This window comes from Aquila chrysaetos, chromosome 21 (assembly GCF_900496995.4).
Source record: "Aquila chrysaetos chrysaetos chromosome 21, bAquChr1.4, whole genome shotgun sequence".
NCBI classification, from domain to species: Eukaryota; Metazoa; Chordata; class Aves; order Accipitriformes; family Accipitridae; genus Aquila; species Aquila chrysaetos.
The window spans coordinates 23,715,459-23,830,319 of NC_044024.1; the positions used below are offsets into that span (position 1 = coordinate 23,715,459).

The 114,861-nt window shown below is 53.7% G+C and overlaps 6 protein-coding genes across 40 annotated transcripts; 5 read left to right on the forward strand and 1 right to left on the reverse strand.

Moving 5' to 3' along the window:
- The first annotated feature begins 4,353 nt into the window (after positions 1-4,353).
- Positions 4,354-23,592, forward strand: TMLHE (trimethyllysine hydroxylase, epsilon). 10 transcript variants are annotated; one of them, XM_029996835.2, is made up of 9 exons: positions 4,354-4,425; positions 4,772-5,010; positions 10,870-11,059; positions 12,554-12,730; positions 13,497-13,776; positions 14,917-15,036; positions 18,223-18,459; positions 19,181-19,319; positions 20,517-23,592. In XM_029996835.2, exons 3-9 carry the CDS (start codon positions 10,879-10,881, stop codon positions 20,646-20,648), a joined length of 1,266 nt encoding a protein of 421 aa, XP_029852695.1. In that variant the 5' UTR covers positions 4,354-4,425; positions 4,772-5,010; positions 10,870-10,878; the 3' UTR covers positions 20,649-23,592. The 10 variants fall into 10 exon arrangements, with proteins under 10 accessions (XP_029852695.1, XP_029852694.1, XP_040974984.1 ...); XM_029996834.2 differs by having other exon boundaries at positions 4,356-4,396; XM_041119050.1 differs by lacking the exon at positions 4,354-4,425 and adding an exon at positions 4,444-4,460.
- Positions 23,593-23,817: 225 nt separating this feature from the next.
- Positions 23,818-42,722, forward strand: LOC115333486. The gene is made up of 7 exons (XM_029996456.2): positions 23,818-29,182; positions 33,181-33,243; positions 34,088-34,489; positions 38,494-38,892; positions 40,223-40,318; positions 41,042-41,085; positions 42,093-42,722. Exons 1-7 carry the CDS (start codon positions 29,095-29,097, stop codon positions 42,276-42,278), a joined length of 1,278 nt encoding a protein of 425 aa, XP_029852316.2. The 5' UTR covers positions 23,818-29,094; the 3' UTR covers positions 42,279-42,722.
- An 8,500-nt stretch (positions 42,723-51,222) lies between these two features.
- LOC115333484 (roundabout homolog 3-like) lies at positions 51,223-58,583 on the forward strand. Of its 9 annotated transcripts, none has more exons than XR_005931045.1 (10): positions 51,223-51,523; positions 52,308-52,640; positions 53,621-53,890; positions 54,427-54,543; positions 55,105-55,206; positions 55,734-55,856; positions 56,081-56,208; positions 56,489-56,581; positions 56,857-56,914; positions 57,534-57,715. XR_005931045.1 is itself a non-coding variant. In XM_041119045.1 (10 exons), the coding sequence occupies exons 1-10, from the start codon at positions 51,247-51,249 to the stop codon at positions 58,535-58,537; spliced, it is 1,503 nt and encodes a 500-aa protein (XP_040974979.1). In that variant the 5' UTR covers positions 51,223-51,246; the 3' UTR covers positions 58,538-58,583. The 9 variants fall into 9 exon arrangements, 6 of the variants coding, with proteins under 6 accessions (XP_040974979.1, XP_040974980.1, XP_040974978.1 ...); XM_041119045.1 differs by lacking the exon at positions 57,534-57,715 and adding an exon at positions 58,501-58,583 and having other exon boundaries at positions 56,081-56,173; XM_041119046.1 differs by having other exon boundaries at positions 56,081-56,216; positions 56,841-56,914.
- A 1,883-nt stretch (positions 58,584-60,466) lies between these two features.
- On the forward strand, positions 60,467-82,815 carry LOC115333485. Of its 18 annotated transcripts, none has more exons than XR_005931042.1 (14): positions 61,442-63,149; positions 65,381-65,435; positions 66,667-66,810; positions 68,140-68,481; positions 71,487-71,756; positions 71,969-72,088; positions 73,182-73,283; positions 74,102-74,218; positions 74,459-74,554; positions 74,933-75,025; positions 76,211-76,287; positions 79,322-79,406; positions 81,484-82,115; positions 82,217-82,739. XR_005931042.1 is itself a non-coding variant. In XM_041119040.1 (14 exons), exons 3-14 carry the CDS (start codon positions 66,777-66,779, stop codon positions 82,675-82,677), a joined length of 1,512 nt encoding a protein of 503 aa, XP_040974974.1. In that variant the 5' UTR covers positions 61,443-63,149; positions 65,381-65,435; positions 66,667-66,776; the 3' UTR covers positions 82,678-82,815. The 18 variants fall into 18 exon arrangements, 15 of the variants coding, with proteins under 15 accessions (XP_040974964.1, XP_040974968.1, XP_040974969.1 ...); XM_041119040.1 differs by having other exon boundaries at positions 61,443-63,149; positions 81,484-81,641; positions 82,660-82,815; XM_041119038.1 differs by having other exon boundaries at positions 61,443-63,149; positions 81,484-81,641; positions 81,960-82,739.
- A 20-nt stretch (positions 82,816-82,835) lies between these two features.
- On the reverse strand, positions 82,836-89,148 carry LOC115333487 (contactin-4-like). The gene is made up of 6 exons (XM_029996458.2): positions 88,786-89,148; positions 87,675-88,004; positions 87,277-87,546; positions 87,022-87,081; positions 85,891-85,939; positions 82,836-84,753 (listed from the first exon to the last, which is right to left on the reverse strand). Exons 1-6 carry the CDS (start codon positions 88,865-88,867, stop codon positions 84,741-84,743), a joined length of 804 nt encoding a protein of 267 aa, XP_029852318.1. The 5' UTR covers positions 88,868-89,148; the 3' UTR covers positions 82,836-84,740.
- A 14,054-nt stretch (positions 89,149-103,202) lies between these two features.
- Positions 103,203-110,286, forward strand: LOC115333533 (tumor necrosis factor ligand superfamily member 10-like). The gene is given in 6 exon segments (XM_029996583.2): positions 103,203-103,390; positions 103,392-103,514; positions 107,177-107,323; positions 107,645-107,681; positions 108,203-108,310; positions 108,578-110,286. Coding segments are annotated over 6 exon segments (963 nt in total). The 5' UTR covers positions 103,203-103,285; the 3' UTR covers positions 109,021-110,286.
- Positions 110,287-114,861: the final 4,575 nt, after the last annotated feature.

Here is a 114,861-nt window from a genome sequence, read left to right on the forward strand (position 1 = left end):
TCAGGGGCTTTGCTTCAGTTTTTAGCTCACTTTCTTAACACAGTAGCATGCTCGAGGTTTTCCTGCTGGGCTGTTCCCTCAATCCTCTTGAAATAGCTGACCAATATCACTGCAAGAGACAGATGTTTAGAGGTGACTTTAGTCCTAATAAGCGTCATGAAAGGAGAGAGTTAAGAGGAGCAGAGACGCTCAATCCTTTATTACACACCAGAAAATCCCCCTGGACTCTCAGGTCCCTAACACACAACCACGTTTCACCGGTTCACAGCCTATTTAGAGGGGAAGTCCTGGCAGGTAGAGGTTGTTTTGCTCTTTCAATTTCATTACAACAGCCTTGCAGCAGGGGTAGGATAGGACTAGCCAGCAACTGGAGTTCCAGTCCATGGACCCTCCTCTCCTTCACCTTCCTAAAGGGTCCTCTGGATTTTCCTCCGATCTTGCTGTGTCGTGTCATTCATGATGGGTTTTGTTGGGTTGTGCTGAGTTGGGCCACGTCGCGTCATTCGCGTTGGGTTGGGATGTGTTATTCTCATTGGGTTGCGTTACATTGGATCATTCCTGTTGGGTTGGGTTGGGTCATTCGTGTTGGGTTGAGGTGGGCTGGGCTGCATCACTCGGGTCGGGCTGTGATACGTTGTGCTGTTTGGGTTGTATTGGGTTGAGTTGGGCTGGACGGTGACATTCAGGTTGGGGTGGATGTGCATCAAAATGAAACAGTTCCTACACCCACTTTGACATTTTTCAGAATTTTTGTCCTGCGAACCAGGATATTTCCAGGAATACCCCCTATCTGCTCAGCTGCCCTTTGTTCTTGCTGCTCTTGTGGAAATTACCACATTTCCTGTAAAATGTTAATTCCCTGTCCTGACCTGCGGAAATATCCCCCAATTTTTGCCAGCGCAGAAGCCACGCGTAGAGAGAAACCTGCAGGTGCCCCGCACGTCACAGAATGCACCGCTTGACACCAGCGCTGGCAAGGCAACCTCCAAGAAATCCCGCGAGCAGGGAAGAGAGACCTATTTCTTGCACGACCCGTCAGAGGGTAACGAGCGAGCCCAACGGAGGACGCATCTGTAGGATGCGGAGTCACTTTCCTCCGCGCGTGGCGATGCGCTGCTGACCTCAGAGCCCCACGGCGCTGGAGCTGCCGGCAGGGACTGGCAGGGCCTTTCCCAGGCAGAGGGCTAATTCTGTATCCTCCGGGCCGGATGCGGTATCTCGTCACCAGCACCCATTACAGAAGGGAAGAGCATTGTGTGGGCTGTTGCTTTTTTTAAAACCGTTTGTGACCCTGGGACTAGCACGCGAGTGAGAGCCACTGCTGGAAGAAGGAGGGGAAAAGGGGGGGGGGGGACGGACACGGACGATGACAGAAAATTCCCAGATCCCAGCTCTCCCTGGGAAATCCCCAGAAAGATCCCAGGCACTTTCCTTCCCAGCACACGAGATCCTACATGCCGGGGCCAAGCAGCAGGTGCATGTCCGAAGCGCCGGGCACCTGGGGCAGCCAGAAGCTGGCCAGCACACCTCCGAGGGGGGCCGGCACTGCCTGCCCCTGCCCCACAAGACCCAGCAGGTACGTGCCAGCAGCAGAGGCTCAGCTCTGCAGGGCACAAGAAGGACTGAAATCCCACTGAGCTCCATAGACCACGCTCCACACCCCAAAGGGTGGCTCATCTAAGAAACAACCCCACGAGCCACAAACTGTGGGAAGTCCTGACGCTGCCGCATTGCCCGTCCCAAATGCAGCCGGCGGAGACACCACAGGGGGGGGATCATCCCTCCCCAGAGCCCCCCAGTCTCCCCCAGACCGCGGACAGCAGCCCTTCAGTTGATTCACTATTTATTCGTATTTGCTCGTGTCCGTCGCTTACTTCAGGAACATGCCTGGATCCCGCAGACAGCCGGCCGAGTCCCTGCTCGGCTCAGGGGCTACGTCAGAGGTGCCGCGAGTGCCAGGGCACGGTGGGAGAGGGGCCGGGGCTTCCTGCCAGGACCACGGTGCGGGGAGAAGGACCAAGGGACAGGCGACAGGCACTGTCCGAGCACGAGGAGCACGGGGCCAGCCATCACCCGCAGCTGTTGCCTCCTCCAGGGAGCCGGCACAGGGGCACGCTCGCACCCCGGCAGCCCAGGAAAGGCCCGCGACAAATTCTCATGGAGGCCGAGATGCCTCTGCTGTGAGCTCACTGAGTGACTAACTTGTTTATCTCCCCTGGGAGCTGCACCGAGTTTTTGGGAAGCAGCAGATCCCCGCCAGCTCCTCTGCCTGTTCCAGGCGCCACCCCCACCCCTTTCCTGAAAAACACTCTCAGAAAACAGAAAGCTGTGGTGACACACCACCACGTCCCCTCGCTGCGAAGGCAATCACAGCAAGCGGCCATCCTGCCTCTTGCCAGACCAGTACACCCAGGAGTGCAATGGCAGGGAAACTGGCAGACAGGACTTCTCAGTTTCTACTCTACAGAACTCAAAAAGCCTGAATTTTGGAAAACCGGGCGTGGAAATTGGGGCACAGCAGAGATAGGGGAAAAGCGCTGGTTGCTTCGCTGGGGTGGTTTGTCCACACAGGTACCGGGGAGGCACAACTGAGACCTCATCCCGCCCCATCTCCAGCACATAGGATGGGGCAGCTGCCGGCCAGGGATGCGGCTCCCATCCCAGGCACCTCTGAGGACACCGGGGCTCAGGACGTGTCCGATGTGCCGGGTGGAAGCAGGGCTAGCCCGCTCTGGGAGGTTCTGCCATCCCCACTGCCTGCCAGCACAGTTTGTCCCCAGTTGACAGGGACAGCATCCCCAGACACCCTCCAGGCCAGAGAGCGACCTTAGAGCACCCGCGAGGAGGAGCAGGGTCTGGGGGGGCTTCTCCTCAGCACCACAGATGGGGCACAGACAACTGCTGATGGGACGAGCAGGGGGCTATCCAGTCCTCTACAAAAACATCACCTTTAAGCATGCGGCTGATGTGTTAAAGCCACCCACACCTAACCAAACCTCAGAGCTCCAGTGCCACCCTGTGTCACGCTGCCAGCCCCGCGTCCCCAGTGCCACCTGCCGCTGTCGGAGCCGGCTCTCTGGATCTGTACCCAAAGGCAACTCAGCACCACCATCCTGCCTTGAAAACGCTTGCTGCTAGAGAAAAACCCTGAAACACCCGAGATCAGAACTGCTGCCCTAAGGAACCCCGCGGTGTGTCCCCCACCCCGCTCAGGGCAAGGTGACCGGCAGGTCTAGCTGGGAGATGTCCCAGGGCACCATTTCAGGGCCGGGAACGCGGTCGCAGCGAGGCGCTGGGAGGGCGAAAGGGCCGGGGGGGGGGGGGGGTATGTGGGGGGGTGGCAGCCGCCATCGCCGGGACGAGGCGGCCCTCCAGCGGGCGGACCCGCTGCCCGCCTGGCTCCGCGCCTCCCCTCAGCCTCCCTCACACACGAGTCGGTGTGCCGGTGCATTTTATACCCCTAAAGGCCGTGTCTGCCCGTCCTCTCCCTCCCCTCCCCGCCCACGGCCGGTGCCGGCGGTTCCCGAAGGCTCGGCCCGGTCCCGCTCCTCGTTCCGCCTCATCCCTCCCTCAGCAGACAAGCCGAGGAGAAGCGGCGAGCCGGGACCGGGACAGGGGCTGCTTCCCCCGGCCGGCCCCGGTCCCAGCGGCCATCACCAACGTGGCGGCTCCCCGCCGCCGGCGCCTGTCCCAGCGCAGTGCGCATGCGTCACCCCTGCCCCACGCACACGCGACGTTCTAGGCTGCAGCGTGCCTCTCTATGGTCTCTCCCCCGCCAGGGCCGCTCTACGGTTAAAGAAATAAAGCGCCCCTTCGCGACGCTCATCGCACGCCCCGCCTGCTCCATGGCGGGAGCCTCTCCGGAGATAGTCTCCGTCCCCAGAGACTTTTCGCCCCTCCCGCCGTCTCCACGTTCTCAGGACCGCCAGGTGTCTATGGTGTGCGTGCGGCGCTCTATCTCTCTCCCCCCCCCCCCGTCAGATCTCGACGGTGCGTGCGGCGCTCTATCCACCCTTTCAGGTCTCTACGGTGCGGGTGGCGCTCTATACGACGGCCTCCCAGCTCTTTATAGCCGCCGAGGCCGCCTATCTGCCGCGTCTTCTGCCGCCGCCCGGTGCGGGCCGGGCCAGCTCTGCGGGGAGAGGGGCAGAGCACGGCCTACGCCGTCACGTCCCCCTCTCCCGCTCTCATCACCCTTTTTTGTACCCTCTCTATGGGTGCAGGCGCTCTACCCCCCCCCGCCGGTTGCTCTCTATGGCGGGCGGCGCTCTAGCCGAACGCACCCGCTTCTCGGTGGTGCGGCTCCGCCCCGGGGCGGCCCGCGGCGCCGCCGCCGCCGCTTGACGCCGCCTGAGGCGGCCCCGGCCCCGCCGCCGCTGCCCGGGCTTGGGGACCGGTAAAACCGCTCAGGAGGAGCCGCGGAGGGTCCGAGCTCGGGTGGGAGGGTGGGAGCTGCCGAGGTGGGTCGGGGCCTAAGGGGTGGAGGTGGAGGTCGCGGGGGGGGGGTGGTCCTCGCCTCAGCTCAACGGAGCGGTTGGAGCGGCCGGTTCCCGAACCGGGGCTGGCTGCTGGGGTCGGGTCTGGTACTCTCACAGGGTCTCGTCCTCTTCCCATCCCTCAGCCCGCCGTGCCGCTTAGCCGGGGAAGGGAGGTGGAGGTGCGGGGGCTGCTTTTGGGCTCGCCTCAGCTGGAGGGGAGCCAGGAGCTCAAAATGCAGTGTGTAACGTGGCTCTTTTTCTTTTTTTTTTTTTTTTTTTTTGGTCTTTAAAAGGTCAGCCTGACTGAAGAGCCTTTGGTTCCTCGGCTTCCTGAACTCCATGTAGCAGTAGATGCGTAAAACCTTTCCAGCAGCGTTTTTGGCCTGGTAGGTGCAGGGACCAGGAGAAGGAAGCAGGGAAGAGCTGTGACCGGCCAGCGGAGACCCTTTGTAATTCATTCAACGTCCCAAGCCCGGCTGAAGCCTCGCTCCATCTTTTCCTCCACCTCGGCCCCGTGCTCGCACCGTCCCAGGTAACGTTAGCTGACCCGGAGTTCAGGCAGGGATTAAGATGTCGGATCCCACTAGTCTGTGAATGAAAGCTTGCAGCCAAGGGCAGCTTGCGGGCAGAGCTGTTTTCTCTCCTTCCCTGATAAAAGGCAACCCCTCCCTGCCTGGGAGAGCTGCCTGGCCCCTCTCTGCCAAGGCAGGACCCAGAGTGGGTGAATGAAGTGATTTAATAACAGGAGTTTACTGCAATAAGTGTCCCTGTGGGGGATATACCACAAGGGCTGGCTGCTTTGCTGGAAAAAAGAATTAGAGCTTGTTTCTCTTAAGCTGTGCAGCCTGAAAAGGCTTTGCTTGAGAGAGATGAAGAAACTGGAAACAGGAGACTGCAATAAGGTTGTGGGAAGGGGGGTCTGGAGTCAGGTGGTTGGTGTTAAACATGGGGTGAGCAGATAATTACCTTTACTTCTAGGAAAATGAAGTAGCTGTGAAGCTGGCAGTGTCTGGGATGTCTTTATTAGCTCCTTAATTTAATTGAAATCCCTTGCGGGGAAGGGCTGGAAGGGGAATCTGATTCCTGACAGCGGAGATCTAATATAGTTGTCTGCTGCAGTCGGTGGGAGGAGGGCAGGAGCCTTTCTCAGCAGGGGACAGCTGATCTGCCTTTTGTTTCTTTTGTAATTAATAGGTAAGCTAGCTCAGCTTGGGCTGTTAAAGGTTTAACTCTGCTGGCAATTGAGTGTCTGTGTTAAAGAGATGCCTGCCATCCCAGGGGACCTGGCCTGCCACAGGGGTTTGTCACCTGGGTTAGTGTACTTCGATCACCTGCCTCTGGCACAGCCCTCTCAAGGCAGCAGCTCTGTCTCAGCCTTTGCGGCGCTCCTCTTTTTATCTGTGTTCCCTTCATAAGGGTTACTTTTGCTCAAGCAGTGTCACTGTGTGGTGTTTGGGTACGTCTTCCAAAGCTGATAGAAATGTCAGATTAAATACGTGTAGCCAAGAGGCCAGCGGGATGTGAACCCTGTCTGAGACTTGCAGACAATTTCTCGGGCTGCCTTCAAAAACGATTTATTTTCTCTTTCTTTCTCTTTTTGAAGTGTAAGGCCTGCTGTCCTTCTGAAGCTTTCCTGTTTCTTATGGATCAGATACCTTTGCTTTAGCCAGGTGCTTCTAGCAATGAAAAAGGATGCGTGAGTGTAAGCAACTGAATGTTTGGAAGTGCTTAATGAAAAACACAAATTTTTTTCAGATGCCAAATGAGCTTGAAAAACAGGCTGGACATGCTGTCACAGAGTGAGGAAACAGGTCTGTTCTCAGCACCAGCAGTTAGGGCATCAGAGCAGCTTCCCTAATGCCACTGTGTTCTTGGAAGGTTTTGGCTAAAAGCTGGCTAAAGACCACAGATTTGTGTGGTTTCTCCTTCCATCTATGTTTTCATTGCTGAAACTATTTGGTTACTTGTTTTTCCAGCTCAGTATTTTTCTTTGCTCAAAATGGGAACTGTGGCGCTTTATCAAAGAGCTTAAAAACCAGTATTAGTTACTTCAGATGCTGCTTGTGTCAGCAGTGAGACAAACTGCTGAAGGGCTGGGCGGGAAGTCTCCTGGACAGACAAGCCCCTCATGAGGCCCAGTCTTCCTTCCTCCTCCTTTCACAGCATCTCTCTTGTCTTTTCTCTCAAGAGACTTATGGTAATTCCTCAAATCACAATATATTTGAGTTTTCTGCATTTCCCTCCAGTACCTGCAGCTCTGTTCCTCCTGTTCACCCTGTTGCTTCTAGCGTGGGCTCTGTGCATGCTCCTGTTTTTCATCCACCACGTGGTGGACTTTTGGATAGGAAGATATTCACATGTAATGTCTGCATGGGACTTTGTCTCGCTTCAGCAGAGGGGCAGACTTGGTAATTGAACATCTCTCCCTTCTCAAAGTCCACTTGCATTTATGAGCAGGGTAGTTTACTGTCTTTTTCCTCCTGCCCTTTCTTTTTGAATTTCAAGGGAAATTTTGTCTTGAAATATCTCAGCTGCTGCATTTCACTGCTGCCCAGGTGAGCTGCGTGTGGTCTGGACTATGTAAAGGTGAGAAGCATAAAGGTGAGGTAAACAGGAGGACTGGGGGAAAGAGCTAGCTGTTCACATAACTAATTCCAGCCAGGAGAGAGCTGTTAGCTCTGATTAAACAAACACAAAGGCAAAATGTAAATCCTCTGTAATCATATAGGTTTTTCTGTTTTCAAGTCCTCTTACTTTTAGTATCTCTTGGAAAGATTTAATTTAAGGCTTCTCTGTGAGCTGTTTGTGGTGTCTGCTTCCAGCAAGAACAACAGAGAAGCAAGAGGTCTCATTGATTAGATTAAATATCTGGGTCACTTACCATTACCTGTGTTTATTCTCTGGTAAGTTTTGATATTGGAAGAGGATGAGATAAAAGGAACGTGTGCAGAAAGAGATAACTATGGCTGGAGCTGCTCCAGGCAGAGGCCACTTTTTCTAAATGGATTTGTAGATGAGCTTTTCCTATCAGTCTTGGGTCCTGTGTGAGGAGATACCAGCATGTGCAAACAGGCTTGCTTCTTTCCCCCCGCCCCTGTTAGGTTAGTGGATATCCTTGATACCCAAAAGCCAAACTGGACAGAGTTTTCCCTCCTGGGTGTCTTTCTCAAAGAGTAGTCTTAAGCTATGTGAGTCATAATGCTTGGTTCAAGGAGTTAAGTCATTTCTTTAAGCTTTGTAAAGCCAATAAACATCATAGTCAACTCCTGGTTTTCTATAGCTGCAGATTTTCGTCACTTAGTTATTAAGTTTGCGTATGAAATTTGACTAATTCTTTTGCCTTATACTAAATTTTCAAAGCTGGTGGGGGAGGGAAAGCATTCTCCCAGAACTTAGCATTGGCATTTCTACAAAACCTGATATTCTCTCTGGCTGGCTGGAGACTACCAAAGGGAAAAGTAAGTATTGTTGTGCGTCTTCAGATGCCTGGTAACTCTGGCTCAGGCTATGTAAGTTCTCTGGTGCCCCAGTTTCTGTCTGTAGTGAGAATGCTGGAGTCTTCCAGCATGTTGCAGCTCTGTCAGCATCTGTAAAGAGTTTCACGGGCTTTGCAGCAGTGTTTGAAGTGCAAGGTCAGTTGTATTAGCAGAGTTCTTGGTTACTGCAGGTGTCAGGCAGCAAGCAAGGAGCTCCCAGTGCCTCCCCCCAGCTATGTGGAATGAAACATCAGCTTCTGATCTGTTTCTGTTTAATATCTTTATCAACGATCTGGAGGAGGGGATCGAGTGCACCCTCAGTGAGTTTGCAGAGGACACCAGGTTGGGCAGGAGTGTTGATCTGCTTGATCCCTCTGCAGGGGGATCGATGGGCCCAGGCCAGTTTTACGGGGTTCAACAAGGCTCAGTGCCGGGTCCTGTGCTTGGGACACAACAACCCCATGCAACGCTACAGGCTTGGGGAAGAGAGAGCGGCTGGAAAGCTGCCCGGTGGAAAAGGACCTGGGGGTGTTGGTCGACAGGCGGCTGAAGATGAGCCAGCAGTGTGCCCAGGTGGCCAAGAAGGCCAACGGCATCCTGGCCTGTATCAGAAATCGTGTGGCCAGCAGGACTAGGGCAGGGATTGTCCCCCTGTACTCAGCACTGGTGAGGCCGCACCTCGAGTCCTGTGTTCAGTTTTGGGCCCCTCGCTACAAGACAGACATTGAGGTGCTGGAGCATGTCCAGAGAAGGGCAATGAAGCCGGTGGAGGGTCTAGAGCACAAGTCTTATGAGGAGCGGCTGAGGGAACCGGGGTTGTTCAGCCTGGAGAAAAGGAGGCTGAGGGGAGACCTTATCGCTCTCTACAACCACCTGAAAGGAGGTTGTACCGAGGTGGGGGTCGGTCTCTTCTCCCAAGCAACAAGTGACAGGACAAGGGGAAATGGCCTCAAGTTGCGCCAGGGGAGGTTTAGATTGGATATTAGGAAAAATTTCTTCACTGAAAGGGTTGTCAAGCATTGGAACAGGCTGCCCAGGGAAGTGGTGGAGTCACCATCCCTGGAGATAATTAAAAGACGAGTAGATGTGGCACTTAGGGACATGGTTTAGTGGTGGACTTGGCAGTGTTAGGTTAATGGTTGGACTGGATCTTAAAGGTCTTCTCCAACCTAAAGGATTCTATGATTCTATGACTTGCAGGACAGCCCAATTCCCTGCAGCCTGCTGAGGAGCGAGTACTGCATTTTAGCAGCTGCAGAAATGAGAAACTTCTGAGTTGAAATCTTTCTGTAGTGCTAAAGCTGTCAGTGACTTGGGCACAGACTGTGGTTAAGAACCTTGCAAAACTCGATGGCTGAAAAGTGTGCATCTTAATTTCAAACCATGTTCTCTTTATAAAAATGTTTCCACTTTTTTTTTTTTTTCCCCCCTAGAGCTGGCTGTCTGTATTTTATTTTTTTCTTGCTTAGCAAGTTGTCTGGGAACATGGCACCTCTGTTGATTTTACTGTTATTACCAATTTTTGAGATCTCTGTACTGAGTCAACTATGAAGTGGAGAAGCTGGTTGGACAGCCAGAGCACCAGTGCCTGTACTCTTCAGATAAGAAAATGAAGGAAAATTAGAAGTCTAGGATAAGAAATGCTTTCCAAGTCTGTGTCTTATCCAGTGATACCACATTTCTATGCACTTTGGACAAAAGTGCTGTTAAAATCTTGCTGGGTTTAGACCTGACTTCCAGAAATTAATAAACGTGACAGGGCGTTTAGACCGTGGCCTGATATCTTAGAACTTAAGGGTTTTGCCCTTGTTCTTTGTATTGAAGAGAGAAATCGCCTTCTAATCTCTAGCCTAAAATTAACCACAGTTGGTTTCTCTTCCATGCTAGCTGTATCCTTCAGCAGACATAGAGATCTTCCTCCTCCTCACTGTTTTGCATACTTTTTCTAGAACTGACCTAATTAGTGGATTCCTCTAGTTCTTGGTTCTCTAACCAAGGTCACTTTTCTCTACTTCCCTGATCACTGTTGTTCTGTCCAGGAATGGTGAATTCAAACCAGGAAGGCTGGAGGGGGGACAAGACCTGCAGCAGATGAGGCTTTGCCAGTATTTTGCACAAGAGCATTGAACACACAGCTGTCACTTCTGGAATTACTTGGCCTGATAAATCCTAGGATCTCATTTGTTTCTTCTCAGGACTATTTTCTGCTGTGGTTTATGGTGGTCACAAAATAAGACAAACACCCTTGTCTCTCCTCCTTCTGTTTCCAGCTCATGAGCGCAGTTTGGATTAGCTTGTTTGTTTAAAAAATTCATTGACTCCCTAACAGTTAATTCCCTGTTGCTTCCATTACATGCAGCTTTTGAGGGCAGCCAGTTTTCACATGTGACTTCATGGTCTTTCTCTAGGGTGTTGGTGCTATCTGCAAAAGTATCTACTGCAGCTGGTCTAAACAAGGGTAAAGCACCCAATTTTGTGGAGATTGCTGCATATGTGTGTTGTTAACAATAAGCACGGATTGTAGGTGCTGGAAAAAGCTTGGCAGTGTGCCTGATTGTGTTGTCACTGGGAGAGTGCAAAAGTGACACTGGTACTTGGACTTGGCAGTGAAGGCGTTTAATACGAGACTCTCCAAATTCTGTGTTTAGTTATTTTTCATGTCCAAATGGTGCCTGGGAGGTAGGTGACACTCCTCTCTGGCCAGGCTGCCAGTCATCGTGCCCACTTTTTTTCTTCCTCCTCAATGGACTAGTTCTCACTTGCCTCTTTTGTCAGTAAATTACAGTTGTGGAGGATGATACCAGCTTTCTCAGAAGTGCTCAGGGTGCCTGGCATAAAAGCGTAGAGATCGAGACTGGGATGTGATGCAGTAGCACAGCCGAGTCACCTTGTTCTTTCTCCTCCCTCTCTCCTAGCTGCTCAGGATGTGGTGCAGAAGGCTGGCGTGTCTGTTCAAGGTGCCATGCCGGCTGAGTGGAAGCACTAGACATCGCTCAGCGTGGCTGCCCCGTGACAGAAGGACCATCCTCGCTGCTGCGGCTCGCTGGCATCACACGGCCCCAGAGTCCCTCAAGTGCGCCTGGCAGTTACACGGTGACCATCTAGGTAGGTGTGTTGGGTGTGTGTGTGTACCTGCTTTTGAGTCTGTTTGGGGAGAGGAGTGAGATTTTCCTGACCTCGTTCCCCAGGAGTGATTTTTTTTTTTTTTTTTTTTTTTTTTTTTTCTTCTGAAATGGCCTGCATTAGAGGGATGCACGCTGGAGTCTGTTTCATGTTCCCTTTCGGAATTCCCAAAGGCAGGATGGAGCAGGTTTGTCTGCTGGCAATAAGTCTTTTATGATAAACGAGGCAATGCTAAATCAGAAATCAAATCGAGGGATTCCTGAACGATAACTGCATCTAAGCCTTGCTCCGTCAGTCACTTGTTTTCTTTGTAATGCTTGGGGCTCTGACTTCCAAGTGGGATGGCTGGTTTGGTGTGTGCCCTGCTCTCCTGCCCCCACTTGTGCAGGTTTTCCTTAAACCACTGATGCATGAAATGCAGTTGTTGGAGCAGGTTTGCAAGCAGTCTGTCTGTCTGTGTGGCTGGATGGCATGAGCAGCAGGAGGCAGGGGAGGCATAAAAGCCTTTTTGATGCAAAACGTACCTCGCTGTGAGACTGCTGAAAGAAGCCGCAAGGAGAGTGTGTCTTAATGTGAAGTAACAGCAGCAAGCCAGTTATAAATGCTGTCTAATGCTGACTTTTGTCCTTTTGTTTTTGGAGGTGACTTGGTAACTGAGGCACATGTTTCCCCATGGCCTGTTTGGTTTGGTCCAGTGTTTTTCTGCCTGGGTGATGTCCCCTGAGGCTAGTTAGATGTTGGTGCTCTGAGTTACTTGCAAGCAAAGGGAATTGCTCGGTGCTTTATCCAACACAGTGGCCCCAAGGAAGGATATTACTGTTTTCCCACTGCAAAGTGACCTCAGGTGCTTGGATTTCAATACTGAGTAGGGCTAGAGCACGAAGGGCTCTCCTGTTGCCTCTCCTGGCTCTGACCCCCTTCTGAAGGGCTTTGAGTATTCCTAAGCTGTCCCAGGATGGAACAAGGACGAGAGGCATTATTGTAATGCTAAATGGGTATCAAAGCTTTGCATCAAGGTCTTGGTGTTGTCTGTAATGTTTGTATAGTTCGGATGTTGTGATTATTTGGTTGACTCTGACCTGTATTCCTGTGGTGGGGTTTACAACCTTGTTATGTACAGCAATTGCTGTACAGCTCTGAATTTCCTACTTGTTGAAGAGAGATGATAGATGTAAGTATGTGACCAGCGTTTTTGTTAGCCATGCTCCTTCCTGTTGCAGGATGAGATTGCCTGTAGACTTGGAGAGAAGGGAGACCATGGTGAGATCACTGATGGCCAGGCCTCCTGTGAAGATATTCTTCCTGGTCTTCATCATGTGACAAGCTAGCTTAATTTACCTAGAGATGCTAAGTCTAATAGCCTCTGCATCCCCTATAAGTGGGATCATAGCTTATGGGCTCTCAGCTTTGGTTCTTGGCTTTGTTTTTTCTCGCTGTTCACACCAGTGCATCATTTGAGCCTGTCCTTCTTTGCAGAGCTCAGGTATGCGAACACGTTGATGCGCTTCGATTTCGTCTGGCTGCGGGACCACTGCCGCTCAGCTTCCTGCTACAATGCCAAGACGAACCAGCGCAGCTTGGACACAGCTAGCGTGGACCTGGGAATCAAACCCAAGGCTGTCCGAGTGGATGAGACCACGCTCTTCCTCACGTGTAAGTAGCAAAGTGACTGGACCCTGTGTGTTTTACGGGCCACCAGCCCTGCTTGGAGGGAGCCTTGTTGATGGATCCCACTCTTAGGTTTGCTGGGAGAGGGCAGCCTTATCTCTAAATCAGTAGCTGTTTTGGGAAGAGATTTAGCTGTAAGCCAATTTTAAACACTGCTCTTCTGAGCAGCACTTACTGTAAACATGCCTCAGTCTTAAATTTGTGTCTGTTTTTCTTCCCCCTCCCCCCCCCAGCCCTTTTTGGGTAGAGATGTGTGTATCTTCAGTGTCTGTGTATTTTATTGGTTTGTTTGAACACAGCAGCAATGCAGATAGTGAACAGATCAGTCGAGAAATGGTTGGTTTTCTTTTCCTTACCCTGTCCTGTTTGAGCTCGTATCCCTGATGAGAATTCACATTTTCTGTCTTTTCTCCTCAGCTTCCCAGCTGCTTTCTTCCTTTTGTTGTAGCTTACCTTTATTTATGGGCTTGTCTTCAGTGCTTTACTTCTCCTTGGAGTCCTGTCAATAGAGAACAAAACCACTGAAGTTGAAACACTTTGCTCTGAATTTGGAGTTGTTGCAGTAACAATAATGCTTTTAGGTCCTGTGGCCTTAGCCAGATAATATTTTGGATGGCTTCAGGGTGCAAAGAGTCTGTCACCAGACAAAATTAAAAGGGTGAGGACTGTCCTAGACTGGTAGTTGCACTGACCGCTATCTCGGGCTGTTCAGTGCGCTTGTGGTGACTGTGACTCTTCTCCCTTGTCAAAGGGCCGGATGGGCACGTGACGCGGTATGGGCTGGAGTGGCTGGTGAAGAACAGCTACGAGGGGCAGAAGCAGCAGGTCATGCACCCGCGGATTCTCTGGAATGCAGAAATCTACCGCCAAGCCCAGGTCCCATCCGTTGACTGCCGGAGTTTCCTGGAGACAGATGAGGGACTGAAAGAGTTCCTGCAAAACTTCTTGTTATACGGAATTGCTTTTGTAGAGAATGTCACTCCCACCAAAGAGGACACAGAAATCTTAGCGGAAAGGGTCAGCTTAATCAGGTAACTAGGACTGCCCTGGGAAGGCCACTGACAGCTTTGTAGAGGAGCCGTGAAGTGTAGACTGTTATTTTTGTTTGGAAAGGTGCTGCCGCCTTATCCTGTATATTGTGCAGTGTGGCCTGGTTTGCAGACAAAAGGTCTGGGTCTTCTACAGCCTCTGGCCGCTCCACTTGAACTGATGGAGATGGAGTATTGCAGTGTGGGATCTGACCTCTTTTTAAGGCAGAGCCTGGAGTTGCTAGGTTATGGAGCTGCCTCGGGAGCATACGGTGACTTTTGTGATAGTGGGACTGTGCACAGAGAGGAGTGACTGAAGGAAGTAGCCTGTCTGGGAAGACTAGAGCTTTGCAAGGAGAGACATTTCCTGTTATGACTTGAAAGGTTAGGAGTGCAGCCCTGGCCCTGGGAGCCAGGGAGATCAAAAACAATTTGTAGCTCTCGCTAAAGAAAAATATTGAGAAATGTTTCTTCTGTGTTTGTTTAAAACACACCAACAGCATGGCAAGCCAGGGTTTGAGTTTCAAGTTTTATCCAAGCTACAGAAACAGTTTAACTTGCCTTGGGCCATTGGAAGAGGAGAGATTTCTTTTAATGAATAACCACACCAAATAGAAATGAGGGGCTCCAAGGAATATCCACCCAACTTTTTTCTTCAGGTACCCTCGCCCTGTAGCCCCTGAGTACTGTTTGTCCTTGCCTCCTGTCTGTTCCCTTCCGTGTACGTTGTAGAGGGGAGGTGGGTGATAATGCAGCATCTTAAGAAGAAGAAATGGGATTATTAGGTAACCCTGCAGTGGGTACAAGCAAGGGCTAGCTGCACTCTGGCAACTCCTCCTGTCAGTCAGTGGCTTCCTTGATTTGACTGGAGCTGATGTTTGGTATGGCAGGAAGATCTGTTTGTGGAGGGGAAGCAAGACTCAATGTTGTCAGTCTTCTCAGAAAGGAAAGAGAGAAATTGAATACTAGAGGAGGCATAAGAAGCACCATCTCTTGACAATGTGAATTTTGTTAAGTTGTTCTGCTTTTAATTTACTCTGTACATAGGATGGAGGGAAGTAACCTCAAATGCAAGAGAGGATCTGCTTTACCACGACACTGATCCCCACAGCACTTTGTGGTAACTGCCCACCTCTTTTGCAGGGAGACCATTTACGGTAGAATGTGGTACTTTACCTCTGACTTTTCTCGGGGAGACACCGCCTACACCAAGCTGGCTCTGGATCGTCACACTGACACAACCTACTTCCAGGAGCCCTGCGGGTAAGTGCTTTTGCTGGTTCACAGACACACAGTGCAGAAGGCAGGAGTGATTTGCAGTCATGACGTTTCTAGCAGCACGGGCTTCATTGTCTCTCCACTGCTGCTGATGGGATGTACTTCTAGTCACACAGCAGTTCTGGGTCCTGTCTGATACCTGTGGGGTGGGGTAGTCAGTAGACCAGTTTTTCCTATGCTTGAAACTTCTGGGCCTTCCAGAGTGCAGGCAGTGAAGGACTTAGCTGTTAGATAGCTGGCTGCTGCTTGGTATTGCTGTGGTTCAAGTAGTCTTTGCAGTGACAAAGAAGGCTCAGCGCTGCAGTCGTTTCTGTGCTACCCTGAAGCTTATCTGACAGTCTCTTCTGAAATCACCCTTCTCTGTCTCTGAAGTGACACATATCATTCAGCCTCTCAGAAATGAGCAGTTGATTTGTCTTTTGAGTACATCTGGCAAGGCTCAGCTCCTCCTGCAGCAAGTGACCCTTATCAGCTGTTGTACAGAGTTGCTGCAAAAGTTTGCTTTGACTTAATCCTGCTGACCTGGGGCAAGCCCTCCTCGCCCACATCAGCCCTGTCTCTTTTGCTGGCTGAGCTCTGTTAGCGGTAGCCTCGGGGGAAGGAGGGAGAACAGCTTGCCTTGGCACAGCCTGCAGTAGCTGTCTCTGCCCTCCCAAGCTGTGTGAGTGGTAACTGACGTACGTGCTGTGCTCACGTATGCTCTGTGCAGTCGCTCTGCTTCAGTTCAAACAGGTTAGGGTTTGCATTTTGGCAGTGATGCAGCCCTGTAGGCAGTCAGAAGCCAGGCTTCCCCAGCCCTTCGAAGTTCACACCTGTCTGTGCTTTTAAAAGGAGTTTGCAGCTACAGCATTGTTTCCCAAATGCTAGTTTGTAAACTGCTTTTCTGATATAGCCTCTGGGCTGTGAGTTTTATACACAGCTGGAGAAGCAAAGGCAGCAGCAAAGGCAGCAGCCCTGATCATGGTTCACAGTGAAGTGCAAGAGACTTAGGCTTAATTTCTAGCTTAATTTTTTTTTTGGTCTGCTTTCATCTCAATCAAGAGGGGAATCATCGGGAAATGGCCTGAGGGAGAATGGATGGAAGTACTGTGATCTCTTATGGAACTAGGGCTGCAAAGAGAAGTCATCCAGTCCACACCTCCTGCCCTAGGGCAGGATTAGCTCTTCCCAAGTGAGGCTGTTAACTTGCTAAACATCTTAATGGGAAAGGTCCGTGGTGCAGAGCTGTAAAAGCAGAGGAGGACTAAGGGGTGAGATCTGTTGGCTGCATGTGGATTTTTCAGAGCAGCTCTTCAGACCCGGAGAGGTAGAGTTACCCAAGTGGCACCCTGAGCACTGTTGTCTGGGCCCAGTCAGGCAGGAGGCTTTTGGGTGGTAGCGTTTGTTTTGAAGCAGCTCGGTGTCAGGAGCAAAATAAATGGATTTTGTGCTCTGTGGAGCTAGAATTATATGTGTAAAGCATAGGTCCTACCACACACTTCAAGCCACATCTGGTTGATTTCCCTGTTTTCAGTGAACAGCTGATTGCAGAACCCATGTGCTTTCATGACCTGCACAGTGTTACCTGCTTGGCTGACTTGTTTTAGGAGCTTACAAAATCTTCCCCAAAATAAAATAAAAAAAGTAATTAGTAATCAGAACTTCAGCCTACAAAAGAGATTTGATTAAACTGCTGGGTGCCAGAATTATAGAGCTCATTAGCTATTTTTATACCTTTCTTTTCTACTTGAAAGGTTTCCCTTCAGGTAGGTGTATTCTCATCTGCAGCCAGCTGGAGTATCTCAAGCAATGACAGCATGGGCTAAATTAGTAGGGCTAACCATTAATGCTTGCAATTCTGCAAAACCATAGTTGTGCAGGAAGAACATGAATTTCTGGCTTTCCTGGCCCCCATCTCTGCCAGAAATCCCTTCTTCCCAGGCTGTTTCAGACTTGCTTCCAAAACACTTGAAACAGTCTTTGACCTGCTTCTAAATGAAATGAGGTGTTTTTCAAGAAAGATGTGTTCATTTGAATGTCTGCTTTCCCTCACTGCTTTGGCTGAAATCAGCCAAATCTGACAGTTCTCAAGTTAAATTATTGCAAAGGGTAGAGGATAGAAACTCCCCAAGCTATGGGAAAGACTGCAGCGTTATCTCACTCATCAGGTAGCAAAGAGCCTGCCCTCGGAAGAGGCGTCGTCAGTGCCCTGAGCTGCAGGGGGGGTTGTTGCCTTTGAGGCACAGAGTGTCCTTTGCTCCAGCGCTTGTGGGCTGACTTTGTAAAACTACCCTGAAACTGTTGTGGGTAGAAAGGTGGTTGGAGCACCCAGGTGAAAAGGTGCTGGTGAGAGAGGAGCTGGGAGGTCCTCCCACATCACTTGCTGTGGCTTAAGAGGCCCTGAAGGGAGAAGGTAAAGGCTTTCCCCAAAGGTCACAGTTAATTTTCTAATGAGTGAAGTTGATGCACTGAAAATTGGGAGTAGGTGGCTCGAGGCAGCTCCTGGGTATTTGTTCCTAACCGTACAATGACTACCTTGCTTGGATGAAGGAAAAGAGAAGCTTCAGAGGAGTAATAGAAGGACAAAAGCTGAGCTAGATGGCTTCCTACTAGGGAGGGGTTGTCCCTGTAGGCGAGCTGCTCACTGGGGACTCCTGCTCCAGGCTTTCCAAAGGGTCTTTAGTGTGTTGCCTTGAGGGACTTCTGACTCCTTGTGGGAGACCATGATGTACATGCCTTTGAGTGACAGTCACCCTGGACTCCCCTTGCAGTTCCTAGAGACCTCAGCAGTACAACCAGCATTTCTTTAACTGTCCTCATGTTCCGAGATGTTCTGGGGAAGTTAGTTTTATGCTTTTGAACCTCTGCATCCTGCTGCCTGGATGGCCTTTGGGTGACACAGGCCTGATCCTACACCACTTGAAGTCCCCCAGACTCATGTAATTTGATTTGGGAGGCAGCGCAGCCAGTTAGCCTTCTCAGAAAGCAAAATGTGTGAGATTAGGCCTGAAGAAATGGTGGGTACAGCCATTTCTTGCTGGTCTGTCTCCATTCCCTGGCAGGTCTTAGTGAAATGAGAAGGGTGGTGCATACATGTACATCTGACTGGGTCTGTGGGGAACGCTTTCTGACCACGGGACAGGCAGCCAAAAGGTCTTTTCTCTTGTGCTCTGGATTCTCTCACTCATGCAGCATCCAAGTGTTTCACTGCCTGAAGCATGAGGGCACGGGCGGGCGGACGCTGCTGGTGGATGGTTTCTACGCGGCAGAGCAGGTTCTCCGGCAAGCCCCTGATCAATTCGAGCTGCTCAGCAAGGTGCCATTGAAGCATGAGTATGTTGAGAACGTGGGAGACTGTCACAACCACATGATCGGAGTTGGGCCGGTTCTCAATGTCTATCCCTGGAACAATGAGCTTTATCTTATCAGGTAACACCAACGTGAGGCCTCTTGCTTATGGGGAGGAGAGGGAATTGTGGCAGATGGTAGTGGTTTTCCAGAAGACATTATAACCTGAAAACCAACGTATGTTTGAGGGGCAGGGGTGAAACCACAGAAACACCCTGCGTTTCCTCCTGGGCTGTGCATTGTTGCTTTAGAGGAAGTGTCAGAACCACCAATACAAAGATGGGTGTCAATGCTGAGCTTTGGTTTTTCACTCCTGTCATCCTCCCTTCAGCTCCGTTCCCTCATCTCACTTCATTTGAGAAGCAGTAGAATTCAGCCCTTGTCTGAAAAAGCCTCTAGAAACTAGCCTGGCATACAGGGAACAGGGAGAGCACAGGCTGGTCCCCTTCCAGAGGAAATTTGGGCTGCTTTCTGAAACTCCAGCTTGGCTTAGTGCAGGAGGCTGTCCAGCACTGCTTTGCACTTTTATTCTGAACAACCCTCAGTCTTGCCCATTGCTGTGGCGCATCCTTCCATGGAAAGCCGGCAAGAACAGTTTTACACTTGACAGTAAACTCCTCCTTACTCCCAGTGTTGTGTATTCCCCTGAAAGTCCTGCACTTGCAGCATATCCTCCCTAGTCATTTCTGTAGCCTCCCTTAAATACTGACTAATCCTACAAGCTCGTGAGGTTCCCTTTAGAAATACCTGGCTGTGCTTGTGGAGCCATGCGGGCAGTCTCTTATCTCTTCTTCACTTCTAGATACAATAACTATGATCGTGCTGTCATCAACACTGTGCCTTACGATGTTGTGCATCGCTGGTACGCTGCTCACCGCACACTCACCGCAGAGCTCAGGAGACCAGAAAATGAACTGTGGGTCAAACTGAAGCCGGGCAAGGTAGGACTTCGTGTTGGGAGGCTCGTGTCTGTTTGGTACAGGGAGGGTGCAAGGAGCAGGGTGCTCCTTTGGATGTGCAGTCTTGTTGTCGCTAAGGTAAATGCTTCAGGCAAGCTCCATATGCTGCAGTTTTCCTCTTTACAGCTGTTTTAAGGTGCCCTGTATTACAGTACTGGCATCTGTTGTGTGTGTGTTCCTACTGTCCGGAAAGAATACAAGCTTCCAGATACGGCAGAAATGTTTAATTCAAACTCTGCCTCAGAGGAAAGTTAGTCCTGATCCTGACTGAGGGAGAGGAGGAAGATCTTTCTAGTCACTGAAATGAGGACCCTCAGAAGCAGAGAGGCTGGGAAACACTTAATGTTCAGCCTCTAACTTCTTCCAGAAGAAAATTTCATTTTGATGGAAATGTAAAGGTGTGAGAAGCTGAATTTAGTTCTCTTCTGAGGTTATTTTTAAATCTTTACATTGCCAGAGAATCACAGGAGACCTAGGCTTTCCTCACTGTCCCAGAAAGGGCTAAGGTGCCTTAGCACACCTTGGTACTGAACGGAAAAAGCTCTGCCCTGTGTTTGAAAGGCTGATGCTGGGTGCAGCTTTGGAGGAGCTTGAAGAGCTAGAGCCACAGTTGTAGACTTGAAGGTATTACAGTGCATGGCTTCTTCCTTCGACTGTGCCTGCTTGAAGTGCTTTTGTTCCTACAGGGTCTAGGTTCAGCCTGAGCCCAAGGGCCCAAAAATGAAAGGGTCCAGCAGGGAAGATGAGCATATCAGAGCCCCTACACCTCTCTGTTCCCAAGGATGCCTGGGGGGGAAGTGACACCATAGAGGCAGGAGATGGCCAGTTTCTGTTGCTGTTGAACTATTGCCCAACCTCTCCAGTAGACAAGCAAAGAAACAGCCCAGAACGTATTTCTGTGCTTTGCTAGCTGTCACGTTTTAACTTGTAGTTAGCAGCAGAGCAGGACTGCTGGCTTCAGGTAAAACAGCTGTGCTAGATCACATGAAGCATCTGGCTATAGTCTCATGTGCTGTCTCTGACAGTGTTGAACAGGAACGGTCGTGCCTACCGTGGCATACCCTTACTTGCTATTCCAGTCTCTAGGGATCTCTGGCTCCAGGACCTGTCCTGTCAGAGGATCCTGACCTGGCTGTGGTGGTTGCCCTTCTTTTGATGGCCTTTTCTCTTTGCCTGCAGGCACTGTTTGTAGATAACTGGCGTGTCCTGCACGGACGGGAAGCATTCACGGGGTACCGCCAGCTCTGTGGCTGCTACCTGACGAGAGATGATGTGCTGAACACCGCACGCTTGCTGGGACTCCAAGCTTAGCCCAGACCATCCTCTGCGGAGAGGCAGTCAGACCTCCAGCACCACCGTGCTGCTGTGTCACCACGCCGAAGATGTTGCACATACCTCAGACACCTCCACCCTCTTGAAGCAGTTCTTGGTGCCTGCTCAGGAGAGAGAGCAGGTGGAAGCCAAAGGTTATGGGAGCTTTATGGGACCGTATTCTGTCTTTGAGCATGGTCAGCTCTTGCTGTCTGTGCACCCAGCCTGGTCTTTCCAGCCAGCCAGTCTGTCTCAGCTCTGATGAGTGAGGGTTAATCACACCACGGGAAGTGCTCCCAGCACCTATTGACGTGATGTGCTCCTCCAGTCAAGTGCCTTCAGGATCTGAAATCTTTGCATTTTTCCCTGTTGTTCAGCCTTTTTGTCAGCTGGCAGTTCTAGGGTGTTTTTAGCAGAGCAGAATGGAAATATCTGGGGTCTTGTCTCACCCCAGGCTGGACTTTATGCCTTCTAGAGAAAATGAAAGTCTGTGGTCCCTATTTGATGAAAATGCCACTACTCAAACTGAGGGCTGTTGGCATATTTCAGTGACTTCTTCCTTCTTAAACATACTACATATCCCTGTAACAGTCACTGATACAAGCCATGCTGCTCGAGAGATGGCCTGGAAAGAGAACCTGGTACAGTTAGGGTATTTCTGAAAAGGCTTGGGTTAGAAAGAAAGGAGGAAGTAGCAAGATCTGCATGTTGAGAAGGAGAGATGACTGTGTTAGACGAGGGATGTACTTCTCACGTTTCCTTGACTTACAGTAATGTAATGCTTGTGTTCTTTCTGCCTGTTGCACTGTGCTTGTATCAAGGGCAAAGGCTCAGCAGCTACAGTATTTGCTGACTAATTTCCCACTGTGCCTGCTCTTTCATCTTTTCTGAAGAAGGAATTTTTGTTAGGTCATCATTACACTGGCTGATGGATGAGGCTGACCATTGGTTTGGTTTTTTGGTTTTGGTTGGTTTTTTTTCATCACATTCTTCTGCATATGAAGGTAATGAAAACCGAGGTGCCTTTCAGCTCCTGGTAGCTGGGAGGGTAAATTGGAGTCTGGCACATTGAAGGGCCACAGTATAAGGAACAAAAGCAAATCCCATCTTTATTAGAAACATTGGAATTTTAGAACCAAGAGAAGATTTTAGGATTTGTTTTATTTTTCATTCTTCCTTATATTTGGAGGTGTTCACTCTGCTCTGGCTAGACCTTAAAACAGGGCTGGTCCCTTTCACTCCTGGCTTTCCTGTGCAAGCAAGATGCTCTTGTGTCCAAGGTACAAGTGGAGCACAGATGCATCTGTGCTAAACTTGCTACCCTCATTTATTCTAAATACTGAATATATAGATCCTGGTCTTAAGAGACACTCTTGAAAGCTTCTCTTCATGTGGACGGAGCTACCTGATGCAGTCTTTTTGCAGTATTTCCCGTCTGCGGTGAGCCACTACTGCAGTCATCAGGAGTTGAAAGGGGTTTCTGAGTGAAGGCTTGGCAGGAAGCTGTTGATCAGAGGATATGTGAGGAAGTGAAACGTCAGCAATGGTGGCAGGTAATACAAGCTTGAAGTGAGCTGACTTCTGTCAGGTATGTCTCCCAGGGCCTGTGAACAGCAGCCTCGGACACAGGCAGGAACTTGAATTTTCCTCTAGGCTGAGCCAGTGAATTCCTTGAGCAGCCTGCAGCATACATTCTGTTACCTTCTTTATCAGGCATTTTGTTCATAGGTTTTCCTTAGATGCCAGTTACACCAGCATGACTTAGATCTGAAATTTTACAAATCTTCGTTAATCGTGTTGAAATAGCAAACCACAGCAGTTACGTACACTGTCCCTCACGCAGCCCAGCTCCAATGCTCCGGGGTTGGCTTCTGGGTGAAACCGTGGCCTGGAGCATGGGGGAAGAGGTGACAAAAGCCAATCTCTGTGTTAGTTGACAAAGGAGGGGACAAAGGACCCTGATCAGTATTTGAAACCCTTGAGCAGTGGAGCCCTCTTTCAAATTATTTGAGGGTATCAAGGGTTCCTGAGTTCTTTTTGCCTCCCTGTGCCCCCAGGATATGAGGGAAAGAGCTTGGGTGGAAACCTTCCCTTAGTCAATGAGATCAGCTTTACCTTCCGTTGCTCAGGTGACCTCTGTCTTTTATCAGCTGCAAGCTGAAAATCTGCCACTACCCTGAGCTGCAGCATGCAGGACTATGGCTAGCACAAGGGAGAACTGACCAAAGTGTTTTGATGACAGATTGTTGTGACATAGGTGCCTTTCTGACAAGGAATGTGGTGACTGTACCTCTGCATCCTGCTGTGGCTGCTGCTGCCAAGGGCTGTGGTCTTCAGACACCAACCTCCTCTTATGAGCCAACTCCAAGCCAACAGGCTCCTCAAGATGATTGTGTAATCTGTTGTGGGGAAAATTGTTCATGATGAATGTAGAAGAAACACATTTCCTCATAGGTACTACTCAAATTAATTAGCCACCCTAACAATAAAATGTGGAGTGGAGAGAGCTTTGTTTAAATCTGGTGCTTTGCCTCTCCCTACTTCCCAAGAGGGCTAAATTCTTCCTAAGTAGCTTGTGAGCATCAAAACTTTATTTGAAGGGACAGGACTTCTTGGCAGTTGCCATCTGTCTCATGTGGGCGTTTGTTGTGCCATGTTACAGAACAGGTTCTGTTTGCTGTAATGATACTGGATCAGGTTTTGTAATCAAGCTTTTTCAATTCTTTCAGCCAATAAATGAACTGCTTCCTTCTCCTTCCCCCTATGCTGGTGAGCCAATGTATGTGTTTAAGACGTTTTCCAAAACTAAGAAATCAAGTCTTCAAATAAATGATTTATAAAGTGGTCAGCTTAACAAAATATATATTTCAAGCAATCACAAACTTGAAAATAAGTCTGTATTACCCATCGAATGTGGAATAAACATGAGGAGCAGTAAAACCAATGCAGCGCCGTTGAGTTGTTCATTCGTTCACTGGCCACACGATGGCAGAAGATGCAAGAAATTAATCTTAAAAAGTCAATGTCAAGTCCCATCCCTATGTGGCTTTAGGGCTAGCAGCGGTGCTAGTTCTGTTTGTTCTGCTGTGCTATATCCATTTCTTTTGAGGAAGCCCAGGAACTGCTGTTCAAAAGCCTGTATGACTATGAACATTTTTAAAGAGCTGCAGGATGTGATGTCCGTCATGATAAAAAAGGGTGGAGAGGAGAATGGAGATGATGTGAGGGGACATGGAAGGAATCTGAGAGTGCAGTGGAGGTGATCTGAGGGTGCATGGGGAAAAACGGAGGTGATTTGAAGGCAAGTGGGGCAGGAAAGAAGCTGAGCTAAGTGCAATCTGAGGGCAAACAGAGCTAATCTGATGGCACCCAGAGAGGAATGGAGCTACATGAGAGCTGTTGGAGGGCAGCGTGTACCCTGGGGTCCTTGGTTCCCATCTATGTATGTCCCAGGTCCCACAGTTTGGTCCCTTTTGCTGCTGGGGGCCATCTCTCCCTAATTTCCACTTGCCCTCTGGTCTGCTCCAGACTGCCCCATTTGCCATCCAGTGCCCCACAGCATCCCTCTATTTGGTGTCTTGTCTCCCCAGGATTCCCTTTTGTCCCCTTGGGACCGCTCTCCTTCCTCTTGGGTGTGCTGTACAGCCTATCGTTCAGCTTTTGGTGCTCCCCAGAGTCCTCACTCCTTCAGTGAAACCAGACCCCCCCCCGCTTACCTGTTGCTCCCATCAGGAACCCCCATTTTTCATCCAGTATGACCTAGAGCTTTCTGTTTTCCTCCCAGCGTGCTCCAGAGCCCCCTGCTCAACCACAGGTCTCAGGATTGCTCTGTTTCATCTTTTGGTGCATCCCTCCTTTGGTCCCCTCAGTGCAGCCAGAAGCCTTTCACTCCTCACAGGACTTGCATAAAAAAGAAGTAAGCTGCTTTCGACCCAGCAAAGAATAGTTTGATAGAAAGAGAGGCTACCAAAAAAGGAAAAAGAGCGTATGTATTGTTCTTGCAACTGTTTGATCCGTGCTTCCCTCAACTACAATCTACGTGTAGTGAATAAAAGCCTTTTCTTAAATAAAAAAAAGTTTTAATTCTGCACTGGCTCTACTGAAATTATTCTTAGCTAGGCTGAAAAGTATTTACATTTTTTAGCTTTACTCCTCATTTCTTTCCTTTTTGGCTACTGGGAAACATAGAAGGTATTTTAATAGGGTCCTTCAGCTAAGTTAACTAAAAACGTATTACCTAAAGTTAATTACTAACTTAATTAAAAACCTCAGTTCAAACATGAAATGTCAGGATCAGAGAGACATGAACAGTTTTGCTATGGAAATGGGGCAATATGAATTTACAGAAAAACAAGGCAGAAGCAAATTAATATGTGGCAAGTATCACAATTTGAAGGAAAGACAGATGGTGCGAGCGAATATCCTTGTGATTAACCTCAGAGACGTGCAGGAAGAGTGGACTGCTGTCGATAGCACGTGAAATATTAAAGGTAATGTGCAGATCACACACCAAACCTCACAGTAACAAACTCTCCTGGAAACTCCTCCTTACACCTCCTGCTCTTAAATAATTTGCAGCAACACAGACATCTCTGATTTGAGTTGACAGTTTTGAGCAAGGACATGTGAGTACTGCCTCTCCCATGTGCCAAACAACTGACATCTGCTAATTTTACCCAGTGTCCCTTTTCTCCTCACCTTTTTCTGTTTGAATTTCAAAGACTTCCTTAGTCATTAGCCAGAGAAATGATGTATTCATTGACAGATGTTGCTACACTGCTAATGGGAAGTACCCATTTCCAGTTCGTTACTGTTCATTAACTGTATCATCGTAGCACTTCGAGCCTCAGGAATGTAACGGGGATAAATATATTGGATGAGGGAGAGAAGCAAATTGTCACCTAGTCCCCCTTTAATAACTTCAATAGATTTAATGAAATAAAGGGAAAACCTCAACAAACTCATAGGAGTGGTGATTATAGCACCAGACCGAGATTTTCCAAGTGATTAATTACTCTGCTGTTATTTCACACCAACCCATCTACCAGACATGTACAATTGACTTGTGGTTATTTAATCCCTTAGAGCATCTCTAAAGGGTTTAGGGCTGGGCACAGCAGTGGTGGGGCTGAAGGGGCTTGGGGAAACAGGGCTGGCAGAGCACCCCCTGCTCCCCACGGCACATGGCTCCAGCAACTCTGCCCTCCAGCACAAAGAGGCAAAAAAGGGACAAAAAAGGGGGAGTTATGTGAAAACAGCCACTAGGGATCACCACAAAACCTGTTGCTCCAAAACAGTTTGATTTCTCAGAACAGCCAAACCTCAAAATGTTTCACAGGCAGGGAATTTTATTATTTTACTGAAAAAAAATGAAGGCAAAACCAGCTCAGAAACTCCTGTTTGGAGCCCCCTGGGGCAGATCACTCCCATCTCTGCAGAGCTTGTAGCATTGCACCCCGGGGAAATACCAGCAGGGAATTCTAACTAAGATTTTGATGAAGAATTTGGGCTTGAAAACACTGGAAAGGCAGAAAGCAGAAGCTGTAAGGCAGTAAGAGCTGAAAGACTGCTAAAGCAGAAGAGAAGATGTGAAATAAAGAGAGAATAAAGATTCCCCAAAGTCAGAATTACATTCCGAGAAAATATTGTGTGTTTAAAGAAACAATCCCCATCTAGCACCAGTTAAAGACACTTTTAAATGCACATACATAAGCCCTGGTGAAAGGTAAGGAGAAGTTTCACTATTGGCATTTGCTGAGTCAGACTTCAGTGTCTAAAAAGAGTCAAAAAAAGACACTTGTGAAAGGCACAGAGCACAAGTAATCTGGCTGAACACAGGAAAAGGGGTGTTAGCCCTTTCTCCTGCATCAAAATCCTTCTGTTAAAACATTGGTTATGCAGAAAACTGATTTTTCAGGGGAAAGCATCTATCAACCAGCATGTTTGTTCTGGTACCTCCAGAGAGCAGATAGAGGGGGGTGTTAACACGCATTGCTGATTACTGCCTGCTCTCCATCTGCAAGCATTTATTCCATTTAGAGGTTTGTATTTTGCTGATGTGCATATTAATGTAAAACACAGGAGTCACAGATGGTGACACTTTATGCTCAGCGACATGCAAGAAGGGGCAAAACTATTCCCTGCATAAGTTTAGGGAAGGAAGAAATGAGTATATTTTGAATGACAAGATTATATATATCCAAGCCCTTGAGGACTTGTAACTTAACTCATCTGGAAAAGCTGATGCGCTCCCCTTGGATGAGCTCTCTAAACACAGCCTGAAGCCACTCCGGGCATAGGGACAGCCCCTGACAAGGCTTTGCATCAGCAAGTTTGCAGCAGATCAGCTGGATAAAGGATGCACATAAGCTTTTTCCTCCAGTTTTCACGTTTAATCTTGATTTCCACAAGATTTTAATTTTATTTCTATGTCCTTTCCACATATTTGCAGTCATTGTGTGTATCTTTCTGGATATTGTAAACAAACACTTTTCCTTTAATGCAGCTCCAGGTGAAGAGGATTTGAAGGCAATTAGGTAATAAAATGGCAGTCTTTTCCCATGAGTGTGTTGATGAATTGTGGTCCATAAAATCAGCCTCAAAGCTTTCCCTAGGGAAGAGAAGCAAAGGGGGTTGTGGTGCTTTTCTGTGTGCAAAAGGAATGGAAAGTTAAGTACTGGGGGAGGTGTGTCTTTTTTATGAGTAGCAATAACTAGCTGGGCTCTCTGATATGTAGTAGGGTGGGGGATTTTCCACTATTCCCAGAGCATTTTTGAGGGGGAAGCCAGAAGGAAACTGCTGGGTCCCAAGATTAGGTGATCCTCACTAGGAGAATGTACAATTATATCTCAAATACGCTGGCTCTATCCAGACTAAAAGTGAAGGGAAGGAACTTTGCTCTTTCCAGCTTGTCCTCCCTAAAAACCGGAAAAACTGGGTATTTTTAGTGATGTTCAAATGTGTTGCACAGCATGTTGTCTGGCAGAGATGCTTGCTTGAGTTGGAGATGCCCCAGCACGTACTCAGGGGATCAGAGCTAAAGAAATCACGTAAGTGTTGCTAATCAGAAAAGGGGATGCATTTGTCATGCAGACTAATGTGGCTGTCAAATGTTAATGAATACAAATAAATTCTTTGTGGGTGTAACTTTTCAGAAGATGTATATCAAGAGATGAGACCGCACTGTGGCCTGGGGTGATGTGGATGGTTGTTACCTGGCAGCTGCTGCCACAATCAGTGATTCTAAGTTGATTTCTTCATATTGAAATATAAAGTGATCATGGCGGAATAGTGATTTTTTCCTTTAGCTTGAGTATTTCTCAGCTATACTTAGATTAGACTTGAATTTCTTTAGGCTTGTAACTCTTTAAGGGTTTTGATTTAGGTGCTTTAACCCTCTCAAAGAGGAAACTGTGGCAATAGGAGCGTGGGCGCAGAGCCCCGCGCACACACTGCCTGGGGCTGGGCGAAGGCAAGTCCTGCTTTGCTCTGCCCTTTTTGAGACCTAACCACAGAAGATGAGTTCATCCATGAAATGCTGCTGTCACCAAACCATCAACCTGAGTAAAGCAGTGCTCCCCCCCTCATTTGCCCCTAAAGCACAAGCCTGGAGACGCTGGCTGGTGCATGCGCAGGGCTGGAGGCTCATCCTGACCAGAGGAGGAGGAGGGAGTCTTATGGCAATCCCAAAACTGACCTGGGAAAGACACATCTATGGGATTTCTTAACAAGAGGCATTACCTGAAAGCATGTGATGCCAAATGCATGGCACTTTGGCTGTGAAAACGGACTCTATTATTTTCCTGGTGTCTCTTGACTGATGATGTGCCATTGCCCGTGGCAATGGGCTGGTGATGACATCTGTGGTTTGTAAAGCCCTTTCAGTGGGTCCTTGCTTCCCCACCACCATCAGAACAAATATCGTTAGAGCAATTTCAGGATGCTTCAAAGAGAGAATACAACTCCCATGCGCTTTTCCTGTTACGTGCTGGCAGACACAAACTGGATGTATTTCATATCTGTAGCTGCAAAATGGCCAGAAAAAGAAGAAGTACTGAAAAAGGAAGAAGTTCTTCCCCAGCCAGTGTAATACTGCAGTTCTTATTTATGGAGAAAATGTGCTTATCTACTCAAACTCTGGTTTTGGGGAGCAAAAATAGATCTTGAGTCCTGCCTGGTTTTGGACTGCTCCTCTCTGACCTGCAGGGACCAGGGCACTGGGTTGGTAACTCATCCCTGGGCTGCAGTTGCCTTTTGGAGACCTTCAGCTTCCCCATGTAGGGAAAATCCAACAGACCCATGGAGGTATCAAGGGGTTGTTCTGCCCACCTCGCCCTGCTGTCCCCTGAGCTGCGAGTCTCCATCCTGAGAGAGGAAAATAGCCAGTGATGGCTCCCAGCTCCTTCCCGTGACCTGCGGAGATCCATGACCAGCAGCTTCCATCCTCATGGTCATGGCTTGGCCATGTCCTTGGGCCAGGAGACACGGGCACTTCCCCACGGTCCCGGTTTCTTGTCCCATCCTGCTCTTGCCCGGTAAGTCCAGGAGGGCCTGAGCTACAGGGCTGTGGGACCAAAGGGTGCCCGAGCTGGGTCAGGAGAAGGGGACGGTATCCAGGCTGGCTCAGTTTGGAGATTACTCTCTGCAGCACTTGTGACTTGTGGTTTGGGGTTTATTTCTGGGTGCTGGGGGTGTGAAAGGAGGTGCCTCCAGTGGGGTTGTGGTAGGAAGGGACCTTTTCTGCTGTGCTTTATGAAACTGAGGACCTCACTGGCATTTGTCTTTAGATACTAGAGAAATGGTAGTTTACCTCAGCTGGAGAAAAGGTGTATTGAATTTGGCCGTGCTCAGCTCTTTCCTGAGAATGGGTCCCTGCTGCCGCTCACCGACAGCGTGGGGGGGTTCCGTGTCACCCTCGGACGGCAAACCCAAACCAGGCACGTCACCTAGCCACACGTAGGCGTCTTTCCCCCAGCGATGCGGGTGGAGGCAGCGGTAATTGGGGTGACGATGGCTCCGGCCACCCCACGGGCAGGAAGGAGGGGGTGGGAGCTGGGATGTGTCTCGCTCACCCATGCACAAAGGGCGCTGCCGTGAAGCCTGGCAGTTCAAGCGTGTCATGGAGGCTGCTGTAAATAGTCATATTTTTACCATTTATGCACTTTTAATCCCCATTTATTACTCTTGGTGCTTTCCAGAGCCTTATTACAGTGTGGCTTCTCAAGCTCTGCTGTAGATGGAGGAATTCTTAAATTCCTAACTTTTCGCTTGCTAATGAGCCTTGTCCTGTCTTTGCCACCAGTGCTCTGCACGGTCCCTGTCTTAGTGTGAGGTGGAGGTTTCCCACGCTTCAGACGGGTAATGCTGCTTTTGCAACACTGAGCCTATTTTGCAGCTCTGGTACTCTCGCCTCCTGCCCTGGCATCGCTCATGGCTCTAAAATAGCCTTTGCATGACAGTGTGCACATGGTATAGGAGCCTCCAGACCAAAGGAAAGGTCCCACAGCTGCCAGGACGGGCAGGTGGGTCATGTGGAAATGGATGCTCAGGTATTTCTGCAGTGGGTGCTTAGTGGTGTTGGGCTACATCAATTCCTGAGCATGCACAACAGCCCATTAAAAAAAAAAAAAAAAAAAAAAAACACATATAACTTTATTTTTAGAAATGACTACAAAGCTGTGAAAGGTAGGCAGGATGTTTGTGTCAACACTGGAAAAGTACCAGGGAAGGGACCTCCTGCCTCTTGGGAGACTCCTGTAGGTGAGGGAGGTGAGGATGAGCTCATCTGCTGCAGTTGCAAACTGCATTTCTGAAAGACTTTCTAGGTGAATGTCGGTGGCTGTGGGCAGCTGCAGAAGGCTGAGATCTGCCCCTAAATTCCAGCTGTTATCCCCAAAGCTGACCCAAAGAGGTGCCATTCCATGGCAAAGCAGAGCCACTCAAGCAGAGAAAGGCTTTTTGAAGTGATCGAGGACTTCTGCAACACGACTGTTACGTCTGTCGGTCCAAACCAGGCTAGAGGTAATAGACACTGTTGAGCGCTGTGCTCAGGATTAGGATGTCACACAGCTTTTGCAAAGCAAACCTGAATTTTGTGATGCACCTCATGAGGTTGGGGGGGGGCTTTGGAAAGTAAGGGGACACTTTTCAGGGAGAGAGGGAGGGAGAGACCCCTGCAAAGCTTCCACCTGTCCCTCGCTTCATCCTTCAGAGCTCCTTGGGCTGGGTTTGTTGGCAAACTGAAGCCTTCATAGTCACACCACTTCATGCTTCTGCAGCTAAGGAGATCTCCAAGAAAACTTTGAGACAAAATCAACCTCAATTAAAGGCAAGTTCTGAAGCTTTTGCAGGCTTCAGAAGTCCTGCTAACACTTCTGCCCCTGTGCTGAGAGAGGGGGAGTACCTGCTTCAAGTATTTTCTGTAACCATCAAATACTAATAGGGTTTTTTATATAAAAAACCAAAATGCCACAACTTCCAGAGCTACAGCTTATGAAAGAAGGTCAGGACCATGAATGTGCTGTGATAGCAAGAAATGACTCTGACACAGAGATGGCTGTGTAATACCTTACTGACCACTGGAATAAGGCTGAGCTGGCTGCTGAGAATACATTTTTGAGTGTTTACATGTAAAGCAAGAGTTCTAGCTCAAACCTTGATCTAATTGGGGGTATACAAACACCGGGTGCTTTGTGCCTGCCTCACTCCTGGCATTATTCTCTGCGAACTTTCAAGCTAATAAATCTTCTGTTTAGTAGTGATCCTAGCTGGGTGCAAATCTGTGACAGTGATCTTAGAGGACAAATCGTCTTTAAAATCATGGCAGTAAAAGTTCTGAACTATGTAATCACTTGCCTCCAAGATATTATGTTACTGTAATGTAAGAAACTTCTCCTATAACTGAAGAGGGATGTTAACAAAACTTGCAGAGTCTTGCAAGGCTTGGTGCCTTATTGGGAGTAGCAGATTGCCTGTGTAATGGTATTGGAAACATTGAATTTGGGTGTGGATGTAGCAAAACTGGGAGCAATGGGGTGAAAAGCAATTAAGGGTGGGTTTATTTAGGAGTCAAGGGAGAAGAACAAGCATGGCAAAGTAAAGAGGAGGGGGGATAAAAGGTACAGTTCCCACCTATTTTCTCTACAAGTGTGCTCTCTAGTCTGTGCTTGTACCGGATCCCATAGCAGACCTGAAGCCAGACTGGCTGGTGAATAGGACAAGGGGTCTGGAACCATGTACGAGAGGAACAGCAGGTCTGGAGCTGAGTGCGGGAGAGGACATGGGTCTGGGCCAGCTGCTGGAGGGACGTTTGTGTAATGTGAACAAGCGTGAGACCTGCGAGTGAGCTGTGAGCCCCATCAGCTGGAGAATAAGAGCAGGATCAGGCCCTTCGCATCCCTCATATCCCTGTAAGTGCTGTGTGTGGGTATGGGGGTGCCGGTGAAAGTGCTGCTTGTTGGCTGTATGGAGAGCGCCTGCCTGTGCTGGGGTACATGCTCTGTCCCGTTGCTGCCTGTGCTTGGGAATGGGACCCACTTTGGCTTTAGTAGACCAGGACCATTGCCTGCGCTCAGGAAACCCACCTGGTCCAGCTCCCCTTAATGTAAAGCTTGATTATTGAACACCAATATGATTTACATTCACTTAAAAAGCAATGCCCTATACAAACATATATATTCAGATGGTGTGTCCCAGCTCTAAGCTCGCTAGGAAAATGAGCAATAACATCTGAAAGCTTCAGTCAAGTTGCTTTTCCTTTTATACATCTCAGCTGTGCATTGATGGAGCAGGCTTTGGTTTAGATTTTGGGGTGAGAGAGAAGACAGCTGGAGATGCTGCAGCACCAGCCCAGAGCCCAAGCTAACCCTGGTCTCAGGCAGAGCTGGCAGAGAAGGGGAAGGCAAGAGAACAGTTGGAGAGGACTAGTTGCATGTGGAGGGGACTGGGATGGGTGCCCTGTACCTGGGGCCATGGGGGGCAGACTGGAGGGTGTCTTGGGAAGGAGAGCAACCTCAGGGAAAGAGGCAAAATCATTGAGTAAAATGCCATCCTCTCAAATTTTCCCTTGTTCCCAAATCCTTATAGGTTTTTTTTTCCTGCCCTCCAGAAACCGCTGCTTTTTCCCTGACCATCACTATCCTCTCCAGCTCCTTCATTGACCTCCTGAAATGTCACTGCCTCCCCTCCTGTTCACCTACCTGCTTTGACACCAACTCTCCAGCCCCCCCGCTGGAGACTTCTGATGTACCCTCATCCCTCCAGCACCTCCCTGAGCGCTCCCCGGGGCTGGCTGCACCCCATCATCCTAGTCCTTGGGTGTCCTGACAGCAGGTATGATCCTTTTGAGCTGAAGAGATACCGCAAAGGCACCAATGTGCAGCCAGATTTCACCAGGGCTGTCTCAAGTGGTTAAAAGTCAATGGCCCAGAGCTGCTGGCCACTGACGTCCTACCCAAGACACGTGTTCATGCAAATTTTTAGGTCAGCACAAATGCTCAGATTCTCACGGTTTTGCCTTTGCTGCACTCCCCAGGCAAGCAAGACATGAGCCCTCTGCAGGGATGCTGCACCCTCTGCTCCATCCTGATGCTCGTCGGTAAGTCTGGGATGGGACAGGCAGAAAGCGACTTGGGGGATGTAAAAGCTGGGACTGAGATAATGCTGAGCTGATACAATAAGGGGAAGCAGCTGGTGGTGACCATGAAGTGCCCTCCTGAACCACAGAAGGCTACAAATTTGGAGTTGGGGGGTGGAATTGTCACAACATGGTTCATATAATCACTGCCAAGCATCTCCCAAAGCCACCGCCAAGAAGGCAGTGGTCCAGCTGGACCCAGCACAGCCGTTCACTGTGCTCCTGTTGACTGCTTCTACTGCTGTATCAGTGCCGTGTTTTTACCACTGGTAATCTCTGGACAACCCATGAAGGGTGGTAACAGCAGGATGGATGTAACTTCAGAAGATCTATTTTACTTTCATCTATGTGATGATAATACGCATGTGAAAAGGCTTTTGCTGGTTTTAGATGTGGGTTGGAAATCGTGGATTTAACCCTGAATGTGCAATGGCAACAGACAGTCCAACCCCTGGGTGTGCCCATTCCTGGAAGGGAAGAAAAATTCTTTCTCGGGTTGATTGACGGGTGTTTCTCAGCCCATGCACTTCCCTGCAAGCCCCGGCGAGGCAGAGCCCGCCGCTGCCAGAGCTCGGCTCCCCCATCAAATCCGCCGCCCCCCAAAAACTCCGGGTGCAGCAGCTGCACGCTGCTGAGCGCCGGCTTCTGTGCGCGGAGCTGCCGCAAAGGGGTGGCGGGGCGAGGTGTGCTGCAAACGCCCGCTCGGGGCTCTGCTTGCAGAGGGGACGGGGCAGCGGGTCCAGCCCGCGCTCTCGCGCCGCGGGGCGAAGAGTGTCCCTGATCTGCCCCGTCCCCTCCTCTGCAGGGGGAAACCTGGGCGTCCTCGTCAAAATCCATCAGGATTCGATCAACGGCACCGAGGGACAGTCCGTGCTCCTGCCCGTCTCTTACAGATTTGATGGTGCCCCTGGTTTCCCAATGAAGATTGTCTGGTATTCCAGTAACATGTGGGACGAGCTCGTCACCTGCACGGTGCTGAACTGCTCCCTGGGTGCCGGGGGAGCTCCCAGCAGCTGCTCTGCACGATCTTTCTACCTCACCAAGTACCGTGGCCGCACTAAGTTCTTCCCCGAGAACGGGTCCCTGCTGCTGTCAGACCTGCAGCTCAGCGACAGCGGAGTTTACAGTGTCGCCTTCAATCTATCACACCAAACCTTTCACATCACCCTGACCGTGCACGAGCGGCGTTCCACCGCTGAGCATCCAGGTGAGTGTGAGTGTAAGTGTAAGGTCGCAACCCTGCGCCTGAGTCCGACGAGTCCCGCAAACGGGCTTGGGAGATAGGAGAGGAGCCCGGGCTTACGGACCAGCCTTGCCAGCCTGTCCTCCCTTTCTGTCCACCAACCCTATCTCAGCACGCTCGTCACCATCAAGAGGAGACCTTTCGGGGAGGGGGGGCCTGATCAGGGGTGGCGCGTTTGGGGCATCGGGGGGTTCATATTCCCGTACCTCGTCTCGTGAGAAGTAACCTTTGATGCCGAAGGGCTGCGATCAGCGCAGCTCCCGGGGTAGAACCGGGAGCTTTGTTTTAAGGGATGCACCAGGTCAGGGTCCTCTCTGCTGTTTCCTTGAAAATCAGAGGTGATGGGAAGCACCTTACAGCATCGGCATTCCCAGATGTGCAGGACAAGCAGCAGAGCTCGGTCCTCCCAGCAGCAGCAGCAGCAGCAGCAGCAGGAGGATGAGGAGGACCCTGCAATGGCAGGCAGAGGGATGGTGAGCTGCAGGACACCTCCTGGGAAGGTGCCTGTGGTCCATGCTGTGCTCGGGAAGGGACGCGGGGCTGCACGCTGGCTCTGGGAGCCACTGCGGGCCCTCAGCTCCTCTGCACGGGACAGGAGGAAGCTGGGGACAGCATTGTACCCCCCCAGAGGTGTCCTGCGGGCACCCGGGCGAGGTAAGAACCCCGGGAGATGCGCAGCAGAAAGGAACACGGGGCGTGCACTGGGGTCTCGGAGCAGGGCTCGTCTCCTCACCCGGCAGCAGCGCAGGCAGCTGCCGACGTCGGGCGTCAGACGCGAAGCAAGCGCAGCGGCGAAGCGTGCCCAGCAGCTCGCCGTCTCTCCTACCGCAGGCACCGAGCTGGGCGGAGGAGGAGGGACTGCCACTCGCATCCCTTGCTATGTCCTCGGAGGCTGCTACTGCTTCATCCTGCTCTTCCTGCTGCTCTTCTTCCACCTCCGATGGCACAGGGTGAGCGCACGGCTCTGCGGGTGAGGCGCCTTGGGCTCTGGGCTCCCAGGGGAAGGCCAGAAATGCCGGGGATGGAGCTGGCTCCTCCGCAGGGGCTGGGGGCAGCCGGGCTCCGTGCCACGGAGGTGATTTCCCCTTGGTGACGCTGCTCCCGGGAGCAGACCCATCGCACGGCCGTGACTCACCGGCGAGCGGTGCCGGGGAGGTGCAGCGGATCCGTAGGACAAGGGATGTGGTCGGCCCCGGTCTTTTCTGTCACGGCTGCAGCCCGACAGTTTTGGGTAACTTCTGCTTTGTGCCCGCAGCCAAACTCCTGGGAGGCCTCAAACACGGCGTCCCGCTCGCTCGCAGGGACCGAGAGCTGGCAGAGTCGGCTGCAGCACGGAGCAGCTCCGCAGCCGCAGTGATGCCGCTTCTCGAAGCTTTTGGGCGCTGCTCGGGAGAAGAGGGCGAATGTGCGACAGCAGCCGGAGGTGGTACCCGAAGGAAGTGCTGCGGCTCGGGGCAGCACCCTTACGGCAATGCCTGCGCAGGATAAATGTGCCAAACCCTTTCCTGAGCCTTGTTCTCCTTGTGTCACCCACGCCGCCTTTTCCCTTGCTGGTGGAGTGGCCCCGGGGGCCAGGGAACGCGGCCACCGTCCTCCTGCAAAGCAAACGTGCTTTGTGTCTGCGGCACATCCCGCTCCCTGTGCACGAGCAAACGTGCCCGGGACGTGCCCGCTGATGAGGCAGAGGCCCGTGGTTCCCCCAGTCTAAAATGGTTTCCCAGTGGCCCGACGTCACTGGCACGTCTTTCCTCGGTGAGAGGTGGCACGTGCTTCGCCCCGGGGCTGCCCCGCTCGATGCGGGGTCCCGCACAGCCCCAAGCAGCAGCAGCAGCCGCCCCGACCTGCCCGTGGGCACGCGGTGGAGGGAGCCCGGCCCCCCCCCCCACCACTCAGACACCCCTCTCCCCATTCAACACCCCCTCTCCGGTCAAAGCAGCACCCCTTCCTCCAACAGCCTCTTCCCCACTGCAGCCGAGGCTGCATCTGCAGCATCGCTCTGGGCTCTTCCAGCAGCCAGGCAAGAGGGGAGAGAATCTTCCAAAGCTTCTGGCAAGACCAAGGCGGGCAAGGCACCTCAGCGTGGGGCTGCCGGGAACCAGAGGCTGCTTTTGCTGGGTGTTTGCCGATCCTTCCCTCAGGGCGAAGGAGCGGGCGTGTGGGCCCCCCTCGGCGTTGTCGGTGCGCCGTAAACCGTGCTGGGGTTTCCACCGAGCGCGTCCAGGTCGGAGCAGGTGACCCCATGCGTGTCTTGCGGTGGTGTTGCAGATGAGGGGGCTGCCGAGGTTCGTAGCCCCGTCCCCGCCGCGGCCGTGCTCCCCCGGCACCGAGCCACGTCCCGCTGTTGCGGCCACGAAGCCGTGGTCGCCTCTGAACAGCAACCACTGCGACAAAGTTAAAATAGATGGACGGGGCTCCGGCTGCCTCTTGGAGGGGGTGGCTGGGTGCGAGAGGACCCAGACCCGTGGCCTTGCTCCCTCCCTTGCTCATGGGATGCTGGCAGGCGTTAATTTGGGGAGCGGAACCGGCAGCAGGCGTTGAGGGGAAGCGCGGCCCCGAGGAGCTGGCACGGGGGGGCTGGTGCTGGCTCCCTGGGTCGGAGCTGTCCCCTCGCTCCCAGGTTTGCAGCTCCCACTCCTCCTCCTCCTCCTCCTCCCCAGGCTCGGGTCCCCACATCCACACCAGCAGCTCCCCGGCACAAGCGCTGCCCCGTCGGGGCTTCCCTCTCTGCAGCCCTGGAGCCCCCTCTCGCCTCTGCCTGCTGGGACCTGCCTGCAGCCCTGCCTGCAACCAACCGTGCCTGCAGCCCTGCCTGCAGCCCTGCCTGCAACCAACCCTGCCTGCAGCCCTGCCTGCCCGCCCAGGGAGGAACTGGGCAGCTCCGCCGTCCCGCGTGGAACCTGCCCGCCTGTGCATTTGCACCGCTGGCTGGGAGCTCGGCAAAGGCTTTCGCCTGGCTGAGGACCAGCAGCGAGCAGGGCGCGGGAGCGGAGCCGGCTCTTTCTGGGACCCCCGCGGGCCAAGCTGGCCTGCTGCCCGGCCGGGACCCCCCCTCTTCCCCGGGTCCCTCCGCCAGCAGCCGCAGCAGCCCGCCAGCTGCGACTGCAGAGCCACAGGAAGAAAGCCCGGGCTCGCACCCTCGCAAGCAAACCCTGCAGCCCGCAGGGACCGAGGAAGAGTCACCGACTTCCTCCCCTGCCGAGGCGACAGCTCGGAGATGCTCGCTAGCAGCCTCGGCGCAGAGCCCGCTGCGTCCGACCCCGTGCCGGAGGCGTGGTGACCGGCCGGCCAGAGCTCCCAGTTCAGTTCCTCTGCTGGGCTCGGAGGAGATGTCCCGCGGCCGGAGCTGCCGGAGCCTCGGCTCCCTCCTGCTGCTCCTCGGTGAGTCCGGCCTGAGCTGGGGGTCCCGGGGGACGGAGCAGCCCGGCAGAGGGGTGCCGGGGAGGGGGACGCCGAGGAGCGTGGCTCCTTGGCCGGGCGGCGGGGACGGCTCGCCGGTGGCCCCCGGGACCCTCGTCCCCACGACGCGCGCCGTCGGGGACCCGCGCCGGCATCGCTCCCGGGAGGGGTGACGGTGGCGGGGGCTGCTCCGTCCGCCGCGGGGACGGAGCGAGGCAAACCCGGCCGCGAAACGGGGCGGTGTGCTGAGGGGCCAAGGGGCAAAGAACGCTGAGGGCGTCGGGTGTTTGGAGCCCTCCTGCAAGCCCCGGCGAGGCAGAGCCCGCCGCTGCCAGGGCTCGGCTCCCCCATCAAATCCGCCGCCCCCCAAAAACTCCGGGTGCAGCAGCTGCACGCTGCTGAGCGCCGGCTTCTGTGCGCGGAGCTGCCGCAAAGGGGTGGCGGGGCGAGGTGTGCTGCAAACGCCCGCTCGGGGCTCTGCTTGCAGAGGGGACGGGGCAGCGGGTCCAGCCCGCGCTCTCGCGCCGCGGGGCGAAGAGTGTCCCTGATCTGCCCCGTCCCCTCCTCTGCAGGGGGAAACCTGGGCGTCCTCGTCAAAATCCATCAGGATTCGATCAACGGCACCGAGGGACAGTCCGTGCTCCTGCCCGTCTCTTACAGATTTGATGGTGCCCCTGGTTTCCCAATGAAGATTGTCTGGTATTCCAGTAACATGTGGGACGAGCTCGTCACCTGCACGGTGCTGAACTGCTCCCTGGGTGCCGGGGGAGCTCCCAGCAGCTGCTCTGCACGATCTTTCTACCTCACCAAGTACCGTGGCCGCACTAAGTTCTTCCCCGAGAACGGGTCCCTGCTGCTGTCAGACCTGCAGCTCAGCGACAGCGGAGTTTACAGTGTCGCCTTCAAACCATCACACCAAACCTGGTACATCACCCTGACCGTGCACGAGCAGCCTCCCACTCCCACACCAGGTGAGTGTAAGCGTGAGTGTGCTCAGCAGAATTCTCCTGCCCTGCCCCGGCCACATGTGCAGGAAGGTGCGGCGCTGGCAGAGTATCTGTGCCTCTTCTCAAAGGGATGAGCTTTTGCGGTAAAGAGTGGATTCCCAGGGATATCTCATGCGGTGCTACAGGTCTTTTCTTCTTACGACAGGAAACCCGTCCTGGCCTGCTCTGCTAGCTTAATCACACTATAAGGGCTTCCTGTGCAGATGGTTGTCTCTACATGAAAAATTTTCTTTTGCCAGCCTTGCATTTGGCAGCCCAATGTGAATGGCTACAGACAAGAGAGATGGGCTGAGAATCCTAAGCACTGGCTTTGGGTCCTGTACTGGAATAAATCCAGCATTCACTGGGGAGAACAGGGCAGTTGGGGATAAATCTGTGGCCACGTAGACTAAGAAAAGTATACCAAATGTTTGTTATTTGTGCCTGTGCGAGATGTGTGTATCACAGGGCAGTCGGTTAAGCTGGCAGCCTCGGTCCCTTTGGCAGGATGGGCTCCTCTTTAGACCTGCCTGAATCTGGCATGTTTATTCACACTGCCACGCGGTCCTGATGATGTGCCTCACACCCATCTCTCTTTCTGCATTTATCTCTTGCTGTTCCCTGGCCTAGTTTATCACTCTCCACCGCGAACACAGCGGTTCTGAAGACCTAACTTTGCAGTCAGTAAATTCCCAATTGCCTCCCTGGGTTTTGCCTCCTCTGCTGGATCTCTGCTATCTCTCAAGGCACAAAACAGAGCACGCTTCCTTCGTACCAATGACTCTTCCACACCTCTGCTGCCACCCTACGTACAAAGTACATGAAATAATTTCAGCAGCAGTATCTGGCGTAGTTCAGTACAAATCATTGTGCGTAGCACCTGAACATCTGTGCCTTCTGTGCTATGACTGGCAAGCTCCTTCCCTATCCCCTCTGGCAGTGCCGTGAGACATGCACATGCCTTATACTCTTAAACAGGCTGAGTATTTTTTTTCTGGGCTGACATCCCAACGCAAGCCTCTCCTCAGCACGCAGTGAAGCCGCCAGCTCTCTTCACGGCAGTGCAAACAGGGAAGCCTCCTGCACAGGAAAGGAAACTCATTAATACTTGAGCTGTGGATGTGGGTGGGCTTTTTGTGATGCAGTATTTCCTTTGACCTCTGTGTCCATAGAGCTGCTCTCCAGCTCCTCGTGCTGCTCTCTGATCCCAAGGAGAGTGCTGGCATCAGCAGGAATGCTGTAGAAAATGTGGTGAAACCACTGCAATTACTGGTTTAGAAAGCACTTACATGACCTGTTTTCTTTCAAACCGTAGACCCCAAGAAGCAGGAGCCCACCCTGCTTATCGGAATTTGTTCTTCAGTCTCCCTCCTTCTGCTGTTCCTGCTCTTCTGCTGCATACGGCACTGGGGTGAGTGGGTCTGATCCTGCTTTTTACCCTTCCACGTGCATCCTCCAGCTCACCCAGGCATATTCTTGGGTGTGGAAGGTAGTGGAGGGCTCAGGAGTTGCCTGGGTTCTGCTCTTCACACCAAAATTACTCTTTCTGTAAGAGCACGTCTCAAATATGCCACCTCCTTCCAGTCGTAAGAGTTGCTGAATGCATTTCAAGTTCATAATGCAGCTTAAAGTGGAAGGACAGCACAGGTCTGTTGCAGTGGTTTTCTGGAGAACCCACACCTTTTGGTGCTGAAACCAGAATCAAGATACTGCAACATATCTAGTCTGTAAAAGAGGTACAATTTCATGGACTCTGAAATGCATTCTCTAGGCGTGGCCATGACTGTTCTGTTGTAGTTGCTTTAAAACTCCAGCTGGGGAGAATACCTTGGGGTGTTTCCACTTTAAAATAAGCCAACAAGGTGCATACCTCCACAGCTTCCATCAGTGACGTCTTCAAAACCTTCATCCCTGACAATGCCTTGGTCAGGAAACAAAGTCATTTTTTTCCAAGGGGGAGATTTCACTTGCACTTAGAGAAAGCAGTTACAGAAATCTCCGTCTTAAAGACAAAATCCACATCACCCCCCTGAGTGAAAGTGCCAACAGAGGAATCCTGGTTCTCCAGCGGTGGGAGAGAGGAAGGTGCAGACCATCAGCATGCCTACCAGATAATAAACTCTCTTTTTCCTAGGTGCAGCTCGGCAGCAGAAGAGGAGAATCATTAAACAACAGCAGGTACAGGGGAAAATCTGAAAGCTCTTGGGCACAGGCAGCTGGGTAACCGCTAACCACTGGCTGAATAAGATGTACTGAGCTGCAAGAATTGGGTGCTGGATATAAAATTAGGAAGTTAGTTCATTATTGTAAGGCAAGGCTGCAAAGTGCCTGCCCTTTCCGCAGCTGCACACTTCCCCTCCACCTCCCTCCCAGTCAGACCCCAAACCAACATGAACCTTACCTGCATGGCTGAGGAGCCTCGGCACAGCTTTGGCCAGCAGCAGCAAGGAAAATGCAGAACGGTTAAATGCAGATAAATGTGCAGGCAATCACCCCTCCCTGCTTCCTAGTCTCATGAATTTATGTTAAAGTATTTCTTCAGGGAGCGGTGTGGATGATCTGGGGACTCATCTCACACAGAGTTTGACCTGTGAAAAATAAATAAAGCAGAGAGGAAGAGGCAAAGAAACCTAAGAAGGAGACATGAGAGCAAGATGGCTCAAGTAATTTCTCTGGAAGGTGACTCCATGGGGGTAGCAGGTGTCCCAGAAGTACTGGAGTACTCCAGAGAGCATGTCCTGCAGATCCTACCAGCCTACAGTTGTTTCCACACAAAGAGGGGGTTGTGATTATTTTTTTTCTGGTGAAAATAGCCAAGGTCAAGGATAGGTTCCCCATCCTGTGCTCTCTGGTCTGGAAACCACGACAAAACTTCAGCAAAGGTTTGCATCCCTGTTTCCCGTGCCCATCAACTCTCCCATCTGCTCTGCAGGCTGTGTCTGTTTTGTCTGAGGTGTCCTTGGGCAAAGTACATGTCACCCTCTATTGTACCTGATGGGCTGAGCCAGTTCTGCCTCCATGGGTTGAGGGAGCTGGGACCAATGTTCCCCCACTGCTATTGTGGGTAAAGCCATCTGTAGCTCCTGCTGCTGCCAGCTCCTCGTTGTAGCTCTGGACCCCTCTTGATCCCAACACAGCCTCTGGAGAAGGCTCTTGTCTCTGGTGTTTTCTTTGTCCTTCTCTAGGTCTCAAGTGTGGAGGAGTCCCACATGGAAAGCACTGTGTTGACGGACATGGCAACCATTTACGCCAGAATTGGAGACAGTTTTGAACAGTCACGGCAGAGACCGACACCAGAGGTCATGTACACATCCTTAACTCCTCCTGCTCCACCACGACAGGACACTGGACTCTACCATCTCCTGGTTTGACTGTGGGAGCTGCCTCAAGCGGGAGCTTTGCAGAAAGCAGTTGTGCCTCAAAGCAAAGAGGATGTTTGTGTCGCTGATGCTGCACCCTCGGTACTCCCCCTCCAGCAGCTCTGCACACTGACCCTAGCCTGTAAAGGATTTGGAGTGAGAGGGTACAGAAATGCATTAGTTTGCCTTGAACTGCAGTCTCTCTTGAATTTGAGGGATGAGCTGGTTTTTGTACTCTCAGGAAGTCTCAAGGAGAAACTAAGACACCCAGTGTAAGAGAAAGATGCTTAAGGCAATGGCAAATCAACAGCTTGTCTGTGGGAAGCTTGCTTCCATAGACTCACCTTAATTTGAGAGGTAGTGGAGAGCATTAAACATTTTAATCGTGTGTCCCAGGTTCACTACCAATGATCTTGTCATATTAAAAGAATATATGAAGATCCTTTGACCTGAAAAGTTGTCCTTATTTTAATAAGTATGCCAAGTAATTATTGAACAGACTCTTCCTGCAATGAAATTTGCTTGACCTCGGGATCCCAGGGCAACAGGTTCCTCTGTTGTTTTGAAATGCCCCTCTGAAGTGCAAGGAGATGAGGCTTTCTGTACAAGCGATTTCACTTGTTAATGTGAAGGCCTTAAGTAGCAGGATAGGTGAAAGTACTAAAAGGTAAAGAAGAGGCAAATAAGTACACAGGAAATATGGCTTTCACTCTTCAGGCTAAAAGACATATGGTCACTGCCTTACTGACAGTCCTCTTGGCAGAGCTGGGGGTCTGTCTCTGCCCCACTACTGGAGGTCTTTGGGAACGCCATCCCTGGGGAGCGTGGAAGGGCAAGGGAGGACTGCTCAGGACCCAGATCTGGTCCTCAACACCTGCCAGCAGCCACAGAGCCTGTTGAAAGGGTCAGCAGAATAACCTCTTGGTCTCCCCCTGTGCCTGGTAAGCCACAACTTAATCTCAGGACTGGAGCAAAATGAAGACCTAGAACTGAATTAATGTATTCACTAATCACCCAGAAACACAACTGCCCCGTTACCAGCACCCATGTCTCCCAGAGCAACCTCTCCCTCCTGGAGAAAACACCTCTGGGGAGCCTAGCCCATGGGCTGTGCTTATGGAAACACCCCAGGCTGAGCTGCTGCTTCCCAGAAGATAATACCAAGAGGCAGGAGCAAGCCCTGACCCTCTGCAGATCTGTGAGCCAGCAGTAAAGCTTTTTACCTATTGCAGGGCACGCACAGACCATCCTGTATCTCCTCTACCCCTGCGTTGTCCTCTTTGCACAGTGGTACCCAGGTGGTATCTCCGGTTGCCTCGTACCATGTGGTGCCGAATGCCTGCGGAGGGAGAAGAAAACTCATTGCCTTGAAGCTGCACACACCATGAGCTGCTGGTTTGGTTTGGATGTCTGTAGTGTGGACCTGCACTTCACGGGGGGGATTAAACCCTCCCTGTGAGACTCGGGTCTTGGTGTTACTCCAGGAGCTGTGGTACCCCTACGAGGTGGGCTGATCTCAGTTCGAGTGTTTTCTTGAGCTATAGAAACAAGGTAAGCTTTGACTGACTTTCTTCTCTAACAGTCTGAGTTTGGCTAAAGGAAACTTTTGACGCTTCATGTGCTGCTGGGAGTATAAAAATGGAATTTGGGTTAAGCAACCAGCTAGGTGAGCTTCCCTCTTGGAATGAAATTATACTTGGGCAATCAGATTATGCTTAAGATAGGCTGAAAACAGCAGAAAGTGAGGTTTTGCAAGTTTCCAGAGTTTTGCTTTATCCTTCTGCTTTTTGGTAAAGTTGTGAGGTAGAGGGCAAGAGGAACCGAGTATGTTTGACACAGACCAGCTGCTGTGGTTCTGTGTGAAAATATACAGGCATGTGATGGGCCAGAGAGATAAAGGAGCACAACCTGGGAGATTAACCCGCTGCCGAGCTGTTGTGCCAAGTTGGCAGGTCAATTTAGTATGGATTTTATATTGGACTTGAAAAACAGAGCTATCTAGCAAAATTTGCCTGCTGGGCTGGTGTGTTTCCATATATGAAATGCTTGCTGTACAAGGCTTAGCGCTGAGCAGGCTGCTGATGTGGGGCTTGATTAGTCGTAGCATGAAGGCATAATGTGATTCTTGTGGTTTTACTGACCCCGCTCAGCCTCGTTAGAGCCACTTCTGTGAACGACCCTTTTCCCAAGGGGTGAAATCTGCTGTCTCTTTAGGCTTATTCCCCGTCGATAACTAGCATCAGGTGTTGAAAGACACCTCTCTGGGGCTGGAGTCACTGGTGTAGAGGGTGAGGAGCGCTGCCCTGGCAGGAAGGAGCCGTGCGATGGGGCTGGCCCCTCTCTGGCCGGGTGAGCTGGTGCTGGCGTGGAGAGGAGGGGAGCGGAGAGGTCTGAGCGAGCTCATCTAGAGTCAAAGGGCAATTGCAGCAGCTTCCTGGACATTTCAGAGAAGAGCTGCAATTTTCACTTTTGCCTTAACATGCTTAACAGGAAGACTGAGCTTAGTTTCTTTCTGGAAACTCGCTTGCTCTTTTTCCCCTTTTTTTCAAGCTAAAATTCAATTTCTGCCATGCTCAGCCTGTCTCAGGCATGGTTAGGGGGAAGGCTGTCTTTTGGCTGGACTGGAGGCCCAGGATTTGGAGTGAAGGGTTTAACAGGAACTTGAGCGCCTGATTCTGGAAGTGAGGTGCCGCTTGCACTCAGTTTTTGTCAGTTGTGGAATGTGCATGTCATTTGCCAAATGTATCAACCAGGAAAAACAGGCTCTGCTATTACATGCCTGCTCTGGAGCTCCCAGGCTTTGGTATATTTGCTTTAGCCCATGCATCCCTGTTACCAGCGGCTGCTCTTCCCATCAGACAGCTGAGCTGGGTAGCAAGAGATCCATGCACCTCCAGAGAGAGGCAAGCGTCTGCTGGTGGCTGGCAAGATGCTGCATTAGCACTAATTACATGCAGGTTTGCACTCATGAGGCTTGCCTAGACCTGCCCTCGATGCTGGCCGATATGCTAACGGGATAACTGCATTTGTGGCATCATGCTGTCGAAACTCTGCAGTTCTTTGGTAGACCGCAAGTCTAGCCTGGGTGAGGAGAAGGCAGACCCTACGCTCGCCTCATGCAGCTGAGCAGCTGTAAAGTCCTCGCAGCAAGCCCACAGCTCCTCTTGAAGCCCCAGAGACCGAGTGCCTGCGAGGTTGCAGCCAGGGTCTCGCCTCTGCAGAAGGGAGAGCACGCTGCATGCAAAACAGAGAGGAAACTGCAGAAATTAATGGGGAAGAAAAAATAAAAGTGAGAGGACACAAGGCTGGCCACATTTGCTCCGTGATGCCCCTCATGCTTCTTTGTTTCTACCTTCTCCTTGCCACCTCTTTGCTCACCCTGAGCTCCCACCACAGGAGACGTTTGGTCTTCGCCTACGCTGTGTCTCCCATCCCTGTCTCTAACCCATGTCGCAGCTTTATCAGCTGTCTTCACCTTTTCATTTCCTTCTCTGAGCAGTTTCTTCGCATGGCTTTGTCCCCCAGGCCCTTCTTTGCTTGCTCTTTGAAGCTCTCAAAGGCCAGTGTGGCTTTCCTTGTGGCTGCAAATGGCTCGGTGCTTGCAGAGCTCAGGTGCTCGCAGAGCTCAGGTGCTCGCTGGCTGCATCTCAGAGAAAGCTTCCTCCCGGTGGATACGAGTAGCCTTGTATTTTAAAGACTTCAGGTGGCTCGCTGCTCCTCTCAACAGCTTTGCTGCTCATCGTAATTCATTCCTCCACGTTTCAATCCACCCCAGCTCCATGTGGCTGAATATCATCCTTTGAGACTGCTGCTGAATGGGTGGGGAACCTGGTGACAAAGGACATGGCCAAGGCACCCAATGCCTTCTTCACCTTGGTTTTTACCAGTAAGACTGGCCTTCAGCAATCCAAGGGCCTGGAGGAAGTCCACAGCAAGGAGGACTCCCTCAGCGGGAGAGGATCAGCTTAGGCAGCACTTAAGCAAACTTGGACGTGCCAGTGGGCCCTGAGAGGATGCACCCACGAGTCCTGAGAGCTGGCTGACAGCATTGTGAGACCACTCTTGATAATCTTTGAAGGGTTGTGGCAACTGGAAGAGGTTTCTGAAGACTCGAGGAGAGCTCTTATCCTCAGAAAGGGGCAAGAAGGAAGACCCAGGGAACTACAGGACAGTCAGCTGCATCTCAGTCCCTGGGCAGGTGATGGAGCACCTAATCCTGGGAACCATTTCCCAGCACACGAAGGACAAGAAGGTGATCAGGAGTCAGCATGGATTTATGAGAAACCCTGCTTAACCAACCTGAGAGCCTTCTGCACTGAGGTGACTGGCCTGGTGGACAAGGGGAGAGCAGTGGGTGTTGTCTACCTTGACTTTAGTAAGGTTTTTGATACCATCTCCCATAGCATCCTCATAGAGAAGCTGGCAAAGTATGAGTGAGATAAGTGGATTTATCAGTTCCATGGGTTGAAAACTGGCTGAACAACTGGACCCAGACACGGTCCTGGGCAATCTGCTCTAGGTGATCCAGCGTGAACAGGCTTGACCTAGTTCATCTCCAGAGGTACCTGCCAACCTCAGCTCCTCTGTCATTCTGGGATCTGGCTACACTACTTGTTTAGAGGGAAAAAGTGTCACAGTTGTCCTTTGTACAGGGGTTGCTCAGAGCCTACGGGATGCATATCATGGCTACCTGAGCTGATTTAAAGTGATGAACGTGGCACAGTTGAGATTACAGTTGTCTGCCAAGGCTTCAAGCTACGCCTCTTTGCATGTGAGCAGGCTGGAAGAGCTCACTGTCCCCTGGTTTCCCAGAGCTGGGTGTCCAGATGACACCTTCTTCACTGGGACTGATCAGGTGAATCAGACTCCTTTTTGCTGATTGCTTTTTTTCTCTCATTTAATCCTAAGTGGGGAATTTCAGGACCCCCCCATACACAAAGCTCTGCACAGATATCTCTGCTGACCACCCACATGAATATAGGTGACGGCCAGGAGCACACTGGCCACAGCAAAGCCGTCTCCTTGCCCAGACTGCCTCAGCACACTACTGTCCAGATCAGTAGTTTTGTGGGCAGGACTCATGAATCTTTCCCCCTTGCCCTTTACTGTAGGGGGGTGGCAGTTTGTCTCCTCCAGCCTGGGGACTGCAGAAGGGGGTGAGCAGCCATCAGCTGCTTCGTGCATGTGCTTGCTGCATCCCGGGCTTGGTCCTGCTGGGCGTAGAGGGGTCACTGACTGCTGTCTGCAACAGGGATGCCAAGGTTAATCACAAAATGCAATTTACTTGTTCATCCACGTACTTCTGATTTTTAGCAGAGACTGACGATTGTCCCTTCATGACTTTGGGGTTGCAGCAGCGTGGGAGTGAGAAGAGAGAAGGACATGGGGTTGTGCTTTCAGACAGCCTGTGGCATGAGTTTCATGTCTGCTGATGGTTGCCTGCTCTTCTTTTCTCTCTCCAACCACAATAAGCTGCACTGGCCTGAAGCGGCAGGTGTGCAAACTCTTCCTCACAGCCAATATTTACAGGTTTGTGCTGCTGTATTTGCTGTTTGGTCTCTTCCAGCCCCTCAAAAGATGCAGGGTGCAATGCAAGTGCCAGAAAAGCTTTTAAAATACTTGTGAAAGGAGTAAAGTGCTAGCAGAAACCTGCCTCAGTTTTTCATTTAGTTTATCTAAGACTAAGCGGAGAATATGTTTTTAAAGTTTCCTTCCAGCAACCTGGAAGGATTAATGTGGCCAGAGTGGCCCAACTGACAAAAATTACTCTGTGGAGCAGTTAAATGAAGAGGTGGATATGGATGATGGGGACGTGGTGGAAGCAGTGAGTGGGCAACACTCATCTACGGCAGCTCATCCTTCCTGCAAGCAAATGAAATTTCTGCCTGGCGCACAAAAGCGTCATGCTTCAGTGTCTTTCTGAAGACGCCTTCAGGTGAATGATCACCCCAAATGTTGCTGTTGCACGTTGGTGCATCCATTGTAGCTGCCAAGGGCTACCCAAGAAACATGCTGCTCCAGGGAGGGAATGTCCCTGGGGAAAGGACAGAGCTGTTACTCCTTTTCACAAATTGCATTTTCCTGCTTGTGTCTCACACCCATGCCTTTGCACAGCTTTCAGTTGCTTTTAGCTTCTCAGACATTCCAAGCTTGCGTAAACTGTGAGCAGGATGCAGCAGCCCTTTGCTGCAATGACAAAGTGCCAATGGACATGTGATACGACCCTGCAAATACCCGGCCCTGTGTTGAGGAACCAAGTGGATGGGAACAGAGAACCTGCACTCTGCTGGGCATGGGGAGAAAAGGAAGTTAAATTAAAAATGAAAATGCACAGTTGGCCACAAAACAATGTGGAAGGCAGAATCTGAGTGAGAGCAGCCTCTCCCTTAACACACACACACACACAGAGAAAACAACGCAAAAAGTCTTGCTTGGCACACAGTTTGTACTGAGCTAGTTGTGAGCTCCACTTGTCTTAAAGGTCATTGTCCTTCCTGTCCAAAAATGTCTGTCCGGCCCGCTGGGGCTAAGCAACCTGGCCAGGGTATAGGAAACTACTGAAATCGGCAGATGTGACAGATTACAGCGTGAGGAGCATCAAAACTCAGAGCTGGTGTGCAAGGTGCAGCTGGGTTTCACAGTGGCCAAGGTGAAGGAAATGAGAAACAATTGAACTTTTCGGATAACCATGGGGAGCACTGGGAACCTCTTGGGGAGCAGACTTGCAAGGCCAATATTGCCTAGGTAAAACCAAATTGACAATACCAGCTAAAGCTCAGATTGTCTAGGTAATGGTGTCAGGAATACTAGATTTGCGGATGGATGTAGCAAAATGAGGACCAATGAGGAAAAGTAATTACAGGCAGATTTATTTAGAAGGAGACAGGCAGAGAAAGAAAGGGTCAAGAAATAGGGAAAGGGATGGCAAGGTCAGCATCGAGCTAACCATGGCATACGGGTCGGACGTGCTTTGGCAGGCAGGAGGTGCAGGCTGGGTGCTTTCCCTGGCTGGCAGGGAACACGCAGATGGGCCTGATGGAGCTGATGGGTATAACTGTGCTGGGGCTCTGGATCCAATGACGCCTGCATCCATCCACCTTTTCCTAATGCTTTACACACAGCTGTCCTGTCCCAGCATCCATCTCGCTCAGGGTTTGGTGGTCCATGGGAGTCAGATGGGGCCAGCCGTGCTCGGCAGGGCAGGAAAGCTTTCCCCAATACTCTGGGGTAGAGCTCAAACCTTCCCAAGTCTCTCATCCCTCTCTTCTTCAGGCTAGAGCATGAAACTTGGTCTCCAGGTGGTCCTCTGATCCCAGGAGTGTCTCTTCCTTAAACTGAAATTCCCTTTCCAGAAAGCTTGTGGGACATGGATGATCCCAGTCCACATCTGCCTTGGTGGAGGAAAAAGCTACTCGCAGTGGGACAAGTGTTTCAGAGCCTGCCTGAGCCTCTGGCCACCACTAGAAACAGGCTGGAGGATGAGTTCAACCTCAGCTCTACTCAGAACTGGGACATCACCTGTAATTGATACTGCTGCAAGAATTGAAATAGGAAACCTCTCCTAGCAGCAGAGTTTGGCACAGCTTATTCTCTCTGCTCTGCATTTCTTGCAAGGCGGCCAGCTTTGTGCACATTCCAGACCATCTGCCCCTTCAGCATTTCCCCCGCCAGCTCCGGCAGAAAGATCCCCTGCCAGATGCGAGGAGCGATCAGGTAGCTCTGCCTTCCCCGCGCTGCCCGCTCGCAGTGCTGGGGAGCAGCCGGCATCAGAGAGCACGGGGACGAGACCCGGGAGCTGCCGCCTGCCACCGGGAAGGGTGCCCCGGCAGAGAGGCAGGAGAGGAGGCAGCAAGGAAGGAGAGGAGCAATCGGCAGGAAAACAGCGAGGCTGGAGCCAGTCTGGGCTGGGAGTATCTGCGGCAGTGCCCTCGCGAGCACTGAGTCGGGAATCCAGTCCTGAAGACGGCAAAAACTCCTCGCACGGTACAGCCTGACCTGTTATTCTGGTTACAGTGTGGACTTTGAAGGGGCTATTTTAAAAGCATGGCAATTTTTGATCCATTTTTCCTTGACAGATGCTGATGTGCCGTCCTGTGGAGCTGCTGGGGACCAGCTGGGTGCTGCTTGCAGGTAAATCGTCCCCAGGCTGGGCCAGGTACCAATGCCACCCGGTGGGCTCCGGGCCAGATCCTCGCCTGTTGCAAACCCGCGGAGAGCCTGAGGCTTCAGCGGAGTATTTGTGCATGGGGATCTCTGGTCCGTATAGGTTAGACTTTTTAGATGGGGCAAAATGCTTAACCTGAAAGGGAAGGGTGTCTCTGCTTTGCTGTCCAAAGACAGAGGAGGTAGAAACAGCTCAAGAGCTAGGCACGGTGCCAAGACTAGAAGTCTACTGTAGATAGATTTATACTGGGACTGATATATGTAATAACACAATTTGTTGCAGCTATAGTCATGTGAGCAATCTCACTGTCTTCCTTATATATGCACTGGCTGCCTTGAAGCACAAACATACAAAGATTTTCAGGGTGAGCATCTAAAATGGAACAGAAACCCATTACAATACACACAGATTTTCAGATGCCGTGGTGTTTGAGTGTCTATAGGATGAGCTTTGGATATTGCAGTTGTAAAAGATGCCTGTGATGAAGTATTTTCTTTTATCTACTGCTAGTGATACCGCATGTTCTGTATAAATACTGCTTTCCTAGAGCAGGGGGATTTTCAGTCATAAGATTGCTTTTTCTCCCTGCACATCTTACAGTTTCAGGGGCATGAAGGCACAAAAATAAAAAACGATAGCTGTTTCTCAAAGTTATGAGAGTGAGAAATGAAAACCATCAGATGAGCTTGATTTACTTGGATGGTTACACCTATTTTCTTTCCCACCTGTGCTCCAAAACTACTAAGAGAGATCACCGGTCAGAGCACAAAGGACGGGTTTCAGGATTGTTTGCAGAGACGGCAGGCGGCAGTGTAAATGCACACGAACATCTGCTTATCGGGGCAGGAACCAAGTCACGGTGGAGAGAGAGAGAAGAGCAAACACAGCCTGTGCAGCTGGTGGGTCCCCGAGGCACGCTCATCCCGCCTGCCCAGCATCCCTCCGCCTCGCCGCAGGCAGCCGGGTGCTTGGGGCCACCGACGCTGGAAACGTGTTTTCACGACATCTCTTTTTGTCGGGAAGCGCGGCTGCGGTTGCTCGCTGGTGGGTGCCTGGGGACAGGCTGGGATTGCTGCCACCGGTCCCCATCTCAGTGAGTCTCAGACCTGACGCTCCCATGCAAGGGCTAGACTGACAGCTTTGGCAAAGGGAAGAGGCCCTTCAGCAGAAATCCGGGTGCCTCCTTCAGACCAGCCTCTTAGGAGTACTAGGATCGCCACCGGCAACTAACGGGCCCTCTGCCTGGGTAGATAAATACCCTTTCTTTCATTTCCTCTGCCTAGGGCTGGCACCTTCCTTTAAAACCTTTAACCTCACCCCTTTTTTTTTTTTTTTTTTTTTTAAAGAATCCACTTTACAAGATAGGACTGTAGTAGTGATTTCCGCCTGGCTTCCTAGAAAGCTCTTTTTTTGAGAGGCGGGGGGGGAGCTGGGAGCTGTGACCTACCCACAGCAGCTCCTCTTGATGTCCTCAAGCGCCTGTTAGAGCCCAAGTCATGACAAGCCCAGAAATTGCCATGGGTTTTGGGGACACAACTGCGTCCCACTCTGGTGGGAGTATGTGGACACTTTCAGCCCCAAACAAGACCAGGAATTGGGAATGGGTCATGGAAATTAGGTCAGAATTGGGAACTCTTTTCTGGGAGTAAGGGCCACTTGGGTGGAAAATGTTCTCAGCCCTGCAGCCAAGTATCTCAAAACACCCTGTGCTATATTTAGGCACCTACATCCTCTCCTGGAATAATGTCTCCCTGGCACAGGCCTAGCAGCACACATGTGTCCTTGGCACAGGAGGTATTTTGGTACCTGTAGCTTGGTACAAGCTATGCCGACTTGCTCCGTCTCCCCGGCTCATCTTCCCTTCCCCTGCCATCCAGGGCTGCTGGTGCCTTTGCAACAGGCTGCAGAAGCGAGAGAAAAAGCCGCCGCTGTGGGATCCTCGGTGCTGCTTCCTGCGCCGGATAACATCACGCACATCTACTCCACGCGGTGGGAATACCTCGATGGCACCAGCTCCCGCACCATCCTGCAGTACTACAGGGGGTCTCACGACCCAGCCATCTGCACGCCCTACGCAGGACGAGCCATTTTCCATCCATCCAATGGATCTCTCTTGCTGGAGGACGTCCAGGAAAGCGACAGTGGCATCTACAAAGTGACTGTCAACGCGGGAGACAGGGAGAGCCTGAAAATCCTGCTGGAAGTCCTCAGTAAGTGGTGGGCATGGGAGGGAGGAGCGGGTGGTGGACGCAAGCAGAGCAGTGGCATTGTTTGACTGTATATGGCCCACCAGCCAGCCAAAGGGATTTGGAGAAGGGGTTTGAGCTAAATCTAATGGGCCAATCATGAGTTTGTTTGAACCTGCCATGCATGGAGGCATCACCAGGGAGACTTTGGGAAGAGGTTCCCAACCTGTCCCAGTGGAGAAGATCTGGCGGTGCTGCCCAAGGAGACTTTCTAGGGTGCCTGGCTGTGACAGAGGGCTGGGCTCCATCCTGGAAAGGCAATTTCCTCCCTTGTTTTCTACTCTCAGTGCAGGGATGGAGGGACGCTGTGTATCCGCTGCCACCCGCGGAGAGTACCTCCGGCACTTTTACGAGGGAGGCCAGGCAGAGCCAAAGGAGCTCAGCCCAGCAGGGTGGGCTTTATGGAAAAGCCACAAAAAAAATATCTCCCCCTCAGACCCTGCTGACTGGTAGCCTGCCTGCAATTTGCCAGCACCAGCCACTGCTGCACAGATAAGAGCACACTTTAAATAGAAGTTCCTCCTCGATATCACTCTTAGCAATTCCCTTTAATTATTTGCTCTGGTGTTACCCTTTCTCTGCTGTAATAACGTCACTGCCATAATGCTACCACAGCCCTTCACCACCCATTTCTCCTTTCCACACATATAAACCCAAATGGGATCTGCATCCTTTTCCTCTTTTTTCTCATTTCCTGACATATTTTAAAATGCTCTGTACTTACCCAAATGCAAGAAAAACAATGACTTGGCTAGAAAAAAAAAAGCCCAAACGCAGAAACCACAGCAGCTCTATGCAGAGCAGGATTTTCCAAGGGAAAGGCACATGCGATTGCACTGTTGCAGACTCAAGGATGCTGCGGTGAAAACTGCAGCCCAGATCCCCATCATGGATGCTCCAGGTCATGTCTGAGAGAAGTGCTGGTGTTTCTGTCCCCTTTCCAGAGCCCGTGTCTCGCCCTCAGCTCCGGAGCAGTTCTCTCGTGGCACAGGCCACCGGCAAGGTGCTCTGTGATGTGGCGGAGGGCAGGGTGGACACCATCACCTGGAAGAAGGATGGGCAGCCCTTTCCCCCGGACAGAGGTTTCTACCTCTCCGACAGCTTCAGCGTTTTGTACCTGAGGTCGGCAAAGAAGTCAGACTGCGGCTCCTACTCCTGCAATGCCAGCAATAGGATAAGCTGGCAGGAAACCTCCCTAAACATCACTGTTGCAGGTGATCACTGCTGGGGTTTTCACCTCCCACCGCTCTTCCTTCTCTCCACCCTTCCCTGGGGTTCCCTGGGTGGTTTCATCCCGTCCCATCCCATCCCTCTGCCTCCATCCCCCAAAAGTCTGGCCACCCTCCCGTGAGGTTGTGGCCCACGTGCTGTTGACAGGAGCTCCCCATCATAGGATGATCAGCAGCAATTCCCAGTCTCTGATCCCACCAAGGCACAGTCCTTGGCAGGGTGGGTGGCGGGAGATTGGCTGTTCCCACTTGGAGAAGGTCCCAAGCGATGGCCCTTGGCCAAGGTGATGGTGAGCAGTGTTTGGGCAGGGGGGTAGTGGATGGGAAGCCCACAGGCAGCATGCATCCCAGGTTGGACATCTCGTGGACCATAGCCTGCAGCAGAAAGCGCTGATTTGGCCACCAGCTGGCAAATAAATTGAATCTGTCCTGGTGATGGAGGAGCCCCATGACCCACCAGAGCCATCCATGCTGGTCCTGCTGGTGGCCTGACTCCTGGCTCCTCGGGGGTTTTTTTCCAGGTCTCTCACCTCCCTTGCAGGACACGCTGAGGATTGCGGTGGTTGCTGTGGTCTTTGCTGCCGTCTCTGGATGGGGATTAATTTTTCCTGTCTGCCAGTCCGAAAAGCTAAGAATAAGTGAGTTTGCAGTTGGAGGGCTGCCAAATGTTCATTTCCTTCATCTGGTGGGGGACAGTGAGGAGCGTTGCTGTGGGAAGAGCTGGTAACCAGCTACTTCCCTTTCCAGCTGCCTAAACATCTTGTCTTCGCATCATCTGGAAGGTCTTTATAAGAGTAGAGAAAGTTCCCTTGGCAAATTTTTTAATGGTGACAACTGATTTTACTCTGTTTTCAAGCTAGGTTAGATCCTGGTACTTCCCAGACATTTTTGTTCTAGAGAGTTGAGGTGATTGATTGACACCTTTATAGAAAAAAAATGTTTCTCAGGAGCATTTTTTTTATTACAAGGCTCCATTTGTAAGAGAGTATGTTTAATAATACACTGTATCAGGGGGGCACAGACCCCTTTCCAGCTGCCCACACTAGAGAGTGGGTCAAACCCACTGGGCCCTGGCCAGGGATACCTCACAGCTTCCCAGGTGGGAATGGGCTGCATCCCACCCCGAGGAAGGGTTGGGGGCTGGCGCGGGACATTACGGGGGTTCACAGCAGTCACCCCACGCTGCTCTGGGTGTCTAGGAGGGGAGCTGTGGAGGTGGCTCAGTGCCTACACCTGCGGGCTGGTGTGTATCGCCTCCATCCTGGCTGGCACCGCCGGGATCCTCTGGATGCGAGAGGAAGGTAGGAGGTGGCTGCGGGGTGGTTTGGGGTGGGGGTGGTGCTGTGCAGACCCCACTCCTTTCCCCTGTGCAGGGTGCAGCACGGAAAACCAATCCTTGCTGTGCAAACCATCCGGGGTGAAGACCTCATGGGAGATGTAGAGTCTCATGGGGGTCAGAGAGGAAAGCAGTGCCCCGGAGAGGAAGGGTCACGCAGCCAAACACGTGGGGATAGACCCAGCCGGAGTGACACGTGTCTTCCCCATGTGTGATCTCAGCTAGTCGTGGGGGCGTGGACCAGCGTATGGATTCCACACCCATCTATACAATTACTATAGTTATTCCCCTTTATCCAGAGCACCTTCCCAGAGTTAATTGTAGAAGGGCAGTTAAAATGATCAAGGGATGGAGAGGCTGCTTGCAAGGACAGGTTGAAAAGGTTGGGAGTCAGGAGAGGGTGGAAAAGGGATATGATGGAGGGTTACAAAATTATGAAAGTGGTAGACAAATGCAAGAACTGGTACTCTACCTTGTCCCGTTTTCTTTCAGGCCCTTCTATTGCGATCATACTGCCAGAGATCGCCCTTACATATGTGATGGTGGTAACCTTCCTGGTCTCTGCCACCGTGACCTTCCAGCCTACAAAGCTCACCCAGCTGAAAAGCAAAACAGGTGAGCTGTTTTACCAAGGATGGCAGGGAGGGAGATAAAACTGGTCCACGGGGTTTTTATTTTGCCCAAAATCTCATCCTTAACTTTTTTAAATGAAAACTTTATTTCTACTTCTGTGCTAACTCAGGCTGGTGGATTCCCCACTGGGGCACGGGTGAGGGCAGACCCCCGTCCACGTCTCCTAACACATATTAACGTAATTTTGTCATCTTTCCCTCTGCCAGCACAGCGGATGATGGGCTACGCTGCTCCCGGAGGAGTGGTTTCAGTGGTGCTGACGACCAGCTTCCTCATAAAGAACATCCACCATCGCCATGGTGAGAAGGGATGCTCCAGGGACCACCCCAAGGATGTGTTACAGTGAGGCTAAAACTTGTCCACGATATTTAATCCAGATATCCCTTCAACTCAGCCATTCAGATTTAGTCCTGCTCAAAAAAGGTCCAACAAATTGGGGTTTTCAGGGCAGTGAAATCTTTGCAAAAGCAGAACTAGTTTTTATCCCCCCCTCCCCCCCCCCCCGCCTTTTTTCCTTCTTGTGTGTGTGCACGTTTTCACGGTGGCAATTTGCCTTTCTCCTTTCTCTGCTACGGATGGCGTTTTATGCTGGCGCCTGGTTGGTCTGACCACAGAAGAAGGATGCACGGATTTCGTGGACGTGACCGCCCTCACAGTCAGCACGGCGGCCGTGTCGGCCCTCCCGCTCCTCACCATCTTCCTCTGCTGTAAGTATCCCTGCTCCTTCATTTCCCTGCCCCTCTGAGTGCCTTATATTTAGTGAGCTGCTTTCCCTCTGCCCCCACACGATCAAGCAGCTATGTGAATTATTTAAAAACTATTTGTTTGGCTCTTCTGAAGACCCCAAGCCCTCTCCATTGACTGTTTCCCTTCCCTGGTGAGCCCCAGGCACCATCCCCCGAGTACAACATCCCGTACTGTGCATTCGGTGCCTCTCATACGCTTTCTCCTGATGCCTGGGAACAGATTTGTCCTTTCGCAGATCACACGACTCAGGGGTGGCTGAAGGACCGAGACTCCAGTTGGGCGGACAAGGAGAGGTACATTCCCTATTGCCTTTTTCCATGTAAATTCATACCATCTTCAAGGGAAAGGAGTGGGATATGGAAACTACTGTGTGCCTTGTTTTAAGTCCTAGACCCCAGGAAAGATGCAGTCCAGCACTGCCCTCCCAGCCCCTGGTTTCACCCTGGGTTCAGTGGGTAGCTCTGGGGGAGGTCCCCATCCAGCAAAAAGCGTTTGAGTGCCTGCTCAAATCTCCCCACAAATCTCTCCCTCGTGGCCTCAGCCTGAAGCCCTTAAGCCCGAATTCCTCCTGGTTTCATCCCAGCACTTTGGCTCTCAGCCATGCTGTGGATGCATTTGGGCTTAGCCAACCTGCGAGCCCTGCGGGAAAGCCCTCAGGGCAATGCAGCCTCATGAGCCTCAGCCAGCTTCTCTTTGCCCTGGCCAAAACCATCCCGAGATACAGAGGAACGAGTATCGCAACCACAGCCATTTGTAGGGTCTTGATGGGTCTTTGGGCCATGCAAGGGTGGGCACGGAGAGAGGCCACCGCAGCCCTCGCCTCTGCCTGGCGCTCGGGGCAGGGCTGGATGGGCACACCAGAGCCCCGGCTCCGGCGATGCTTAGCACGTCCCACCTCCTCTTTCTTTCCAGGTCCTTTGAAATGTCTCAGCCCAGCAGCAAGGATGCTGTTTCCACCTGTTAGAAGTCGGTTGGGGTGTTTCTCACTTGGCTGAGTCAATGTCATCTTTCTCCCAGGTTTAATGGGTTCATGGTTCTCGGTTTTAGTGAGTTTGAGCCTCTGCGATACCTCTAATAAATGGCAATGAAATGAACTCATTTCTGCCGTTTTGGTTTTTTAACACAGAATCGGGGGAGGCCAAATGCACATTTTTCCCTTTCTTTCTCTTGAAAACCAGGCCCTAAAGCAGAGAATCGCCTTTAGAAGCAGTTGCAGGAGTCTCTCTCACTAGTTTATCACGAGAATGAAGCTGCATCTTTAGTTAAATGGATGTGGGTAACCAAATGCACCCACCCCACCCTTTCCCGCTGACATGCTTGACTTCTCGCTCCCAGGTGCAGATGATTTCAGGACATGTTTGGGGGCAAGAGGGGCTGTGGGTGTCAGGCTCTCTCCCCCTGAATCCACAGGTCTATGTGCTGCCTGGACCCTTTAGTATGGGACAGCATCTCCAGGGGACCACTGTCCCCCACTACGGTGAGGCTTGGGGGGGGGCCAGTAGCTGACCTGAGCCTGCTCTTTAATCTGTTTGCTTAAATGTAAATCATTCTATCCAAGCCCTGACCCTGTGTCAGGGTGTGTCGATATCTCCTCTGCTCCCAGCTGCGTTTTCTGCCTACAAGGAGGGGCTGGGCTGTGGGGCCGTTTCGGGGTGGTGATGGGGAGGCCAGAATTTGGATGCTGCGTGCACGGAGGCAGTCCTGCCTGCACTTTAGGGCAGGGGCTGTCTCGCTGCTTGTTTTTTCCTGCCTGAACAGGCAGCGTCACATCCGCGGCCGCCCCCCCCCCCCCCGCCACTTCCCCCTTTCAGCATAGAGAAACAACAGCTCCTGGGCCTCTTGTATCAAGAAAATGGGGAAAAAATCCTGTTACCTTCAGCAGGAACCATACTTTCTATGGACCCCTCTCCAAATGACCGGACTTAGGAGGAGCGTGCAACTGAAGATCAGGAGTTAAGCAAGATGGATACAGAAGAAAAGTATACATTAAAATCAAAAGTGAGGGGTTAGACTCCGGGCGCCCTGTGGTTTTTACTCCCATTTGAGCAACTATCTGTGGCTGGTTTTAGCCGTTGGAACAGAGGGAAGCCACGACTTGTAGCTTTATCTGGGGTTGTCTTCAGAGTCCGGCAAGTTTCAGGAACATCATACTGCAAGAGGCCACAGAGGTCGTTATGGCCTTTGGCATCAGCTAATTGCACAATGCAAATCAAGTGGTGGAGACGAAGTAACTCACAAACCTAGCAAGTATCTCAGGGAAAATGCCCTCATCCCATCAGAATGCCAATATGATACTCAGCTTCTTGCTGGTACCTGAGAGCAGCCTGCTCTGCTGTACCAGAGATCGCAGCTGTATTAGAGGTAGGAGTTAAGAATTCACCCAGTTCTATGGCTTTTTAAAGTCTCTTCTTCAGTCGTGTGTCATCATCCCCCCCGCTATTCCTGCGAACGTAACTGAGCCCTGCAGTTCTGCGTGCTGGAAAACTCACAGCCAGCCCAAAGGGAAGCAAACACAGACAGACTGATGGTTACCGCCATTTGTAAAGGGAATTTTCTTCCTATTACAAGCACAATGTCTAGCTAATGGATGGAAAGGAGCTTCACTGAGGGCCCATGGACCATGTTTATATATCTCTGAGCCTTATGTCCTGCTTTCCTGTTGCCCTAGTAGCAGCTAATATGAATTATTTATTGCTTTTGTGTCTGCTTAGCCCTTGTTAGCAGGGTCTCTGGCTTTTCTGTAATACCATTAAGGTTAAAAAAAAAAGTGGCTGATTTAATCTAGCAGGCTAAACTAGACGTGCTGAGGATGCATGGTTGCTCAGGACCATGGCCAGATGGCTTGTGAATGCTGACAGGGACAGAGACTCCACAACCTCTCTGGGCAGCCTGTGCCAGCACTTGGTCACCCTCACGGTAAGACAGTGTTTCCTTCTATTTGGACTGAATTTCCTTTTTAACGTGTGCCCATCGCCTCTTGGCCCATCAGTGGGCACCACTGAAAAGTCTAGCTCCCTCTTCATTACAACCCGCTTTAGATATTTATCTCCCTTGATGAGACCCTCCTGAGCCTCCTCTCCTCCAGGCTGGACAGTCCCAGCTCTCCCAGCCTCTCCTCAGGTGAGAGATGCTTCAGTAACTGAAGCATCTCTGTGGCCCTTTGCTGGACTCTCTCCGTATTCTTCCTGGGCTGAGGAGCCCAGAACTGGTCCCAGCAGTCTGGATGGGGACTCACTGGTGCTGAACAGAGAAGGGTCACCTCCCCCGACCTGCGGTGATGCTCCTCCTAATGCAGCCCAGGACACCGCTGGCCACCTTTGCTGCATGAGCACGTTGCTGGCTCGTGGTCGGCGTGGTGTCCACCAGGACCCCCAGGGTCTGCAGAGCTGCTTCCCAGCTGGCCAGCCCCTACGTGTCCTGGTGCCTGGGGCTGTTCCCCGCCAGGGGCAGGACTTGCCACGTCCCCTTGTTGAACTGCACAAAGTGCCTCTCAGCCCATTCCTCAGCCTGTCGAGGTCCCTCTGGATGGCAGCATGACCCTTGGGTGTACCAGCCGCTTCTCGCAGCTTTGCATCATCACCAAACCTCCAGGCCATTAATGAAGATGTTAAACGGGACCGGGATGCAGCATTAGCACCACCCCTTCGGGACCGGCTCTTCAGCCAGTTTTCAACCCATCCCACTGCCCACTTCTCTGACCCAGACTTGGTCAGCTCGGTTTTGAGGATGCTGTGAGAGACGGTGTCAACAGACCAGCTTGCCCAGCCCGATGGTGGTGGGTAGAAGGTGGCACATGGTGAGGAGCCAGAGGTCCCAGGGGATTAGGGACGGGCTGGAGATGCTTCCCAGAGCCGCAAGCTCTCCGGCGGAGTGGGAAGATGAAGCTCCGGGTCCCCGCGGAGGTGGGTGCGCGGGGGCAGAGGGAGCATCTCGCTGCCCGGTGGTCCCATCGCTTGGGCCGTGGGGGAGCCGCGGGCGTGGGGCAGCCCGGGGCTGGGCAGAAACCGGGTCTCGGCCGCTTCCAGGGTCCTCCCGTCCCGCGGCAAGCGGGGGGGGGGGGGAGAGCCGGTGGGGGCGGCAGCGATGGAGGCGGCTTGGGCTGACGCTGGTCCCAGAGGCACCCCGACAGCTTCCCCCCGGGGAGCAGCGGGGGACCCCACAGCCCGCCCCAGCCCGGGGTGCGCCCCTTCAAACGCCCTGAGGCGCCCGGAGCCGCTGGCTGCGTGGGGAGGCGGCCGAGGGGTCCGCGGCACGGCCCGGCACGGCCCGGCACGGCGCGGGCACGGCCCGCCCCTTCCCCTCCCTTCCCTTCCCGCCCGTCCTTCCCCGCGGCGGGGCCGGGGAGCAGCGGGCGGCGGTGAGTGGGGCGGGGGGGACACGGGACCCACTGGTCCCATCGAGGGGGCTGCGGTCGTCGGGGTCGCGCTGTGGGGCCGGGGCGGTGGGAGCGGGGACTGGGGCCGTGGGAACGGCGACTGGGGGCGAGGGAACGGCGACTGGGGCGGTGGGCGCGGGGACTGGGGCCGTGGGAACCGGGACTGGGGCGGTGGGAACGGCGACTGGGGCGGTGGGAACCGGGACTGGGGCGGTGGGAACGGCGACTGGGGCGGTGGGAACCGGGACTGGGGCGGTGGGAGCGGGGACTGGGGTGGTGAGCATAGGGAGTGGGGCAGGGGGCGCGGGGACTGGGGCGGTGGGAACGACGACTGGGGGCGAGGGAATGGCGACTGGGGCGGTGGGTGCAGGGACTGGGACGGTGGGAACAGGGACTGGGGTGGTGAGCATAGGGAATGGGGCAGGGGGCGCGGGGACTGGGGCGGTGGGCGCGGCGACTGGGGCCGTGGGAACGGCGACTGGACCCATGGGGCCAGGGACCTGGAGCAATGGGGATAGTCACTGGGACAAGGGACTGGTGCAGTGGGAACGGCAACTGGAGCAGTGGGGCTGGATACTGGACCCATGGGGCCAGGGGACTGGAGCGGTTTTGCTGGGGACTGGAGCGATGGGGCCAGGGACTGCAGTGGTGGAAGCTAGATAGTGGACCCATGGGGCCAGGGACTGCAGTGGTGGGAGCTAGATAGTGGACCCATGGTGGGGAGTGGAGATTGGGGCATGTGTACTGGAGAGATAAGGATGGTTTCTAGAGCAACGGGGACAGATGGATGAGGCAGGGGCCCCGGGGGGATTCCCCCGCACTTCCCTGCAGGGCTGCAGGCACTCTCCTCTGCTGGGAGCTGGGCTCTTCTCCCCAGGCTCAGCTCTCCCCTCCTACACAGCTCCAGAAATACTTACAGGCAGGCAGATTCATCATAAATCTTCACGGTGCTGTTTATACAGCTTCCAAACAACTGGCTTCTCCCCCTCATTCCTTCCCTGGTTATTTGCGTGCATCCGGGGAGCTCTGCTCGAGCATCTGCAGCCTCGCCACTGCGATAGTGTGTCTGCTGGTTTTGGCCAGCAACCTGCTGAGCCCAGGTCACCTGCACCACTGGCACTGTTGGAGCTGGCCCGCTCTGCTGGTAGCGGGCCGGTGGCTGGCTGAAGCCCCTCCATATGCGGAGGAACTACTCGTGGCACTTGCAGTTGGGTTTGGCGGCCTTTTACACGTGTGCTTTGGGCTCCTTGGTCCCAGGACTCTTTGCCGAGCTTAATTTGTCCTGACCGCAGGATGTAAAGAGCATTGGACAAGGACAGAGTAAAGTTACAGAAGTCTCTGAAGTAACTCATAATTTGGTTATGAGGAAGTGGGTTTCTTGGCTTATTTAGAGCTGTACTTATGCATAAAGCTGCCCTTTTCTAGAGGAGCGTTACACCTGCTTCTTTTTTGGTTACTCTCACTTTTGGTTTGAGCAAAATGAATCTGTGGACTTTCTGGGCTGTCACAGTTTGTATCAGCCTTGAAGAACCTTCACGATAGTCCTGCTGTTTACAGGGGACTTGGGGCTTTAGCTGAGCGCTGCGTAGCATTTCAGTTTCTCTACTTGTTCTCGGTTATAGCAGTTCCCCTGTTGCCACTTTTTGCTGTGCCTCAGGAGATATGAGACTCAGAGAGCAGAGCTAGACGTTGCTCGGTAGGGTTTCATATTTGCTAATGCGATATTTAATCTTTCAAAGCTGTGGGATGATTTATAACAGGATTATTTGCATCTCTTTTTTTTATTGTCAGGGAAGACCAAAGATCATCCCTTATATTTTTGCGGTAAGGGCTTTATATAAGAGCAGAAAGAACACATGGTGGTTTTAACGTTTACTATACAACCCTATCAAAGGGCCTCATGGTCCCAGCCAGCACCACAGGTGCCTGTGGTGCCAGGTGTGGGATCTGGCCTTTGTCCTTGCAAATCACACATCCCTTTTGTTTCTTCCTATCTCAAGGTCTGTCATTACAACATCTGTTATTATTAGCCTAGGTCAGGGGAAGTACATGCTTTTAACAGCTGCTAATACAAACTCCTGTTACCCAGGAGGACACAGCACTCTTCTGCAGGAACGGGCGTTCCCTCGCTCGTTCCGGATCTGTGCCTCCAGGTAAACATGGGGTTCGAGCAGCCCCATCCCGCATGGGGCCAGCCAGCCCCAGCAGCCCCACGCACGGATAACGCCCAGCCCGAGACCTCCCCCACCTTCCTTTTGCCAGGAGCTAGAGAGGTCTTCTCTTTACCCAGCATCTTTACTTTCCTACCACGGCTGCATGGGAGCTGGCAAACGATAATGCCAGAGCTGACAGCGAAGCGCAGTGCCTGCGCCCACGCTGGTTGCGTTTGGCTTCACCCCGTGGGCAGCTGCAGCTTGCTTTTCGAGACAACAGCAGGCCCCTTTGACCTCAAACGTTGGCAGCTGCCAACGTCTGTGATGATACATGCATCCGCTGGAGGAGGAGGAGGCAGTCACAACCCCAGCGGAGCATTACTTTGTCCCCCCCCCCATCCCTATGGGAGCCTCTCACCCCTCTCCAGCAGCAGGGAGGACTCGCTGCCTTGCTTGTGGAAGGTTTCCCCAGCAGCCTGGAAGAGGTTTGTAGTGCTAGGGACCTTCCCTTCCACCAACACCAGACATTTTTTGTTTGGGTACGTGGCGTGCCTTGGCAGTATCATAGCCCAGCTCACATAATGAGCTATTTCTTCTGCAGTTGAAAAACAGCTGACGCACATCCAATTCCTATAAAAGGCTGGATGAGAGGCTGCAGTGCCTTGGGGTGTGGTTCTCGAATGCTGCGTGCCTTGCCTTGTAATGACAATCCTAAGATATTCCTTAAAAAGACCTATTGGTAAAAATCCAGCAGGCCGCAGCGTGATTCTGTTTCAGCTTTTCCATGTGGATTTTGTAAAAATGAAAGATAATACAGCATAGCAACAATGCTAGAGGCCAAGGGGAAAACATGATAGCCTTAAGTACGTGTGTCTTCACAAGTCCAATTCCTCTCCCTGTTCATGTAAGATTCTGTGAAAACTTCTGAAAATATCTGCCCCTTACCAAGAGTGTTGCTTTGCATTTAAAACCACCTGCAACAGACTGCAGATGTTCGACTGTGCTAATGCCTTCTGTGAGACGAGAGGCTCTCTTCAAGAGATAAAACAGTCCGCGTGATAGCAGGCAGATCTAACCCACCCTCTGCCTTCCGTGGGCATCTCTTTACTCAAAGGCTCTTACCCATTTCCCCAGCCATGTATCTGAGGCACCCTGGTCTGCTGGTGGAGGGGAGAAGGGAGGAGGAGGAGGGGTTAATTTTTCAAAAGAGCAGCAGCACTTTGAGCAGGAGGTGCGGTAGGTGCCCTCCTTCCAAATACACCTTATTCTCTGTCTCCTGGGATAAGCCTTATCCCCTCTCTGTAGGCACAGGGAGAGACTGTCGTACCCAGCTGCACTGGGTGGGAAGAAGGTCACTTCCGCACCTATTTGGATCTGCTTGGATAAAGGAAATCCTCCGTCTCTAAAGAATATAAATGCTTTTCCCGCAGCGATTGTTCATATATCCTTAAACCAGCCCTGTAAGCTATAAAACAAAACATGGTTCTCATTTCGCTGGAAAAAGCCACAACCAGTTCTTGCCTACATCTCGGAGAGCAAGAGGATACCGGAGAAAACGGCCAAAAAAGAGGCTGATTTAGCACCACAACCCTCACATCTCAAACCCTCCTCCAGAATCTCAGGGATTTTGCAGAGGGAAAGAAACATGAGTCTCCTGCTTCTTCTCCACTTATAATTAGACCTGTTGGTTAATGAGCAAATAAAATACCAATTGTGAGGAAATCCTACAACAGAAATGACAGGATTTTTCATGGTCTCCATGTACCCGGTAACCTAGGAAGAGCACAACAAGGAGTTCATGTAAGACATGAAGGCATTCAAATAACCAGCTTTCTACAGGGTAACATGGCTTTGCAGCCTGCAGCAGCCACTCTGTCCCAGATAATGCAGGTTTTTAGCTGCACAGAAGCGAAATCATCCTTAAGTCGGGCGGTTTTCCCCAGAACCTTATTTCCTGAATTCCTTTTAGCAAGGCAGAAACCAGGGACATGCAGTTGGCTTCTCTGGTGGTGGGGACATCCTGGGCTGGAGATCTCCATTGCAGGGCTGACAACAACATGCCCTGGCTGTTTTCTCTTCCCTTGGGTTTGGGTGTTGGGTTTTTTTTTTTCCTCTTCCCCTTCTTGGGGTCGGGGGTCTGGGCTGGGGGGCTGCTTGACCGGGTCCAGGAGAGCATGTTGGGCATGCTGCGCCTCTAGGCAGCTCCATGGTGGAAATGGCTTCCCTTTCAGATGCTGCTCTGCTGTTTGCTGGATTCCACAGAGGAAAGCTGGATGCTGCCAGGAGGTAATGTCTCTCCTAAGAGGGCTTAGCCTTAAACGCACCTCCTCACCTCTGTATCAGAAGTCAGTTCCTTAGCCACCGCTGACCTCAGGCTGTTTCTAAAACAAAGCACGTCTGTAAAACAGACCATCTTGGCCTCTTCTGGTCCTGGCTGAAACTCTGATCACAGGGCAGTGAAAACCCTTTGCCAAAAAATTGTCCCACTGTCCACTTTCCCGCTGTCCTCCACCCTCACCCTTACTCCAGAGCCTTGCAAAACCCGACAGTGAATACAGTCCCTGTTGTCTAAAGGCCAAAGCTTTCAGTCTGGCTCTGCAAACCAGCTCTGAGCGCTGGTCCCGTTCAAATAACGCCCCGTCGCAAAGTGTGTTGGAGGCAGGCAGGTTGTTCTCGAGCTCTCTCATGCCCCCGATCAGTGCGGTGCGTGTTGCAGTCTCAGTAGTGAAGAAACTAAGGCAAAAGGTCTGTAAAAAGAGTTGAAGAAGACCCAGAGAACAGCAGCCAAAATGATCAAGAGCTTGCAAGGAGAGACTGAAAAGTCTGGGAGCCTTCAGGTTGGAGAGGAGGGTGTGGGAAAGGGGATGGGATGGAGGTTTTCAAAGTCGTGAAGGTGATGCATAAGGCAGGTGCAGAGCCCATATTCACTCCATGCCACAAGAGTCGGGGCTGTTTGAGAAAGCAATGAAATGTGTTAAACATGAGAAGGGAAAGTACTTGTGTAGGCGTTGTGGTGTTGAACATGTGGCTCCTGCTACCCTGGGAAGATGTGAAGGTGGTTGCTAAATACAAATGGGCAATTTCATGGCCAGCAGATGCAGAAATAAGTACTAAAGGGACGAGGCAGGGCTGTACCCGCTAGCATCATAAAGCTGCAGCAGACAGGAAGGGCTGCAGAAAGTGGCCAGGCACTCTTGTCCTTCCCAATAATTGCTGTGCCTATGCTGGTCTTGATGCTGTTGGATATCAGTGGTCTTTGTGTCTTTTTTTAATCACTGTGGTAAATTGGTGCTGAACACAGATGTGGCCGTGATGGTTTCCCCGAGCTGCGCCGTTACAAGCAGCATGGGCTCAGGCTGCTGTACAGCAACCCCTTGCTTCAGCCTGTGCTGAAGATGCGGAGATGCCGGTGCTGTGGGGACACGTGGAGAAGGTTGGGGGCTCCCCCTTCACTGTGCTGAGCACCCTTCACCTTTCCCAACCCCTGTGTGGCAGATGCCAATGGTGCTTTTCACAGTGTCCTTCACAGGCCCATCCACCATGCCGAGAGCGGCCGTCGCAAGAGCATGTCACTGCAGAGTCGGCTCATCCCTCGTGCTGGTTTGAAAGAGCTTGCAGGTCTTTACCATGTTAACGTGGCCACAGGCAGCCATCGCAGTCTGTGAGTATGAAAAGGGACTTGTGTGGGGCTTACATCAGCCGTGGACATCCTTGAAGAGCATACGCTTGCAGCATTTCTGTGCTCTCCTTGCATCCCTGCTCCGGGCTGCGGCAGTGTCGGTGAAGGCGCGCGCTCTGGGGAGCCGTCCTGGCAGGTGCCTTCTTCCTCCCAGTGCTGCAGCATCACCATACCCGGGTACCACCATCACCTCTTATAAGCAGCTCTCCTCTTCTGCTTGCCTAAGGATTGCTTCCCCGTGAGCCTCTTCTCTGCTCTCAGACCATGGGGTACCTTCTGGTACCCTTCCCTGAGCTTCTGAGCCTCTCCTCCATCATCTTTCCTCTTTTCTTAGAAAGGCTTTGCTTTTGGCATCTGTTCCTGTAGCTTGTTCCCTCTTCAGCAACCAGCATAACCTTTTAAACGTGCTAAAAGCAGCTCCAGGATGACAGTTCTGGAGGATTTGGGGGCTGGAGATACTAGACATGACTTTCCACTTGCAAAGTTCTTTTATGCCAGCACTGCTACGACGGGATTCTCACGCCTGGGTTTTGTACAGCCAAGGGTTTGTTTCAGAGTCACACTTGCAGGCTGACCCGCACATTAGCTTTAATTTCCCCTGGGGAAACATAAAACATTTTCAAGACAACAGCTCTTATGTAAAGGCCTGCTACACGGCAGTTGCAGCAGAGAGCCGTTGCATTACTCAGAGGTGCCAGGAAACATGACTAAATGATGAATTAGCACCTTCCAGATGCGTAAGGTCACTGGGTGCCTAGCTAAGTGGGAGCATCAGTTTTGCAGGGCTTAAGCCTCTCTTGAGAGGATGGTGAGGCTGAGGCTGAATATGCCTGTAGGTTTTAACAGCTTTTAGAAAGGTGAGCTCTCAGACACCAGTTATTTAGCAGCCAGGACTACATAGTCCCAACAAAGTGCCTTTCAGAGCTTGTTCTCTGAGCAATGCTCTTACTTTCAGGTGCCAAGGGAGCAGAACAAGATCCAGGGGTGAAGCTGCACTGATTATGATGCCCACTAGCAACTCCTGATGTGCAGAAAACCCCAAAAAGTCCAGTTTCCCATCATTTTCATTCCAAAGGGCAAGGAATTGTCTTAACCAGCTAAGAAGCATTTATGTAACACACCAACAGAAATGTAACCGTTTTTATCTTCACAGAAAGGAAATCAGATATGTGGCATGACATGCTTCGGGAAGTCATGTCCCAAATCTTTGTAACTTGTGCCAAAAAAAAGGATGTGGAAGCAGATTAAATTGTTCTTTGGCTTTTGCTTTAAAACTAACCCATCCTACTCTGGCATCTCTCCTGTTCCCAGACCTGTTGCTGATTTTGCAGGGGTCCTCTGCAGTGGTGGAAATCGCAGAAAGAAGAGTTGCAGCTGAAGGGTCCTCCATAATGATGCATGCACCAGATATCAAGAACGTAAACTTCACCGAGTGGGAATACATAAGAAACACCACAATTGAAGTCATCCTGCAGTACTATGCAGATTACCCATCTCCAACCATTTATGCAGCTTACCAAGGCAGAGTGGTCTTCTTTCCAAAGAATGGCTCGATTCTCCTGCAGAGGTTACGAGAGACAGACAGCGGCATCTATAAAGCAACAGTAGATCTGATGCAGGATAAAGCTTGGACAACCCTCCTTGAAGTTATCAGTAAGTCAAATGCGTTGAGGGGATCATTTTCTCAGACCAAGATTTCCCAGTCAGTGCAGCAAACAGGTCCACAAGGTGGTAACCAGAACAGAGTCAGAGAATCACAGAATATCTCGAGTTGGAAGGGACCCCTAAGGATCATCGAGTCCAACTCCCTGCTCCTCGCAGGACTGCCTAACACTAAACCATATGACCAAGAGCGTCGTCCAGATGCATATTGAACTCTGGCAGGCTTGGTGCCCTGACCACTTCCCTGGGGAGCCTGTTCCAGTGACCAGCCCCCCTCTCAGGGAAGAACCTTTTCCTAATGTCCAATTTGAACTTCCCCTGATGCAGCTTCATTCCGTTCCCTCGTGTCTTATCGCTGGTCACCAGGGAGAGGAGATCAGCACCTCCCTTTCCGCTGCCCGCCTTGAGGAAGGTGTAGACTGCGGTGAGGTCACCCCTCAGCGATGAGGTCAACCTTCAGCCTTCTCTTCTCCAGGCTGAACAAGCCAAGTAACTTCAGCCGCTCCTTGTAAGCCTTGCCCTCACGGCCTTTCACCATCTTGGTCGCCATCCTCTGGACACACTCTTGTAGTTTGATGTCCTTCTTGTACTGAGGTGCCCAAAACTGCACACAGTACTCGAGGTAGAGTGGGACAGTCACCTCCCTTGACCAGCTAGCTATCCTGTGCTTGATGCACCCCAGAACACGGTTGGCCCTTTTGGCTGCCAGGGCACACTGTTCACTCATATTCAACTTGCCATCAACCCAAACCCCCAGATCTCTTTCTGTGGGGCTGCTCTCCAGCCTCTCGTCCCCCAATTTGTACATGTAATCAAGATTGCCCCATCCCACGTGGAGAATCTGGCACTTGCTCATGTTGAATTTCATACAGTTGGTGATTGCCCAGGTCTCTAGTCTATCCAGATCTCTCTGTAAGGCCTCTCTACCCTCGAGGGAGTCCACAGCTCCTTCTAGTTTAGTATCATCAGCAAACTTACTCCATGTACATTTGACTTCTGCATCCAGATCATTTATAAAAACATTAAAAATCACTGGCCCCAAAATTGAGCCCTGGGGACCCCCACTGGTGACTGGCCGCCAGCCTGATGTCACCCCACTTACTCTTAACTCTTTGAGCCCGACCCATCAGCCAATTGCTCACCTGATGTATTATGGACTTGTCTAGCTGTGTGCTGTGACATGCATCACAGAAGAATGCTGTGAGAGATAGTATCAAAAGCTTTGCTAAAATCCAAAAAAACCACATTTACTGGCTTCCCTTGGTCAACTAGATGGGTGACCTTGTCATAAAAGGAAACTAAGTTAGCTAAGCAGGACTTTCCCCTTGTGAACCCGTGTTGTCTATGACCAATGACTGACTGCATTGTCTCTCAAGTGTTTTTCAATAACTCCCAGAATAACCTTCTCCGTAATTTTACCAGGCACCGAAGTGAGACTGACAGGCCTGTAATTACCAGAGTCTTCCTTCTTACCCTTCTTGAAAATTTGGACAACATTTGCCAGCTTCCAGTTGACTGGGACCTCTCCAGATTCCCAAGACCATTGAAAGATAATGGAGAGAGGTCCCACGATAACATCCGCCAGGTCTTTCAGTACCCTGGGATGAATCCCATTGGGTTTACGTGCATCCAGCTGGAGCAGCAAGTCTTGATCTAGAGGAGGATTTCTGGTTTCATCACTGCCTTGAAAGACACAGACTGGTGATCCTAAAAGAGTTGCTGGGAAATGCCAGAGGGTTTTTTGCAACTGAGTGTGCCTGTGGGTTGAGTTCCTGGTTGGGACATCAGGCTGCATGGTCCCTTCATCCTGGAGTGATAGAAAGGGGGGGACACCTTCTGCCTTAACTTTTATCTAATTGTTTTGTCATGAACAGCCTCTCACAGGAAGTGTATGGCATAAAATTCCCTCAAGAGAAGGGATTTCTGCTCACATCTGATGAGCAAAACAAATGCCATGGTAATGATTTGAGGAACTTGGGAGCTGCAGGTTGTGGCCAGTCCCTTGGAGCTGGGGCCAGAAGCAACTTGGTAGCAATCCCAGGGGAAGCTGCTGTCTCACCAGTTGCCTACTAACCCCTTCAGGATCAGATCCTGAGATCAGCTGGGTTTATGGATGCTTTTCACTTGAGGGTGGGTCTGCCAGGCAGATGTGGCTGATCCCATGTGGCTCCCTGCAGGAGCTTCTCCTGTGTAGCTCCAGGCCTTGCAGACTCTCTTCCTTCACACCAGCATTGCCTTTCTCTGTCTCTCAATTTCCCTGAAAAAATAAACAGAAATGAGAGCTCACCCTGTTTTCAACTGCCCTTTCGTAGAGCTCAGCATCACTATGTGAGCATACTGCATGTAGGACATCCAGAGATGAAGGACCTCAGGAGCATGTGGTAGCTATCAAGTGGAAGTCCAAATGTAGTTAGGAGCAGCCCTGACCACTGCAGGTACCTAGGCATTAGCTGAGGGACGGAGTCAGCCCTCCTTTTGCACATGGCAGGGGCCTCCGGCATGCAAGGCTTGCTTCTCTGTGCTTTGGTCCATGTGGAGTTGGACCAGTTTAAACGCAGGCAGCAGCGGAGTCCCATGTTGCTGCTCTTTGGCTGAACTTCATGACTTCTTTGATGCCTCCCATACTTCCCCATGCCACTGCTGTGTGGGAAATGCCCGCTTGGGACACCCCATGGCAGACAGTGTCCGGAAAGTCCCTGTCATCATTTCCCAGCATAATCCCAACTCTGTCTCCAAGGGTTGGTAGTATCCATCGTAGGGGTGACGTGGTGGCAGGGATGGGGACATCTGCTTTCTGCTTTGAACTTGGTGGATGTTGCCCTGCTCCTGCAGTATCTTCTCTCCCTCCAAACTGACCCGGGGTGTAAATTAGAAGGGAAGGACCTGCTCACTCCCCACGGGGCTCAGTATTCTTGCATGTTGGCCAGTTTTCAGGTCCAAAGCAAGGCAGTACTCATGCTCCTGGGAGTTCTACCACGCTGCTCTCTGCTTTTCAGAGCCTGTGCCCCAGCCTGAGCTCCGGTACAGTTCAAACCTGGCAGGTTCGCCCATCGAACTGGTCTGCATGGTGCCAGAGGGAACAGTGGCTTCCATCTCCTGGAAGAAGGAGGGACATCCCCTTCCCCCTGAACAGTGCCATCTGCTCTCTGGAAACATCAACGTGCTGCAGATAAGGAAGGGAGAGAAGTCGGACTGTGGCTCCTACTCCTGCAATGTCAGCAACGTGATAAGCTGGAAGGAGACAGCCCTGAACCTGACTGTGACAGGTTAGCCTTCCCCTGCCGTGGTGGATCCGATGGTTTGTCGTGTTGTCGCAGGTCCACCCCGCAGGATGCAACTGTCTCTCGTGGGCTTTCCTGAGCAAGGAAGACCCAGGACTCATCCCTCACGTTTTCCAGCATTTTGCAGTTTCCTGGGATCACCGCTCTGTTTCAGGGTTGTCCCCAGCATGGGGTTTCCCTCCTGCCCTGCCTTGCAGGTCTCACACCTCCTCTACACCACGTGGAGAGGCTGGCCATCGTCGTGCTGATGTTCGTCACCGTCTCCGCCACCAGCTTCATCATTATGCTGCTCTGTCAGCTGAGGAAGCACAGGTTCGGTGAGTGCCAGGACTGCACCCCAGGCCCCCAGACTAAACCCTTCTCTCCCCACCGTGGAGGGGGCAGGCGGCAGAAAGCCTCAGCCAAATTCCTTCTCCCCTGTTGTCCTAATTCACTTAGGTAGTGGGAGGAAACATGCTCAGCTTCTGCATTTCTTCTTATGCCTCTGTAGCTTGCACAGAAAATAAAATTCCCTAGAAGCAGCTAATCCCAAATGGCTTTGTGAGAGACGGAGCCAAAAATATCACAGTACCAAGCGTACCAGTCATTCCTTTCCCATTCCTTGGGCATCGCTGGGAAGAAATAAAAAGTGCGGGGCTTGCAGGCTGCATGGCAAGAGCCTTCCTGCTTGGAGTTGGCCAACGATCATGTCTCATGGGTTTTGGTGACCAAGCACACTGGTGTTTGGGTCATGTTAATGGATCCGTACCCAAGGAGCGTACAGGTTAACGTGGGTGCTTCAGTAGCCACATATATATTGATTAACAGAAAACAAACCTAAAGACATAGCCAACAGCAAGTCCTCTCACACAGTCTTTGTAATCTGCTAGTGCATTCTACCCACCAGAATATTATCCCCAGAATAACAGACCATCTGGACAGGAGAGGTGAAGCCCTACAGCTGGCAGGAAAGTTCTCCCACTTGTATTTGTCTTTCAGCATTAACAGGTTGTGGCGCTAGGTCTTGCCTTTGGGGGGTAATCTCCCCTGAGGAGCTCTCCATGCCTGGTGCTTGTGGCAAGAGCTCGTGCTATGTCGGCTTTCCACCATGAAAAGGGTCTCCAGAAGAAATCCAGCATTTGTCAGGTCATTGTAGGAGGCAAAAAACTCAGGCAGAAGTGTTGTAAAGTGTCTCACTAGGTGGAATTGGTGTCTGGTTCAGTGTGGAACAAGCCCAAATCTGGTTTCTCCTGCTTCCTCCTGAAGTCCAAAGCAAGCCCTTGAAAGTTCACCAGGTTTTCTTTTCAGGGTTTCTAAACCTCAGGGATTCAATTCTTTACAAAGAAAACCTGTGCTGGTTGCTTGTCTTCCCTTTGCAGGCTGCACCCATCCTGTTTGTGTGGTACTGAGTACATTTTTCTTTTTTCCCAGGAAAGGAAGCATGGAAACATAGCCTTCTGTCCACCTATGCACTGCTGTGTATCTCCTCTCTCCTCCTGTTTGCAGCCTCCATCATCTGGATGCTGGAAGAAGGTAGGATTCATTTAAACCTGATTTGTTCTTGATTGCTTCAGTGTCTCATCTTTCGTCTTCCCCTAAGTCTTTACAGTAGCATCTTTGATGTAGCAGTATTTGATTAGGAGAAATTGAATTTAGACTTCACTGCTCTGTAGCCTGCAGGCTCCTCTTTCTCTGCTCTTTTGAAACCGAAGGGCTACATTAGTCCCTTTGCACTCTTCAGGTACCACTACCCCTTCTCCAGGACTTCTCAAAAATTAAAAAGCGGTTCAGAAACCACTTCCACGAGACCTTAAGGGACCACGGGCAATGAACACAAAGCTTGGCTGTTCTAAAACTGCTCCATTGCCAGTTCTTCCCTGCCCCAGGCTGAGGCTACCTATTTGTCATGCCATGGGTGCTCATTTGCTACGTGCTGAGCTGCAAGCAGACATTAAGCCCAAAGAAATACCCCCCCCCCGAAACATGTGGGCCTTCTCCCCATTCTCTGTGGAAAGAAGGGTGCTGCCTATGTGTACCTTTATAATAAATACTGCCTGCTGCCAACTTCTAGGATAAAAACTGTCCTCAGCTGTAGGATATGGTCCCCTGGCCAGCAGCGCTGAGCCAGTCCCACTTCCAGACCCACCCCCCAGGCCATGGGGACCCTTCTTGGCCGCAGTCTGTAGTCCTGCTCCTGCTGCACAGCCCCGTCACACAGGGGACCGATCCTGCACTCCCAGATGCAGCAGTCGGGTGCAGGGTCGCCACAAGCCAACTTGCCTTGCCTTGTTCTCAGACCACTGCCTCCACCAGTTTCCATCTCACCTTCTGGTTTACTTCTGCTCCCACAGGTCCTTCCGCTGCCTTCATCTTGCTTGGGCTGTTCTTCCTTACTGCGGCAATAGGAGCTGCCCAGGCAGCAGCAGCAGCGGTGTGGAGACCAGCGGCTCCCGGTCACATCAAAATGTGTAAGTTGCTCTTTATGATCTAAACCTCTGGTGGAAAAGGCCTGGTAAGAGCCCGGGAGTAAACTCCTTAGGTTTGCACTCCCAGGAGGGAGCGGAGGCTCGGCACGCTGCTGTGGCGCGCGTCCAGAGACATTGCCTACGCCTTGCTCGCCCTCCCACCGAAGCCCAGCTCCTCCACATGCCAGCCTGAATTCCTTATGCATTTTCCTCTCATCTGTCAGCAATTTTTCCCTCTCCCAGGGCACTGTGTCATCCGGAACTCTACAGCCCCCACAATACTGATCGTCAACTTGTTGTTCACCATCCTTTTGCTCCACAATATCCAGCAGCTCCATGGTAAAGGGTGGCCTGGGTTTGTGCCGTTCGTGCCCTTGCTCGCCTTTCTTCTGGGGACCGATAGGGTATCTGGGGGGGTTTGGCTTCACACAGGGCAGGGAGAGTCCTTAGGTGGTTTTGCATGGCTGGTCCTGCAAGAAACCTTGTTGTAGTCAACGTAGTCGTGGCAGCTTCGTGCTGAGCGGGAAGGTTGTAGCTCTTACATAGCACAGCAAGGTTTGCCCCGGTGGCTCCGTGATTTGAAACACAGGGATTCCCCCCTCTTTCTGTCACATAGGAAGTCCCTGGATTAAACTAAATTCGTGGCGCCTAAATGCTCAAAGGGGGGTGTCGGCCAGAGAAGCAACTGCTGACAAGTTCTCCTTTTCTCTTCCGCAGAGCGAGGCTGCTCAGAGGCCACTGATCTGACGACCAGCTGTGTCTTTGCTGGCGTAACAATCCTCATAATGCTGCTGGTCCTCCTCCTATTGTGTAAGTAGCCCCGCGGTTTCCTTCCAGGAACTGTAATGAGCTGCTCAGCCACTGAGACCCCCCCAGGCTCAGCCCTCACACCCTCCCCTGGCAGCAGGTATGAGGAAAGGTGCTTTCAGTTAGATAAAAGCCAGACTTTTCTTCTAAAGAGCGGGACTGTCCAAATCAGCCGAGGACCCAACTCTGGTGTCCATCCTTTTAGGAAAGCTACAGTAGGTACTGGTCCCTGCCTGCGGTCCTTGCCAGCACCTCTGCTTTGTCCATGGATGCTCAAGGAAAGTGAGTTTCTGCTCCAGAATGTCCTACCGTGGTCTTCCCTAGCGATAGCCATACCCTGATCAAAATAACCTCAGGTATGGCAAGCTTTGGGAGGAGAAAACTATCTGATAAACAGGCAGAAATAGGTCTGGGAACATCTTATGACCACGGAGAGCAGCTGACCAGTCATCCCAGTGAAGTGGGGCTTGCAGAGTGAGGTCAGGTAGTTCATTTTCCATCCCTCCAGCTCTGGGATGGGAAGGAAGAGATCAGGGAGGTGATTTCCACAAGTCTGCTGTGGTTTTTCCAGCTTCTCCTTTTAAAGTTCCTGGTTTCTGCAGTCTGATCATGTGAATCCCCTCATTGCTGTGAGTAGCAGCTATATCTGGCCTCTCCCTGCACAGGCTCTGCGGTGGCCCGGTCTCGAGGGCCAGCTGGGCGTCCCAGTGAGCTTCCTGAAAACACTGGCTCAGCCTTCGGGATCACATGTAGCATCTCGGGGAACTGGTAAGAAGAAGAGTCAATAGCATGTTGAGGAGAGGATGCCCTCGAGGACAGGATTGAAAGGGGATGCTCATGCTTTCCTAGAGTGCACAGAGCATTTCCAAGCCTGAAATACAGGAAATATTGCAGCGAGTCCATACAGCCAAAGGGAGGCAGGTTAGAGCCGTGGGGGCTTGCAGGCAAGGTGGGTGTCATAGGCAGAAGTCCACTCTCCATGCTGCCTTCTTGCTTCCCCTCACCCCCTCAAAACAGGGCTCTCCTGGTTTTGGAAACAGAGGAGCTCTGCTTGGTGAAAGGCTCCCATCTTCATTGCTCTCTGCAGCCAGCTTTTCTTCACCCATTCCATGAAATGCTGGGTGCGGCCCGAATTGCCGGGATGTTGTTGGAAACCCAAGAGTTACTTGGCCTTTCCTTTATTTCCAGATCACAGGAATAAGCAGAAGGAGAAGATGATGAAAAAACAGCGTGCCATCCGGACCGCACAAGTCATGGCCACCTTGGTAACTCCCTGCCATTAGCTGGTCCCCTGCTATTGCAAATCCTTATTATTTAATGATGAATATTTAATTCATAATGAATATTTATGAATATTTAATTCATAATAACAAGGAAGCACCTGCCTGCCTTCCTGCAGAATGCTGTAGGCTTTGTCCTCACCCCGGGGGGTACGCAGCGAGCCTGCTGTAGTTCAGCTTGGTCCCATGGGACCCGTGGGGTCACTGCCACGTCCTGGGGAGCTTTCCTGGGTTTGGGGGTGCCATGGACGATGCCCCGAGCGCTGCAGTTTCACCTCCACTGCAGGGACATGCTTGGCTGCATCTCGGTGTCCCGAGTGTGCCAGTTCTCAGGGCTGCTGCAGTTTGATTTGGGTAAAAACATACTCTTCTACTACACCTAACCCAGAAGAGCTGCAAATAAGACGCAGAGGAAAACCACAGGTCCTTTACCCACAACATCAACACTAAATACACACACCTTCTATATTCGCTTCACTCTCTCCCTCTTCCGCCCCACTTTGGCTTAGAGAAACCTCCCTCCCTCCCTCCCACGCCAGCACCGCCAGCGCAGACTTGCCCCACTCCCACCTTCCTCCCCGGCCTCCTTATTTCAGAGATGCCAGAAGGATTTGAGGGCCAGGGGACCCCCCCCTTTTACTTCTCCCGCAGCTGAGCCTTAGGATTGATGTCGGCACAGGGCGGGGTGATGCTGCACCCCTGCATTTCGGGGTTGCTGGTGCATGTGCAGCTGCAGCCTTCCCCCCCACCTCTGGAGGGGGTCATGGAGTGGGGGGGGAAAGATTTACTGCCTCCCCCCAGGGCAGTTTCTGGGGGTGATTTGAGGGATTGGGATATTTAAGAAGAGTGCAACAGCACCGGGGGGGTGGGAGGGTGCAGTGTGGCTGAAGAGCTCCTGGTCCCTTTCGTGCCACCAAAGGACACGGTCCCGGTGTTTTCAGCAGGTGACGGAAGAAACCCAAGTACAGAGGCAAGAAGGGTAGTAAATGGTCGTCCCTCCGCCACCCGGGGAGCCGTGCTCACACACCGCGGGCGGCTGGGGAAGAGCCCCAAGAAGCTGGGAAGATGCCGTCGGCCGAAGCAAGGCATCTGTAAGCTCTGCCTCTACCCTAGTGCTAGCAGGGCAATGCTTTTGGCAAAAATCTTGCCAAAAATGTTGCCACCCAGCTGTCCGAGCTGTAGCTCCAGGTGGCAAATGATACATTCCCCACCCACTTTCCCTGCCCTCTGTTTGTAAAACCCAGGCTAAGAGAAAGTACAAGCCATTGCTCTTACTAATGCTGGTTATCACCCAAGCAGGGGCAGCTTTTCCATAAGCCAGAAATTGTCTCAGACTCCAAACCGAAGGTTAACCATCCTAACGCTGTCACACCACGCCTCCTTTTTTTAATATGTTAATGAGACAACAGAAAAAAAAAAAAGCCAAAAAGACATGTAAATGTCAGTCAAGGGAAGAAGCTGATGCTCTGGAGTGTTTCAGGGAATCTGATCAAGTTGTCTTAACCGGAATGTACTGCTGCTATTAATTAGACAACTGCAGAAGAGCAGATTAACTCCCAGCTTTCGCCGCTGGCCTGGTCAATAGTTGTTCTGGTATAAAAGAGATGGGGACCACGCTGCTGAAGCGGTCCCAAGATGGACTGCTCCCAGAGAGCTGCCCTGCCTGTGCTTTTGCTTCTGAAGCTTTAAGCTGACCCCGGTTTGTTTTCAGCAGAGCTCTGCCAGACTCTGCCCGCTGAGGATTTTGGTGTCACCACCCATCCGTGGTGCTGCTTTCTGCACCGCTTCCTCCTCCTGCCTTTCTAAGTCCCTTTTTGGTTCTCGGGGGCGGCAGCTCTGCGATCACACCTTCCCCTCTAGCTTGCAAGGCAAATGTCCCTGTGTCCCACCACCTTTCTCAGAAAACTCGGCCCAAGCCCTTGTCCGTCTGTCCTACGCCTGCTCCTGTCCTTCCCTGTCTGCTGCCAGCAGCTCCAGGCACACCTTTGACCCCCCACTCCCACACCTGGAAAAGATGCCTTGCCTTTGGGAAGGATGACCAGGAAAGGCAGGTCCATCTGTGCCTTTGGGGTGGGATTTTTTTATGTAGTTTATGTATTTTTTTAATGTATTTTAAAGCATTCCTGAACTAGATTGGCCTGAGCTGATTTCCCTTCCATGGTGTCCTAGGTTCGGCTAGGATAGGGTTAATTGTCTTCCTAGTAGCTGGTATAGTGCTGTGGTTTTGAGTTGGTATGAGAAGAATGTTGATAACACACTGATGTTTTCAGTTGTTGCTAAATAGCGTTTACACTAAAAGTCAAGGATTTGTCAGCTTCTCACACCCAGCCAGCAGGGAGGCTGGAGGGGCACAAGAGGTTGGGAGAGGACACAGCCAGGGCAGCTGGCCCAAATTGACCAAAGGGACATTCCATACCATGTGATGTCATGGCCAGTATATAAACTGGGGGGAGTGGGGCTGGGGGGATCGCTGCTCGGGAACCAACTGGGCGTTGGTTGGCAGGTGGTGAGCAATTGCATTGTGCATCCCTTGTACATTTCAATCCTTTTATTATTACTATTGTCATTTTGTTAGTGTTATCATTATTAGTTTCTTCTTTTCTGTTCTAGTAAGCCATTCTTATCTCGACCCACGAGTTTTACTTCCCCCCCCCCCCAGCCCCGATTCTCTCCCCCATCCCACTGTGGGGGGCGGGAAGTGAACGAGCGTCTGCCTGGTGCTTAGTTGCTGCCTGAGGTTAAACCATGACACATGGTTGACTGACCTTGCATTCATGCTATGGCTTCAGCAGTTTCCTTTGCAGGTTGTAGCATTTTACATGAAGTTGGAGTAAATTCTGCCAAAGTCCTTTTTGTTGTCCCCCTTGGACAGGATGTCAGCTCTAGAATGTGTTCATCCGTAAAAAACAGAGGAAAAAAAAACCCCTTATGTTGCTTTTTTCTTCGCTTTGTTATAGCTGTTCTAATAAATGTTTTTCACATGGATACTTCCCTGTGTATCCCATCCTGCTTCCTCAAGCAGAAGACGACTCCATCCTACTCCCGACCCCCCTCACGGGCTGGTTCCCACCCCAGCGAGCGCTGGACCAGGTCTCACTGCCCAGGTGAGAGCTTTGTTGTTTCCACAGCTGCCTCTGCCCTCAGCTCCCCAGATGGGCGCTGGTTTACATCGATGAAAGGGGAATGCTATTTTCGGAAGAAGCCGGCTTCTCACTCTGTGCTGGACCTGCTTTTTCCCGGCTGGGATGGGGCTCCAGGTCTCCCCTGGTGCAGCCAGGACTTGTCCAGGCTGTTAAGCCGCAGGAGGGTGCTGGGTGCTGCACCCTCTCTGGGGGGGGGCTTCTCCCCCAACCATCACCACCTCCCTCGACCTCCTTACTTCAAGCCCTGCTTCCCCGCCTGAGCTCCGGCCGGCTGAGCGCCCGTGGCCCTCCCGAATCCCCACCAAGCCGTGCCGGCAGGGATGCTGTGGGTAGCAGCAGGCTCTCTTCCCACATTCACTTATCCTGTTGCCTACGTTGAGACATCCCTCATCCCCACCAGGCTGGATTCAGGGTGTCCCTCCTCGCTGGGGGAGGAACAGCCCTCTCCCCGGCTGGATTTATGGTCGCGAGACGGGTGCTCCACCGCTGTGGCTCGGACAGGGACGGAAAGCCCAGGGCAGGGACACGTACCCAGTAACACTTGCCTGTTAGAGTGCAGCTGCAGGCAGCAAACAAGGAGCAGTTTGGGATGCTGTGGATCAAACCTGGGGTGCAGACCTGAGAATTCTACCATTTTTTGCCCCCGCTGAGCTTAGACCACACAGAGGAGGAGGAGGATGGGGAGGAGGATGGGGAGGGAGTGATGGCAGAGCCAGGAGCCAGGCAGTGATGGCTGGGCAGGCAGATGGCACCTTTGGGGGATCCACTGGGGTCTTGGCTTGCTCGGGGGGAGCCAGGGAAGGGTTGTGCCCCAGAGAAACACTGGCAGCAGGGACTGCCACACCATAGCAAGGAGAAAAACAACCTTCCAGCCAGACAGTGCTGGGCCAGGAGCCTGCATGTCGCTGCAACCCCGTGGCCGGACCAGGACAAGGGACATGGCAAACCCAGGGAGCTCCAGCCATTAGCCAGAATACAATTAATTAACTACACCGAGCTACAAACCCTGTGAAATGGCTCTCAGAGAGCTCAAGGCCCCCGGGGTATCAGGCCAGAGCTGCATCCATCCTGTCCCAGCGCATTTCAGGTTATCCGATCAAGGACCTTTCCTGTGCAAAGGGGGAAGGGATAAACAAAAGCACAAGGAGACACAGCCCAGGTAGACAGGGGTGAAGGGAGATGATGCCAAAGACCAAAAATCTCCAGTCACTGATTGATGGGCCACCAAGAACCAACAGGCAGAGCTTTGGAGAGGACAAACCTGGAGTTTGCAACTGATAAGAGGGGGGAAGCAGGAGGAACAAGAGGATTCGGGGTGTTTGAGGGGGGGATGTGGCACTGCGCAGAACTTAGTAAGGAATGGTTGGGGGAAGAGGTAGAGAGGAGGAGGGTAAAAGGGACTGGTTGAATATAAGCAGTGCTTGTCTGACTGAGCCCTGATCACCACAGTCTGCCCCAGCTTCTTATTAAATCCTTTCTTACCTATCTCTGTCATCTCACTCTCCATCCCATGCGGGATGTGCTGTAAGGACTCGGTGCCAGTGATAGGTGGGGACTGGTGTGAGCATCTCATGAGAGCAGCCTTAAAGATTATAATGGAAAAAATACTGACGGAAAATGTCTGCTAAAATGCTGACAGCAGAAATGTCTGCAAGCCTGGGCGCTGCCAGCCTGGGGACCAGGAGCATCCTTGAGGAGCGCAGCTGGCATCCGTGAAGTGCAGCTGGGTACCCGAGAGCCTGAAACAGCCCGAGATACCCTCCATAACCACAAAAACAACAACAACAAACTTCTCACCTGGAAAGGGGAAACTTAGTCAAAAAAGGTGAAAAACTGTCTGGGAAAGTAGGAATCAGTGACAGGTATTGGCTGCTTCAGCTGGAGGAATAGAGAAACAGCCCGGGAAAGCAAAAATTGGCCTGAGAAAAATAGGAAACAAGATTATCTGTGGGCTGTTCCAAGTGAAACAGAAACATCAGCTCCAATAGTGGTGTCCTACGCCCCCTCATGTCTCTGTGGTATAATCTACCCAAAACGGAGCCTCTCCCTGCAAGAATTTCTCTACATGAGACAGGACCCCAGCCACGAGATGCCTGCCTGACTCCAGACTTCCTGACATGGATCATCCATGCAGGGAGACTTTGTCCATCATCGACTGGCCTCACTCCTGGGAGCGGTTTGATGAGCACTATACTGGTAACATTTCAAATAATACATATATACAGGTATTCATATAAGAAATTAATCATAGATATACATACTTCTAATAATGATATGTAGATACACAGATACTTGCTGCTTTAGTAGTGGTAATTTTGGTAGTAGCTTGAAATATATACATATACTTGCTTTTCTGGGAGTAATTGTGTAGTAACTTGAAACACATACTTGCTTTACCAGTAGTAATTTGTTTGCTTGGCAGACTTGAGCACACCAAAACACTTCTGCTGCTTGGGACAGGTGCTTGGTCAGATTTTGTCTACCCTGCCACAGCAAAATGATTGAATTTCACAGTCTTTTGCCAACAGCTTTGCTAATTAAGTGTAAGGCACATTAAGATGCCAAGGCTTTCCAGGGAGGGGGAAGAGACACACGAGGGAGGAAGGACACAAAGGTACAAGCACAAGGATGAGGACGCAGAGATGGATGCTGGCAACATCTCTTCCACAGGTACATCCCAGCACATCTGACATGCTCCAGTATACAAACACAGGGACCTATTTACTCCGGGCACATTTAAACTCTGCATATACTTTTTGTCTTTCCCAAAGGCTATTTAGCTGTTACAATGCACAAAGGTATTTCCTACAGCCTAGAGGAGGCTTTTCTGACTACAAACACAGCTACTATGCATAAACCTGCATACAAAGGCCAGCAGATAAACCTTGAAGCTAAAACCTCCCTTGAAAAGCGTCTCTGACCCTGTCTCACTTGGGTGGCATCTTCTTACAAGTCCAGCAACCCCTGGGACTACGGGCTGTGCCAGGGCGGCTGCTTGCCAGGTCCCAGTGACTCAGGGAACTGATACAGGTTAAAAATATCCTCACCCAGCTTCGGAGCAAGGTTGTTGGGTTGGTTTTAACCCCAGCTCAGTCCCCCAAGCTGCGACTGCTGCAGGAGGAGCCGGGCTGCCCGGGCGAGGGAGGGGATGGGGATGCAGGACCCCCACAGCAGTAGCAAACGACCTCCCCAAGCACATCAGCTCTTCCCATAGGACTGGAGACCGGGGTAAATCCAGCATCTTCAAGGTCTGCCACCAGTTGCAACCCACCACTGAAGCCTGAAGCCTGCACAGGGTCTGGCAGTGGGGAGCACATCCCTCCGCTACCGCAGGCTTTAGATACCCCCGAGTTGTTATTTCCCACCCCTGAAGATGACAACAATATCAACTGGGATAACGCACGCACTTTTATTAGTAGCAACAGACATTAAAAAACCACAACGTCTCCAAAATGATTTACAGACAACTCTCCAGCAAGTTTAGAAAAGTAATTTTTGTAAAACATCTGGCTGCATTCGTTTTACACCTTCGCAACAGCGAACTTGACAACCTGCATTGCAGCTTAAAACTGAGGTTGAAATCTAGTTTACTCCTCCCAAACTTCTCCGCTTCCTTTAATGCTTTAACTGCAACACGAAATCCCAGGCTGAGAGATGGCCCTTTGCTGCTGGCCCTTTATATCCCGGTTATCTCCCTGGGACACAGCCTTGCTGCACCGTCTGCCAGAGCAGTGGCAGAGCAGGCAGAGCAGGCAGCATCCAAGACAGTCAAGCCACGAGCCAGTTCACTCTCCCACGATTTTCCCATTTGCCCCGGAAAGAGGCATGGGACAGCTTAGCGACTGCTCACGCCATGGGATATGATTTGAGCATCTCCTGGGTGCACTTCTATTCTCCAAAGAGAAGGGATAACTCCGAGGAGAGGGAAACCCACCGCTCCCCTGGCCAGGAAAGCCCTTCGCTGCAGAAGCAGGTCTACAGGCAAGACCCAAGCAACAAAAACAACCACCTGTACCACTCGCCATTTGCTGACTGTGGCTCGGAGCAAGGAGAGGTCCCCAAGCCACCAGCTGCTCTGGGAGAGAGGTGACCATCCAGTAGCTAGACCAGGGCACCCAAAACGCCTGTCCCCGCAGAGGTGCTGGGGACCGGCTCAGACAGGGTGCTGGACCTGGGTTTGTCCCCATCAGAATGAAAGATGGGTGCAAACGCCCCGGCCTGATGATCAGCAACGCACTTTGTGAGGTCCAGCACTCCTGGGAGAGCATCCAGTTTTCTCCAGGGTGAAGATGCCAGTTGTGTTTCCAGGCTAAGTACTTTCAACTATAAGAACAAATAATGACCCCTTCACAAGCAAAGCCAGAAGAGCTTTGCAGAAGAAGCATGGGGAAGGGAGGCAACAGGAGCAGGGGCTAGAAGCAGCGCTGCCCTGGCCATATCAAACCAGACCAAGTCCACCATCACGCGCAGGAGCAGCAAAAGGGAAGGACAAGCTTGCATCGGCACACATACGACCCAGGTGGCTACTGCTCGGAAGAGGAGGGGACGTCCCCAGATCCCGCCAGAGCCCAAGGCTGGAGGACAGAGGAGATGCGCTCGGGAGCATCCCTACGTCTCCCACGCCAGGCTGCGTCGCTGCTCTAACGCAGCCGGCCACAGGGATTTCTTTGGCGTTTCCTTTCTGAAACAAAACTACTTTGCGGCTCCTCCATCCCCTGCCGCCTTCCACTGGCTCCACTCACCTCCTAGACTCCCCAGTGCACACCACAGCAAAACCCTGCCCTTTTTCCTCCCTCCGAGGGCCAAACCGAGTAGAATGCCCACGGTCTCAGCCCCTGAGCCACCCTGGCCGAGTCTCAGGCACAGCAGCACACCGCGAGGCCACGGTGAGGGGCTCCAGCCCTGGGGAGGCAGGGGCTGGCACCACGGCACTCCCCAGACCGTGTGTTTGTCCGGCAGGGATGGTGGCTCCTTCCAGAGCCATCAGCCCATCCGCAAGCACTTACCCCACACGGCCTCTGGAGAAAGCCAGGAGAGGTGAGGAGGTCTGGAGCACAGCGGCAGCCGGGTCAGCAGGCACGACCATGCCCACCTCTCCCCCAGGGATGTGCAAGGCACCCAGGACGACATAGAAATAGTCCAAGCCGGTGTTTGACAAACAAAGAGTTGTGGGGTTCAGCAGCTTGAGCAATTCAGAGGTGAGCCCAGAAGAGGTTGGGACAGCATCAGACATCCAGCGCTCCCCAGGCAGCATCCACCAGCACCGTCAGCGGAAGGCAGCAAGGGCGCAGCCGCTCAAGATCTCCACCTGCAAGGAGAAGAGACATCTTCATCTAAGCCATCTCCTGGGTGTGGATCCTCCATCTGCCACTCACTTAGACCCCCTCCGAGGCCCCAGGCAGCTGCAGGGTGTCACATGCTGGCAGTGGCAGTGCTGAGAAGGTCTGGACTTGCGCTCTACTCCAAATTTCAGGAGCTACCTCAGCCAACTTATCTCTAGGAGGAGTTATCTGGGACCTGGCTGCACAAGACAACCGAGAGCTCTCTTATTTTTGACTGGCTGCAACGTAGCATGGGGTTTCCTATCCTTAGGGGATCACATCCTTGTCCTCACCCTCCTGGAAGCAAGCTTCAGTTAACAGCCTGAGTTTTTTGTGGTCACATAGAGCGAGCAAGCTCCGAGAAGATTTCGAGAATCACTCAGTTCCCAGAAACCTCTGGAGCCCGTTGGAGAATTAAAAAAAAACCCCACCCATTAAGAAGCATGTTTCAGAGTGCATCCGCTCTGCCCCAGGGGCTGTGGCGGCTTGGTTTATGCCAATCTGGAAAGCATTACTGGAAACCAGAGTTTGGCCCCATCTGAGCCACAGACATGCTTTGGAGAAGCTGAGCTTTTCCCCTTCGGGCAAGATTCTGCTCTCCCAAAAAACACAGCGTGAGTTTTTGCCTGCTTTTACAATGGGAGGAATTGGGACAGGACCACCACTTATTACCCTAGTACACCCAGCTTCAGAAAATGTGTAATGGAAATTAAAAAGCCAGCTTAGAGCGAGAACAGGTGATGGAGCAAATGGATGACGGGCCAGGAGGAACTCCGAGGTTCCCTGCTGCCGGTGAGCCTGTGCTCCCCGCTGCCCGGGGGTGCCCAGCACCTGCTTTGCCAGAGATAACCAGCACTATCAGGCTCTGGGTGGGGGAATCAAGGATACTTCCAGAGCAAATCCCAGTGGGGACTAAACAGGGGGGACAGCAAATCCTCTGAGGCCCTGGAGCGGCAAGAGCAACCCCTCGGCTGCCTCTTACATGAGCAAGGAGAGGTTGGCAAAGGACCCCAAACTCTCCCACTTGTCTGGCTTACTCAGTTCCAGCCAACAATAAATTTTGACTTGTAACTACAACTGGAGGAGCAGGGCCACCCCTGAGAGAGGGGCTAAAGGCATCTTACCTACAGCCGTTGCGACACGGGCGGTCCCTTCTGCACCAGACGAAGACACCTGGGGACAAACCAGTCATCATCTCCATTAATCGCCCTAGAGATGGTGCTCAGACAAAGCACAGCAACGCTCGGCCGGGAAACCTTGAGCCGGGAATGAGGAGGGAGCGCTGATGAGCTCCCTGATGCAGGGTTGTCTCCCTGTTTGGGGTCTGGAGGTAAACCACCCCCCTGCCCATCTCCATGCTGCCCCACAGGTACCCATCGCCCCAGCCCAGCCGATGGCCGGGGAGCAGAGCCAGCCACCAGCTCTGGCCATGTGTGAGCGGGTACAAGGGGAGCATCATGGGGATGACGAGAGCAGGATGAGCTTTTCCAGCACCTACCCAGTGCCTGGAGGCTTTTCACAGGAAAAACCTGAAAACTTTGTGCAATAGCAAAACATACATATAAATCACCTAGGGAGAACCTCCTACTTCTATTTTAAGCTGCCAGATCCTCTTCTCAGGTCTGGACTTGGGCGTTTCCTTTTTTTTTTCCCCCTCCAAGTTTGCAGTTGGCAATCTGAGAATTAAAATCCCCACTTTGCCAGGGACTGGGGACGGACCGGAAAAAATGCTCTTCAGCTCCAAAAAAGGAGGAAAAGCAAGACCACTGAGTAAGGAAGCACGTTTCCCCTTCTGCCCGCAGAAAACTGCAGCAGACCGCGGTAGCGGGGGCTCAGTGCTCTCATCCTAGAAGGGATGTGCAACTTCCCCCAGTGCCCATGGGACTTCGGCGGGGGGGTTTGACCCAGATCAGGAAAGTAAAGTATAATCTCATCCCTGCTCTGGACACGCAGGAGACATTTTCATGACAACCCTCCCATGTCTGGGAGCAGGGAGGCAAGGGGAGGCAACGGAAGACAACATTACCTCCTCAGATTGGGGACGCCCTGCTTCAAACAATGGCAGTGACAAAGCCCCAGCCCTTGCCCATGGGACGCCTGGGTGGGAAACCCAGGTCCCAGCAAGGACGTGCCACATCAGCCAGCACAGACCCTCTCACCCCATCCCTTCTCGCTCGCAGCCCGCGCCGTAGAGCCCACCAGCCATGCAGCAGCCAGCCAAAAAGCCAGGGTAAAGGGTCAGCCCCAGCACTCACCTGCGAGCGAGCCGACGATAACGCACACCAGGATCACAGGCAACACCACGTTTGCAGCGTCTGCAAAGGAGAGGATCCACAGTCTCTGCAGCCAGACCGAATTTAGCCCCCTACACACACCCTCTAAGCAAAGAACCTGCTGCTGGGCAGTTACGCTCGGCACAGGGACATGGAGGCACTGGGCGAGAGGATGTGGGTTTTGGGGCTATTTCCCCTGTTTCTTTTCCCAGGCATCAGGAAGAAATCCCCACTTACTCTGAACGTGGAGCAGGAAGGAGGTTTCATTCTGGCTGACTTCGTTGCGGACCACACAAGCGTAGTAGCCACTGTCGTTCATCGACGCTTTAACGATGCACAGGGTGGTGTTGTCAACAAACTGGATGTGGTCGCTTCCCAGCAGCAGCTCCCCATTTTTCTTCCACCAGTACAAGTCTGCCTTCCCTTCCAGGACGTTGCAAACCAGTTTGGTGTTGCCTCCTGCCTTCACTGACGAGTTGCCCACGATTTCTGGCTCGGACAGCGGTTCTGGGAGAGACGGAGCAACCGTCAGCATTCAAACCCATGGCTCCCCGGGTGCCAGACCCAGAGCACCCTCCTCCGCAGCGGTTCAAGCTCTCCGGCTGTGGCGGAGGGTTTGATATCTCACCACTCACCGACAACGCGCAGCTGGAACCAGCCCGTGGCCTCCGACTCGGACCTGAACCGGTACAGCCGGTCATCTCCCTGCTGCAGCACGATCTGCAGCGAGAAGTCCGTTTCATTGAACCTCGTGCGATTCTCATAGGGGCGAGAAGTGTTTGCGGGTCCATCGAAAGCATAATTGACGATGACTCCTACTTCTGGGCCAGTTTTATATTCCCAGAAGACAACTTTGCTGGCCTTCAGCGGCGGTATCGTCAAAAGCACAGTGCAGCCCACGGCCGAGACAAGTCTCTCCGATGCTGGCCTGAGGTCAGCCGAGTAGCATGGAGAAAGCGTGCGGGCTGAAAAAGAAATGAGGTGTTACTCAACGGCTACCGAGATTCAACTTCATCCGCCTGGGAGGTGGCCACAGAAACCCTCCCTGGCCCAGCCGCTCTGCAAACAGCAGCGCTGGGGACTCAATTATTTGTGGCTTTAAGCAGCCACATGGAAAACCAGAAGGTCCCGATGGTTGTATATGAGTTCCCTTCGTATCTCTCACCTGAAAAACGCAGTTCTTGGCCTTTATGGTCAGCTGGTGTATCTGCACAGTTCCAGCAGCTCGTACCCAGGGGTGACCACAGACCCAGGGGTGACCAAAAACCCAGGGGTGACCAAAAACCCAGGGGTGACGGAGCTCAAGGAGCCCTCACCGCGCACAGGCGCTTTCCCGTCAGATCACTGCCAAGAAATTGCTCTGAGAAACGGGAAAGCCTGCAAGCCCCTTCCCGATCTTCCTGGAAAAGCTTTTGTCCGGGGAAAAGAGGGGGTTAAGGAGTGCCCAAGTCTGGGATTTGCTTTTGCTTCTTCTAAAAGGAGCCAGGAAGAATTCCCTGCAGCCCCAAAGACCGGGGGGGGAGGCTCGGCGAGGCGCAGCCCGGCTCGCCCTGCTGCAACTCGCAACTCTTCACAAGCCAGCAAAACACCCCAAAACGCCCGGCGCGAGATCCATGGGCACCCCTGGAGCGTGTGTCCGTGTCCCCCCCCCCCCCCCACCCACGCGGGATGCGGTCCCGGGAGCGCTGGCGGGGGGCGAATATCCCCCTACCCCCCCCCCCCCCCCCGCCGGTGGTAGAGACTTGCCTGTGATCCCCAGGCCGGCTGCCCAGCTGCCGGGGCCGGCGAGGAGGAGGAGGAGGAGGAAGAGGAGAAGGACGGGCAACATCTGCGGGGCCGGAGCGGAGGCAGCTCCGCCACGAGGCACCGGGACGCTCCCGCCGCCGGGGCGGGGCGGGGCGGGGCGGGGCGGGGCCGGGAAGGGGTGGGGTTACGGGGAGCCGCCCCTCCGGCAGCCCCGCCCCGCCGCCCGGCTTTTGCCGCTGTCGCTCAGCGGGGTGACCTTGGCACAGCAGCGCGGGGACCCCCGGCCCGACCCGGCTCCTCTCCTCCTCCTCTTCTTCCTCCTCTTCCTCCTCCTCTCCTCCTCCTCTCCTCCTCCTCTTCTTCCTCCTCCTCTCCTCCTCTTCTTCCTCCTCCTCTCCTCCTCTTCTTCCTCCTCTCTTCCTCCTCTCTTCCTCCTCCTCTCCTTCCTCCTCTCCTCCTCCTCTCCTTCCTCCTCCTCTCCTCCTCCTCTTCTTCCTCCTCTTCTTTCTCCTCTCCTCCTCCTCTCCTTCCTCCTCCTCTCCTCCTCCTCTTCTTCCTCCTCTTCTTTCTCCTCTCCTCCTCCTCTCCTCCTATACTCCTCCTCTCCTGCTCCTCTTCTTTCTCCTCTCCTCCTCCTCCTCCTTCTCCTCTCCTCCTCCTTCTCCTCTCCTCTCCTTTCCTTCCTAGAGCAGCCAAACTTAACATGCAGGGAAAAAAAAACCCAGATGCCTCCGGCTGCCCCTCCTGTACCAGCTCTATTTGCCACGGTGCAAAAATAAAACCCCAAATGCCAGGTCAAAAAGGGCACTGGGGGAATGGCAGCAACATAGTCCCTGGCCCCGTGGGGCCTTTGCGGGGCTGTGAGGGCAGGCGAAGGAGCCCACGACAGCAACACAGAATGGGGGTTTAATAATTTGCCGGAGCACCCTTCCAGCTCAAGGCAGGGCTGTGCGAGAGGACGGGACCATGGCTGGGAAACAGCTCTGCCTGCGCAGGGGAGAGCACCGTGATTCCCACTGCTCCTGCATAAGGTTTATCACATAAAGTACAAGGCAGGTGGGGATTTTTTTTCCCCTTCCCCACATGGTTTCCATCACCTTAGCAGCTTAGGAGGGTGGTGAAGGGTGCTTGCACAAACACCACAGCTGTTTTGCTGCAGCAAAACCCTACATGGTGCTTTGCGTGGCCCAGTGCCCCGATGTCTGGGGAAACCAGCCCTGGAGAGACAGAGAGATATATATAGATATAGATATAGATATAAAAACTAAGCCCAGCCAAACTGCTTTGAGAATTCCCCCATGCAGGAGAGCTTCCTGTTGAAGGCAGGTTCAGACACCACCGCGGCATCTATTCCTGGCCCCAAGCAACTTCAAATATGCAATAAGCTCAACACCCACCATGGCTGGGTCCCCTCCTGATGCCTTTGGCAGGGGGGAGCAGTGCTGGTGTCTGGGGGACCTTCCAATGTCCCCCCAGATGTTACTCAAAGTGGGTATGTTACTCTAACTGGATATGCACAAAGCTGCTGCACAAACTGAATGTGCCCAAACGTGCTGCACAAAAATGTTGCAAGAACCTGCCACACAAACTGACTATGCACAATTGTGCTGCACAACCCAACCCTGTTGCTCAAACTAAATGTGCAACAGTCTGCTGCACAACCTGGATATGCAGAAACTGAATGTGCACTAACTGAACATGCACTGAGTGAGCACCAACTAATGCACAAACTCAGTAGGAACAAACTGCTGAAAAAAATCACTGCAGAAACTGTGGGTCCTGGCAGAGGCCCGGGAGCCTGGGGTACACCCAGATGGTGTAGGTGGCTGTGTCTTGCTCTTCATCACTGTCATCTCCCAACTCGTCCTCCTGGGTCAAGGCCAAGTGCTGGCCTGGGGATGGACTTGATGCCCCGTATCAGTTAATGAAAAGTTAATTAAAGTTAACTCCCCCAGAGTCAATGAAAAGAGGAGAAAAACTGAGGGACTATAGGTGAGGGAGACCTACATGTGGGGGAAGCAAGCAAGGAAGGATCCTTTTGGTTTAAGAAAGGACTTGTTTAAAAACAAAACTGAGAAGCAGCAGAGGTAAAGCCAAAAAGATAGTTGGTTTTGTGTCTGCTGCCTGGTGCCTGCTGTTCTGTACCATGGGTGGTCACAGCCCCAGCATCCCATTCACAGTTGGCAGCATGTCAGTCATTTCAGCTCCTTGAGGTTAAGAGCAGCTTGTGTGTCTTAGGCAGTTATTTTCCTTCAAATGTGGATGAGAGATCCTGGGCTGAAGGCAGAGCCTTACAGGAACACCGTTTCCTTTGTTGTTGCTGAGTCTGTATCACTGTGATGGTGAGCTCCGGGCTAGGGGACGAGGGCTTCCTCCGGCCCCTCTCCAGCACTCCCCGAGGCCGGCGCTCTGCCTGGACCAGCCAGCCCCTGAGCCGCGGACCCGGGGGGGGTCACGGCCCTCGAGGGTCGGGCTCTGGCACCTCGACCAGTGGGCAGCCGTTCTCTGTCGGGCCTCACCCCCATGGGAGCAGAGGGGGCTCATGGGGCACTGCTGGGATTTTATTTGGGTTTGTTTTTTTTTTTCTTTGAAACCATGCCTTGGAAAGAGCCATTTTAAACCTCTCCCCCCCCCCTTCCCAGCCCAGGTGCCCTCGAAGGGCGCAGGGATGGCTCAGCCTCTCCACGTGCCCACGATGCACCTGAAGCCCAAAACAGCTCCCGAAGCATCAGCCCCTGCACGGCCACGGCACTGATGGGGGGTGTGGGGGGGTGGGTGCGTGCCTGTGGGCAGCGGGGGGGGGGGGGGGGTGTGCTGGCAGTGTGAAAAACACGCACACACAGAGACACACACAAAACTGTTCTGCAAAGCAGCCGTGATTCTATGGCGTCATCATCCATCTGCGCCTTTCTTGATCACGCTGGCGTGATCCGGGTAGTCCAGGGGTGTCCTTTATTCTTCGTGGATGGCTTTAAGCTTCCAAGAAACAAAGGTCCTTAACTTCAGGGTGGGTGGGGGCTGTCCTTCTCCTCCTTGCAATGAGCTGGGGTCCTTTAGTCATGCTGACGGAACCCTGACTGCGCAGAACACAACGTACACTGTCTGCATCTTCAGCCAGTTCATACGATTTTGTACGATAAAGACTAATTGGTACAAGAGTGAGGGAACGGGATTTCCTTAACCCTGGCACCCAGCTGGCTGTGGCTGGGCTGTGTGTAGGTGTGCCCACGGGCAGGGGAAAGGGCTGTGCCGGCATACAGAGCCCACGCACCTGACATGGCTGCAGCTGGAAACAGGAAACTTAGATCTGCCCAGGTAATGAATTCACACCTTTTGGCAGCTGTGTGTGCACAAAACCTCAGAGAGAGAGCAGGGTTCGGGGCAGGGAATTGAGCCACCGCACTGTAAACCAGCCTCTGATAAAAAACAGGGGGTTTGGGTCATCTCTTGGAGGATGCTCTGCTCCCTCCATGGGTACCAGACTGCACACTGGGAACAGTGAGGGGAGCAGGGCTGCAGGGAGATGAGGGGTCACCAGACCAGGGACCGGACAGAGCATGGCCAGAGGAAGATCTCCAGGAAGACGAAGACACAAGAGGAGAACGGCGGGCCCGGGTGTGTGCGCAGGCAGGAGGCCACGTAACCATCCCACTAGAGGGAGCGAGAAGATCAGTCCTCAGAGGAGACAAGTGGAAGAATTGGGATGAGGGAACCCAAGCCAGAGAAGGTGCTGCAGGCAGAAACTGGCCCTTGGTCCCCTCACCGGAGCCTGGGGATGTTCCTGGCCAGGGCACGCATGTCTCGGGAGCTGGCAGTCCCACCTTGTGATGTTACACCGGGCGCTGCTCTGCTGGGTTGGCAGCGTTAGGGCTTGACAGCCCTCCCAGGGAAGCTTGCTGGTCTGTGGCTTTACGGGGCTGACCCCAGTCCTCCCCCTTCCATCCATCCCTCTGCTGCCAATCGAACAAAGTCCCACCAGCAAAGCAGGGAGCAGCCCTGCTCCCACGGTCCCCCAAAGCCTCCCTTCTCCTCCTGTCCCTCCCTCGCTACCCCTTGGCTCTCAACCCCAGCTACCTCCCTGTCCCACCACCAGCCTGCAGGTCAGGAAGGGCTGCGAGGACGGCCGGCACGCTCCCGGCCAGACGGGTGCAGGGGAGGAACGGAGCCAGCAACGAGCCAGAGCCGACGCAGGCACACATCCCTGCTCAAAGCCCACACTGGGGGGCTGTCCGGACACCGCTGCCTCCCCAGCACCCCTTTTCTCCCAGCACTACATCCTTCACTCCAGTGCTTGTGCAGGGAGGAGACATCTCTAGCTAGACCTGGGCAGCTAAGGACCAGCAAGAAAACGTCCCTGGTGCTTTCCAGCAGCAGACCCAGGGCCCGGGGCATGGGGGGCTCGCACAGGCAGCAGCGGTGGAGTCTATGCATCAAAGGCAAAGGCTGCAGTAGAAAGCAGCTCTGCCCTTTCCCCCCCAGCCCTCGCCAAGCTGGCACCAGCCTGCCAGCACCGCTCTGCTGAGCCTGAGCTCTGCAGGGAGGCTCCCAGCCCAGGGCGGTGATGGAAGACGTGCAGAGCCTCCAGGATGCAGAGCAGGACAGAGGACTTGGAGGGCCAGAGGAGAAGCTGTCTGGGCTAAGCAGCACAAAGCTGGTTTGCAGGCCAAGATGATGGCAAGCATTTCCTGGAGGGTCAAACGGCTCTACCCAGGTGCTCCCAGCTTCTTCCACCTAACCTGCTTTTTCACCCCTCAAGGAGTCAATTAGTCTCACGAGTGCAGCAGGAGGGAGAGAAGGAAGGTGGGCAGGAGGGAAGCCGGCATCACAGAGCTGCCTTGTGCCTGCCAGGGAGCCCTACCATGCACCGCTGCGGGGCCATCCCGGCATTCACAGCATCATGCATCTCCAGCCAGCCCGCAGCTCCCAAACAGGCAGAGAGGACGAAGCTGCTCAGTGCACAACTTCTGGGAGGTCTGGTTGAGGAGGTCTTGAAGCTTGGAAGCTAAAAACGAGCCAGTTCCTGAGAAAAAGGTTTGCCATAGCCTGGACCAGCCCAGAGCCCCAAGGGAGCAGGAGGGTGAAAGCAGCCGGGATCTCTGTCACCTTTTCCCACTCCAGAGGAACCAGGCTGTCCACCGAGAATCACAGAAACAGCCTTTCCCAGGCCTGTATCTCTGAAAGGAAAGGGTCTGAGGGCGTTTTGGTCACCACCCATGTAGCCCCTCCTAGCACACAGCTTGTCACCACGTTTGGCCGACACCGTGGAAGCAGAGCCTCGAAACAGGCGCCTTTATATCCGTCCTCCCCTGGACCACGAGACACCTTCCTTCTGTGCAGAGACATGTGTGGCTGTAATCCTGTGCGGTGGGATGCCATGGGCGGCAGAAGGAGGTGGCAGGACACGGAGGGGCTGCCCAAATGCCTTCTGCCGGGCTGTGCCTGGGGTCTCAGTTCCCAGTGTGAGAGCAAGAGCAGAGACAGCTGCCTTGAAGGAGAACTGGGAAAGCGGGGCTGCGGAGGTGGGGGACAGGAGGCACGGCTGGCCCACACAGGCGGCTGACGCACCCGGACCCCAGCTGGGCTGGGCCATGGCTGTCCTTTTTCCTCTTTTTTTTTTTTTTTTTTGATGCTCTGCTTTGCCAGGAGGTTGCAAAACCCAGGCAATGAGTCAAAACAACCCAGAGTTCCCTTTTACCCTCTGCAGCCCAGGAGCAGCCAGGCGTCATGTTCCAGTTTAAGAGCTCAGAGTTGGCAGGAGCAGCCCTAAGACAGAAACATCTTCCTTCGGGGTGCAATGTCGGATGCTGGGGCTGAGCCATGCTGTGTGAGAGGAGAAGCTGAGATGAACCAGCCCAGATCCTGCTGGTTCACAGGAGCTCTCCATCACAGGAGAGCTCTCCATCACTGGTGCAGGAGCACCAGTTCACACCACCAGCTCTCCATCACAGCTTCTGGGAGTGGGAGCTTCTGGTCAGCAAGGGCCAGCTTGTGCCAACCATCCAAGCCAACCTGTCCTGTCGCATTTGGGGCGACCACCAACCCCTCCAGCCTCAACCCTACACCTGGCAATGTGTGGGGCTGGAGCAGCTGAGCCAGCTCTGGAGATGGCCTGATGCAGCCAGGCAGGGAAGGTCTCCGTCCCCGTGATAACAGGGACAAGCAAACCCTGGCCCCAGCCCCAGGCAGGGAATGACCCGATGGGCAGACAAGGGCTGGGGGCTGCTCCCAGCCCGAGCGCTGGGAGGGTATGGTGGGGAAGAGGCTGGGTCTTCATGGCTGATGTCCTCCCCTTGCAGACCCATAGCCAGCATGCAGCGGGGCAGTCCCAAGGCTGAGAGCAGGTGGAGGGGCCGAAACCCGCTGCCCCTCAGCACTGTGCAGCCAAAGCCAGGCGTACATCAACCCAGAATGAGCAAGGCTCACCCAGAAAGAGTGTTTCTGCTAAGACAGAACCAGGCAGTGAGCACACGCTGGCCCCGTGAGTTGCCTCCACAAGGGGAAGGGGCCTCTCGCAGCTCTGCGGGTAGTAAATGTATCTCAGCATCCTCACAAGGAGCTGGATAGTTCTGGGGAGGGAGGAAGGCATGAAAAAACCCTGAGCCAGCAGAAAACCTGTGGTGGGAAGCTCTGAGTCAGCTCCAGCCACGGCTTTGCTGAAACCGCCCCCCCCGCCCCAGCCTCCACATGTCTTGCATGGCTCTCCAAATTCCCAGGAACAAAGCAGAGGGTCTCTGCACCTCGCAGAGCGAGAGCACGCTGCGTCTGTCCCCATCAGCGTGCCTGTGTCTGCGTGTGCAGGAGGGCAGGGTCTTGGGACCTCTCGGAGCTCAGGCTGAAGGTCTCTGCACAGGTCTGGCCAAGAGACTGGCTCAAACTGGGCAGTTTGAGGCTGACCCAGGTGAGTTTAGGGGAAAGGACAAGGCTGAAAAGCAAAGTCTCCATTTAAATGGATTGCTGGGACCATGGTTTGTACACTACCACATGGCACTACAACATGGCAGCAAAGGATGCTGTATATGGCACAGTGCCGTGGGGAAACTGAGGCAAGGAATGGAGCCAAACTGCATGTTTGGGTCATGTGGGAGGAAGGGCAGAAGGGGGGAGACAGGTAAGACTGGTCATAAAGCCTAAAACAACTCTTCCACAAGGTTGGAACTGGTGATCCCAGGGAGAAACCGGGTGCCCTGTTACTGCAGCATCACTTACTGTGGCATCAGCACTTAGGCGTTGTCAGACAGCATTTCTGGGGTGCTGTGTCATGCTGTCTGGGTGCTGAGTCATGTCTGCTTGCGTTGCCCCATCCTGGTCCTGCTGGCACATCCTTGTCCCCAAGCCAGGCTGCCAGGGAGGACCCCACAGCAGGACCGACCAGCGCCATGTGCTCCCACACTCCTCACCTCGAGGTCCCCCCAGGGAGGGCGAAGGGACACCACGAGCCCTGAGCTGAAATACTTCAGCCCTTCTCATTCTGAATCGAGGCTTTATTTCTTCCGAAAGTGGCTGCCACAATGGTCTCTCTCCCCGCCTGGCATCTCTGCAACATCCCCCGTGACCCCCCCCAACCTCCAGCACCGCAGGCGCCCGCATCCTGCCCACAGGCTGCGTCTCCCCAGCCTGTCCGTCATGAGGCAACAGCCACATCGCCAGAGGACAAACCCAGATCTGTCCTTCTGCTACCCCTCTCCCCCCTCAGACCCAGCAGACCCTTCTCCCAGCCCACCACGCTCCACAGCAGCCCAGCTCCTTGCTGGCTCTTTGGAGGACCAAGCGTACCTCCCAGCGGACCACCCCACGGCAGATGGGTCCCTCCACATTTCACCACAAGTTAAATGTGCTGTAAAATCACTGGTATTCTGGGTGGGGGAGGACATAAAAGACCTGGCTTTAATCGTCCCTCTTTGCTCCAGGCAGCCGCAGGGCTGTCATGGCCATCTCTGGGCGTTTTCTGCCCGAGCCTGAAGTGGGGATGGTGACCTTCTGCTCGGAAATGTGTGGCAAGGGGTAATGCTGATTCTTGAAAAGCTTAAAACTGGCTGCAGGATCTGGGTGCAGTGTCCCAGCACTAGGCATTTGGCTGTTGGCATCAATCCCTTTGCACTCCAGGCCTCCCAACACCTCTCTTGTTCCCAAACTGATCCCAGTGCCAGACTTTGGTTTCCACAGGTGGGGAGAGGCACTGATGACCTGGCATGGCCCCAGCTGGAAAATCACCCCCGTAAGACCTGCACCAGGGTCGGTACGCAGCCATGCTGCACCAAGCCACTCGAGCACCGCATCTCCCAGGAGTGTCCCCTCTGCGGTGGCCTTGTAGAGGTGCCCCAGCCAACAAGAAGGTTGCCCACCCTGCTCCATCCCATGTCTCCATCCTGGTCCCCATAGATCCATCTCCAGCTCAGTTTTTCTAAGGTTATTCTTCTCCCCAGGACCCTGCATTGGCATCTCCCCCAGCGGTGCTGGCTGATGGTGACAAGGACCCTGTGTTGACACTGCAGCTGGATACCCCAAAGCACCATACGGGTGGGTGAGAGAGGTCCCAGCACGCATCCACTGTAAAGCTGGACCCACTTTGCAGCCAAACGTACCCCACAGCCCTGCCTCAGGGGCCAGATCCACAGTGTGCAGGCACCGGCTCCCTGATCTCCACCCACGGGTCAGAGCATCACCCAGGGAATGTGGTATCACCCTGAGAGGGAGGGAGCTGGCCCTCACATCTCCTGCCTTTCTACATAATAAGGGCTCTGGGAGCCCTCCTGCTATTTAAGTCTTTTCTCATAGCATCTCTCATCTGCTTCCAAACCAGCCTTTCCTCCCTCTGACCAAAGACACTCAGTCAGGGCACTTTGCTGCAGCAGAGCATTTGCGGCATTGTCCGGGATGAACAAACACCAGGGCATTGTCCAAGCTGGACATCTTCCTCCCAGTGATCTCAAGCACTTGGGAAACCACGCAGGAAGCAAGGCCCTCTGAAAGCCTACACTAGACAGGGGGAAACTGAGGCACAGAGGGGCCAAGGCACATCATTGGCAGTCTCCTGTTTCCCAGGCTCCTGCGACAGCTACAAGGCGCAACGTTGTGCTGCCCCGTGGATGGGGTGAACCATCCTGGCTTTGCTGGGCCACAGAAGAGGAGGCCGAAGGAGGAGGGTTGGTCCCTGCCACCCCAGGAGAGGGTGCTCCCTGTGGCGAGGGCAGAACTGAGCCCGGCACAGAGGTCCCAGTGGGTTCTCCACGTGGTCGGGGCAGCCCTGGTCAGGAAGGTGAGCTGATCCAGTGCCTCAGCTGGAAGCACCGACCTTCCCATTGAGCCTTGGAAGTACGGCATGAGGGGGAAGAGGTTTTTTTCCCCAAAAAAACCTCTCGGCACAGGAATTGATCGGTTCAAATCAAAAGACAAACAGTCGAGAGAGCATACCAGGGAGGTTAGCAAAGGCCTTCCTGAGCTGCACGCAGTGATTTCACCTCCCGGGGGGCTGCTGTTTCCTGACTGAAGATCATGTAGCCAACACATGTTAGAAATCATCAGCTGCTGGAGCAAACGACGCCAGGCTGTGGCTTGCCTTAAAGGAACAGCCTCGGGAAGCTGAGACCTAGCACTGCAGCTCTGCTCCAGAAGATGCGAACCAGGGAGGAATGCCCTGTCGCTAACCCAGCTCAAGAGGGGTCCAGTCTAGGCTAACCCAAGAGATCCTGCACGCGCTATCACCCCGGTAAAACATGGGAAAATACTATGACTAAATTGCACATTCAACCATCCTGCCTGAAAAAGCTGAAGCAAATCCAAGGGACAGACTGGAAAATCCCAGACACACATCTCGCATCTCCATGCAGGTGCTCGCTGCCTGGTTTCCCCCACCCCAGGGCCTCGCCGACAACACTGGCAAGAGCCCAGCAAAACACCTTCTCCTGCTCTCCTGCACTTGCTCTGCACCACTGAGTGCTGAGGAAACAAACTTCCAGGCTCAGCTGACCCGGCTCTCCTAGCGCACAGACCAGGAAACATTAGAAGTGAAAAACAACTCCTCAGCCAGTATCAGGAGGCGTTTTTTTTGTCTGGCTCCCACCCAATTTTCTTTGCACAGTTCCAGTTCTGGTCCTGCCCTCACTCACAGGCTTGGCTTCTCTGCAAGCTTATCTCCAAAGCATGGAGAGCAGCCCCAAGCTACCAAGTTCTTGTAGCTCCAGGCTTCCCCCTGCTCAGCAGCAGAGCCCACGCGTGCCCTTGCCCCATCCAACGGAGCAGCGCGTGGCCCACGATCACAGCACACGGCTGAGCGGTAACCCAGGTTGCTTCTGCACGTACATCCGTGCCCCACGTGGCAAACGGATTTGGCTCTTCAAGCTCACCTCCACCAAAAGCAGGAGCTTGGCCAGCTCTGCCCACTCTCCACCCTGCCTGGCTGGCTGCTGCCCCTTGCATGGGGAGTCCCAGCAAGCCCCCAGTGCATGCAGCCCTCCAACACCAGAAGCAGGCGGAATAGCTGCCTGAGACCAGGGCAAGGTTTTGGAAGTAGTCTGTGCCACAGATGCGCCTTTTCTAGCTCTTCCCCTTCCACCTGGCTCTGAAGGTCCTGAGCCTTTTTAATGAGAAGCACAATCAGGAGGGTTTGTTTTTCACTGGATTTTTTAGAAATGAATAGTCATCTGTCTCCTAGCTCAGTGCCCTTCCCCAATTCCAACAAAGGCATCTCGCCTGCGGCAACAACTACTTGCCGGGGCAGGGATGGTGCCCACACTGGTGCTGAGCTGAACAGCGCCCGCCTCTCACTGGCTCTGGGCACCGGGTCACGCACCGAGCTGGCAGAAAAGGGGAAAAACCACTCATGGACTTGGCAGATGCTTTTGGCTGGAAGATCCCCTTGTCTCAGGAGCATCCTGACTGACAGCACGGAGGTGGAAGAGGCAGCGTCTTCCCCACCCAGGTTCCTGCAAGGCAAGTCAGCGGGAGTTCAGCAGCCCCTTCCCGCAGAAAGAGCGGAGGACAGCAAAGGGTGGTAGAGATGAGAGCGGCACTAGAGGTCAACAAGCGGCCCAAGCTGAAAGGCTTTGGCTGGGACCTCTGGTAATAAATCAGTCCTCAGCCCTTCAGTATCCCCCTCCATGTCTCTCATCCACATTGGCTCCTTCGCCCTGCTCCTGCAGCTTTGTTCCGAGCAGGCTCCACTGCAGGTCAACTGGAGATGGGGAACAGGGGGGGGGCTGCAGCCCCCCAAACAGCACCAGTGCTGCCTTTCTGCTAAAAGAGCAAGAGCAAAAATCCTTTTTGCTACCCAGAAGATGCCAAGGAAACTGCCAGCCTCCTCCACACACACTCCCCCCCATCCTCTCCCTTCATACATCACAGTCCACTGGAGACACTCATGCAGCAAGCGAGTGATTAAATCAGTGATCCAAAGACATTTTTTAGGGAGCTTGCATTATTCAAATCTTGGTGAAGTCTTTTACAAAAGCAATAAAAGCAGATAAGGTGACTAGCTACCCACTTTCCCATGTTTGGGAGGTCATGACAGCTGGTCACACGGCTCCTCCGCGTGCTGGGCAGAGCAGCAGCCTGGAGGAGCCCGACATGCCTGGCTGGTGCTGCAGGGACATTTGTGCACGCCTAAGGATAAAATCAGGCTTGGGGATACCAAAGTGCTGAGATTAAGTCTCCCTACGTTCACCTTGTGGCAAAGCAAGCATGGGCAAAGGGAGGCTTGTGAAGGAGACCCACTCAAAACCGCTCATGGGGTACGTGCGATGCCCACCCAGCCAGGCTGCAGTGATGGGTCCAGAGAGCAAGGGTCAGGAGGAAAGCCACGGTGCACAAACATCAGCCTGAGGAGCAAGGAGAGAGCCAGTACTGACCCTGCAGGCAGCTATCACCCCCAAAACAAGTGTCTGCTTTAGGAGAAACGTGGGGCAGGGAGGGCAGGGTGGGCCGGGGGCTCCCCAGCATCACTGCTACAGCACTGCCGGCCCTTGCTGGACAACTTTTCCTAAGCAAAAACCACCTTCAACCTCCAGCTCCCCTGCCTGGGTGCTCAGCAGCCCCGTGCCAGGATGCAACGCCAGCGTGATGGGTGTGAGCTGCTGCAGAGACAACACCTACTGCCGGGAATGGCCACCAGCACATGCCAGGGACACCCATGGGTCACCAAAAGAGGCTGCTGCCACGACCAGGTAGAGCGTGGGGTGACCAGGAAAGGAGAAAGAAGGGGGACCAGGGGTCGCTGCCGGTGCATGGGGACCACCCTGCTTCGCAGGCAGGATTGCTCCAGAGCAGGCAGAAGAAAAGGCAGGACCTGCTTGAGCCTTTGTCATGCTCTGCTCCATGCATGACCAGCTCGGACAACAGGGCCACCCACTTACTTCCCCGCACTCTGAGTAGCGGCTGCATTTGTGGATGGGCAGGGGGACCTGCTCTCGGCCCCAAATGTCCTCCAACAAGGGCCATCTCCTCCTTCTCCTGGGAAGGGACCCCCAAACAGCCTCACCATCTTCCTCCTGACCCACGGGAGGGTGGGTGCTGCCTCGCTCTCCAAACAGGGCAAAAAGCCTGGCAGTGCTGCAGGGATAATGACACCATCCGTAAGGAGGGACAAGAACGCATAACCAGAAAAGTAGGACTGGAAAGATGCTTGAGATGTTTTTCTTCAAGCTCCTGCCCTGGCAGCTGAGGGAAAGGGCAACTCCTGTTCCCCCACCCAAGCTCAAGGCAATTAGGGACCAGAGGGGGAATTGCGACTTCCCCCCAGCCCCACAAATCATTAAAAAGAGAAACTGGACCTGCTCTTTCCCTTTTAATTAGGTGGTACCTGTGAATAGCTGCCTTCTCCTGCATCCCCTGTGTCCGCTGGGGCTCCCTGCAGGAAACTGGTCTGTACAAAGCCAGGGGGAGGCTAGAGGATTTGGTGGAGGAGACGATGTCGTTCCTGGCAGGCAGGATGTGAAGTGGGACAAGTTCCTTTTTTAAAAGAAAAAAATGCCCTTCATTGTGGGAGAGCACTGGAGAAGTGAGCCGCTGGTGAGCTGCCTCTTCTTACCAGCTCTCCCCGTTCCCCAGGTGGGGTAGTCCTTAGGTGACACATGCTCTGCAAGACCCAGCCCAGAAAAGCCAGGCTTAAGGGCCAAATCCTGAACTGATGTTATCACTGAAATATCACAGACAGTTTTAAGCCCCTCAAGGATCAAAGCTCAGCCTGGCAGGGTGTTGGTTCACAGCTCGCACCGAGGGAGAGCAGCACTAGCTGGGGACCCCCGTGGCACGCAGGGAGGTCTGCCCTGGTCGGCTCAGAGCAGCTCTGGCTTCATGGCCACGTCTCTGTGGCGTGTCCCTGTGAATAACTGTGGCTGCGGCACTGGCCTGCGTCCCAGCCTAGGGACGGCTGCAGGGCCTGAAGTCCTGGGGACGGGGTGGGCCCCATGGCAGCTACTTCCATCATGGGTCTCACCTGGGTCCGCTTTCTCCCACTCACAGTCAGGTCCCTGTTTCACCGTCAATCCTAAATTGCCCCCAGCACAAGGCTCGGGGTTGCCAGAGCTGTCTTTGGGTTTGGGCTGAGGCCAGCCCACGTTTCCCACGCCCCATCCTTGGAGAGAAGGGAGCGGTTCTGGGAAGACCAAAGTGCTTGTGTGTTTTATCAAGATCTCACTTTCATTTCAGAGATAAAAAGCACTAAAAGCTGCAGACTCACCTGACCACGGAGCGGCTATTGCGTTCGTCAGGTAACAGCCATCTCTCCAGCCTTTCTGTTTGCTTTCCAAACAACTCGACATTTCTATTTCAGAGCGTCTGGGAGCTCTACCCACCCGCAGGACAGAGCGCTGGGGCTCAAACCCCAGCGTACACAGCGGACAGCCTGCCCTGCTCCTAGCCCAGCGCTGCAGCTCCCAGCCCCGGGTGGGCTCTCACTGGTGGGCAGAGTGGGCATGTTCCCCCCTCCCCGCGCAAGGCCTCTAGGAGATGGTCAGCAGCGATTGACCCCCTTTCTGCAAACCTTGACCTGTCTGAGCTTCTCGGGGGGGGGGGAAGGACGGAGGGATGGACACCAGCTGAGCGCTGGCCAGACCTGCTGGCCCAGTGCTCCATTAGGACTGCGCAGCCCATCACCTAAACCCCTAAACTGGGGTCACGTCTTCCCCCCGCCCCAGCCCTGAGACCCTCTGTTCTCAGCCCAGGCAGCACGGGGACGGAGGGTGGGGGGGTTCGCGGTCCCTGGAGCTGGCTGTCCCCACCCCGTGGGGCCGCCCCACCACCAGCACCCACGCTGCACCCGTGACGGTGGCGGGAAGTGTCACTCCTGCGGACACACGACCCCATCCCCAAACCCGGGGCGACCCCCGGACCCCGCGGCGGGAGGTGGCTGCGGGAGAGGCCCCGCCCCCGAGACCACGCCCCCGAGACCACGCCCCCGAGACCACGCCCCCCTCCCCGGGGCCGGTCCCTCCCGCCGCCGCCGCCGCCGCCGCCGCCGCCGGGGCCCCGTCGGAGCGCGGTAGCGGCAACCGGGGCGGGCCGGGCGATGGCCCCGCACCAGCCCAGCGCCGGGCAGTACCTGCGCTCCGACAGCGGCGGCTCGGAAGCCCGTATGCTGGCGGACGGCCCCGGTAGCCCCGGCGGGGAGCGGGGGGGGGAGGCGGCGGCGACGGTGCGGGCCGTTGTGGGGCAGCGTGGCCGTCATGGCCATCCTCGCCCTGCAGATCGCCTCCACCACCGGCCTCTTCGTCTACTTCACCATGGCCATCTCCAAGGTGAGACCAGGCTTTGTCCTGCGCCCCCCCCGCAACAACCCGCCCCCCCTCCCTCCCTCCCGCCCCGTTCCCGGTGCGGGCGGGGGCCCCCGGGGGGGGGGGGCTGCACCCCCGGGAGACCCGACGGCTGCGGGGAGGGCTCTGCCCGTTCCCCCCTCCGTGCCTCTGCTCGCCGGGGACGGCAGCTACCGGCGCTGCCCCGCCGCGGATCCAGATGTGGAGCCGGGGGGGGAGTGGGGGGGGGGGGACGACTGCCCCGAACTCCGCCCGGAGCCGCGGATCCAGATGTGGAAAGGGGAGGGTGGGGGGCAGTGCCCCGAACTCCGCCTGGAGCCGCGGATCCAGATGTGGAAAGGGGGGGGTGGGGGGCAGTGCCCCGAACTCCGCCCGGAGCCGCGGATCCAGATGTGGAAAGGGGAGGGGGGGGGGCAGTGCCCCGAACTCCGCCTGGAGCCGTGGATCCAGATGTGGAGGCACGGGGGAGGGGGGGAGAGCACTGCCCCCAGCTCCCCTGGGAGCCGCGGATCCAGATGTGGGGTGGGGGGTGGACACAGCTCCCAGCTCCGCCCAGAGCCGCCGATCCAGATGTGGAGAGAAGGAGCCTTTGTCCTGGGCTCTGTCCGCAGCTGAGGCTCCATGGGAGGGGGGCCCTGCCCTGGGGTCCCATCAGAGTCTGCAGCTCCAGATGGGGATGGGGCGGGGGGGCTGCCCTGGGGTCCAGGCCCCATTCGCCCCTGGTTCCTACTTCATCTCCCCCCCCATTCCCATCCCACCCACGCTCCAGCACTGCCGAATCCTCCTCACCCCCTGCGTGAGAAGCTGGAAGTGGCCTGGCTGGGAAAACCCCCCCCCATACCAGCAGCTCTTGGTTGTTTGCTCCGGCTTAATCATACCAAACAACCGTGCTGGGATCCAGCCATTCCCACCCACCCGCAGCAGCCCTCATGCCAAACCATTCCCAAACTCGGAGGTCACCCCCACTGCTCCCCCCAGCAGCTGATTCAGGTCCACAGCAATCCCCAAGCAGCGGGAGGGTCAAGGAGGGGAAAACACCAAACAGGAGAGATCTTTGCGATGGGGAGAAGGAAATCCGGGACTTCCAGGCAGCTCCAGTGATGGTACCCATCATCCCTGATGATGGAGGGTCCATCAAGAAAAGGGTCCCGCAGTGCCAAGCATTGCACAAAACCACAACAGAGGTGGGGAAAAAAAGGAAAAAGCCTTGGCCAAGGATGCAGGCCTGTCTGGTGCCCCGTGGAGCATCCTTTGGAGCAGACTTCAGCCCTCGCTTTGGGCTTTGTTTCCACCCCTGGATCCCATGTGGCACCCACTGTGAGGGATTTACATGAAAGGCCCTGGAAAGAGGAGGGGAATGCTGGCAGACAGAGCCACAGGGGAGGGCTGAAGGGAGGAGAAAGCCACTTCAGCTGATCTCTTTGGGCTGATTTCAGAGGCTAGTTACAGGATCCCTGCATGGGATCTGTGCTGGGGATAGGTAGTCACAGCTCAGCACCTCCGGGTACACGGAATCACTCAGCACAGCCAGCCTGCCCTCACCCCCTCACGGGGGGTACTTCCCATGCCTCCAGTTTTGCAAGACTTTCCCGCTTTTCCCTTATTTTAAACACACCCCCCAGCACAAGGTCCCTAGGAGGGGATGCAGAGAAGGCAGGCCAGAGGGGTTACCCTGCGAAGAGAGAGGTGCTGGTGGTACACGCAGCCTATCGCAGCAAGCTTTAATCAAGGCAATTAGCGTGATCAGTCAGTGCCAGGCAATTGTTCAGACCCGGAGGGATGAAGCACATGGTTGCAGTCCCCCACGCTACTGCTGGGAACGTGCCACCACCATACCGGGACTGGTCAGAGAAGGGCTGACCCCAGTTACGCGGGCACGCGCCGTAATTAGTGCTCCTGGCAGCGCGGAGGAGCTGCACGCGCTGACCCTGCCCAAGCACGCACTCTTATTGTGGAGTTTCATGTGAACAGCCCCATCACTTCGGGATTTACTGCCTTGGCGGGCACCGTGCATCCACCCACTCGGGCAGGCAGGTCTTTGCACGACTGCAGCCCGACTGGCTAAACCCAGCCCCAGGAAAACACTACTAGGGCTGTGCTCGCCTTTCTCCAGCCATCCAGCCATGCGAGCCACCACATCAGTCCCTCCGAGCTCGCCACTGCAGCCCATCTACCAGCCACTGTGCTCCTGGCAGGTCAAGCCAGTCAGTGCTAGGACAGACAGTTGGCCCAATAGTGCAAAAAACCAACCCCAATCCTTTTTATCTGACCTCACACAGTCTTTCTGCTGCTACTGGAGACTGTATTGATCCCAAACATGAGTGCATCCTGGTACTAGGCAAAGCGAGTACCCAAAACTATGGCCGAGGGAGGCAAGCAGGCAGGAGTCTGGTGGGGGCTCGGAGCAAGCAGGGACGTGGGGGAATTGCAGGGTGCTGGAGGTGGCCAAGCCCCAGGTGATGATGTGGCCAAGCCTGAGGACTCCTGGGATCTGTCCTGGTATCTGGGAATGACCCAGGGGATAAAGGTAGGACGGTCAAGGTGCTGGTGTTCATTCCCAGCTCCTGGCGCACTGATTTCAGGGCGGCCATCCCACCTGTGCCTCAGTTTCCCCACGCCCTAGACAGCAGCACGGTGCGGTGAGACCCTATAGCCAGCCGTGCCTGTCCCCCCACTGCGATGCCACAGCCAGAGCTGAGCCGGGTCAGCCTCGGGACAGCCTGGGAAGAGGCAGCTCGCCATGCAGCAGCCTGCGTCACATGGAGGGAAGGCTTCCCAGCCCAAACCACAAGCCAGCACAGGCTAGAAAGCGTCTGAGATCTGCCTGGGCTGACGCAGCACCGCGAGTGCTTGGGGTTCCATCTCCGGCCAGCACGGCTCAGCAGCTGGAAGGGCAGAGCTGCATGAGAGCTTGTTTTGCAACCCCAGTTTAGCTCGGCAGCGGGAAGGCACGAAGAGCGTGGACCAGGCTGCCTGGGCACGTCCAGCCTGCAGCTGCAGCTCTTACCTCTGCGCCCTACAGAGCCAAGCCTCGCAGGGCAACCGCTTCCCCGGGAGCTGTGAACTCCTCGTTCAAAGCCAAGGCTGGGTTTTACTGCTTGAGAAGCCTCATCCCCCTGGGGCAGGAGAGGAGGAGGTGAAGGAGACAGAGAATGGGACATTTGGGTTCCCTTTCTTTACCTGGTGCTCTGCAGCTTGTGAGAGTCCTGGAGTCTCGTCTCCTTCTCACACTTGGCACTGGAACTCAGTGAAAGAGGCTGTCACGTTCCCCGAAGAGCCTGGATGAGCAAGACTCACTTCTGCCAGGGATCATAGGAGGACAAGATGAGATTTAACCTGCCCAATTCACAAAACCAAATTTTTGACGCACCTTGGGATCCACCCAGCCTCCTGCCACCTAACTCCATCCCAGCACAGGAGACACAGTCGGCGTTCGCACCACCAGCCCTGGGATCGGGGCAGCCCAGGGTTATTCTCCACCCCGCGGTGTGGCCATCAGCACCCTGATGCTGGAGGAGCCGGGCCAAAGGTGTCTGTCCCGTGCACGCACCCCGCCGGGCATCCCCGCTGCTCCCTCCAGCCAAGCCATGCACACTGCTCCTGCCTGCCCAGTTTGACGCGGGGATGTCCGGGTGTTTCTGTTCCAGCTCAAAGCCCAGGCACCGGGGAGCGTGGAGGAGCTGCGGTGTCTGCAGGTTATCAATCAGCAGCAGGAGGGCTCCAGCCTGGAGGAGGTGATCAGCAACCAGTCCTGCCTCAAACTGGCCAACACCATCAAAGCCTACGTGGCCACGGTGAGCCTGGACCCACCGGCTTTGGGGATGGGGGGAGGATGGGACAGCCGATGGGAGAGCTCCTGTCTGCCTCCCTGCCTCAGTTTCCCCATCTGCCTCACCGGAGGGGTGGCAGAGGGCAATTACAAGGATGGTTTAAGAGGGGGGCGGAGGAGTGGGGCTGGATGCCAGGCCCTCTGCAGCGAGGAGCTGGTGGAGCCCAGAGCCATAGCATGAAAAGACAAGGTCATGAAGACTTGGAAGAGACGAGAGGAGCTGGGGCACGGGGAACGCCTGTTTCACCTTTAACCGTGGGCCTGTTTTTCCTCTCTGACGGTCCAGGTGACAGAGAACGTTATCCGCAGGAGCGCGGTGAAGGGTGAGTCCCTCCTGGCCCGGCACCGGTGGCAGCAGCCGGGGTGCCGCTCGCCGGTGCTGCAAAGCATCGACGACCTCTTTGCTGGGACCGGGTTGCAGCCGGACAGACGGAGCCATGGTCCACGTGCGCACGGCTCGGCGTGCAGCCGGGGATGCCAGTGGGCTGGGGAGGAGCTTGGTCGCTCCCGGGGCAAACTCCGCCGGGCACGGTGCTGTGAGCTGGGGCAGGAGAAGGGAGAGCAAGGGCTGAAGGGCATACGTCCCCAGGGAATGGGTTGGAGGGACAGCCGTGTATGTCTGTCTGGAGTCCGGGGGAACCAGGGCCACAGGGAACAGCACAGAAATATTAGATAATGATTGACTAGACATTTCCATCCCCAAGTAACCTGCCTCTTCGATGGGTCAGTGGGGCATTTCCCTGCCCCGCTCGCTCTGCTTGGTCAGTAAGGACCTGCTGTGGCAGCACGGGGCTGGGCATCCCCACGCTCTCTGTCCTCTACAGCTGTGTGTCTTTCCTCGCAGAGGCCCGGCGGAGCTACTTCAACACCTCGGAGGGGCAGGTTCCTCCCAAAACGGCTGGCAAGCCCTCGGCACATCTCACCCTCCGCCCGCAGAGCCTGGCCCAGGACGGTGAGTCGGGGAGCCCCGCTGGGCACCGCCGCGTTTCCGAGATGGGAACAGGGGAAAGAACTCACCCAAAGGCGCAGGGGACCAGGATGGGAGGGTGCACTTGGTGGCAGATGGGGAGATGTTTCTCCTGTTCAAGACCACCTCCTCCACCCTTCCAAGCTGGATGACCGTGGGACAGAGTTAGAGCCACCCCCTCCCTTTCTCCTGACCCCGATGCGTGCTGCCCAGAGCATCTCGCCTCCCTCGGTGACCCTCCCTTCTCCCCAGGAAACTCCAAGCGCTTCGGGAACCTCTCCCAGTCCTGCCGCCACGCCATCGCCCGCTGGGAAGACAGCACCATCCACTCGCACCTGCAGAACATCACCTACCGGGATGGCCGGCTGCGGGTCAACCAGGCGGGCAAGTACTACGTCTACTCCCAGATTTATTTCCGCTACCCCAGCGACAGGGCCAGCGCCCGAGCCTCCGTCCCCCAGCTCGTGCAGTGCATCAACTGGAAGACCTCCTACAGCCAGCCCATCCTCCTCCTCAAAGGGGTTGGCACCAAGTGCTGGGCGCCCGAGGCGGACTACGGGCTCCACGCTCTCTACCAGGGGGGACTGTTCGAGCTGAAGGCTGGCGACGAGCTCTTCGTCTCCGTCTCCTCCTTGGCCATCGACTACAACGACGCGGCAGCCAGCTACTTCGGGGCCTTTCGGCTCGACCTGTGACAGCCACCTCCGCCTCCCACCTTTCCCGCTGCTCCTGCCCATCGACTCTCCGGGGGCAGCCGCTATTCCAACCGGACAACAGACAAATGGCCGGAGGCGGGGGGGGGGGGTCTGGCACAGGGTCCTTCCCTGCCTGCGTTGTCCCTTGCGGCGAGGGACGAGCCAGAGGAGGGCACGGGGAGGGGGGTGGCCGCCCGCAGGGACCCGCGGTGCTCGGTGCCGCACGGGGCCTCGCCATCCAGCCGGGAGGAAGCCCGTGAGCCGGGAAGGGTCTCCGGGAGCCCACGGGAGACACGGACGAGGGGGGGCATCCCGTCCCTGGTGGCACATCACCTGCCTGGCTCCCACCTGAGCAAACGGAGCAGGTAGCACCAAACGGTTCCCTGCTGCAGGAGAGACACCGGTTGCGCGCAACCACAGAAGAAAGCGTCCCCGTGGCAGGGTGACCCTCTGCGAGTCCGACCCCACGCCTGGCAGGGGCAGACCCAGCCAGCCAGGCTGCGGGTGCTGGGGGACCCCGAGCTGGAGGCGCAGGGACAGAAGCCGGGGCTAGCGGAGAGCAGCGGCACGGCGAGCGCGGGGCTGGCACCCCTGGGGCGAAGCTCCAGGGGAGAGTCTGCAGGTACGAGGCAGGTCCAGCATCAGCTTCTGGAAAGGAGCGGAGGAGTTTTCAGTTCGGGCTAATTAGAAACCTGGAGCGATGCCAACCGACGGAGCAGTCACCAGCCCAAGCAACTGCACGCAGGCACGTGGCAGAGAGGCGCATTTTGCCCGAGCCGAGCTGCACAGGACCATCCAGCCCAGGAGCTTGCCATCACGCCTCCCCTTCGCTTCTGACCAAGCATCTCTCTCTTCGGGGTTTTTGGTCCTCCCAGCCCTGTTGGGCCAGCACAGCCACCCGCTCGCTCACATCTTTAGCCCCGGTGATCATTAACCTGCAGGATTTCAACTCATGGGTGAGCCCCGGCGGTCGCAGCGCAGGACCGGGGAGGAACAAGCCCAACCGCTCGGTGTTCAAGGCAAAGGTGGGTTCAGGCGGGGCAGAGCGTGGTCAGGCTGGCTCGGCCCTCGGATGCTGGGGTGGACGCAGCCCCCAATTTTGTAATTACCTGTATACTCTCTGTATTATATTAAGACTGTTGGAGTGTATGGACAGGACGGCAGCACAGGCTCCCGCAAAGGATGCAAGCACCCCCCAATGCTGGCACGGCTGGGGGGGGGGGGGGGGGTGTCTCAATGCTAGTTTAAATAAAGCCTGTACTCCAGCACTGGTCTTGCACCTCTTTGCATCTGGCACCCCAGGCAACGTGCCCTGGGCCTCTGAGCAGCCACAGTGCTGTGCAAACCAGACATTTTGAGGTCTGGGCCAGTTCTCACGCTCAGCTGGCATACTGCAGCGCCCGTGGGTCCTGGGCAGCCCCACTCGCTGCAGCTCAGCCTTATTTGCTCCCCGCTCTTTCCCTGTCCCTGCTCCAGCCCAGCACAGAGGCCGGCTGCAAGCAGAGGGCTGCAAAGGGACAGAGGAGAGGGGCAGATTTCCCCCCCCTGGCTGCCTACAGCCTCCCACCAGCTTCCACACCTGCCTGAGCCAAGTCCTGCCGCACCAGCCCGGCGGTGCTGGGATGCCGGTGGCGGCAGCGGAGCAGCCCTGGTGCGGTGCCAGAGCTGCCGGGTGCCAAGGCAGCCTGGGGGAACGTGCTGGTGCAGTTCCCAGGAGCTCCAGCCCTGAGAGCTGCAGACAGAGCCCAGCGAAGGCCTCAGGCAATAACCGGGTCCTGCCTCATCTTGCATCTGTAGCACCTCGAAGGGCTCCGCCGCCGCCTCTCCCCATGGATACCTGGGGCATTCCCAGGGAGACACGCTCCCGCTTCCGAGCCTGGTGCCTTCATCTCCCCTGGGACCAGGGGCAGCTCCATCACCAGCTCCGGCAGGACCTGACCCCAGCCCTGCTCCTCTTCCTCCCCTGCTCCCATCGGCTCTGGGCAGCTACACTTTGCCCAGCTGCCCCAGGGCATCCCGGTGCCGCTCCTCCTCTCTCTGCTTTGGGATTGCCAAGCCCAGCCCAAAGCACAGCCAAACCCCGGAGTGCCAAGATGGGCTCGTTCCCCATCACACTGTGGCCAGGCAGAGGCTGCTCCTTGCTCCCGCTATCCATCCCACAGCTCTCCAGGCCTGAGCCCCCTCTCTTCACATCCCTGGCTGGCGCTGGGAGCCGGTGCCAGGCTGAGCCAGGTGGTCCCACATCCCCCCGCATCCACGGACATTGCCGCTCACCAGCCTCCATCTCCTGCAGGCTCCTGCTCCAGCAAGGCCAATACAAAAAGCCCCCCCAGGGGCACGGCACAGCCCCGTCACCCTGCACACAAGCGCTTGGACCAGCCCCAAACGCACGGGCAACTTTCCCAGCTCATCCAAAGCCTCCCAACCAGAGAGCGCTGACAGCACCGACCTGCCGTCTGCAAAAGGGGTGACGCGGCTGCTCCCCACTGCAGGCAGGGCTGTGGGGTCCTGCTCCCCCCCCCTCTGGCCACCCCCTCCCTGGCCGAGGTCCCCAGCCCCGCGGAGGGAGGCCAGGCGAGCTTCATCCGCAGCGCGCTCAGCCCTGATCGGTGCGGTGTGTTCTTGCCCAATGCAAACAAAACCCAAAATTATCCAGCGCAGCTGCGTCCCACATGATATTAGTTAGCAAAGACCCCCAAACGTGCTGGGACCCACAGACCCCTGCCTTCCAAAGCCACCTTTGAAACGGTCCCTTTTTCTTCCACCTCTTGTTCCTCCTCCTGCTTTCTCAGCCACCTTGGTGCCCAACAACAGGAATCAGGCTCCCAGGGCTCTTAAAATCCTAACTGGCCTGAAACCCCCCCCACCATGGCGAGCACTGAGCTCATCCCGGCTCCCGCATCCCCAGCCCTGGACCTGCCCTTTGGCAGCAGCTGTGGGAGGTCAGGGTTGAATCAGACAACCCAGGGCTGCAGGAAACGGAGCAGGTGGTTCACAGTTTTTTCTTTGAAATAGAGTTTAAAGCAACTCCCCAGCCTGGTGGAGCAGGTAAGAGGTTGCCTATTGCCACGCAGCAAGCAGGAGCCGGCGGCGCAGGTAAAGCAGCCTCTTGCATGAGCTGGGCTCTGCTTTCCTGGAAGGAAGAAGACCTGTGGGTGGATGTTTTTGGAGAAGGCGAACTCCACGAGCATCAGGCCCAATGGCTCTGGCGAGAGCCGAGCGGCACTGGGCAACGAGAGATGGGCTAGACTGGAAGGGGGGAAAAGAGTTGGCAGGGTGGGGTGTAGGCTGGCCCTGGCTTGGGAGGGGGAATCTCAAGGACCCAGCTCTGCAGCTTTTCCAGGTCTCCTGCTCCAGAGCTGTGGGGTGGACCTGGCCCGTGGGCACCCGGGGGGAGAGCAGGCTCCTGCAGAGCCCCCATGGCACCAACGGAAAGGGGAGGCAGAGTTGGCGTGGGGAACAAACCCGGCATGCCGGCACCTGGCGAGGGGCTCCCCCGGCCCTGGGCTGCGCGTCCTGGACACGGGCAGGTTTGAGGCACAGGCTGCTCCGGCAGAGTCACCGGGTCCCGACTCTTCATCTCTCCTCACCGTGACATCTCCCCTCTTAGAGCAACCTCACCCTTCCCAGCCCCGGTGTCAGCTTAGAGGAGGCTTAACGCAAAAGACCCAAGAGGCTGAGAAAAGCAAAACGAACCCGGGAATTCGATGCACATTTGACATGCGCCAAACTGGAAGATGGTTTTCAGTTTCCCAAACTAGTATTGAAATTTAACAACAAGCAGCAAGTGCCATTGGAGCCAAAACCATATTGCGCCCGTGCAGATAGGCACAGGAGAACCTCCTGCTCTGGCACATCCCACCCCAATCCCTGCAGAGACTCTCTAGTTTCAGTCCCACTGATGCTTCCAGCACCCGGCAAGGCTGCCTCACTGCAGGTCCTGGGTTTTTCTAAGTTTGATGTTAATGGAAAGTCCTGAAGACCGGACAAGATCAACCCAATGGCCACATGTGCAACATCCTCAGAAACGGAGCATTTTCACTTTAGGGAGTCACTGGAAGAAGAACCTGGCTCATGCCCTTCTCCAAGCTGAGAGCTCATTGACACATTATGCAAAGATTTTTTTTTTTTCAGGAATACCTGCAGAACAGCCTGGAGGTGTTAAGAGGATGGGCGAGTCTTCAATCAAGGGGCTTTGAAGTCACAACCGTAACCTGCTAGCCCTCACCACCTTTGTTTTCTACAGCTGCTGGGGATAAGGAAAGCAGATTGAGTTGGGCAACAACTGGGAGCGCAGGCAGGCACTACTCCATTTCTTCACCAGAAGACCTGGTCACTCATGAAGCCTCTGTGCCTCAGTTTCCCCACTTGTACAAGATGCCTATGGACATCAATCTTTGTAAAAGGTTCCAAGACCCGCAGGTAAGAGCATGCTGTAGGAGCCTGCAGCAGCGGAACTTGCGCAGAACGCTTCTGTCCACCAACGTTTCCAGCGAGCACGGCTTCCCAAACCACCTCGGGGGGATTTCTGGTGGCACAGACACCACCAGGCAAAACCTTGAGCCACTCACTGTTGTGGATTTCCCACCAAGAGCGTTTCCCACAGAGCATCTGGCACCTCGTAGCGTCTAAAATAACGCCGCCTGTTGCATTACTCATCTGGCTGCCCGTGGCAGGATTACTTTGCCCTGCCGTGATTTCTCCCTGCAGCTGCGAGGGCAGAGCCGGGGCAATGCCAGGGAAGGTGGGCTTCCTGCCCGCACTGCCTGGAGGAACATGTGTTTTCAGGGAAAAGGATCGGTGCTAAACCTCGGCGCCAACAGACCAGTTACAAAACTACTCCCACAGCAAAAAAGCAGTTTGCCTTTCCCATGCCAAAGGCAGGGCGGCTCAGCCCACACGCTGCAGGGGTGCCTTTCCTGGCCTCTGCCAGCACGACGTCCGTCAAGCTCAGAATCACACAGGGAAAAAAAAAAAAAAATCACCTGAAATTGAAAGCTGTTTCAGCTCCCCAGCCTGCTCAGACGCCTCATCCCTGCCAGGTGACAGCTCAGAAACCTCCCCTGCCCTTTCCTCCTGCTTTAAAAAAGAATGGGGAGGGGGAGGACATGACTGCAGCTCTAATAACATTTTCAGGTTGACATGGCTTCGTCGTGTTGATTTGGTCTGGACACATACTGCTTCCTTGTAGTCGCTGCCAAAGGACCGTCTTATCTTCACCGCCCGAAGCTCTGCTTTCAATTCAGTGCAGACCAACGCGCCAGCCAGCCAAGGGCGTTTACAGCCCTAACTGTGCTGCTCTTTGTCTCAAAATAAATTCTGGGGCTGAAATATCTTCTTTTCTTTTTTTTTTTTTACCCCCTCCTGTTGCTATTAACCAGTTCATCACTACATCCAAGTCTTTTGTTCCCTTCCAAACAAGATCTTGTTTTACTTTCAAGTCCCAAGCCCAGAACAAGTTCACAGCAGGAAGGAGGAAATCCACACTGAAAAACACGTCAACACCCCAGGAAATCAGTTCTTGGGACATTGTAAATAAAGCGTACAAAGAAAGCGAGCTCGGGGTTGTGACCCCACTGTCACGTGCAGGCAGACACCACTGGCACCCACCGCTCTGCCCTGAGGTGCATCTGCCCCGGGGGCACCTCGGGACATCCCACCCAGCCACCGCTCTCCCCCAAGCATTAATTAAGCCTGAGAGAGAGGGGAAAACAAAACAGCAAATCTCTTTCCTTCAGCGAGAAGGATTCAAATAGCTCTAAGAGGCAGGATGCTCGTTAAACCGACGGGAAAACATTAATGCTCCCGCAAGGGGAGTGAGCAGAGGGAACCCTGTGCTGC

Bases quoted from the DNA above. Each gene is read 5' to 3' on its own strand.
- TMLHE (XM_029996835.2), top strand. From the start codon at position 10,879: ATGTGGTGCAGAAGGCTGGCGTGTCTGTTCAAGGTGCCATGCCGGCTG. The intron at 12,731-13,496 runs GTAAGTAGCAAA...CCCTTGTCAAAG, and splicing joins GACCACGCTCTTCCTCACGT to GGCCGGATGGGCACGTGACG. The intron at 15,037-18,222 runs GTAAGTGCTTTT...TCACTCATGCAG, and splicing joins TACTTCCAGGAGCCCTGCGG to CATCCAAGTGTTTCACTGCC.
- LOC115333486 (XM_029996456.2), top strand. From the start codon at position 29,095: ATGGTCATGGCTTGGCCATGTCCTTGGGCCAGGAGACACGGGCACTTC. The intron at 29,183-33,180 runs GTAAGTCCAGGA...TGCACTCCCCAG, and splicing joins TCCCATCCTGCTCTTGCCCG to GCAAGCAAGACATGAGCCCT. The intron at 38,893-40,222 runs GTGAGTGTAAGC...TTCAAACCGTAG, and splicing joins GCCTCCCACTCCCACACCAG to ACCCCAAGAAGCAGGAGCCC.
- LOC115333484 (XM_041119044.1), top strand. From the start codon at position 51,247: ATGCACACGAACATCTGCTTATCGGGGCAGGAACCAAGTCACGGTGGA. The intron at 55,857-56,080 runs GTGAGCTGTTTT...TCCCTCTGCCAG, and splicing joins CCAGCTGAAAAGCAAAACAG to CACAGCGGATGATGGGCTAC. The intron at 56,582-56,856 runs GTAAGTATCCCT...GTCCTTTCGCAG, and splicing joins CCTCACCATCTTCCTCTGCT to ATCACACGACTCAGGGGTGG.
- LOC115333485 (XM_041119030.1), top strand. From the start codon at position 66,777: ATGTTAACGTGGCCACAGGCAGCCATCGCAGTCT. The intron at 72,089-73,181 runs GTGAGTGCCAGG...CTTTTTTCCCAG, and splicing joins GCTGAGGAAGCACAGGTTCG to GAAAGGAAGCATGGAAACAT. The intron at 74,555-74,932 runs GTAAAGGGTGGC...TCTCTTCCGCAG, and splicing joins CAATATCCAGCAGCTCCATG to AGCGAGGCTGCTCAGAGGCC.
- LOC115333487 (XM_029996458.2), bottom strand. From the start codon at position 88,867: ATGTTGCCCGTCCTTCTCCTCTTCCTCCTCCTCCTCCTCCTCGCCGGC. The intron at 88,005-88,785 runs GCAAGTCTCTAC...TTTCTTTTTCAG, and splicing joins AGCCGGCCTGGGGATCACAG to CCCGCACGCTTTCTCCATGC. The intron at 85,940-87,021 runs GTGAGTGCTGGG...GTTTGTCCCCAG, and splicing joins TATCGTCGGCTCGCTCGCAG to GTGTCTTCGTCTGGTGCAGA.